General features: G+C 42.9%; 2 protein-coding genes across 2 annotated transcripts; both read left to right on the top strand.

The window, feature by feature from the left end:
- The first annotated feature begins 46,648 nt into the window (after positions 1–46,648).
- LOC311134763 (L-amino-acid oxidase-like) lies at positions 46,649–55,119 on the top strand. The gene is made up of 8 exons (XM_084168541.1): positions 46,649–46,682; positions 47,103–47,311; positions 47,444–47,556; positions 48,025–48,226; positions 52,545–52,613; positions 52,921–53,057; positions 53,418–53,715; positions 54,009–55,119. Exons 1-8 carry the CDS (start codon positions 46,652–46,654, stop codon positions 54,483–54,485), a joined length of 1,536 nt encoding a protein of 511 aa, XP_084024667.1. The 5' UTR covers positions 46,649–46,651; the 3' UTR covers positions 54,486–55,119.
- Positions 55,120–69,694: 14,575 nt separating this feature from the next.
- Positions 69,695–98,321, top strand: LOC311135375 (GRAM domain-containing protein 4-like; the record flags this gene model as incomplete). Its single annotated transcript, XM_084169314.1, has 16 exons — positions 69,695–69,713; positions 74,061–74,119; positions 80,557–80,675; positions 83,113–83,138; positions 83,340–83,431; positions 84,599–84,690; positions 84,799–84,847; positions 85,036–85,107; positions 85,252–85,295; positions 85,388–85,497; positions 85,738–85,751; positions 87,581–87,728; positions 87,971–88,064; positions 93,912–94,002; positions 94,546–94,614; positions 97,564–98,321. The coding sequence occupies 16 exons, from the start codon at positions 69,695–69,697 to the stop codon at positions 97,669–97,671; spliced, it is 1,206 nt and encodes a 401-aa protein (XP_084025440.1). The 3' UTR covers positions 97,672–98,321.
- Between the last annotated feature and the right edge of the window lie 45,858 nt (positions 98,322–144,179).

The following is a 144,179-nucleotide window of genomic DNA, read 5'->3' as shown; positions in this document are numbered from 1 at the left end:
TTATTATTTGTATAATAGGCCACACTAGTGGTGGTGGGTGCCTGTAGGTCTGGGGGCCTCCACCCCCTACCTAGGTGGCTATCTAATTTCCTATGTGAAGTGCATTCAGAAAGTTTTCAGACCCCTTGACTTTTTCCACATTTTGTTACGTTACAGCCTTATTCTAAAATTGATTTTTTTTTATCCCTCATCAATCTACACACAATATCCCATAATGACAAAGCAAGAACAGGTTTTTAGATATTTTTGCCAATGTATTAAAAATAAAAAACAGATTACATAAATATTTACATAAGTATTCAGACCCTTTGCTATGAGACTCAAAATTGAGCGTAGGTGTATCCTGTTTCCATTTATCATCCTTGACCTGTTTCTACAACTTGTTTGGAGTCCACTTCTGGTAAATTCAATTGATTGGACATGATTTGGAAAGGCACACACCTGTTTATATAAGATCTCACAGTTGACAATGCATGTCAGAGCTAGAACCAAGCCATGAGGTCAAGGAATTGTCCGTAGAGCTCCGAGACAGGATTGTGTCGAGGCACAGATCTGGAAAAGAATACCAAAACATTTCTGCAGCATTGAACGTCCCCAAGAACACAGTGGCCTCCATCATTCCTAAATGGAAGAAGTTTGGAACCACCAAGACTCTTACTAGAGCTGGCCGCCCGGCCAAACTGAGCAATCGGGGCAGAAGAGCCTTGGTCAGGGAGGTGACCAAGAACCCGATGGTCACTCTTACAGAGCTCCAGAGTTCCTCTGTGGAGATGGGAGAACCTTCCAGATAGACAACCATCTCTGCAGCACTCCACCAATCAAGCCTTTATAGTAGAGTGGCCAGACGGAAGCCACTCCTCAGTAAAAGGCACGACAGGCCACTTGGAGTTTGCCAAGAGCCACCTAAAGGACTCTGACCATAAGAAACAAGATTCTCTGTTCTGAAGTTAACAAGATTGAACTCAATGGCCTGAATGCCAAGCGTCACGTCTGGAGGAAACCTGGCACCATCCCTACGGTGAAGCATGGTGGTGGCAGCATCATGCTGTTGGAATGTTTTTCAGAGGCAGGGACTGGGAGACTAGTCAGGATCAAGGGAAAGATGAATGGAGCCAAGTACAGAGAGATCCTTGATGAAAACCTGCTCCAGAGCACTCAGGACCTCAGACTGGGGCAAAGGTTCACCTTCCAACAGGACAATGACCCTAAGCTCACTGGCAAGACAACGCAGGAGTGTCTTCGGGACAAGTCTCTGAATGTCCTTGAGTGGTCCAGCCAGAGCCCGGACTTGAACCCAATCGAACATCTCTGGAGAGACCTGAAAATAGCTTTGCAGCGACGCTCCCCATCCAACCTGACAGAGCTTGAGAGGATCTGCAAAGAATAATGGGAGAAACTCCCCAAATACAGGTGTGCCAAGCTTGTAGCGTCATACCCAAGAATTCTCAAGGCTGTAGTCGCTGCCAAAGATGCTTCAACAAAATATTGAGTAAAGGGTCTGAATACTTATGTAAATGTTATATTTCCATCTTTTTATTGCTAATTAATTCGCACAAATTTCTAAAAACCTGTTTTTGTTTTCTCCTTCTGGGATATTTAATCCATTGTAGGATAAGGCTGTAACGTAACAAAATGTGGAAAAAGTCAAGGGGATGCACTGTATGTGGTTCCACATGGTCCATCCACCCCCAAACCTGGGCCATATGCATTCATTCTAATTCTCTGTTGATAGTCACCTTGTGAGTAGGCCACTATCATTATGTGTCTCAAACCTGAGGGCTTTTACAGTACCTTTCCAAGTACCATTTCAGTCTCTCTATTGTGGCTTTTGCTGATTCTTCTATGGTGCCTCCGAATATCCCTGCAGAGATATAAGGTAGCGCTACCGAGGTTATGCCTGCCTTATGACAGGTTTCCAGGACCTGATGTGTATTTTTAATAGACTATTAGGTGAAACTGAGTTAATCATCAACATATAGTTAACATTCTTTGTGGCTAACTGAATTGGGTCATTTCAGTGTGTGTGTGGGTAAAAGAGGGAAGCTGACCCAGGGTCAAATTGCTTGCTCTTACTTAGATCCATGGTTGTCTTATCATATCAGAGACTGAAACAGGCTTGGGCCTTTTGTTTCTATCTTCAAACACAATGAAAAGAGACGGGGTTGAACAGAGTTTAAACTAAACATGAGTGTTTTTGCAAGATAAGGATTGATTGATTGTAGTACTCTGAACTTAATGAAAGTCGAATTTAGCCGCCCTCAGAGACAAAGGAAGTGGGCGGAGCAATAAAAGAGTGGGAAACTGAAGAGGGCACTATATAAGATGGCGGGAGAGAAGAATTGGGGGTTCCAATCTGCAGATTGACCTGGCTTTGTTGAATTAAAAATAAAGTCATTCTTGATGCAACAAAAACTCTGTAAGATCTTTGATTTGTAATAAAGTATAGTGGTTATTTTCCACAACTGACCCTTACCACTGTGTCCTGGATTTCTCGTAGGAAATCTTGTGATATTTTTTCTCTGGTCCCACTGCATATACCACATACAGTGTACTTCCTAACCTCTCCTGAGGGCGTGCTCTGGGTCAGATTATTTCCATTAATTATTACCATTTTTGAGGTGTTTGTTCTATATCTCTGGGCGGGTCCACCTTCTTCCCTTCCCTTTTCATTTAGGGTGGACGCCGAAGGGTGTCCATGAGACCCAGATTTTTGGTAATAAGGTGGTGGTAGAGGAGCCAACCCTGCTGGCCCTGAATCTATCCACCCAGGTTCCATCTGTTCCTCTCTATTCCATTTTTGCGGAGCTGTAACCAGCGTATGCGCCATTCTGGTTCCGAGGGCCCCATGGGGTCAACGTTGTAGGGGACACAGCAATACTGCTTTCCCCCTCCGTCGCTCCCCCAGTGCCTGTTATTCACCGTTCCTACACTGTATGACCTTCGTAAATTGCTATACCCACATAATGTACTAGGCACTCCCCTCTCATAGTGTAAGCTACATTTAGGGTCTGCTTGTGTCACGTCCATGACATCCTCTGGAACCACATAATCACACATCTGAACATTCAAGGTGGTGTCGTACTTACCAAGTGCCACCAACCATCTTTCCATTTTAGAGGAGTTACTAATGACTTTCCCTAAGTTTCCCTCACTTCACCTTATGTTTTTTAACCAGGCCAAACAAGCCACCCAGTTCTCCAATGTTGCTTCTGCCAATACACCGGAGGTAGGGGCTCTGGTCAGTGTCAGCCTATGATGCCATATAACCGGGTTCCAGTAGAACTACCCTCCTTTCAATTCTACCATCATGTTACAGGTTTTGGGTTTTCCATTTATGTTTTGAGGTTGGACTTTTAGCACATATAGCACGTTAGCATGGAGGGCGCACTCACCACGTTAGTCAGTAAGTGTTACACCTGTGCTGGCTTGTCAATCTCGTTAGTCGGAAGGTGTTTCACCTGATCTGGCCCAGGTGCTATTTAAGAGTGGCTGGCCCAGTGCTCCAGTTGTTTTGAGAGATGTGGAGGGTCAACACCTTTAGTTTTCTTTCCCTATTTGATTTCTAGAAAAACATTATTTTGTCTGATTTTCCCTGTTTTCGTTTTAATAATATATCATATGCCATTTAGAAGACGCTTTTATCCAAAGCGACTTACAGTCATGTGTGCATACATTTTTACGTATGGGTGGTCCCAGGGATCGAACCCACTACCCTGGCGTTACAAGCGCCATGCTCTACCAATTGAGCTACAGAGGACCAGAGTTTTGCTTCCTGTCTTTAAGTTTGTTGTGGGTTTTTCTTTTGTTTGCCTTTTCTTGGGCAAATTTAGTGGGCACTCGTGGTGGGTGTCTTTTCAGGTTCCAGTTGTTGTTGCTAGTCAACTTTCAGTGGACACCCCCATGAGTGTCCTTCTTTCAGAACCCCTCTTAAAACCACACCTGTTTTGTTTTGGTTGTTGTCATTGACTCTTTGTTATTTCCCCCTTCTGTTTGAGCGACATTATTTGGTTTTCTTGCTGAGGAACGTAACAATCAATTTAACAACTTTTATCACAGTTAATACCTTCATTCATTAACATCCTGGCATTATATCCCACACTTCTAGGATGGGTATTAGATCCTCTCTTGACCTCACAGCGTGGGTAGTCTTTGCCTGTAGATCCTCTCTTGACCTCACAGTGTGGGTAGTCTTTGCCTGTAGATCCTCTCTTGACCTCACAGTGTGGGTAGTCTTTGCCTGTAGATCCTCTCTTGACCTCACAGCGTGGGTAGTCTTTGCCTGTATATCCTCTCTTGACCTCCCAGCGTGGGTAGTCTTTGCCTGTAGATTCTCTCTTGACCTCACAGCGTGGGTAGTCTTTGCCTGTAGATCCTCTCTTGACCTCACAGCATGGGTAGTCTTTGCCTGTAGATCCTCTCTTGACCTCACAGTGTGGGTAGTCTTTGCCTGTAGATCCTCTCTTGACCTCACAGCGTGGGTAGTCTTTGCCTGTAGATCCTCTCTTGACCTCACAGCATGGGTAGTCTTTGCCTATAGATCCTCTCCTGACCTCACAGCATAGGTCAACACCAAGAACGAGTTGTGGGCCTGGCTTATGCCACGGTATGAGCCTCTGTCCCGGTGAGGCGCCTCCCTGTCTTCTTACCCTAAGTTGTTTTTAACAGTAGAGTACTGAGCTCCACTTTAACAACCGGGACACCCCTCTTGGTGAAACGCACAAGAGAAGAAGGCAATTTACAAGACGAACTATGTGCCTATGTGAGTAAACGCAGATAGCAACTTACTAGCTAATGTCGGAATCAGCTAGGTAACATCGTATATAACGGTACAATACCACAATGTCTAGTTTACGGAACTTTCCGATGTTTGATGTGCACACAGAACCCAGCTCAATCGGCTTGAGGTGGAAAAAATTGATCAACAGATTCAACAATTTTCTAGTGGCATTAGACATAGCGAAAAATACACAGAAAAGGGCATTACTGTTACACTATGCAGGGACGGATGTGTGCGATATATTTGACACACTGCAAGATACCGGAGCAGCTGATGACTATGATACAGCTGTAGCCAAGCTCAATGCATATTTCTGTCCAAAAGTCAACACAGAATATGAAACCTACGTTTTCAGACAAGCAAGACAAAATTAAAACGAAACCTTGGATGCTTACCACACAAGATTGAGGCAATTAGAATTCACATGCGAGTTTGCAAATGTTAATAAAGAAATCAAGTCACAGATAATACTAAGCTGCAGTACCGCATGCCTCCGCCTGATGGCACAAAAAGATGGTTCAATGGCACTCCATCAACTACTTGATACAGGCAGGGTACAAGATATGTCATATAAACAAGCTGTAGGCATGGAGAACGCTCAATCAAAACCACAAAAATAACTTTCAGTGTGCACTGTACAAAAGAAAAAATATAACAAAAGCCAGGGCTACAAAAATGAAAGTGACAAACGTTAAAACAGAACATGCAATAACTGTGGAGGAACATTCCCACCATATGGAGGACAAACAAAAAATGTAAAGGATGTGGAAAGTTGAATCACTTTCAAAAATGCTGTAGATCAAAAACCACCGAGCCCACTCCGCCAGTTGCCTGAAAAGCAAACCCAACAGCGTCCGAAACAAAAAGTGCAGTCACAAAATGACAAAAAGACACAAAAACAAGACACCTCACCAAGCGATGATGATGATGATGATGATGATGGTTATGATGTGTATGCTGTGTACACTACAGAAACCATCACAACCACACATCCAAGTTACCATTATGAACACAACTGTGGATGTTATTGTTGACAAGTTAAAGCCCAGCTGTGAATTAAAACAGGTTAAGGCAAACATCTTTGCTTATGGCTCATCCGAACCACTTCCACTGAGAGGAAAATTCACAGCACCAGTCCACACCAAGAATAAGACGGTGGATATCGCTTTCTATGTAATCAAAGGTGACTCTGGCTCATTACTTAGCTGTCAGACAGCAACAGACCTTGGACTTCTAAAAATATTAAACTCTCTGTCCACTCAAAGTGAAAAAGCTGATGGTTCATTCATAAGCCAGCTTACCAACGAATACCAGGACCTCTTCCAAGGCATAGGAAAACTCATAGACTTTCAAGTGAAGCTGCACATTGATGACACAGTGCAACCAGCAGTACAACCACACAGGAGGATTCCTTTTCACTTAAGAGAAAAGGTTAAACAGGAGCTTGACACACTACAAAGCCAAGACATCAAAATAATCAGCGGGCCAACGTCATGGGTATCCCCAATAGTGGTCACACCAAAACCCAAGACGCCTGATAAAGTTTGTCTGTGTCGACATGCACCTTCCGAACACAGCAATACAACGTGAACGACACATCACACCAACGGTTGACGACCTCATCCATGATCTGAATGGAGCAGTGGTGTTCTCCAAGCCAGATCTTAATGCTGGATACCACCAGCTTGAGTTACATCAAGACTCAAGGTATATCACAACCTTCACTACACATACTGGCCTCTGGAGATACACCAGACTGAACTTTGGCATAAATTCAGTTGCCGGGGTGTTTCAAAATGCAATACAGCAAGTGCTGCAACACAACGCAAGTCTCGAAACTGTTTCAGAGATTGAGAGCGAAAAACCTCACGCTGAACAAAAAAAAAAGTGACTACAGCAAAACAACACTTGAGTTTTACGGCTATGTTTTCTCAGAGAAAGGCATTTCGGTGGATCCAAAGAAAATCAAAGTCATACAGAATCTGCCAGCACCTCAAAATGTCTCGGACGTTAGCAGTCTACTGGGTATGATACAATACTGTTCACAGTTCATACCATACTTCGCAACAACCGCACAGCCTCTTCGTGAGCTCACAAGTAAAGATTACACCTGGTCATGGGGACCAAAGCACCAGTCTGCAATGAACAAATTAAGAACATGTTTGATGCAGCACATGACAACAGCCTACTTTGACCCAGCCAAGAGGTTGACACTGTTAGTTGACGCCAGCCCAGTTGGTTAAGGTGCCATACTGAGTCAGCACCACCCTACAAGTGACAAAGAGGCCCATATCATCACATATGCCAGCCGGGCGCTTTCAGAGGTTGAACAGCGCTACTCACCAACCGAGAGATAAGCTCTGGTGATCATTTGGGCATGTGAACACTTTCACTTGTATCTCTACAGAGCTCACATCACAGTCATCACAGACCATAAACCACTAGGGATTATCTTCAACAACCCAAAAGCCACACCCCCAGCACGAGTTGAGCGATGGAGACTGAGACTACAACCCTACAGCTACACTGTGAAGTATAAAGCCGGTAAAGACAACCCTGCCGACTACCCCATCGCAGGGGAAACACCACAAAGAACCTCTCGCATGAGAGAGGAATATGTGAACTTTATCATTGACAGCACAATTCCCAAAGCGATGACTTTAAAAGAGGTGCAAGAAGAAACAAAGAAAGACTCCGCTCTACTGTCACAAATACATTTACATTACATTTTAGTCATTTAGCAGACGCTCTTATCCAGAGCGACTTACAGGAGCAATCAGGGTTAAGTGCCTTGCTCAAGGGCACATTAACGTCATTTAGCAGACGCTCTTAGCCAGAGCGACTCACAAATTGGTGCGTTCACCCTATAGCCAGTGGGATAACCACTTTACAATTTTGGGGGGGGGGGGGGGTTAGAAGGATTACTTTATCCTATCCCAGGTATTCCTTAAAGAGGTGGGGTTTCAAATGTCTCCGGAAGGTGGTGAGTGACTCCGCTGTCCTGGCGTCGTGAGGGAGCTTGTTCCACCATTGGGGTGCCAGAGCAGCGAACAGTTTTGACTGGGCTGAGCGGGAGCTATGCTTCCGCAGAGGAAGGGGAGCCAGCAGGCCAGAGGTGGATGAACGCAATGCCCTCGTTTGGGTGTAGGGACTGATCAGAGCCTGAAGGTACAGAGGTGCCGTTCCCCTCACTGCTCCATAGGCAAGCACCATGGTCTTGTAGCGGATGCGAGCTTCAACTGGAAGCCAGTGGAGTGTGCGGAGGAGGGGGGTGACGTGAGAGAACTTGGGAAGGTTGAACACCAGACGGGCTGCGGCATTCTGGATGAGTTGTAGGGGTTTAATGGCACAGGCAGGGAGGCCAGCCAACAGCGAGTTGCAGTAGTCCAGACGGGAGATGACAAGTGCCTGGATTAGGACCTGTGCCGCTTCCTGTGTAAGGCAGGGTCGTACTCTCCGAATGTTGTAGAGCATGAACCTGCAGGAGCGGGTCACCGCCTTGATGTTGGCAGAGAACGACAGGGTGTTGTCCAGGGTCACGCCTAGGCTCTTCGCACCTTGGGAGGAGGACACAGCGGAGTTGTCAACCGTGATGGCGAGATCATGGAACGGGCAGTCCTTCCCCGGGAGGAAGAGCAGCTCCGTCTTGCCAGGGTTCAGCTTGAGGTGGTGATCCGTCATCCATACTGATATGTCTGCCAGACATGCAGAGATGCGATTCGCCACCTGGTTATCAGAAGGGGGAAAGGAGAAGATTAGTTGTGTATCGTCAGCGTAGCAATGATAGGAAAGGCCATGTGAGGATATGACAGAGCCAAGTGACTTGGTGTATAGCGAGAATAGGAGAGGGCCTAGAACTGAGCCCTGGGGGACACCAGTGGTGAGAGCACGTGGTGCGGAGACAGCTTTTCGCCACGCCACTTGGTAGGAGCGACCAGTCAGGTAGGACGCAATCCAGGAGTGAGCCGCGCCGGAGATGCCCAGCTCGGAGAGGGTGGAGAGGAGGATCTGATAGTTCACAGTATCAAAGGCAGCAGACAGGTCTAGAAGGACAAGAGCAGAGGAGAGAGAGTTAGCTTTAGCAGTGCGGAGAGTCTCCGTGACACAGAGAAGAGCAGTCTCAGTTGAATGACCAGTCCTGAAACCTGATTGGTTTGGATCAAGAAGGTCATTCTGAGAGAGATAGCAAGAGAGTTGGCTAAAGACGGCACGCTCAATAGTTTTGGAAAGAAAAGAAAGAAGGGATACTGGTCTGTAGTTGTTGACATCAGTGGGGTCGAGTGTTGGTTTTTTGAGAAGGGGAGCAACTCTCGCTCTCTTGAAGACGGAAGGGACATGGCCAGCGGTCAAGGATGAGTTGATCAGCGAGGTGAGGTAGGGGAGAAGGTCACCGGAGATGGTCTGGAGAAGGGAGGAGGGGATGGGGTCAAGCGGGCAGGTTGTTGGGCGGCCTGCAGTCACAAGTCGCAGGATTTTATCTGGAGAGAGAGGGGAGAAAGAAGTCAAAGCATAGGGTAGGGCAGTGTGAGCAGGACCAGCAGTGTCATTAGACTTAACAAACGAGGATCGGATGTCATCAACCTTCTTTTCAAAGTGGTTGACGAAGTCATCCACAGAGAGAGAGGAGGGGGGGGGGGGGGATTCAGGAGGGAGGAAAATGTGGCAAAGAGCTTCCTAGGGTTAGAGGCAGATGCTTGGAATTTAGAGTGGTAGAAGGTGGCCTTAGCAGCAGAAACAGATGAAGAAAATGTAGAGAGGAGGGAGTGAAAAGATGCCAGGTCGGCAGGGAGTTTAGTTTTCTTCCATTTCCGCTCCGCTGCCCGGAGCTCTGTTCTGTGAGCTCGCAATGAGTCATCAAGCCACGGAGCTGGAGGGGAGGACCGAGCCGGCCGGGAGGATAGGGGACACAGAGAGTCAAAGGATGCAGAAAGGGAGGAGAGGAGGGTTGAGGAGGCAGAATCAGGAGATTGGAGGGAGAAGGATTGAGCAGAGGGAAGAGATGATAGGATGGAAGAGGAGAGAGTAGTGGGAGAGAGAGAGCGAAGGTTGCGGCGGCGCATTACCATCTGTGTATGGGCAGAGTGAGTAGTGTGGGAGGAGAGCGAGAGAGAAAAGGAAACAAAGTAGTGGTCGGAGACATGGAGGGGAGTTGCAGTGAGATTAGTAGAGGAGCAGCATCTAGTGAAGATGAGGTCAAGCGTATTGCCTGCCTTGTGAGTAGGGGGGGACGGTGAGAGGGTGAGGTCAAAAGAGGAGAGGAGTGGAAAGAAGGAGGCAGAGAGAAATGAGTCAAATGTGGACATAGGGAGGTTGAAATCCCCCAAAACTGTGAGGGGTGAGCCATCCTCGTTACAGCCTTGTTAAGGGATTTCCATCGTCGTCATCCAACTCGCCCTGCTCCGCGTCCTCCTGGCCGTCCCCGAGGCCGGTGTCGACGCATAGCTGAAGCCGCGCGTCAGGTGGGGGGGGGGCGGGGGGGGGGGGGGGTGGGGTACTGTCACGAATACAGCCGAGGCTGCCCCTCCTCCTTGCTCGGGCAGGCTTCGGCGTTCGTCGTCACCTGAGTACTAGCTGCCACCGATCGATGTTTCTGTGTTACACTAGTCTTGTCTTTATTAATCACACCTGTTAGCCATTATGCTTATTTGTGTCCCTATAATTACCTCTGTTTTCCCTCCTGAGTTTGTGCGTGATTGTCCGTTGTTCTACGTCGTTTGGTGAGCTGTTGTTCTGCTCTTCCCTGCGTGGAGGGTTTGTTATGGTTTACTTTTGTTTTAGTAAATCCATTCATTTTCTCAGTTCTGTGTCCTGCGCCTGATTTCGTTTCACCACTTCACCCAGACGTTGACATCTACGGAAGTTGATGCGCCTATTGTCCTCAGGAACCTGGCAAGATTCACCACGTGATACACAAGATGCTGATTTCCAAACATTAAAATCACTCTTTTGCATGAGACATGAACTAACAATCAATGCACAAGCAAACGTCATTCTGAGAGGAACACGGCTCGTTCTTCCAGCCTCTCTCCATAAAAAAGCAATCAACCTAGCTCACACAGGACATCTAGGTATTGTGAAAACAAAACAGCTACTGAGAGAGAAGGTTTGGTTTCCAGGCATAGATGACATGGTGGAAAAAGCAATTCAGCACTGCATTTCATGTCAAGCAGCCACTGCAGAAAATCCTATGGAACCACTGTCTATGTCGAAACTACCCAAGGGTCCATGGCTAGAAGTATCAGTCGATTTCTGCGGTCCTTTCCCATCGGGTGATTACCTACTTGTAGTTGTCGACGAATACTCAAGGTATCCGGAAGTTGAAATCGTAAAGTCCACATCTGCCATTTCCAAGCTTGACAAAGTTTTCTCCTCCTTTGGAGTCTCTGAGATTGTAAAAACGGACAATGGACCACCCTTCAATGGACAGTCCTTCACAGATTTCAGCCACTACCTTGGATTTAAACATAGAAAAATAACACCTTACTGACCGAGAGCTAATGCCGAAGCAGAACGCTTCATGAGAACACTCAAGAAAACTGTCACAGCCACAAACTCTGAAGGAAAGACTTGGAAACAAAATCTCTAGTTTTCTGAGAAACTACCGCGCAACCCCTCCCGGAACTACTCAACAAACCCCAGCAGAGCTGATGTTTGGAAGAAAACTCTGCACTACACACTGCCATCATTAGGCTATCTAAAGTTTTGCCACCAGCTTCTCCTTGGTTGGTTTTCAACCGTTTTTCAACCGGGGAGATGTTGGGAGGTAGGTATGCACCCCTGTATACACTCCTGAGGTAGAGAATGGTGCTGTTCCAGATGGTCTACATAGCAGTCACACTGCATGCAGCCACCAATGATTGAATTACATGTTATTGATGGCGTTCCACAACATCATCTCTACCAAGATGGCGTAGTAGTGCAGTTGTGTTTTTATCGTCTGTCTGTAAATAGCCTGTAAATACCCTATTTTTTCGTACATATTTCCCTATCAGACTTTTCATCCTTCTACAAGATATACTTTCCTGCAACCCGCCTCACTCAATGTGGAACGGATTCTATTATTGACTTACCTTGATTTACCTTTATCTAGAATCTAGAATCTCCAGTTGAAACTAGCTAGCCAGCTAACTAGCTACTTGCTATTTGCTATTAGCCACAGCTAGCGGTGTTTCACCCAAAACATTGGATTTTTTCCTGCGGGATTAATTTTAATCACTGGACATTGATCACCGGATATTCGGCCCGACGAAATCGTCTGATGTGGTTACGACGTTAACCACGAATATTCCATCCATCTGATAGCTCTGGCCCACTAGCACACGCTAAACTGAACTAGCTACTGAACTAGCTACTTGCTATTAGCCACAGCTAGCGGTGTTTCACTCAGGACATTGGATATTTTCTGCGGGATTAATTTTAATCACTGGACATTGATAACCGGATATTCGGCCAGTCTGCACAGCGCGTTATCGACCCAGAACATATAAGTTTTTCCGCCGGAATCACTGAATCACTGGACCTTTAACTCCGGATTTCATCGCTACCACCAGCCAGCTACAACAAAACGGACGCTGTGGTCTGGCTAATCACCCTGAGCTAGGCCCATCGCCCATCTCCCGGCTATCTACTTCTCTGTCAACCGGACGGGACCACCTAGTGTTGACACGGAGCCCCGCCGATCCTACACGACTGGTCTGCCGACGAAATCGTCTGATGTGGTTACAACGTTAACCACGAAGATTCCATCCATCTGCTAGCCCTGGCCCGCTAGCACACGCTAGCCGTAGCCTCTTACTAGTGCTTCACCACCGGACCTTATGATAACTCAGCTATACAGCTGATATCTGCTGGACTGTTCCTTTTTACGGTACTACATCCTGTTTATGTTTAGCCTCAGCCCAAACATGGTTAGTTTATTGTTGTTTCGGTTATTTCTAATTGTACTATATCACTGCAGACCCCCCAGCCTAGCTAAACCTGCCTTAGTTAGCTCCTTCGCACCTCCCCCTATACACGCGGAGACCGACTCAATTGATGACTCTAGCGATGCTATCTCTTTCATTGTTACACAACGCTTAGGGTTACCTCCACTTTACTCATATCCTTCCATATCCTTGTCTGTACATAATGCCCTGAATCTTTTCTATAACACCCGGAAATCTGCCCCCTTTATTCTATGTACCCAATGCACTAGAAGACCAGTTCTTAAAGCCTTTAGCCGTATCCTTATTCTAGTCCTCCTCTGTTCCTCTGGTGATGTAGAGGCTAACCCAGGCCCTGCAGCCCTCAGTATCACTCCTACTCCCCAGGCGCTATCATTTGATGACTTCTGTAATCGCAAAAGTCTTGGTTTCTTGCACATAAATATCAGAAGTCTACTTCCTAAGTTTGAGTTATTCACTGCGTTAGCACACTCTGCCAACCCTGATGTTCTAGCAGTGTCTGAATCCTGGCTCAGGAAGGCCACCAAAAATTCTGACATTTCCATCCCCAACTATAACATTTTCCGTCTAGATAGAACTGCCAAAGGGGGTGGAGTTGCAATCTACTGTAGAGATAGCCTGCAGAGCTCTATCATACTATCCAGGTCTGTGCCCAAACAGTTTGAGCTTCTACTTCTAAAAATCCACCTTTCCAGAAATAAGTCTCTCACTGTTGCCGCTTGCTACAGACCCCCCTCAGCCCCCAGCTGTGCCCTGGACACCATATGTGAATTGATTGCCCCCCATTTATCCTCAGAGTTTGTACTGCTTGGTGATCTAAATTGGGATATGCTTAATACCCCAGCCATCCTACAATCCAAGCTAGATGCCCTCAACCTCACGCAAATTATCAACGAACCTACCAGGTACAACCCTAAATCCATAAACATGGGTACCCTCATTGATATCATCCTGACTAACATACCCTCTAAATATACCTCAGCTGTCTTCAACCAGGATCTCAGCGATCAATGCCTTATTGCCTGCGTCCGTAACGGGTCCGCGGTCAAACGACCACCCCTCATCACTGTCAAACGCTCCCTAAAACACTTTAGCGAGGAGGCCTTCCTAATTGACCTGGCCCAGGTATCCTGGATGGATATAGATCTCATTCCGTCAGTAGAGGATGCCTGGTTGTTCCTTAAAAGTAATTTCCTCTCAATCTTAAATAAACATGCCCCATTCAAAAAATACAGAACTAAGAACCGATATAGCCCCTGGTTCTCCTCAGACTTGACTGCCCTTGACCAGCACAAAAACATCCTGTGGCGTACAGCATTAGCATCAAATAGCCCCCGCGATATGCAACTTTTCAGGGAAGTTAGGAACCAATATACACAAGCAGTCAGGAAAGCAAAGGCTAACTTTTTCAAACAGAAATTTGCATCCTGTAGCACTAACTCCAAAAAGTTTTGGGACACTGTAAAGTCCATGGAGAATAAGAGCACTTCCTCCCAGCTGCCCACTGCACTGAGGCTAGGAAACACTATCAAAACCGATAAATCTAAATAATCGAGAATTTCAACAAGCATTTTGCTACAGCTGGCCATGCTTTCCATCTGGCTACCACTAACCCGGCCACCAACTCTGCACCCTCTGCTGCAACTTGCCCATGCCCCCCCCCCCCCGCTTCTCCTTCACAAATTCAGACAGCTGATGTTTTGAAAGCGCTGCAAAATCTGGACCCCTACAAATCAGCTGGGCTAGACAATCTGGACCCTTTCTTTCTAAAACTAGCCGCCGAAATTTTCGCTACCCCCATTACTAGTCTGTTCAACCTCTCTTTCATAACGTCTGAGATCCCCAGAGATTGGAAAGCTGCCGCGGTCATCCCCCTCTTCAAAGGGGGTGACACTCTAGATCCAAATTGCTACAGACCTATATCCATCCTGCCCTGCCTTTCGAAAGATCCACCTCTACGCAGACGACACCATTTTGTATACATCTGGCCCTTCATTGGACACTGTGTTAACAAACCTCCAAATGAGCTTCAATGCAATACAACAATCCTTCAGTAGCCTCCAACTGCTCTTAAACACTAGTAAAACTAAATGCATGCTTTTCAATCGAACGCTGCTGGCACCCGCCCACCCGACTAGAATCACCACTCTTGACGGGTCTGACCTAGAGTATGTGGACAACTACAAATACCTAGGTGTCTGGTTAGACTGTAAACTCAACTTCCAGACTCACATAAAGAATCTCCAATCCAAAGTTAAATCTAGAATCGGCTTCCTATTTCGCAACAAAGCCTCCTTCACTCATGCTGCCAAACATGCCCTCGTAAAACTGACTATCCTACCGATCCTTGACTTCGGCGATGTCATTTACAAAATAGCCTCCAACACTCTACTCAGCAAATTGGATGTAGTCTATCACAGTGCCATCCGTTTTGTCTCCAAAGCCCCATACACTACCCACCACTGTGACCTGTACGCTCTTGTTGGCTGGTCCTCACTACATGTTCGTCGTCAAACCCACTGGCTCCAGGCCATCTATAAATCACTACTAGGCAAATCCCCGCCTTATCTTAGCTCATTGGTCACCATAGCAGCACCCACCCGTAGTCTGCGCTCCAGCAGGTATATCTCACTGGTCATTCCCAAAGCCAACACCTCCTTTGGCCGCCATTCCTTCCAGTTCTCTGCTGCCAATGACTGGAACGAATTGCAAAAATCTCTGAAGCTGGAGACTCTTATCTCCCTCAATAACTTTAAGCATCAGTTGTCAGAGCACCTTACTGATCACGGCACCTGTACACAGCCCATCTGAAATTAGCCCACCCAACTACCTCATCCCTATATTGTTATTTATTTTGCTCTTTTGCACCCCAGTATCTCTATTTGCACATAATCTCTTGCACATATAGCATTCCAGTGTTAATACTATTGTAATTATTCTGCACTATAGCCTATTTACTGCCTTACCTCCATAACTTGCTACATTTGCACACACTGTATATATATTTTCTGTTGTATTTCTGACTTTGTTTTTACCCCATATGTAACTCTGTGTTGTTTTTTTATTGCACTACTATGCTTTATCTTGGCCAGGTCGCAGTTGTAAATGAGAACCTGTTCTCAACTGGCTTACCTGGTTAAATAAAGGTGAAAAAAAAAAAAAAAATATATATATGATCACACTACCATCATCAGGCTAGCTAAAGTTAGTTGCAAATGTAGGCCGAAGTTTTGCCACTAGCTCCTCCTTGGTTGGTTTTTCAACCTGGACAATGTTGGGAGGTAGGTCTGGTGTGTCATCTTTGAAGTCTTTGTATATGATCTGTTTATCTTCCCGCCACTTGACAGCCTGCTGGACCAATTGGGTTCTAAAGTTGAATGTCTTCTGTTCAAACACTCTTCTCTACCCAGTCCTTGGCCTGTTTGGAAAGACCACACGGCTTCTCGGATCTCCTGAAAGACGTGTAACAGAATAGCAAATTAGAAATTAGTCCTAATTAGTCTTTCATTGCATCCTCCTGAAAAATTATTGATGGAGGCATGAGTGGAGGAACATTGGGTCCCCTCTTTGAAAAGGCTGTGAAAAGGATACAAAGATGTGAGAAACTGAACAATGATGAAATCCGATACAGTATGGTTAATTGTCCTATCCTCATGTCTGTTCCACCACCCCTCTCCTTCTTCCATTCCCTCCCAGGCAGGTATAAACAGAAAGAGTGATTGGTGATGTTGGCTGGTATAAAACAGAGTCAGTCATTACTGATATTCTAAATGTGTTAATTTAAATAATGTAAAGGTTGGGCTAGTTTGTTGTCATTACAACTCATGCACCAGCTAGGGCCAGAGCCATATATTTATCTATATGGCTCTGGCTAGGTCTGTGTCCTACTCATGGACCTTAACTAGGGCAAGTACATTTATGCAATCATTACCACTACAGAAAACTGTGATGCCTAGTAGCGTAACGTTATAATGAAACAGGGAATTGCATCACAAAGCAAAATAAGCAAAACAGTCAGTAGGACGGGATAACGCTACCGGTACAGTAGTAGCTCAGCTAAAAACACCACAAACTAGTTCAAGGAATGGCAAACAAATAACGTAATACATTAAATTACCTTGTAGTGACTAGCTACAGGTGTTAGCAACTTAGCTAGCTAGAAACATTAATGGTTGGAGCTTTGTTGTCCATGGTGGAAAGACGGTGGGAACAGAACCCGGTTTCAACCTGTCCCCATTGTGTAGTCAATGGCCACAAATTGATCACTGGACATGGTCAACCGCAGCTGGTAAATGACTTCAGGCGTCGTATTAACGGCATAAGCAGAATGTCGAATGGCCTGCAGTCATGTTTGACACAAACCTCCATCGCGGTCAGGAAAAGCCATTTTGGCCAACGTCACTCGACTACTAACGTTATTCGCCTAGCGTTACTTTACTTCAGAAATTACTTACTACTAGCCTAGCTAGCTACCATCTCTTTGTTTACTTCCTTTCGTTCTGATTTCCTTTCTTGAAGACCAATAGTAAGACGCTCCTTTGTCCCGCCTCCTATAATTATCCATTGTAGAACCATGAAGAAGAGTATCCAAAGGATTACAGACTATATGGAAGTCCTGTGAGCTAGCACAAAGTAGGTATTTGTTTTTTATACGTTTTACATTAAACAAAACGTATTTGGCAATTCAATGCAGAGACACCAATCGTTGTTTATGTAAAAATGAATACAGTTAATGCATTTTAGGTAATTTCGGAAATTCTGCATTTTGATATAAAAATAGAGAAATCTACAGTGAGGGAAACAAGTATTTGATCCCCTGCTGATTTTGTACGTTTGCCCACTGACAAAGAAATGATCAGTCTATAATTGTAATGGTTGGTTTATTTGAACAGTGAGAGACAGAATAACAACAAAAAAATCCAGAAAAACACATGTCAAAAATGTTATAAATTGATTTGCATTTTAATGAGGGAAATAAGTATTTGACCCCTCTGCAAAACATGACTTAGTACTTGCATGGAGCCCCAGGCTGAGGGAGATTGACAGTTCTTTTGTGTTTCTTCCATTTGTGAATAATCACACCAACTGTTGTCACCTTCTCACCAAGCTGCTTGGCGATGGTCTTGTAGCCCATTCCAGCCTTGTGTAGGTCTACAATCTTGTCCCTGACATCCTTGGAGAGCTTTTTGGTCTTGGCCATGGTGGAGAGTTTGGAATCTGATTGATTGATTGCTTCTGTGGACAGGTGTCTTTTATACAGGTAACAAACTGAGATTAGGAGCACTCCCTTTAAGAGTGTGCTCCTAATCTCAGCTCGTTACCTGTATAAAAGACACCTGGGAGCCAGAAATCTTTCTGATTGAGAGGGGGTCAAATACTTATTTCCATCATTAAAATGCAAATACATTTATAACATTTTCGACATGCGTTCTTCTGGATTTTTTTGTTATTCTGTCTCTCACTGTTCAAATAAACCTACCATTAAAATTATAGATTGATCGTTTCTTTGTCAGTGGGAATATGTACAAAATCAGCAGGGGATCAAATACTTTTTTCCCTCACTGTATGATTAAGTAAGAGTATTTTGATGAAGATAGGAATGTGGTTTTAGTCTTCTAATGAGATAATAGTTTTTCATATAAACTATGCACAGTGACTAGCTACGCCCGAGTGACATCAGAGATTGTGTAAACATGATGGAACGCCCCTTTTACCCCGAGTGCATAAAAAGCCTTGATAAACAGTCCACTAGGGACCTGTTTTCAATGTATTACGTTAGTAATCAATAACATGTGTGTTTATATTGTGTTATTATTTAGTTAGTTAGTAAATAAAAAAATACGCCAATTTGTGTATTGCTGATTCATCAATAAGGTTAGGGTTCTTGCAGGTTCAAGGATTATGCGACGTTCAGAATGAGACTGATAAGAGGTAATTATTTGATAAGTGACTGTTATCGATACATAACATGAGGAAGGCCCTCAAAATTGTCAAAGACTCCAGCCACCCTAGTCATAGACTGTTCTCCCTGCTACCGCACGGCAAGCGGTACCGGAGTGCCAAGTCTAGGTCCAAAAGACTTCTCAACAGATTCTACCCCCAAGCCATAAGACTCCTGAACAGCTAATCATGGCTACCCGGACTATTTGCACTGCCCCCCCACCCCATCCTTTTTACGCTGCTGCTACTCTGTTAATTATTTATGCATAGTCACTTTAACTCTACCCACATGTACATATTATTTCAACTACCTCAACTAGCCGGTGCCCCCGCAGATTGACTCTGCACCGGTACCCCCCTGTATATATAGCCTCCCTACTGTTATTTTATTTTACTTCTGCTCTTTTTTTCTCAACACTTTTTTTGTTGTTGTTTTATTTTTACTTTTTTTGTAAAAAATAAATGCACTGTTGGTTAACGTCTGTAAGTAAGCATTTCACTGTAATGTCTGCACCTGTTGTATTCGGCGCATGTGACCAATAAAAATTGATTTGATTTGATTCTAAGAGTTTAATTCGGGAGATGGTAACTCGTTAAACAACTTCTTCCGTGGTGCCCCAAATTCCTAACGATTTAATTGTTACATGATTAATTTCATCGAGTGACAATTAAACATAGTTAGGTGATTTGGTAAATAACAGTCATACATTAAAGTAAGTCATGTCACGACACTACATTACCAAAAGTATATGGACACCTGTTCTATGTGGACACCTGTTTGTCGAACATCTCATTCCAAAATCATTGCCATTAATATGGAGTTGGCCCCCTCTTTCCTTCTATAATAGCCTCCACTCTTCTGGAAAGGCTTTCCACTCTATGTTGGAACATGAGATTGCTTCCATTCAGCCACAAATACATTAGTGAGGTCGGGCACTGATGTTGGGCGATTAGGCCTGGTTCGAGGTCGGCGTTCCAATTCATCCCAAAGGTGTTGGATAAGGTTGAGGTCAGGGCTCTGTGCAAGCCAGTCAAGTTTGTTTCCTAATTTAATTTGGAATCTTCCAGATCACTTTGTTAAGTCCAGTCACTCGTCATACCATGGTGCCGCTGCCGGTTTCGGGGGGATTTTGGCCAAAATGTCCCCCTTTGATTCATGGCGTTCATGTTTATTCAACCCCCTTCCTGTTAATGTAGTTCACTCAAGCGAGGGTGGTGAGAAAGACTTAACAACCGCTGTCTACATAACTGCAGGCAGAGCTTAGTCAGACTAGACATGTGCCAAGGCCAAAAGCCAACTCAACATCCCTGAGCACATTAGAAGAGCAACTATATTTTTCATCTTATTATTTCGTTTGTCTGCATATTCTGGTGTATTGATGTTCATATTTCTGTGGACAGATGTTGATAAAAGTGCTTGATGTTCTTTGAAGATGTCTGGAGGAAATATCTGAATGCATTTGTTTGATCAAATGTTTTCTTCATTTAACACAGATCAAAGTTATTATGTCATTTGATAACATCATCCCACACTGGGCCAAATTGATTGCATTCTTTATGAAGTGTCCAAAAAAGCTCAAAGTTGTTGACAGATACACAAAGACGTGCAAACTTGGCACTGGTGCAAATGCTCAGCTAGCCGATCTGGTTCCTAAAGTCAACACCCAAATTGCACATATCGAGTCTATTAGAAAAGACAGTTGGAGATGTTGGACCTTTTAGGATTTCTGTATCTCAAACAAACTTTGACACAGAAACCCTATGTGCAGTGGAATTAGGGCTTAAACACAGCCCCTGTAATGTCTAACCCCAAACATGTCTTGGTACTGGGAAACTGGGCTTCAGCCAGTTCAGTACTGTACAGTGACACATTTGTTTGCATCTTGGGCTTGTTCTCATGGAAACAGGAACAATGTGGTTCTTCTCACTCTGGTTATCTATCATAATCTTGACACCTCTGTCGTTATGTTGTTAACGATTGTCGTAGAAATATTTGACTAAAAATAGTCAACTCAAAAATATCTCTCAAGACACTGGAGCTTGTGAATCCAAGAATTAGACTTTATTGCATAACAAAGCCGAGCTTGCTCCATGGAACAACAACTGTCTCTCTTTGACTTAGAGCTCCCTTTTATACACACAAATGCATAATCATGTTACATAGCTTATACAATTACCCCCCTTAGGGCAACTGATTAACTTATTTTAGTACCACTCTACCTTAGCTTTCAACGTCCAGATGTCACCTGTAATTTACTACAAAAGGTCATGGGCGCTTTTCCATAGGAAGCCTCTTCCCTAATCTCATTATATTGGTAGCAGACCCTTTCCCTAATCTCATTATATGGTTGCAGACCCTTTCCCTAATCTCATTATATGGTTGCAGACCCTTTCTTTACAAAAAATACACGTACATACATTAAGGCATTTATCATTTACCATCCTCCCTGGCCCTTGAGATTATGTGCATGTGGCCATGTGTCAGGTCATAGGGTCATAAGCAAAACAAATGATAACACTAGGTCCATAGTTACTCCAATCTCCACACAGCCATCACATGTCACCGACATACCCAGACCAGCTGCAGGGAGTTTATGAAAAACACATAAATGTCTCTGCTCTGTTTTAACCCCTCAACTGGTTCTCAATCCATAAACATTTCAAGGCATATAGGTGTTTAATTCTAAAACATATGTACTTGAAAATCATCCATATATTTCCCCCCTCTGGGACTTTTAAGTCCCAACCAATAAAACAAAAGATAACATAAAATGAGTGTAAGCATGTGCATATACTTATTCTTAGCCTTATCATATGTGGTTACATTTTATAAGAATATATATTCAGACCAATGTATCTTCCTCATTGTCTGACTCATCCTGATGAGGACAAAGAGCCCAGTCAGGTATTGGTTACAAGTCTTGAAGGTATCCCTCTAAGCTAACCTCCAATTGTTGCTGTTGTGCTTTGTATCCCTTTTTGTTTTGTTGTATTTCCAATATGCGTGGTAGTATCCTAACACATCAAAATATATAAGAAATAAATGCAACTTTGTTTTAACCATAATATTTAGGACATGTTAAGAATAGTGTCAACATCTTTAGCTTACATAATCTTTTTTAACCCATATCATAATTATTGTAACAATCAAAAGAATCAATATCTAATCCATTCATTGCAATGTCAACATCATTAGTTATTAACATATTAATAACTTATTCAAATCAATCAGTCACCTTATAATTCATAGTCATTATCAGATTAATTACCCAAAACAAATTTAGAATGACAATTCTTAGTTATTCACTTTGGTTCCATCATTCAAAGTTAAATCTCACACCTTGGCACATATTGACACTGGCATAATGTATATTTATACTATCATAATTCTAGCATTAACTTCCTCATAACAAGAATTACAACAGATCATTATCTTAATACATTCCTAGTCTAAATTACTATAAATTTAGCAGTGTATAATACCTCCTTAATCAACATACTACCTTAACTAACACTCCCTTACTCTACCGGCACTCAATCTTCTGGCATCTTCATTATGTTCTTCAGATAGCTTCATAGTTCATCTTGGATTGCCCATGGCAATGTCCCAATTCCAATGTCACCCCTGAGCCGCCCCACCTCCACCATCATTCTGTTTTGTCAATTTGCAAACCAGTATACCCTATGAAGAACGTTGCATTTGCATAGACCTCTCACTTCCTGCTCATTCCACATGGACTCCTGTCACCTTCCTGAGAGAAAAGGCACAAAGAGAAGGCAATTGATTGCCTTGATTTGATGCTGGATTCAGGTCTCCTGGCAGAGGTGGTGTCGGACAGGAACGTCTTCAATGCCTTTGTTGTTCCTCTTCAGCCGGGTAGAGGGTTTTGGGTTTTTATTGAGGTTCACACCGCTCTGGATCGAATTATTTCTACTTTGCATTACAACACCATCTGTAATAACATCTTGAATGTCTGGAATCTCTCGGTGGTCTGGAAGGTCTTGGAAGTCTCTGTGGTCTCCTAGTCATCAGTTCCCTCACTCTGGTACAATGGTTTAGGTGACACCCGATCACGCTCCCCTCTATCCGTACCGCTGTTGGTGTAACCTGGATGATGATGTATGGACACCTTTCGCTGTTAACCTTCCCCATCACTACGGTCTCCGGATCAGCCAGAGTCCCTCTCAATCTATCGACATCGGTCTGCGATGAGTGTCCTTCTATCAGCCTACCCATAGGGAAGCTCGGAGTTACTGCTGCAAAGACACAAGCACAGACACACACAAAACACAACAAATCAAATCAAATTTTATTGGTCACATGCGCCGAATACAACAGGTGCAGACATTATTGTGAAATGCTTACTTACAGCCCTTAACCAACAGTGCATTTATTTTAAACAAAAAAAGTAAGAATAAAACAACAACAACAAAAAAGTCTTGAGAAAAAAATGCTACAATGCTACCCAATGGCTGAGGTTGGAACACTCCTATAGTGGGAAACATGGATCTAAGCATCTGTCTCCACCACTTTTACCATCATTAAGGTAGCCAACAACACCTGGTACAGGCCCCTCCACATAGGGTCTTTCTTCTGTAGTCTTTTGCCATCACATAGTCTCCAGGGCACAGAAAATACTCAGATTCTCCTACTCAGTTGGGCAGAGTTATCTTCACCCATGAAAAGACAATCTTAAGAACATTGTTAGGTTAGGTGAGACACAGTATGCTACTTATGTCCTCTCATCCGTCAAGAGAAGCCTTGAAATTATGAAGCACACCTGCTTCCAGCTTGTTGTAGTCCACTTATTTCATGCCTTCTATCACAAAAACAAAAAAGATTTAACCTAACCCATAACACATTATCACTACTGCTCATATCCTTAATACACCTTGCATATTTCCCCACAAAACCATAATAAAACATTAAAACCTCTGTAATCCCAACTTCCCCCCTTGGACACATGCATCACATCGTGATTCATGTGTACAAAAAACAAAACAACAACAATATTGCCTATCAAACCTAAAATAATAACTAACCTTAAAATGACAACCCTTGAGCATATCTTTACTTAACTATATCCCATAACCCTATTCAAGGAATACCTCTCCTTCAGGACTAACTCTCTCACTTCATCCTTGGCCTGTTTGGACTAATTTATATAAAGGATTTTGTCCAAATTATAAACTTCTTCACAATTATCCTTATTATTTCTAACCCCCTAATTCAGCATGCCTCTAGAATTCACACTATAAAGCCAGGACAGATTTCAGAGGTCATTGAAATCATTCAATGAATTGTTTCATCCAATAGTATACTACTCATTAATAACCATCAAAACATTTCATAAATGTTCTATCCCGAGTGTACAATACAGTAAGTCCTTAGTACAGCTCTTTTCAAAATAAATCACACATATTTACTTATCCCTCAGTAAATAAAACCCAAATTACATGCGTATGCCCCTTTAAGATATTTCACTTCCATCCTGTCAAAAAACCCAAAATAGAAATAAAAATCCTATACAACTAACATTTCATACTAAGTAGTTTGTTTGTGGTTATTCGAACACCATATAGTAAAACAAAAAACAAACAAAAATGGCCAGGCCTTATTTATTTTGGTAGCTCCCTATGACAACCTAAAAATAAAACTACTTAATTTTACTAACTAGTTTCACCCTAGCCTACAGACTTTTTTAATCTCCCAATAAAGAAATCCCCATGTTCCTGGAAGAGAAAGTATACATGTCGTTAACATATAATCAACAATCCAAAGATAGTAATTACACATAAAACATCATACATATATCCCCAGTCCTATATGATCAACAATCATTAACCCCAGCATCGATTAAAAATTGTTTGATACGTCGTGTCCAACTCTACTCCTAACATAATATTATAGGAGACTCCCATCAATCCTTAAAAGAAAATTCCCACTTAGAAGACACTAGATAATAACACGTTTTATTAAGTTAACTACACCTTCCACTATAAACCTATAACCCCATTTTAGTAATTTAAACGTCGCAAACTGTTGCATTGATGTTTTTTAAAAATATAAACTTATTTCATAATCCAAAACCCATAAAAAGATGTCTACTTAATCCATCAAGCCAACAGCAACAACTACCTCCCAAGGTTCAACGTACTATAAACAAATTATCGTTATCTGAAGTAATAAAACATCATCATAACTCACTGCTATTTAAACAAACTATATAATGTCATAATAAAATGATCAATTATCAAATATCGTTCCTTATTCAACTATTGAGACATGTTCTTCATTAGTAAATCGTCTCCACAAAGCAATACTATCTAATAACATATTCTCATTCTCCTAAATATAAATAATTACTTCTATTAAACAATCCCATTCAACATCAAGTCAACCTGTCTCATCACCCAATTAAATTATTTTTTAAACCCTCTACAATATCTATCATACTCTACCGCTAATTTCCCTCATAACGGTACCGCAACAGATGACAAATTATTTTATATTTATAGTAAAAACCAATAAAACGTCCAATTCATCAATATGCAATTTTAATTACTATGTTATCCTATCCAACATGGATTGGTAGGACAACATCTTTCCTATAATGTTATCAATGAAACCAGTCATTCACATCAATAACATCAATGTAAAAGATTTGCTTTCTGTCCCTTACTGCATTCGAACCAGGGACCCTCTGCACACATCGACAACATTCACCATCGAAGCACCGTTACCCGTCGCTCCACAAATGCCACACAAAGCATCTACTTCCAGTTCATAGAGCAAGTGACGTCACCCAACGAAAACCGCACTAGCTCTCACCGCTAACTAGCTAGCCAATTTTCCTGCCGATAATATTCAACCTTCTACGACTTCCTACAAAATACGCGATCCTTGTACACCTAACTTAAGCCATAATGTCCCTTTTAGCGCTCTCACGTTTCAGCAAGCCCCAATGGTTAACACCCGTAGACAAAATGGAAATTCTTCAATTTTTACTAGCAGACCTAATAAACCACTTTCAAACATCGTTCTGCATTTACCTCTATCATAGGGTTTAAAAACGAACTTAACAACATTAACCATCCTAAATTGCCGTAGTAACGTCATGTTTGGTTCAGTTGATCTATTACCATATAAGACATTCACTTCTCCATGCGTCGTAAACTATATCCTATTTCTCTTGTAATCAACTAAAATCATGTCACGCAATTAAACCATCACTCCGCCATTATCAGAATGAATGAGATCTATTAATCTATCCTTTCTAAGTAAGCTACAAGTAACACCAAACACTTGCTGTAGTTTACCATCATATATTGAAATCATCCATTTATCACAATCCAATTTATTTATAGACATATTCCACCATTGTCACTTGTTTAATCTAGCAACACCTTATTCAATGACTACCACGTACTCTCCTCTCCATACCCGTTAACATTTTAGCAGATGCGCTTATTCCAAACGACATTATTATACTTATACTATCCCCCCTTGGGAATCGAACACCCAACCCTGGCGTTGCAAGCACCGTGCTCTACCAACTGAGCTACAGAGGACCACAGATGAGCGTATAGTGCCTTTTTCTGATAATGTCATAATTGTAGCCTATTGCATTACTTTAGTATAAAATATACGTTTGTTTATTCAACAAATCTAGAACCCACTATAAATTGATGCTATTCCCTCAGCATAATAGCCAAAGCTCCTTGCATCACCTGGTTCACGTAACGAAAATACATTATCATTCTACAATTCACCAACTATTCGCATACATTACTGATGTCACGCAAACCATAGAATAAAGTAATAACAATTAGAATTTTGTCAAATAAATGTTTTCCATCCAACTATTCAAACTTGCTTCAAATATCTCTTTCAGCTCGATACAGTCAAGCAAGTACGACTCTCTTTTAACCGGAAACCAATTCATGGCATTAATAAAGTCTATTCACATCCCAACAATAACTAATAATATATTTATATTCATATTATTAAAAGACCTTACTTTCATTCCAGTCTACCTAAACAATTCAAATTATGGCCATAACTCTATCGCAATTGCCTGTACGCTATTCAGACTATAGTCACACCTCACTCTTTCCCGTTGAATAAGTGAGTCCTTCAGTCTGAAAAGACGCAGGCTGCTAAATCGTCCAGTCTTATCCTGAATGTTCCTTCAATCTAAACGACCCACAACTATAGCTAAACTATACTTAGAAAACCTAGACTCTGATCAATGATGCAGAATCTGTGCTTTATCGAAAAGACAAGTTAATCCTCCTTTATTTCAATGATAATGGTCAGTAGTTTTAGTATCTGGCACATACCACACTTTATCAGAAAATAGCTTTGAAGGACACAGATCTCACACGCTCAACGTATACAATTTAACAGTCAACGATTCAAACCCCACATTCATTGATTTGGCACCAGATCTAACGACCTAACCAAATGAATTATATTTTCCCCTAATATACTAAAATTACTTGACTATCTTACCTCTGCTTCTGAAATAATAGATAGTTTATTATAATGCTTAATTCTACCACATGTCCTAGGTACTCTCTCCCATTTCCACGTACGTCTACGTGTTTGGGCAAGTCAACACCTATAATTTTATCCAATCCCTCGTATTAAATCACACTCACATAAAATTCATTATATTCCAATATATTCATATCTACCAAACCATTCATGTTTCTAATTATTCTTTATTGCCACAAATCAGTTAATCACCATCTAGTCTCAGCGGAACAAACAACAAATTACCCAAATCCTTTCCCTCAGTCATAGAATCCTCCTAGAATCATATATGCTGGTCACTATTCCCTGATCTTACAAAATTCTATGACAGGCATTGTTGTACGAAACTCCAATATATATTTTACAAGAAAAGCTTATTATTCCAGCGTATATATAATTATCAAACACACCTCTATATCTCAACATTCAAACTTCAGAGTGCGACTAATTTACATCATTATACCACTCTTATTCCATATTTATACAATGTTGTTCTCAAACGCCCTTAATTACTATTTGTATAACCTACAGGAATATTTTATTATATCAAAGGGCCAAAATTTGGAATGTTAACCCTATCCTAGTTATTAGTTTACTGTAGTCAATTTATCATAATACTATTTATCACCTCTAAAGTTTCTAAATATAATGTCAGAAACATACCCTTAAAGATTTATCAAAATACAATGCATAGATGTCATATGACCACACCGGTACACGTGACCTGTTCCTCCAACAGGTTTTATTCTACCCCTCCTGGTTACGTGAATTTTCTACACTCAGTTGGTCAATGAATATCCACGCACCATTCACTCTTCCTCTCTTGGTGTGAGACCGGGTGCGTCCTTCCTACCAGGTTATACTCAAACAACGGTCCAGGAAAGGTGCGCCAACCTTTCTCCACCAAATACCGACACTTCAAACGACCTCAAACACAGCTTCTCTCCCCAACACAGAAAATAAGCTGTTATCTGCAGGATTTCTTATTATTCTCATTCATACAGATGAGCAGCCACTTGTGCCCAAATGAATCAGACAGTTGAATGACTCACAGCCGCCCAAGCAACCCATTCACTCATACGAGATGAGCAGACCTACTCTATTTAACACTTTATCAAAATTTTGAAGCCCTTGTAGCTATTTAACCGGTTCACCTACTCAGGATGACCGGTGTTACTCCAATTTATGGTGTCACCTACGCCGGATGACCTAACTTTTTTACCTGATCGACCCTACCTAATTTTGGCATCACCACAACACAGGATGATGCCCTACCTACCCGAGCAGACCTCTTAACAATGAATTCCTCATTAGAGTGGTAACCGTAGGTAGCCACCTGCCCGTTCAGACCTCTGGAGTGCTAATTTTAGCTCTCCAAAGCGGTATACACAGGATTTCTATTTATTTAGCCCCCTAGGTGTTACACTTCCTCAACACACCTGGACTTCTACTACGCTTTCCTAAGCGACCTGTAAGTTCTGCCCTATTTTTTCTGTTACACTTCCTCAACACAGAAAAAGGAGCGGTATTACACAGGATTTCTGCCTACCTAAGCAGCCTATAAACGATACACTTTCGCTACACGTTTATAGCGGTATTCGCAGGACTTAACATGTTATTGTCTGATCGCTCAACCATATGGACAACCACCCATGCCGAAATGATTCAGACAAAGCGATCAGCAGGATGAATCTAATGAATCAAATGAATCAAATGAATCAAATCAATTGAACAGACGGTTCAGACAAACAACAGCGATATGTATTCTTAAATTCAAAAGCCCATGGTCTCTAATTTTCTGGTTCTTAAATTTGGAGAGACCTACTTTGGTATTTCTGCTGCTGATACGTGCCCCGGATCGGACCACACAAACGTTTATACTATATAAGTAAGAACTTGGCTTACCTGTTAAAAGCGGCCGCTTTTGTTTGTATGGTCCGTCCAAGCCGTTTCACAACTGCATATGTACACCGTCTCTGGCCGCTATTGTCAACTCCTGGCAAAGCTCGCCAAATATGTCGTAGAAATATTTCACTAAAAATAGTCAACTAAAAAATATCTCTCAAGACACTGGAGCTTGTGAATCCAAGAATTAGACTTTATTGCATAACAAAGCCGAGCTTGCTCCATGGAACAACAACTGTCTCTCTTTGACTTAGAGCTCCCTTTTATACACACAAATGCATAATCATGTTACATAGCATATACAATTACCCCCCTTAGGGCAACTGATTAACTTATTTTAGTACCACTCTACCTTAGCTTTCAACGTCCAGATGTCACCTGTAATTTACTCCAAAAGGTCATGGGCGCTTTTCCATTGGAAGCCTCTTCCCTAATATAATTATATTGGTAGCAGACCCTTTCCCTAATCTCATTATATGTTTGCAGACCCTTTCCCTAATCTCATTATATGGTTGCAGACCCTTTCTTTACAAATAATACACGTACATACATTAAGGCATTTATCATTTACCATCCTCCCTGGCCCTTGAGATTATGTGCATGTGGCCATGTGTCAGGTCATAGGGTCATAAGCAAAACAAATGATAACACTAGGTCCATAGTTATTCCAATCTCCACACAGCCATCACATGTCACCGACATACCCAGACCAGCTGCAGGGAGTTTAAGAAAAACACATAAATGTCTCTGCTCTGTATTAACCCCTCAACTGGTTCTCAATCCATAAACATTTCAAGGCATATAGGTGTTTAATTCTAAAACATATGTACTTGAAAATCATCCATACTATTATGAACTAATGTCAAATAGCTGTTCCAGATGTATTTACACCCATAGCAGGCCTGGCTGTCACTTCTTAACACTTTTGATGCACTATAGATCTTTTATGGGGTACATCTAATTAACATTCAGGTCTAATTTACACGGATGGAATAAATTGATGTACATTACAGTTGTCAGCAAGTAGACCTGGTGAAATGTGTCACTGCTTCTCTGTGTAAATGGCACAAAGAGGGACAGTGTTAATGTACTTATATTATTCTCTTCATTTTACAGAGCATACAAGCAGTACTATTGCAATCTCAAAGTAGTCTGTCAACATTCTTATTGTTAGTCATTGTTGCTAAGTTGTTGTAGTATGCACTGATGCAAATGCTCAGCTAGCCGATCTGGTTCCTAAGTCAATAAGCAACTTGCACATATTGAGTCAATAAGAAAAGACAGTTGGAGATGTTGGACCTTTTAGGATCTCTGTATCTCAAACAAACTTTGACACAGAAACCCTATGTGCAGTGGAATTAGGGCTTAAACACAGCCCCTGTAATGTCTAACCACAAACATGTCTTGGTACTGGGAACTGGGCTTCAGCCATTTCAGTACTGTACAGTGACACATTTGTTTGCGTCTTGGGCTTGTTCTCATGGAAACAGGAACAATGTGGTTCTTCTCACTCTGGTTATCTATCATAATCTTGACACCTCTGTCGTTATGTTGTTAACGATTGTCGTAGAAATATTTGACTAAAAATAGTCAACTCAAAAATATCTCTCAAGACACTGGAGCTTGTGAATCCAAGAATTAGACTTTATTGCATAACAAAGCCGAGCTTGCTCCATGGAACAACAACTGTCTCTCTTTGACTTAGAGCTCCCTTTTATACACACAAATGCATAATCATGTTACATAGCATATACAATTACCCCCCTTAGGGCAACTGATTAACTTATTTTAGTACCACTCTACCTTAGCTTTCAACGTCCAGATGTCACCTGTAATTTACTCCAAAAGGTCATGGGCGCTTTTCCATTGGAAGCCTCTTCCCTAATATCATTATATTGGTAGCAGACCCTTTCCCTAATCTCATTATATGTTTGCAGACCCTTTCCCTAATCTCATTATATGGTTGCAGACCCTTTCTTTACAAATAATACACGTACATACATTAAGGCATTTATCATTTACCATCCTCCCTGGCCCTTGAGATTATGTGCATGTGGCCATGTGTCAGGTCATAGGGTCATAAGCAAAACAAATGATAACACTAGGTCCATAGTTACTCCAATCTCCACACAGCCATCACATGTCACCGACATACCCAGACCAGCTGCAGGGAGTTTAAGAAAAACACATAAATGTCTCTGCTCTGTATTAACCCCTCAACTGGTTCTCAATCCATAAACATTTCAAGGCATATAGGTGTTTAATTCTAAAACATATGTACTTGAAAATCATCCATACTATTATGAACTAATGTCAAATAGCTGTTCCAGATGTATTTACACCCATAGCAGGCCTGGCTGTCACTTCTTAACACTTTTGATGCACTATAGATCTTTTATGGGGTACATCTAATTAACATTCAGGTCTAATTTACACGGATGGAATAAATTGATGTACATTACAGTTGTCAGCAAGTAGACCTGGTGAAATGTGTCACTGCTTCTCTGTGTAAATGGCACAAAGAGGGACAGTGTTAATGTACTTATATTATTCTCTTCATTTTACAGAGCATACAAGCAGTACTATTGCAATCTCAAAGTAGTCTGTCAACATTCTTATTGTTAGTCATTGTTGCTAAGTTGTTGTAGTATGCACTGATGCAAATGCTCAGCTAGCCGATCTGGTTCCTAAGTCAATAAGCAACTTGCACATATTGAGTCAATAAGAAAAGACAGTTGGAGATGTTGGACCTTTTAGGATCTCTGTATCTCAAACAAACTTTGACACAGAAACCCTATGTGCAGTGGAATTAGGGCTTAAACACAGCCCCTGTAATGTCTAACCACAAACATGTCTTGGTACTGGGAACTGGGCTTCAGCCATTTCAGTACTGTACAGTGACACATTTGTTTGCGTCTTGGGCTTGTTCTCATGGAAACAGGAACAATGTGGTTCTTCTCACTCTGGTTATCTATCATAATCTTGACACCTCTGTCGTTATGTTGTTAAAGATTATGAACTAATGTCAAATAGCGGTTCCAGATGTATTTACACCCATAGAAGGCCTGGCTGTCACTTCTTAACACGTTTGATGCACTATAGATCTTTTATGGGGTACATCTAATTAACATGCAGGTCTAATTTACATTTACATTTACATTTACATTTTAGTCATTTAGCAGACGCTCTTAGCCAGAGCGACTCACAAATTGGTGCGTTCACCCTATAGCCAGTGGGATAACCACTTTACAATTTGGGGGGGGGGGGGGGTTAGAAGGAATACTTTATCCTATCCCAGGTATTCCTTAAAGAGGTGGGGTTTCAAATGTCTCCGGAAGGTGGTGAGTGACTCCGCTGTCCTGGCGTCGTGAGGGAGCTTGTTCCACCATTGGGGTGCCAGAGCAGCGAACAGTTTTGACTGTACATTACAGTTGTCAACAAGTAGACCTGGTCAACAAGTAGACCTGGTGAAATGTGTCACTGCTTCTCTGGGTAACTGGCGCAAAGAGGGACAGTGTTAATGTACTTCTATTATTCTCTTCATTTTACAGAGCTTACAAGCAGTACTATTGCAATCTCAAAGTAGTCTGTCAACATTCTTCTTGTTAGTCATTGTTGCTGAGTTGTTTTAGTATGCACTGATGCAAATGCTCAGCTAGCCGATCTGGTTCCTAAGTCAATAAGCAACTTGCACATATCGAGTCAATAAGAAAAGACAGTTGGAGATGTTGGACCTTTTAGGATCTCTGAATCTCAAACAAACTTTGACACAGAAACCCTATGTGCAGTGGAATTAGGGCTTAAACACAGCCCCTGTAATGTCTAACCACAAACATGTCTTGGTACTGGGAAACTGGGCTTCAGCCATTTCAGTACTGTACAGTGACACATTTGTTTGCGTCTTGGGCTTGTTCTCATGGAAACAGGAACAATGTGGTTCTTCTCACTCTGGTTATCTATCATAATCTTGACACCTCTGTCGTAATGTTGTTAACGAATATGAACTAATGTAAAATAGCTGTTCCAGATGTATTTACACCCATAGCAGGCCTGGCTGTCACTTCTTAACACTTTTGATGCACTATAGATCTTTTATGGGGTACATCTAATTAACATTCAGGTCTAATTTACACGGATGGAATAAATTGATGTATATTACAATTGTCAGCAAGTAGACCTGGTGAAATGTGTCACTGCTTCTCTGGGTAAATGGCGCAAAGAGGGACAGTGTTAATGTACTTATATTATTCTCTTCATTTTACAGAGCATACAAGCAGTACTATTGCGATCTCAAAGTAGTCTGTCAACATTCTTCTTGTCAGTCATTGTTGCTAAGTTTTTTGTAGTATGCACTGATGCAAATGCTCAGCTAGCCGATCTGGTTCCTAAGTCAATAAGCAACTTGCACATATCGAGTCAATAAGAAAAGACAGTTGGAGATGTTGGACCTTTTTGAATCTCAAACAAACCTTGACACAGAAACCCTATGTGCAGTGGAATTAGGGCTTAAACACAGCCCCTGTAATGTCTAACCACAAACATGTCTTGGTACTGGGAAACTGGGCTTCAGCCAGTTCAGTACTGTACAGTGACACATTTGTTTGCGTCTTGTGCTTGTTCTCATGGAAACAGGAACAATGTGGTTCTTCTCACTCTGGTTATCTATCATAATCTTGACACCTCTGTCGTTATGTTGTTAACGATTGTCGTAGAAATATTTGACTAAAAATAGTCAACTCAAAAATATCTCTCAAGACACTGGAGCTTGTGAATCCAAGAATTAGACTTTATTGCATAACAAAGCCGAGCTTGCTCCATGGAACAACAACTGTCTCTCTTTGACTTAGAGCTCCCTTTTATACACACAAATGCATAAAAATGTGACATAGTATATACAATTACCCCCCTTAGGGCAACTGATTAACTTATTTTAGTACCAATCTACCTTAGCTTTCAACGTCCAGATGTCACCTGTAATTTACTCCAAAAGGTCATGGGCGCTTTTCCATAGGAAGCCTCTTCCCTAATATCATTATATTGGTAGCATACCCTTTCCCTAATCTCATTATATGGTTGCAGACCCTTTCCCTAATCTCATTATATGGTTGCAGACCCTTTCTTTACAAATAATACACCTACATACATTAAGGCATTTATCATTTACCATCCTCTCTGGCCCTTGAGATTATGTGCATGTAGTCATGTGTCAGGTCATAGGGTCATAAGCAAAACAAATGATAACACTATGTCCATAGTTACTCCAATCTCCACACAGCCATCACATGTCACCGACATACCTAGACCAGCTGCAGGGAGTTTATGAAAAACACATAAATGTCTCTGCTCTGTATTAACCCCTCAACTGGTTCTCAATCCATAAACATTTCAAGGCATATAGATGTTTAATTCTACAACATATGTACTTGAAAATCATCCATACGATTATGAACTAATGTCAAATAGCTGTTCCAGATGTATTTACACACATAGCAGGCCTGGCTGTCACTTCTTAACACTTTTGATGCACTATAGATCTTTTATGGGGTACATCTAATTAACATTCAGGTCTAATTTACAAGGATGGAATAAATTGATGTACATTACAGTTGTCAACAAGTAGACCTGGTGAAATGTGTCACTGCTTCTCTGGGTAAATGGCGCAAAGAGGGACAGTGTTAATGTACTTCTATTATTCTCTTCATTTTACAGAGCTTACAAGCAGTACTATTGCAATCTCAAAGTAGTCTGTCAACATTCTTCTTGTTAGTCATTGTTGCTGAGTTGTTTTAGTATGCACTGATGCAAATGCTCAGCTAGCCGATCTGGTTCCTAAGTCAATAAGCAACTTGCACATATCGAGTCAATAAGAAAAGACAGTTGGAGATGTTGGACCTTTTAGGATCTCTGAATCTCAAACAAACTTTGACAAAGAAACCCTATGTGCAGTGGAATTAGGGCTTAAACACAGCCCCTGTAATGTCTAACCACAAACATGTCTTGGTACTGGGAAACTGGGCTTCAGCCAGTTCAGTACTGTACAGTGACACATTTGTTTGCGTCTTGGGCTTGTTCTCATGGAAACAGGAACAATGTGGTTCTTCTCAGTCTGGTTATCTATCATAATCTTGACACCTCTGTCGTTATGTTGTTAACGATTATGAACTAATGTCAAATAGCTGTTCCAGATGTATTTACACCCATAGCAGGCCTGGCTGTCACTTCTTAACACTTTTGATGCACTATAGATCTTTTATGGGGTACATCTAATTAACATTCAGGTCTAATTTACACGGATGGAATAAATTGATGTACATTACAATTGTCAGCAAGTAGAATTGGTGAAATGTGTCACTGCTTCTCTGGGTAAATGGCGCAAAGAGGGACAGTGTTAATGTACTTCTATTATTCTCTTCATTTTACAGAGCATACAAGCAGTACTATTGCAATCTCAAAGTAGTCTGTCAACATTCTTCTTGTCAGTCATTGTTGCTAAGTTGATGTAGTATGCACTGATGCAAATGCTCAGCTAGCCGATCTGGTTCCTAAGTCAATAAGCAACTTGCACATATCGAGTCAATAAGTAAAGACAGTTGGAGATGTTGGACCTTTTAGGATCTCTGAATCTCAAACAAACCTTGACACAGAAACCCTATGTGCAGTGGAATTAGGGCTTAAACACAGCCCCTGTAATGTCTAACCACAAACATGTCTTGGTACTGGGAAACTGGGCTTCAGCCAGTTCAGTACTGTACAGTGACACATTTGTTTGCGTCTTGGGCTTGTTCTCATGGAAACAGGAACAATGTGGTTCTTCTAACTCTGGTTATCTATCATAATCTTGACACCTCTGTCGTTATGTTGTTAACGATTGTCGTAGAAATATTTGACTAAAAATAGTCAACTCAAAAATATCTCTCAAGACACTGGAGCTTGTGTATCCAAGAATTAGACTTTATTGCATAACAAAGCCGAGCTTGCTCCATGGAACAACAACTCTCTCTCTTTGACTTAGAGCACCCTTTTATACACACACATGCATAAAAATGTGACATAGTATATACAATTACCCCCCTTAGGGCAACTGATTAACTTATTTTAGTACCAATCTACCTTAGCTTTCAACGTCCAGATGTCACCAGTAATTTACTCCAAAAGGTCATGGGCGCTTTTCCATAGGAAGCCTCTTCCCTAATATCATTATATTGGTAGCATACCCTTTCCCTATTCTCATTATATTGTTGCAGACCCTTTCCCTAATCTCATTATATGGTTGCAGACCCTTTCTTTACAAATAATACACGTACATACATTAAGGCATTTATCATTTACCATCCTCCCTGGCCCTTGAGATTATGTGTATGTGGCCATGTGTCAGGTCATAGGGTCATAAGCAAAACAAATGATAACACTAGGTCCATAGTTACTCCAATCTCCACACAGCCATCACATGTCACCGACATACCCAGACCAGCTGCAGGGAGTTTATGAAAAACACATAAATGTCTCTGCTCTGTATTAACCCCTCAACTGGTTCTCAAGCCATAAACATTTCAAGGCATATAGGTGTTTAATTCTACAACATATGTACTTGAAAATCATCCATACGATTATGAACTAATGTCAAATAGCTGTTCCAGATGTATTTACACACATAGCATGCCTGGCTGTCACTTCTTAACACTTTTGATGCACTATAGATCTTTTATGGGGTACATCTCATTAACATTCAGGTCTAATTTACACGGATGGAATAAATTGATGTACATTACAGTTGTCAACAAGTAGACCTGGTGAAATGTGTCACTGCTTTTCTGGGTAAATGGCACAAAGAGGGACAGTGTTAATGTACTTCTATTATTCTCTTCATTTTACAGAGCTTACAAGCAGTACTATTGCAATCTCAAAGTAGTCTGTCAACATTCTTCTTGTCAGTCATTGTTGCTAAGTTGTTGTAGTATGCACTGATGCAAATGCTCAGCTAGCCGATCTGGTTCCTAAGTCAATAAGCAACTTGCACATACCACTCTACCTTAGCTTTCAACGTCCAGATATCACCTGTAATTTACTCCAAAAGGTCATGGGCACTTTTCCATAGGAAGCCTCTTCCCTAATATCATTATATTGGTAGCATACCCTTTCCCTAATCTCATTATATGGTTGCAGACCCTTTCCCTAATCTCATTATATGGTTGCAGACCCTTTCTTTACAAATAATACACGTACATACATTAAGGCATTTATCATTTACCATCCTCCCTGGCCCTTGAGATTATGTGCATGTGGCCATGTGTCAGGTCATAGGGTCATAAGCAAAACAAATGATAACACTAGGTCCATAGTTACTCCAATCTCCACACAGCCATCACATGTCACCGACATACCCAGACCAGCTGCAGGGAGTTTATGAAAAACACATAAATGTCTCTGCTCTGTTTTAACCCCTCACTGGTTCTCAATCCATAAACATTTCAAGGCATATAGGTGTTTAATTCTACAACATATGTACTTGAAAATCATCCATATATTTCCCCCCTCTGGGACTTTTAAGTCCCAACCAATAAAACAAAAGATAACATAAAATGAGTGTAAGCATGTGCATATACTTATTCTTAGCCTTGCCATCTGTCGTTACATTTTATAAGAATATATATTCAGACCAATGTATCTTCCTCATTGTCTGACCCATCCTGATGAGGACAAGGAGCCCAGTCAGGTATTGGTTACAAGTCTTGAAGGTTTCCCTCTAAGCTAACCTCCAATTGTTGCTGTTGAGCTTTGTAACCATTGCTCCCCTTTTTGTTTTGTTGTATTTCCAATATGCGTGGTAGTATCCTAACACATCAAAATATATAAGAAATAAATGCAACTTTGTTTTAACCATAATATTAGGACATGTTAAGAATAGTGTCAACATCTTTAGCTTACATAATCTTTTTTAACCCATATCATAATTATTATAACAATCAAAAGAATCAATATCTAATCCATTCATTGCAATGTCAACATCATTAGTTATTAACATATTAATAACTTATTCAAATCAATCAGTCACCTTATAATTCATAGTCATTATCAGATTAATTACCCAAAACAAATTTAGAATGACAATTCTTAGTTATTCACTTTGGTTCCATCATTCAAAGTTAAATCTCTCACCTTGGCACATATTGACACTGGCAGAATGTATATTTATACTATCATAATTCTAGCATTAACTTCCTCATAACAAGAATTACAACAGATCATTATCTTAATACATTCCTAGTCTAAATTACTATAAATTTAGCAGTGTATAATACCTCCTTAATCAACATACTACCTTAACTAACACTCCCTTACTCTACCGGCACTCAATCTTCTGGCATCTTCATTATGTTCTTCAGATAGCTTCATAGTTCATCTTGGATTGCCCATGGCAATGTCCCAATTCCAATGTCACCCCTGAGCCGCCCCACCTCCACCATCATTCTGTTTTGTCAATTTGCAAACCAGTATACCCTATGAAGAACGTTGCATTTGCATAGACCTCTCACTTCCTGCTCATTCCACATGGACTCCTGTCACCTTCCTGAGAGAAAAGGCACAAAAGAGAAGGCAATTGATTGCTTGATTTGATGCTGGATTCAGGTCTCCTGGCAGAGGTGGTGTCGGACAGGAACGTCTTCAATGCCTTTGTTGTTCCTCTTCAGCCGGGTAGAGGGTTTTTGGTTTTTATTGAGGTTCACACCGCTCTGGACCTAATTATTTCTACTATGCATTACAACACCATCTGTAATAACATCTTGAATGTCTGGAATCTCTCGGTGGTCTGGAAGGTCTTGGAAGTCTCGGTGGTCTCCTAGTCATCAGTTCCCTCACTCTGGTACAATGGTTTAGGTGACACCCGATCACGCTCCCCTCTATCCGTACCGCTGTTGGTGTAACCTGGATGATGATGTATGGACACCTTTCGCTGTTAACCTTCCCCATCACTAGGGTCTCCGGATCAGCCAGAGTCCCTCTCAATCTATCGACATCGGTCTGCGATGAGTGTCCTTCTATCAGCCTACCCATAGGGAAGCTCGGAGTTACTGCTGCAAAGACACAAGCACAGACACACACAAAAGACAACAATGCTACCCAATGGCAGAGGTTGGAACACTCCTATAGTGGGAAACATGGATCTAAGCATCTGTCTCCACCACTTTTACCATCATTAAGGTAGCCAACAACACCTGGTACAGGCTCCTCCACATAGGGTCTTTCTTCTGTAGTCTTTTGCCATCACATAGTCTCCAGGGCACAGTAAATACTCAGATTCTCCTACTCAGTTGGGCAGAGTTATCTTCACCCATGAAAAGACAATCTTAAGAACATTGTTAGGTTAGGTGAGACACAGTATGCTACTTATGTCCTCTCATCCGTCAAGAGAAGCCTTGAAATTATGAAGCACACCTGCTTCCAGCTTGTTGTAGTCCACTTATTTCATGCCTCCTATCACAAAAACAAAAAAGATTTAACCTAACCCATAACACATTATTACTACTGCTCATATCCTTAATACACCTTGCATATTTCCCCACAAAACCATAATAAAACATTAAAACCTCTGTAATCCCAACTTCCCCCCTTGGACACATGCATCACATCGTGATTCATGTGTACAAAAAACAAAACAACAACAATATTGCCTATCAAACCTAAAATAATAACTAACCTTAAAATGACAACCCTTGAGCATATCTTTACTTAACTATATCCCATAACACTATTCAAGGAATACCTCTCCTTCAGGACTAACTCTCTCACTTCATCCTTGTCCTGTTTGGACTAATTTATATAAAGGATTTTGTCCAAATTATAAACTTCTTCACAATTATCCTTATTATTTCTAACCCCCTAATTCAGCATGCCTCTAGAATTCATAGTGCGGGTGATCAGGTCACACTATAAAGCCAGGACAGATTTCAGAGGTCATTGAAATCATTCAATGAATTGTTTCATCCAATAGTATACTACTCATTAATAACCATCAAAACATTTCATAAATGTTCTATCCCAAGTGTACAGTACAGTAAGTCCTTAGTACAGCTCTTTTCAAAATAAATCACACATATTTACTTATCCCTCAGTAAATAAAACCCAAATTACATGCGTATGCCCCTTTAAGATATTTCACTTCCATCCTGTCAAAAAACCCAAAATAGAAATAAAAATCCTATACAACTAACATTTCATACTAAGTAGTTTGTTTGTGGTTATTCGAACACCATATAGTAAAACAAAAAACAAACAAAAATGGCCAGGCCTTATTTATTTTGGTAGCTCCCTATGACAACCTAAAAATAAAACTACTTAATTTTACTAACTAGTTTCACCCTAGCCTACAGACTTTTTTAATCTCCCAATAAAGAAATCCCCATGTTCCTGGAAGAGAAAGTATACATGTCGTTAACATATAATCAACAATCCGAAGATAGTAATTACACACAAAACATCATACATATATCCCCAGTCCTATATGATCAACAATCATTAACCCCAGCATCGATTTAAAATTGTTTGATACGTCGTGTCCAACTTTACTCCTAACATAATATTATAGGAGACTCCCATCAATCCTTAAAAGAAAATTCCCACTTAGAAGACACTAGATAATAACACGTTTTATTTAGTTAACTACACCTTCCACTATAAACCTATAACCCCATTTTAGTAATTTAAACGTCGCAAACTGTTGCATTGATGTTTTTTTTAAATAAACTTATTTCATAATCCAAAACCCATAAAAAGATGTCTACTTAATCCATCAAGCCAACAGCAACAACTACCTCCCAAGGTTCAACGTACTGTAAACAAATTATCGTTATCTGAAGTAATAATACATCATCATAACTCACTTAGTTTAAACAAACTATATAATGTCATAATAAAATGATCAATTATCAAATATCGTTCCTTATTCAACTATTGAGACATGTTCTTCATTAGTAAATCGTCTCCACAAAACAATACTACCTAATAACATATTCTCATTCTCCTAAATATAAATAATTACTTATATTAAACAATCCCACTGAACATCAAGTCAACCTGTCTCATCACCCAATTAAATTATTTTTTAAACCCTCTACAATATCTATCATACTCTACCGCTAATTTCCCTCATAACGGTACCTCAACAGATGACAAATTATTTTATATTTATAGTAAAAACCAATAAAACATCAAATTCATCAATATGCAATTTTATTTACTATGTTATCCTCTCCAACATGGATTGGTAGGACAACATCTTTCCTATAATGTTATCAATGAAACCAGTAATTCACATCAATAACATCAATGTAAAATATTTGCTTTCTGTCCCTTACTGCATTCGAACCAGGGACCCTCTGCATACATCGACAACATTCACCATCGAAGCACCGTTACCCGTCGCTCCACAAATGCCACACAAAGCATCTACTTCCAGTTCATAGAGCAAGTGACGTCACCCAACGAAAACCGCACTAGCTCTCACCGCTAACTAGCTAGCCAATTTTCCTGCCGATAATATTCAACCTTCTACGACTTCCTACAAAATACGCGATCCTTGTACACCTAACTTAACCCATAATGTCCCTTTTAGCGCTCTCACGTTTCAGCAAGCCCCAATGGTTAACACCCGTAGACAAAATGGAAATTCTTCAATTTTTACTAGCAGACCTAATAAACCACTTTCAAACATCGTTCTGCATTTACCTCTATCATAGGGTTTAAAAACGAATTTAACAACATTAACCATCCTAAATTGCCGTAGTAACGTCATGTTTGGTTCAGTTGATCTATTACCATATAAGACATTCACTTCTCCATGCGTCGTAAACTATATCCTATTTCTCTTGTAATCAACTAAAATCATGTCACGCAATTAAACCATCACTCCGCCATTATCAGAATGAATAAGATCTATTAATCTATCCTTTCTAAGTAAGCTACAAGTAACACCAAACACTTGCTATAGTTTACCATCATATATTGAAATCATCCATTTATCACAATCCAATTTATTTATAGACATATTCCACCATTGTCACTCGTTTAATCTAGCAACACCTTATTCAATGACTACCACGTACTCTCCTCTCCATACCAGTTAACATTTTAGCAGATGCTCTTATTCCAAACGACATTATTATACCTATACTAGCCCCCCTTGGGAATCGAACACCCAACCCTGGCGTTGCAAGCACCATGCTCTACCAACTGAGCTACAGAGGACCACAGATGAGCGTATAGTGCCTTTTTCTGATAATGTCATAATTGTAGCCTATTGCATTACTTTAGTTTAAAATATACGTTTGTTTATTCAACAAATATAGAACCCACTATAAATTGATGCTATTCCCTCAGCATAATAGCCAAAGCTCCTTGCATCCCCTGGTTCACGTAACGAAAATACATTATCATTCTACAATTCACCAACTATTCGCATACATTACTGATGTCACGCAAACCATAGAAAAAAGTAATAACAATTAGAATTTTGTCAAATAAATGTTTTCCATCCAACTATTCAAACTTGCTTCAAATATCTCTTTCAGCTCAATACAGTCAAGCAAGTACGACTCTCTTTTAACCGGAAACCAATTCATGGCATTAGTAAAGTCTATTCACATCCCAACAATAACTAATAATATATTTATATTCATATTATTAAAAGACCATACTTTCATTCCAGTCTACCTAAACAATTCAAATTATGGCCATAACTCTATCGCAATTGCCAGTACGCTATTCAGACTATAGTCACTCCTCACTCCTTCCCGTTGAATAAGTGAGTCCTTCAGTCTGAAAAGACGCAGGCTGCAAAATCGTCCAGTCTTATCCTGAATGTTCCTTCAATCTAAACGACCCACAACTATAGCTAAACTATACTTAGAAAACCTAGACTCTGATCAATGATGCAGAATCTGTGCTTTATCGAAAAGACAAGTTAATCCTCCTTTATTTCAATGATAATGGCCAGTAGTTTTAGTATCTGGCACATACCACACTTTATCAGAAAATAGCTTTGAAGGACACAGATCTCACACGCTCAACGTATACAATTTAACAGTCAACGAGTCAAACCCCACATTCATTGATTTGGCACCAGATCTAACGACCTAACCAAATGAATTATATTTTCCCCTAATATACTAAAATTACTTGACTATCTTACCTCTGCTTCTGAAATAATAGATAGTTTATTATAATGCTTAATTCTACCACATGTCCTATGTACTCTCTCCCATTTCCACGTACGTCTACGTGTTTGGGCAAGTCAACACCTATAATTTTATCCAATCCCTCGTATTAAATCACACTCACATAAAATTCATTATATTCCAATATATTCATATCTACCAAACCATTCATGTTTCTAATTATTCTTTATTTGCCACAAATCATTTAATCACCATCTAGTCTCAGCGGAACAAACAACACATTTCCCAAATCCTTTCCCTCAGTCATAGAATACTCCTAGAATCATATATGCTGGTCACTATTCCCTGATCTTACAAAATTCTATGACAGGCATTGTTGTACGAAACTCCAAGATATAATTTACAAGAAAAGCTTATTATTCCAGCGTATATATAATTATCAAACACACCTCTATATCTCATCATTCAAACTTCAGAGTGCGACTAATTTACATCATTATACCACTCTTATTCCATATTTATATAATGTTGTTCTCAAACGCCCTTAATTACTATTTGTATAACCTACAGGAATATTTTATTCTATCAAAGGGCCCAAATTTGGAATGTTAACCCTATCCTAGTTATTATTTTACTGTAGTCAATTTACCATAATACTACATCACCTCTAAAGTTTCTAAATATAATGTCAGAAACATACCCTAAAAGATTTATCAAAATACAATGCATAGACGTCATATGACCACACCGGTACACGTGACCTGTTCCTCCAACAGGTTTTATTCTACCCCTCCTGGTTACGTGCATTTTCTACACTCAGTTTGTCAATGAATATCCACGCACCATTCACTCTTCCTCTCTTGGTGTGAGACCGGGTGCATCCTTCCTACCAGGTTATACTCAAACAACGGTCCAGGAAAGGTGCGCCAACCTTTCTCCACCAAACACCGACACTTCAAACGACCTCAAACACAGCTTCTCTCCCAACACAGAAAATAAGCTGTTATCTGCAGGATTTCTTATTATTCTCATTCATACAGATGAGCAGCAACTTGTGCCCAAATGAATCAGACAGTTGAATGACTCACAGCCGCCCAAGCAACCCATTCACTCATACGAGATGAGCAGACCTACTCTATTTAACACTTTATCAAAATTTTGAAGCACTTGTAGCTATTTAACCCGTTCACCTACTCAGGATGACCGGTGTTACTCCAATTTATGGTGTCACCTACGCCGGAGAACCTAACTTTTTTACCTGATCGACCCTACCTAATTTTGGCATCACCACAACACAGGATGATGCCCTACCTACCCGAGCAGACCCTAGGTGTTACACTTCCTCAACACACCTGGACTTCTACTACGCTTTCCTAAGTGACCTGTAAATTCTGCCCTATTTTTTCTGTTACACTTCCTCAACACAGAAAAAGGAGCGGTATTAGACAGGATTTCTGCCTACCTAAGCAGCCTATAAACGATACACTTTCGCTACACGTTTATAGCGGTATTCGCAGGACTTAACATGTTATTGTCTGATCGCTCAACCAGATGGACAACCACCCGTGCCGAAATGATTCAGACAAAGCGATCAGCAGGATGAATCTAATGAATCAAATGAATCAAATAAATCAAATCAATTGAACAGACGGTTCAGACAAACAACAGCGACATGTATTCTTAAATTCAAAAGCCCCTGGTCTCTAATTTTCTGGTTCTTAAATTTGGAGAGACCTACATTGGTATTTCTGCTGCTGATATCGTGCCCCGGATCGGACCACACAAACGTTTATACTATATAAGTAAGAACTTGGCATACCTGTTAAAAGCGGCCGCTTTTGTTTGTATGGTCCGTCCAAGCCGTTTCACAACTGCAGATGTACACCGTCTCTGGCCCCTATTGTCAACTCCTGGCAAAGCTCGCCAAATACATCGTAGAAATATTTGACTAAATATAGTAAACTCAAAAATCTCTCTCAAGACACTGGAGCTTGGAAATCCAAGAATTAGACTTTATTGCATAACAAAGCCGAGCTTGCTCCATGGAACAACAACTGTCTCTCTTTAACTTAGAGCTCCCTTTTATACACACAAATGCATAATCATGTTACATAGCATATACAATTACCCCCCTTAGGGCAACTGATTAACTTATTTTAGTACCACTCTACCTTAGCTTTCAACGTCCAGATGTCACCTGTAATTTACTCCAAAAGGTCATGGGCGCTTTTCCATAGGAAGCCTCTTCCCTAATCTCATTATATTGGTAGCAGACCCTTTCCCTAATATCATTATATGGTTGCAGACCCTTTCTTTACAAATAATACACGTACATACATTAAGGCATTTATCATTTACCATCCTCCCTGGCCCTTGAGATTATGTGCATGTGGCCATGTGTCAGGTCATAGGGTCATAAGCAAAACAAATGATAACACTAGGTCCATAGTTACTCCAATCTCCACACAGCAATCACATGTCACCGACATACCCAGACCAGCTGCAGGGTGTTTATGAAAAACACATAAATGTCTCTGCTCTGTATTAACCCCTCAACTGGTTCTCAATCCATAAACATTTCAAGGCATATAGGTGTTTAATTCTACAACATATGTACTTGAATATCATCCATACGATTATGAACTAATGTCAAATAGCTGTTCCAGATCTATTTACACCCATACCAGGCCTGGCTGTCACTTCTTAACACTTTTGATGCACTATAGATCTTTTATGGGGTACATCTAATTAACATTCAGGTCTAATTTACACGGATGGAATAAATTGATGTACATTACAGTTGTCAGCAAGTAGACCTGGTGAAATGTGTCACTGCTTCTCTGGATAAATGGCGCAAAGAGGGACAGTGTTAATGTACTTCTATTATTCTCTTCATTTTACAGAGCATACAAGCAGTACTATTGCAATCTCAAAGTAGTCCGTCAACATTCTTCTTGTCAGTCATTGTTGCTAAGTTGTTGTCGTATGCACTGATGCAAATGCTCAGCTAGCCGATCTGGTTCCTAAGTCAATAAGCAACTTGCACATATCGAGTCAATAAGAAAAGACAGGGCTTAAACACAGCCCCTGTGACTCTCGATTGCCTGATACATCCTTATAAAAGACAAGTCGGCAGCTTACTGCCATTTGACAGAAGAGCAGGGTGAGTACACATAATTCTGATAGAGCCTACACATGAACACAATGCAGTTCAATTTATTGATAAAACAAATGAAACAGAAAACAATTTTCTTTCTCAGGTTAGGTGAGCTTTTAGAGACTTTAAAGTAACACCAGCAAACAACTTTATCAGAAAACATATGCTTCGTTTTGCTATAATTTACCTTTGGAAGACGTAATGGGCTTTGGAGTGAGTATGAGCCCTTATTTGGCTCTGTGTAAATACTGTAAGTATTTGATTGATTATACCCTTTTTCTTCAAAACATCCAATACATTCTTATAGCCTATAATGACAGCTTGATTTGTAAATTAGTTAGAGTTTATTATGGTCTTCAATGTGCACTCAACTTAGCCTACACATTCAAATTAATGCAACAATGTAAATGTCAACCAGTAACTTGAGCATCTGCTCAACTTCTGCATTACATTTGAACCAGTAACTTTTGGGGTATTTCCAAATGTTGTTAAGAAATAAAGAAAGGGATGTTAGAACATTCTGTCAAAAGTACTAATATGAACAAATAATTTGGATTGATATTATTGGCTTTTCATTGTTGCCATTAAATGATCTTGCAATTACTGATAATTGATGTCTTATTTCTTATTCATTTGATTTCCATTCTCATCTATTTCTGGTCTTTCCTAGTCCCTCTGGCCATAGTTGTGGTCATAGTTTTCAGTGTGAATGGAAAGGACCCTCTATTTGATTGCCTACAAGACCCAGACTATAATGAGCTACTTATGATAGTGGACAAGGGTCTCCCCCAAACCAACACACCTCATCATATTGCAATCATCGGGGCTGGCATCTCTGGCCTGACGGCAGCAAAGTTTTTGGAGGAGGCAGGACACAAGGTAGTCACCCAGATTCACTGAACAGTCTCTAAACACAATGTAAATGTCTCATTTCTATGTCAGTATAACACCTATTACAAATAGTGCATGTGCAGTACATGATCACTTCACTGACTTTTATTGGACCTCCAGGTAACCATAATAGAGGCAAGTGATCGAATAGGAGGACGGGTGGAGACGTACAGACCTAAGGGAGAGCACTGGTACGCAGAGCTTGGTGCCATGAGGATCCCTAACTTCCATACGTGAGTAAGGCCTGTTAGCTCTGACTTACCATTGCAGGATTGGGGTCAGTTGAATTTGAATTCAATGATTTCATGAAGTGAATTGACATTGCATTGCTTTCCATGACGATTTTTCAGTTTCACATTTCTTGCATATGACCCTAACCCTGTATGATAGATATGAGTCAGAGTTTTGCAATGTTGGTCATGGGTAGTTCTAGCAGTGGACGCTTATGTAGACGTGAGAGATTCTGAGTTGTAAAAACAGGAAATTAAGCAGTTCAGAATGATCTTGAACGGAGTCAGTGTGCTTGACTCTCAGTCCTATACTCCACAATACAAAGCTATCACAATATATCTTATCTCCTAACGTTTATTTTTGAAAATAACTCAAGTATCTTATCTAAAATTATTTGCATGGGAATGACAGCATGTGCTTGCTTTTACATCAACATTTCAATGTTAACCATAAGATATCTCACTCCATAGAATTCTGTTGAAGATTGCAAACAATATGGGCCTTAGGCTAAACCCATTCATTGAGGATGACAAAAATACCTACTATCTGGTGAATGGATTGCTGCACAAAACCTATGAGGTGAAAGGGGACCCAGACGTCCTCAACTATACCTTGAATGAAGAGGAGAGAGGGAAGTCAGCTGATCAGCTCTTTGATTTGGCTCTGCAGAAGGTTGGTGCAGAAGCAGGGGAATCAAGTAGGGTTTTAGGGTACAATAGAATTAACTATTATCCTGATCAGTTACTGTGACATCTTATCACAAAATGTACATGACATATACAGTTGAAGTCAGAAGTTTACATACACTTAGGTTGGAGTCATTAAAACTTGTTTTTCAACCACTCCACAAATGTCTTGTTAACAAACTATAGTTTTGGCAAATCAGTTAGGACATCTACTTTGTGCATGACACAAGTATATTTTTCCAACAATTGTTTACAGACAGATTATTTCACTTATAATTCACTATATCACAATTCCAGTGGGTCAGGCGTTTACATACACTAAGTTGACGGTGCCTTTAAACAGCTTGGAAAATTCCAGAAAATTATGTCATGGCTTTAGAAGCTTCTAACAGGCTAATTGACATCATTTGAGTCAATTGGAGGTGTACCTGTGGATGTATTTCAAGGCCTACCTTCAAACTCAGTACCTCTTTGCTTGACATCATGGGAAAATCAAAAGAAATCAGCCAAGAAAAAAAATAATTGTAGACCTCCACAAGTCTGGTTCATCCTTGGGAGCAATTTCCAAACGCCTGAAGGTACCACGTTCATCTCTACAAACAATAGTACGCAAGTATAAACACCATGGGACCACGCAGCCGTCATACCGCTCAGGAAGGAGACGCGTTCTGTCTCCAAGAGATGAACGTACTTTTGTGCGAAAAGTGCAAATCAAAGGACCTTGTGAAGATGCTGGAGGAAACAGGTACAAAAGTATCTATATCCACAGTAAAATGAGTCCTATATCGACATAACCTGAAAGCCTGCTCAGCAAGGAAGAAGCCACTGCTCCAAAACCGCCATAAAAAAGCCAGACTACGGTTTGCAACTACACATGGGGACAAAGATCTTACTTTTTGGAGAAATGTCCTCTAGTCTAATGAAACAAAAATAGAACTGTTTGCCCATAATGACCATCGTTATGTTTGGAGGAAAAAGGGGGAACTTGCAAGCCGAAGAACAACATCCCAACCGTGAAGCACAGGGGTGGCAGCATCATGCTGTGGGGGTGCTTTGCTGCAGGAGGGACTGGTGCACTTCACAAAATAGATGGCATCATGAGGAAGGAAAATTATGTGGAAATATTGAAGCAACATCTCAAGACATCAGTCAGGAAGTTAAAGCTTGGCCGCAAATTGGTCTTCCAAATGGACAATGACCCCAAGCATACTTCCAAAGTTGTACCAAAATGGCTTAAGGACAACAAAATCAAGGTATTGGAGTGGCCATCACTGTGTGGGCAGAACTGAAAAAGCGTGTGCGATCAAGGAGGCCTACAAACCTGACTCAGTTACACCAGCTCTGTCACGAGGAAAGGGCCAAAATTCACCCAACTTATTGTGGGAAGCTTGTGGAAGGCTACCCGAAACGTTTGACCCAAGTTAAACAATTTAAAGGCAATGCTACCAAATACTAATTGAGTGTATGTCAACTTCTTACCCACTGGGAATGTGATGAAAGAAACAATAGCTCAGGGGTCCCCAAACTTTTTCCTGTGAGGGCCACATAACTTTTCCCTTCTCTGATGGGGGGCCGGTGTCAGTTTGTAACAGAAAAAGTGTGACGATCGTAGGGGAGCTTAAAAAATTTATTGTTTTCCAGAAAGCCACACATAACCAAATAACCCAACCAAATAACACTATTTATGAAATAAATAATAACTAAATAACTCTCTCTGGGTTCTTCATAGAAAAAAAAGCCATGGAACATTAACTTTCTGTTGTGCCATGCACAATCTTAACAGATAAAAGTTCAGCTCAGTTGTCAGAGCAGAATCTCTCTGACACATATGAGCAGTCTCTTAAAGTTCTTGTGTTCCTTCCTTATAATCCTTTTGTAGGTTCCAGCAGGCTTGTAGACACCGCTGTTTGCAGCTCTCTCTCATCAACTTCCCTGTGAAAACCACAAAGGAAGCAGGTTGAGAAACTGAACTAAGTGATACAGCACCTACACAGCACAATACATTTCACTACCAGTATGGTTGTAAAGATGGATTTTATCCCAGTAGATTTTATTATGATTATATTTGTTTATGCTCAGAATGACTCATTCAAGTCAGAAAAGTGAGCTTACCTATGTATGTTCATCAGTGTGAACTGTGGGCCTGCATCTGGCTGGTGAGAAGTTGAATATCAGGTTCCATTCTAGTTACAGCCAGTCTCAAGCACTGATGCAAATGTTCATCTGTCAATCTTGATCTCATCGGAGTTTTCAGCAGTTTCATGCGAGAAAAGGTTTTCTCGCAGATATACGTGCTGCCAAAAACTGTGGACATTTTCATTGCGTGTTTTTTGATGTTTGGATATGTGTCGTTTGGGAGGGCGGCATAGAAGTCAATGAGACTGTTGGGCTTGAATGCGTCTTTCAGAACATCACAGTTCTGTAACTCAGCCAACTCAAACTGATATGAAGGCTGGGCTTCATCAATGTCGGCAACAAAGGGGTTCTGAAAAAGACGGATTTCTTTTGCATGAACATGTAGTTCGCTGAATCGCACACCGAACTCCGCCTTCAGCATTTCCAGTGCTTCCACGCACTTTTCAGCTGGTAACGGGACCGCTGGGTTCTCTGTCGACAGGTTTTGGGTAGCAGGAAGATGGACGAAGTTGCGCTTTTTCACTTGTTCCAAAAGCAGCGCTAATTTCACCTCAAATGCTTTTATGTGTGAATACATGTCGCAAATGAGTTTCCCCTCGCCTTGTAGCTGCAAGTTAAGGCTGTTAAGTATTTCTGTCACGTCTGTTAAAAATGCGAGGTGCCATTTCCATTCTGGGTCGATCAGCTCTGGGACCGTTTTGTCTTTTAAATGAAGAAATGCGTTAATTTCGGGTAGCAGCTCGTAAAAACGCCTCAAAACTCTGCCCCGGCTCAGCCATCGGACCTCTGTGTAGTACAGCACATCTCCGTGCGTAGACTCCAGTTCAGACAGGAATTCTTGGAACTGCCTGTGTTTAAGTCCCTTTGCTCTGATGAAGTTTATGCACGACACCACAACCTTCATTACAGAATCCCACGTCAACACTTTGCAGCACAGTGCTTGCTGGTGAATTAGGCAGTGGACTCGTAGCGGGGCGGTGAGACCCCTTTTTTCCAACTCCCGGTTCATGCGTCCTATTAGACCGCGAGTTTCGCCCACCATGCTAGGAGCCCCGTCAGTCGTGATGCTAGCTAGCTTTGACCAGTCCAGGTCCAACTTCTCCATGGTTTGGCACACTTTGTCAAAAATATCCTCTCCCGTTGTAGTCCCTTTGAGACTTTGGAGGGCTGCCAGCTCCTCGCATATCTCAAAGTTTGCGCTAACTCCACGAATAAAAATGAGCAGTTGCGCTGTGTCTTGCACGTCCGTGCTCTCATCCAGTGCTAATGAAAAAAAGTCAAATTCTTTCGTCTTCTGCTGCAGCTGGGCATATACATTACTCCCGATTTCTTCAACGCGTCTGGTGATTGTACTCGCCGACAGACTTACGGCATTAAATGCATCTTTCTTCTCGGGACACACCTCCTCCGCGACAGCATCCATACATTTCTTAACAAACTCTCCGTCAGTGAAAGGCTTACCGCTGCTTGCTATCAGTTTAGCAACCCGAAAGCTGGCCCGAACGGATGCCTGGTTCAGCTGAGCTTGGCGTACAAATGTATTCTGCTGAGATAGTAGTCCACTTTTTAGCTTTGAGAGTTTGTCTGCTCGTATTTGGCCTTGCAAGCTATCGTACTTGTCTTTGTGACGGGATTCATAGTGTCGGCGAAGATTGTATTCTTTGAATACCGCCACCGTCTCTTGACAGATGAGACAAACAGCCTTTTCTTTGCATTGAACAAAAAAATAATCGTTTGTCCACTGCGGGTTAAATACCCTGCATTCTGAATCAATTTTTCTCTTACCTAACCTTTTCGCCATTATTCCGTTCTCTCTTTGACAGGGCCGGGCCTAGGATTTTTTTTCTGGAGGCCAAATAGGAAAAAAATCCGATAGCGTCTCTGGGATTGTTCAGAGGGCCGGGCCAAATGTGCTGACGGGCCGTATCCGGCCCGCGGGCCGTAGTTTGGTGACCACTGCAATAGCTGAACTAAAAAATTCTCTCTACTATTATTCTGACATTTCACATTGTTAAAATATAGTGATGATCCTAACTGACCTAAGACAGGGAATTTTTACTAGGAATAAATGTCAGGAATTGTGAAAAACTGATTTTCAATGTATTTGGCTAAGGTGTATGTAAACTTCCGACTTCAACTGTACCTGAGCCATACATGATTTGTTGCAGATAAGAGATTATGTGGAAAGCCATGACTGCCTTGCCATGCTGGACAACTATGACATGTACTCTGTAAAGGTAAAGAAAGAAAGCACTTCATAGCCCTCCTTGTAGGCCTACTGTATATGGTTGGCTTTTATGAGATAACCCATGTTGAGTGATGACACCAGACAAGATACAGCCGCTGCTTTGAGTAAAAACTGTCTTTCAGTTTTCTGACTTGGAAATGAGAATGTGATGGGTTGATATTGATTGTAACATTATTACAACATTATGTATACATTTAGCATATATTCCTTTGAACATAGCCACTTGCCCTTTTCATTCAGCCATTCTACATATACAGTACAGCTAATGTTAAGTGTAAATTGTTTGTTTCTGACAGGAGTATCTTGTGAACGAGGTGAATCTGAGTCGTGGTGCTTTGCGGATGATTGGGGATATTCTGAATGTGAACAGTTTATTCTACACTGCACTCACAGAGGCGCTGTATGATCAGTCTGATATCAATGATGAGACTACGTAAGAATGCCCCTTCTGTATATACACCACAATCAGCTGATTATAGAGAGCCCTACTTGGTGGAGTTCAATTACATCAGCAGAGGGTAGGGGTGGGTCTATGCTTTTGTTCCAACCACAGTAACAAACATGATGCAGCTCCAGCAATCAAAGCCTTGACTGAAGACTGTAAATAATTAAACACACCCGTATACAGGTGTGTTACTTTTCGGTTGGATCAAAAGCCTGGTCGCACAACGGCCCTCTCCAGATAAGACTAGGCACCACTGCCTCACTACTTTGGTTACAACACATTTACACGTGCTGTATAGCCTATGAATGCACAGACTTTACAGCAGTGTGATTATGTTTTTGTTTTCAGCTACTTTGAGGTCACAGGCGGGTTTGACAAACTACCCAATGCCATTTGCAAGGACTTGAAGGGCACCATCCACCTAAACTCCAAGGTGAAACGTATCAGTCAGACCAGCAATAAAGTGACCGTGTCCTACCAGGACCACCAACTCTGGCACAAACCATCCTCCCTCAGCCACTTGACAGTAGACTACGCCTTGGTGACAGCCACCGCCAAGGCTACACTCTTCATCGACTTCCAGCCCCCGCTCTCAGCATACAAGATGGAGGCGCTGCGGTCGCTGCACTATGATAGTGCCACCAAGGTAAGGGTTGCAGTGTAATATACAGTAGTTAAGGTTTTCTCAATTTTAGGTCTGGAGTGGGGCCTTGGTGATATTTTTTTTTTCTTTCCCAGCACTAACACCCCTGACGCATTTAATCAAACGCTCAGTGGTTAGTTGAACCAGGGGTTACTGAGCTAGCAATAACATTTGCAGTCCTGTGGGTCCCCACTGGTGTATTATATACTGTGCATTCTGATAGTTTGATCCTGTTATTTAAAACTGTTCTAATGAGAAGGGCTATTAATAAAGTTGATATCATTATCATTATGAAGGTGGTCCTGATATTCAGTGAGAGGTTCTGGGAGAAAGATGACATCAATGGAGGGAGGAGTATCACGGATCTGCCCTCTCGTTTCATCTACTACCCCAGCCACAAATTTCCTAACACGGACATTGGGGTCCTCTTGGCCTCTTATACCTTCTCGGATGACGCCACCCTCTTTCATGGAGTGGATGACAAGGAGCTGCAGGCTCTGGTGCTGGAGGATCTTGTCAAGATCCACGGGGAGGGCATACGGCCGCTATGCATCGGAGGATTGGTGAAGAAGTGGGCGCTGGATCCCTATAGTCTTGGGGCGTTTGCCCTCTTCACCCCGTATCAGCATATAGACTACGCCGCAGAGCTGTTCATGAACGACAAAAGGATCCACTTTGCTGGGGAGCACACAGCCCTGCCTCATGCCTGGATAGAGACGGCGATGAAGTCTGCTCTAAGGGCAGCCAGAAATATCAATAACCTCACAGAGTAGAGAACAGGTGCAGTACAGTATACTGTAATCCACTGGTGAAAGTGTTTTTGTCTACATATTTGTGTATGTGCACTACTGTCATGAATTGCCCTCATGGGTTGAGGATCAAACATTCCTGCTAGGCAGAGGTTTGAACACCCTCTTTCCTGGGGGCCAGTTTTATGACTTAACAGCTGGTCATAAATATATATATATATGATTAAGTAAGAGTATTTTGGTGAAGATAGGAATGTGATTTTAGTCTTCTAATGAGATAATAGTTTTTCATATAAACTATGCACAGTGACTAGCTACGCCCGAGTGACATCAGAGATTGTGTAAACATGATGGAACGCCCCTGTCACGCCCTGGCTCGGGGGACTCTCGTATGTTGAGCCAGGGTGTTAGTTTCTATGTTTTTGTTGTAGGTTGTGGGTCTAGTTTACTTATTTCTATGTTGGCCTGAGTGACTCCCAATCAGAGGCAACGAGTGTCAGCTGGTTGTTTCTGATTGGGAGCCATATTTAAACAGTCGGGTTTTCATTCGTGTTTGTGGGTTTTTGTTTATAGTCTGTTTATGGTAACCGTGAACTGGCATGTATCGTTCATTGTTTTGTTCGTGTTTCCTTCAGTGTGAATAAATATGTTTGCATTCAACGCTGCGCATTGGTCCTCTCTGTTAGACGATCGTGACAGCCCCTTTTACCCCGAGTGCATAAAAAGCCTTGAAAAACAGTCCACTAGGGACCTGTTTTCAATGTATTACGTTAGTAATCAATAACCTATGTGTGTTTATATTGTGTTATTATTTAGTTAGTTAGTAAATAAATAATTAAGCCAATTTGTGTATTGCTGATTCATCAATAAGTTTAGGGTTCTTGCAGGTTCGAGGATTATGCGACGTTCAGAATGAGACTGATAAGAGGTAATTATTTGATAAGTGACTATTATCGATATATAACATATCTTCTAAGAGTTTAATTCGGGAGATGGTAACTCGTTAAACAACTTCTTCCGTGGTGCCCCACATTCCTAACGATTTAATTGTTACATGATTAATTTAATCAAGTGACAATTAAACATAGTTAGGTGATTTGATAAATAACAGACATACATTAAAGTAAGTCATGTCACGACACTACATTACCAAAAGTATATGGACACCTGTTCTATGTGGACACCCGTTTGTCAAACATCTCATTCCAAAATCATTGGCATTAATATGGAGTTGGCCCCCCCTTTCCTTCTTTAATAGCCTCCACTCTTTTGGGAAGGCTTTCCACTCGATGTTGGAAGATGGGATTGCTTCCATTCACCCACAAAAACATTAGTGAGGTCGGGCACTGATGTTGGGCGATTAGGCCTGGTTCGAAGTCGGCGTTCCAATTCATCCCAAAGGTGTTCGATAGGGTTGAGGTCAGGGCTCTGTGCAAGCCAGTCAAGTTTGTTTCCTAATTTAGTTTGGACTCTTCCAGATAACTTTGTTATGTCCAGTCACTCGCCATGCCATGGTGCCGCTGCCGGTTTCGGGGGGATTTTGGCCAAAATGTCCCCCTTTGACACATGGCGTTCATGTTTATTCAACCCCCTTCCTGTTAATGTAGTTCACTCAAGCGAGGGTGGTGAGAAAAACTGCTGTCTACATCACTGCAGGCAGAGCTTAGTCAGACTAGACATGTGCCAAGGCCTATCGCCAAATCAACGTCCCTGACCACATTAGAAGAGCAACTATATTTTTCATCTTATTATTTCATTTGTCTGCATATTCTGGTGCATTGATGTTCATATTTCTGTGGAGAGAGGTTGATAAAACTGCTTGATGTTCTTTGAAGATATACTCAGAGGAAATATCTGAATGCATTTGTTTGATCTAATGTGTCACGATCGTCGGATACAGAGGACCAAGGCGCAGCGTGGAAAGTGAACATACTTATATTTATTATAGTAATCACACGAACAAAATAACAAATTGATACGTGCCGTCCTTAGTGCAAAACACAAACCTACACAGGAACAAGATCCCACAAACACTGTGGAAAAACAGACTGTTTAAATATGGTTCCCAATCAGAGACAACCAGCAACAGCTGACACTCGTTGCCTCTGATTGAGAACCACTCTGGCCAACATGGAAACACAATAACTAGAACTACACCCTAGAAACACAAAACTAGAACAACACAAAGAACACTCACACCCTGGATCAACATACAAGCGTCCCCAGAGCCAGGGCGTGACATAATGTTTTCTCCATTTCATCTCAAAGTAGTCTGTCAACATTCTTCTTGTCAGTCATTGTTGCTAAGTTGTTGTAGTATGCTAGGTAACTTCGGAAAGTATTCAGACCTCTTGACTCTTTCCACATTTTGTTAGCTTAAAGCCTTATTCTAAAATTGATTAAAATTGTTTTTTCCCCCTCAATCTACACACAATACCCTATAATGACAAAGCAAAAACTGTTTTTTTTTTAGAAATGTTTGCTAATAAAATAATAATGACATATGACATTTACATAAGTATTCAGACCCTTTACTCAGTACTTTGCTGAAGCACCTTTGGCAGCGATTAAGCCTCAAGTCTTCTTGGGTATGACGCATCAAGCTTGGCACACCTGTATTTGGGGAGTTTCTCCCATTCTTCTCTGCAGATCCTCTCAAGCTCTGTCAGGTTGGATGGGGAGCATTGCTGCACAGCTATTTTCAGGACTCTCCAGAGATGTTTGATTAGGTTCAAGTCTGGGCTCTCGCTGGGCCACTCAAGGACATTCAGAGACTTGTCTCAAAGTCACTCCTACGTTGTCTTGGCTGTGTGCTTAGGGTCGTTGTCCTGTTGGAAGGTGAACCTTCGCCCCAGTCTGAGGTCCTGAGCACTGTGGAGCAGGTTTTCATCAAGGATCTCTCTGTACTTTGCTCCATTCATCTTTGCCTCGATTCTGACTAGTCTCCCAGTCCCTGCCACTGAAAAACATCCCCTCAGCATGATGCTACCACCACCACCATGCTTCACTGTAGGGATGCTGCCAGGTTTCCTCCAGATGTGATGCTTGGCATTCAGGCGAAATAGTTCAATCTTGGTTTCATCAGACCAGAGAATCTTCTTTCTAATGGTCTGAGAGTCTTTAGGTGCCTTTTGGCAAACTCTAAGTGGGCTGTCATGTCGTTTTTTACTGAAGAGTGGCTTCCGTCTTTCCACTCTCCCATAAATGCCTAATTGGTGGAGTGCTGCAGAGATGGTTGGCCATTTGGAAGGTTCTCCTATCTCCACAGAGGAACTCTTGAGCTCTGTCAGTGTGACCATCGGGTTCTTGGTCACCACCCTGACCAAGGCCCTTCTCCCCCAATTGCAGTTCTCTTCCGAGCGCTGAAACCACTCATCCAACGCAGGAGCCTCAATCTGACTCTGATGCCAAGTTGCCAGGACCGGCTGATAACCTAACACACACTGAAAGGTAGAAATGTTAGTGGAAGAGTGGCAGAGTAAGTTTTTGGGCCATTTCTGCCCAGGGGATAAAACCCGACCACTCCCCCGGCCGGTCCTGGCAAAAGGACCGCAGAAACCTACCCACATCCTGGTTAACTCTCTCCACCTGCCCATTACTCTCGGGGTGAAAACATGTACATTTACATTACATTTTAGTCATTTAGCAGACGCTCTTATCCAGAGCGACTTACAGGAGCAATTAGGGTTAAGTGCCTTGCTCAAGGGCACATTTACGTCATTTAGCAGATGCTCTTATCCAGAGCGACTTACAAATTGGTGCATTCACCCTATAGCCAGTGGGAAATCAACTTTACACTTTTTTTTTTTTTGGGGGGGGTAGAAGGATTACTTTATCATATCCCAGGTATTCCTTAAAGAGGTGGGGTTTCAAATGTCTCCGGAAGGTGGTGAGTGACTCCGCTGTCCTGGCGTCGTGAGGGAGCTTGTTCCACCATTGGGGTGCCAGAGCAGCGAACAGTTTTGACTGGGCTGAGCGGGAACTATGCTTCCGCAGAGGAAGGGGAGCCAGCAGGCCAGAGGTGGATGAACGCAATGCCCTCGTTTGGGTGTAGGGACTGATCAGAGCCCGAAGGTACGGAGGTGCCGTTCCCCTCACTGCTCCATAGGCAAGCACCATGGTCTTGTAACGGATGCGAGCTTCAACTGGAAGCCAGTGGAGTGTGCGGAGGAGGGGGGTGACATGAGAGAACTTGGGAAGATTGAACACCAGACGGGCTGCGGCATTCTGGATGAGTTGTAGGGGATTAATGGCACAGTCAGGGAGGCCTGCCAACAGCGAGTTGCAGTAATCCAGACGGGAGATGACAAGTGCCTGGATTAGGACCTGTGCCGCTTCCTGTGTAAGGCAGGGTCGTACTCTCCGAATGTTGTAGAGCATGAACCTGCAGGATTGGTTCACCGCCTTGATGTTAGCGGAGAACGACAGGGTGTTGTCCAGGGTCACGCCAAGGCTCTTCGCACTCTGGGAGGAGGACACAACGGAGTTGTCAACCGTGATGGCGAGATCATGGAACGGGCAGTCCTTCCCCGGGAGGAAGAGCAGCTCCGTCTTGCCAGGGTTCAGCTTGAGGTGGTGATCCGTCATCCATACTGATATGTCTGCCAGACATGCAGAGATGTGATTCGCCACCTGGTTATCGGAAGTGGGAAAGGAGAAGATTAGTTGTGTATCGTCAGAGTAGCAATGATAGGAGACGCCATGTGAGGATATGACAGAGCCAAGTGACTTGGTGTATAGGGAGAATAGGAGAGGGCCTAGAACTGAGCCCTGGGGGACACCAGTGGTGAGAGCACGTGGTGCGGAGACAGCTTCTCGCAAAGCCACTTGGTAGGAGCGACCGGTCAGGTAGGACGCAATCCAGGAGTGAGCCGCGCCGGAGATGCCCAGCTCGGAGAGGGTGGAGAGGAGGATCTGATGGTTCACAGTATCAAAGGCAGCAGACAGGTCTAGAAGGACAAGAGCAGAGGAGAGAGAGTTAGCTTTAGCAGTGCGGAGAGCCTCCGTGACACAGAGAAGAGCAGTCTCAGTTGAATGACCAGTCCTGAAACCTGACAGGTTTGGATCAAGAAGGTCATTCTGAGAGAGATAGCAAGAGAGTTGGCTAAAGATGGCAAGCTCAATCGTTTTGGAAAGAAAATAAAGAAGGGATACTGGTCTGTAGTTGTTGACATCAGTGGGATCGAGTGTTGGTTTTTTGAGAAGGGGTGCAACTCTCGCTCTCTTGAAGACGGAAGGGACATGGCCAGCGGTCAAGGATGAGTTGATCAGCGAGGTGAGGTAGGGGAGAAGGTCACCGGAGATTGGCTGGAGAAGAGAGGAGGGGATGGGGTCAAGCGGGCAGGTTGTTGGGCGGCCTGCAGTCACAAGTCGCAGGATTTTATCTGGAGAGAGAGGGGAGAAAGAAGTCAAAGCATAGGGTAGGGCAGTGTGAGTAGGACCAGCAGTGTCATTAGACTTAACAAACGAGGATCGGATGTCGTCAACCTTCTTTTCAAAGTGGTTGACGAAGTCATCCACAGAGAGAGAGGAGGGGGGGGGAATTCAGCAGGGAGGAAAATGTGGCAAAGAGCATCCTAGGGGTAGAGGCAGATGCTTGGAATTTAGAGTGGTAGAAAGTGGCCTTAGCAGCAGAAACATATGAAGAAAATGTAGAGAGGAGGGATTGAAAAGATGCCAGGTCGGCAGGGAGTTTAGTTTTCTTCCATTTCCGCTCCGCTGCCCGGAGCTCTGTTCTGTGAGCTCGCAATGAGTCATCAAGCCATGGAGCTGGAGGGGAGGACCGAGCCGGCCGGGAGGATAGGGGACACAGAGAGTCAAAGGATGCAGAAAGGGAGCAGAGGAGGGTTGAGGAGGCAGAATCAGGAGATTGGAGGGAGAAGGATTGAGCAGAGGGAAGAGATGATAGGATGGAAGAGGAGAGAGTAGTGGGAGAGAGAGAGCGAAGGTTGCGGCGGCGCATTACCATCTGTGTAGGGGCAGAGTGAGTAGTGTTGGAGGAGAGCGAGAGAGAAAAGGAAACAAAGTAGTGGTCGGAGACATGGAGGGGAGTTGCAGTGAGATTAGTAGAAGAGCAGCATCTAGTAAAGATGAGGTCAAGCGTATTGCCTGCCTTGTGAGTAGGGGGGGACGGTGAGAGGGTGAGGTCAAAAGAGGAGAGGAGTGGAAAGAAGGAGGCAGAGAGAAATGAGTCAAATGTGGACGTAGGGAGGTTGAAATCCCCCAAAACTGTGAGGGGTGAGCCATCCTCAGGAAAGGAACGTATCAAGGCGTCAAGCTCATTGATGAACTCTCCAAAGGAACCTGGAGGGCGATAGATGACAAGGACATTAAGCTTCAATGGGCTAGTGACTGTGACAGAATGGAATTCAAATGAGGAGATAAACAGATGGGTTAGGGGAAGAATTGAGAATGTCCACTTGGGAGAGATGAGGATTCCTGTGCCACCACCCCTCTGACCAGATGCTCTCGGGGTATGCGAGAACACATGGTCAGACGAGGAGAGAGCAGTAGGAGTAGCAGTGTTTTCAGTGGTAATCCATGTTTCCGTCAGCGCCAGGAAGTCGAGGGACTGGAGGTTAGCATAGGCTGGGATGAAGTCATCTTTGTTGGCAGCAGAACGGCAGTTCCAGAGGCTGCCTGAGACCTGGAACTCCAGGTGTGGGGTGCGTGCAGGGACCACCAGGTTAGAGAGGCAGCAGCCACGCGGTGTGAGGCGTTTGTGTAGCCTGTGCAGAGAGGAGAGAACAGGGATAGGCAGAGGCATAGTTAACAGGCTGTAGCAAATGGCTACAATAATGCAGAGGAGATCGGAATGAAATGAACTAAACATCTGGGAGAGGAGAAAGCAGGGCCTCCCTCACCAAAACTTCCACCTCAGAAACTATAAATTGTTTCACTGAACCACCCGAACAAAAACTCTCCCAACTTCCACCTTTAGAAATCAGAATTGTTGTGAACCACAGCGGTTCAATGTTTCAAGGAATAGACTCAACCCACTTTATTCAGCTAGCTAACTATGACACCATAGCTAACTAGCATGCTAGCATCCAATAACACACAGTTTAGCACCAACACTTGGTCACAACAAACCACCAATAGTGTGTTAACACACTAAACAGATAATTCGTGTCCGTGTCTAGTTCCTTTCATAACGCAGCAATAATTAAACGTTGGCTAGCTAGCACAAATAAATTGTATTTAGCTGCCACAGTACAGCACACAATGGCTACTGTGTTGACTCTGTTCGAAAAACGGCTAGCTAGCTAGCTTCGTGCTACACCCGGCACCGCCGAAAACAATGCTAACCTACAATAACTACCCACAACAGCCCACGATGCCTAACTATGACACCATAGCTAACTAGCATGCTAGCATCCAATAACACACAGTTTAGCACCAATACTTGGTTACAACAAACTACCAATAGTGTGTTAACACACTAAATAGATAATTCGTGTCCGTGTCTAGTTCCTTTCATAACGCAGCAATAATTAAACGTTGGCTAGCTAACACAAGTATATTGTATTTAGCTACTACAGTACAGTTAGCTGGTCGTGTTGGCTAGCTAGCAATGGCTACTGTGTTGACTTTGTTTGAAAAACGGCTAGCTAGCTAGCTTCGTGCTACACCCGGCACCGCCGAAAACAATGCTAACCTACAATAACTACCCACAACAGCCCACGATACCTAACTATGACGCCATAGCTAACTAGCATGCTAGCATCCAATAACACACAGTTTAGCACCAATACTTGGTTACAACAAACTACCAATAGTGTGTTAACACACTAAACAGATAATTCGTGTCCGTGTCTAGTTCCTTTCATAACGCAGCAAAAATTAAACGTTGGCTAGCTAGCACAAATATATTGTATTTAGCTACTGCAGTACAGTTAGCTGGTCGTGTTGGCTAGCTAGCAATGGCTACTGTGTTGACTTTGTTTGAAAAAACGGCTAGCTAGCTAGCTTCGTGCTGCGGGCCTATCTACAATACCTAACTACAATCTAAATACATAATTAAGCCTTAATCGACAAAGCCCAAGCTATGTATAACGCCAAACTTACCCGACGCCAGCTAACATTTGTCTTCTGCAATCAGTAGGTGTAATTAAGTACAGTAGCTACTAACTACCTAACGTTGATGGCTCAGATAATGAGGTTAGAAAAACGGCTGAATGGTAGGTAGCTAGCTGGCTTAATTACAGGTACTCTTAAGCGTGAAATAACATTGGAAACAACTCTCCACCGTTGCTAAACGTTACCAGTAGCTACCCGCTAGCTAGCTAGCCTCGTGCTTCGCCGGGCTCCGCCGTAAACAATACTTACCTACAATAATTACCTACGGAAACCTACAATAACTACCTAAATAACTACCTAAATAAACTACCTACAATACCTAACTACAACTACCTACCTACGATCTAAATACATGGTTTAAGCTTTACTCAACACCATATAAGAAGCCAAGCTTACCTCCTGCTAGAGAAAACACAACCTCTCCCGACCACAGCCGTACCAACACAAAACCTGAGGTCAGGCTGATCGAGACCCCCAGACGTTCCATCAACGCCCTCCAGACCCTTGAGGTGAACTGGGGACCTCGATCCGATACAATATCCTCAGGCACCCCGTAGTGCCGGAAGACGTGTGTAAATAGGGCCTCAACAGTCTGTAGGGCCGTAGGGAGACCTGGCATAGGAATGAGACGGCAGGACTTAGAAAACCGATCCACAATGACCAGGATCGTGGTGTTCCCTTGTGAGGGAGAAGGTCCGTAACAAAATCCACCGAAAGATGGGACCACGGCCGTTGTGGAACAGGTAGGGGTTGTAATTTCCCTCTGGGCAGGTTTCTAGGTGCCTAACACTGGGCGCACACCGAGCAGGAGGAAACTTCCCACTAAGTGCCCTGTCCGACCGATAACCAGGATGTCCAGAGGAGGGTGACGTGTGAGCCCAATACATTAATCGATTGTGAACCTGAAGCGGCACGTACATACGACCCTCTGGACACTGGGGGGGAGTGGGCTCGGTACGTAATGCCCGCTCGATGTCCGCATCAACCTCCCACACCACCGGTGCCACCAGACACAACGCCGGAAGTATGGGAGTGGGCTAAATGGACCTCTCCTCAGTGTCATACAGTCGGGACAGGGCGTCTGCCTTAGCATTCTGGGAACCTGGTCTGTAAGTAAGCGTAAACACAAAACGAGTAAAAAACATGGCCCACCTTGCCTGGCGAGGGTTCAATCTCCTTGCCGCCTGGATATACTCCAGATTGTGATGGTCAGTCAAAATGAGAAAAGGGTGTTTAGTCCCCTCAAGCCAATGCCTCCAAACTTTCAGGGCCTTAACCACAGCTAACAGCTCCCGGTCCCCCACATCATGGTTGCGCTCCGCCGGACTGAGCTTCTTAGAAAATAAAGCATGGGGCGGAGCTTTGGTGGCGTACCCGAGCGCTGAGACAGTACAGCTCCTATCCCAGCCTCGGACGCGTCCACCTCAACCTGGAATGCTAAGGAGGGATCCGGATGAGCCAGCACTGGAGCCGAGGTAAACAGGTCCTTCAGATGACCAAAAGCCCTGTCCGCCTCAGCTGACCACTGCAGTCACACCGGTCCCCCCTTCAGCAAGGAGGTAATGGGAGCCGCTACCTGACCAAAGCCCCAGATAAATCTCCGGTAGTAGTTGGCAAAACCCAAAAATCGCTGCACCTCCTTCACCGTGGTTGGAGTCGGCCAATTATGCACGGCCGAAATGCGGTCAATCTCCATCTCCACCCCTGACGCGGACAGGCGGTGCCCTAGGAAGGAGATGGACTCTTGGAAGAACAGACATTTCTCTGCCTTTACATACAGGTCATGCTCCAACAGTCGACCAAGCACTTTACGCACCAGGGACACATGCTCGGCCCGTGTAGCGGAGTGTATGAGAATGTCATCAATATACACCACTACACCCTGTCTGTGCAGGTCCCTGAAAATCTCATCAACTAAGGATTGGAAGACTGATGGAGCATTCATCAACCCGTATGGCATGACGAGGTACTCATAATGCCTAGAGGTGGTAATGAATGCTGTCTTCCACTCATCTCCCTCCCGGATACGCACCAGGTTGTACGCGATCCTGTGATCCAATTTTGTGAAGAAGCGCGCCCCGTGCAATGACTCCGTCATACCAGCAATGAGCGGTAGTGGATAACTGTACTTGATAGTAATCTGATTGAGACCCTGGTAGTCAATGCACGGGCGTAAACCTCCATCCATCTTCTTCACAAAAAAAGAAACTCGAGGAGACAGTTGAAGTGGATGGCCGAATGTATCCCTGCCCCAGAGATTTGGAGACATATCTTTCCATAGCCGCCGTCTCTTCCTGTGACAGGGGCTATGTGACGTGATTCTTGGGAAGTGCAGCGCCTACCTGGAGATTTATCGCACAATCCCCCTGTCGATGGGGTGGTGATTGAGTCGCCTTCTTTTTACAGAAGGCGAGGGACAGATCGGCATATTCGGGGGGAATGTGCATGGTGGAGACCTGGTTTGGACTTTCCACCGTAGTTGTCCCTATGAAAACACCTACACACCTCCCCGAGCACTGACTTGACCATCCCTTGAGAGCCCTCTGTTGCCATGAAATAGTGGGGTCATGAGGTTAACCAGGGAAGCCCCAACACCACTGGGAAACGCAGGAGAATCAATCAGAGACTAATTTTCTCCTCGTGACCCCCCTGCGTTTTCATCCAGATTGGAGCTGTGACCTCCCTAATTTGGCCTGACCCTAAAGGGCGACTATCTAAGGCGTGTACAGGGAAGGGCACATCTACAGGAACAATAGGAATCCCTAAACTATGGGAAAACTGACGATCAATAAAGTTCCCAGCTGCACCTGAATCTACGAGCGCCTTATGCTGGGAATGAGGGGAAATCTCTGGAAAACAATATCTATACACATATGCGCAACAGGGAGCTCTGGGTGAGTCGGGTGCCCACTCACCTGAGATGGTCCACCAGTGCTCTGCCTACCGCCTCGACTCCTGAAGGACCCTCCCCAGCACCGACCAGCAGTGTGTCCTCTGCGGCCACAGTTGGTGCAGGAGATGGCTCTCCCCTCCGGTGGATGATCGAATACCGCCCGAAAGTGGCGGGGGAAATCCTCATAGCGTACTGACGCTGCGTCTATTCCACCCCACTCGGCGTTGGCCTACTTGAGCGCTCTTCCCGACAGACAGGAGATGAGGGCGCACACGCTCTCGTATCCCGAGGGAGCCGGGTGGATGGTAGCCAGGTAGAGCTCTACCTGGAGCAGAAAACCCTGGCACCCGGCAGCTGTACCATCGTACGCCCTCGGGAGCGAGAGCCAAATCCCACTGGACCCAGGTGACGAAGGGGTGGACAGCAGTGTGGGTGGTTGTGTAGTTGGAGGAGGTGTAGGACCACCACCTCTCTCCCATCGTTCCATAGTGTTCAACACGCGCTCCATTGCGGTACCGAGAGTCTGGATCATGGTCGCCTGCTGTTGGACACGTTCCTCCATTGATCCGGACGGAATTAATGTACCTGCTGACTCCATATTAAGGTACGTGTTTCTGTCAGGCTGTCAGTGTGATGTGGTAGGACGAAGTCAGGCGCAGGACACAGAGCTAATCGAAAACGTACTTTACTCGTAGGTAACGTCAAATAACAAAACCTCCACACAGGGAGGAAACAAACCTGCTCACCAGACGACAACCAAACATGAACAAACACGCACAACATACAGTGGGAGCCAGAGGGTTAAATAGGGCAGTGATCAATGATATTGGGAAACAGGTGTGAACAATCAAGACAAGACAAGTAGAACACAGAAACATAGATCAGTAGCAGCTAGTACTCTGGTGACGACGAACGCCGAAGCCTGCCCGAGCAAGGAGGAGGAACAGCCTCGGCTGAATCCGTGACAGGTGCGGTTTGCTGCAGGTGAGAACGCAATCCAGACCAAACACAGGAAAAGAACCAGAGGTGCACAGTATTATTGGTGGTTTGACTGCAACCATTTTATAAAATGCACGCATTATAATACTTGATATCTCTGAAACATTTTGTGAGTAGCAGCGCATTTATGAGTACATCCTATGCAGGTTAGGGGAGAACGGGCTATATAGAGGATATATTCACTGCACGTTGCAGTTAGACAGGCTATTGCGCTGTTTTCCTCCCGCATGTTGTTTGGAGAGAAAGCTAAAGTAATATGACGATTGGGACACAAAGTGATGCTCCATGATCTCATAGAGGGATTAAACATGAACAGTCTTGCCCAATTAACAAATGACTTGCGTGAAAACGTGGTTTCCATTAGGCATTTTAGTTCATTTGACATTTGGCAACGTGAAACCAACCTGACAAAATGAAAAAAATACAATGTAACAAATAATCGAACTGATTCGAACTATAGCTTAGAACTATGTGTGAAAATGCCCCAACAGACACCTGGACACCCACCTGTGTTCTGAATTCTGTCGCTGTACATTTCAAAAGTGCTGAACAAATAGTTATATTGATTACGTCCGTCCTAGCTCGCTCATTAATGTCTTATCGACATTACTGTCATGTTCGTTGTGTAAGATTGGACCAAGGTGCAGCGTGGTATGCGTACATAGTCGTTTATTATACACTGCTCAAAACAATAAAGGGAACACTTAAACAATACAATGTAACTACAAGTCAATCACACTTCTGTGAAATCAAACTGTCCACTTAGGAAGCAACAGTGATTGACAATACATTTCACATGCTGTTGTGCAAATGGAATAGACAACAGGTGGAAATTATAGGCAATTAGCAAGACACCCCCAATAAAGAAGTGGTTCTGCAGGTGGTGACCACTGACCACTTCTCAGTTCCTATGCTTCCTGGCTGATGTTTTGGTCACTTTTGAATGCTGGCGGTGCTTTCACTCAAGTGGTAGCATGAGACGGAATCCACAACCCACACAAGTGGCTCAGGTAGTGCAGCTCATCCAGGATGGCACATCAATGCGAGCTGTGGTAAGAAGGTTTGCTGTGTCTGTCAGCGTAGTGTCCAGAGCATGGAGGCGCTACCAGGAGACAGGCCAGTACATCAGGAGACGTGGAGGAGGCCGTAGGAGGGCAACAACCCAGCAGCAGGACCGCTACCTCCGCCTTTGTGGAAGGAGGAGCAGGAGGAGCACTGCCAGAGCCCTGCGAAATGACCTCCAGCAGGGCGCAAATGTGCATGTGTCTGCTAAAACAGTCAGAAACAGACTCCATGAGGGTGGTATGAGGGCCCGACGTCCACAGGTGGGGGTTGTGCTTACAGCCCAACACCGTGCGGGACGTTTGGCATTTGCCAGAGGACACCAAGATTGGCAAATTCGCCACTGGTGCCCTGTGCTCTTCACAGATGAAAGCAGGTTCACACTGAGCACATGTGACAGACGTGACAGAGTCTGGAGACGCCGTGGAGAACGTTCTGCTGCCTGCAACATCCTCCAGCATGACCGGTTTGGCGGTGGGTCAGTCATGGTGTGGGGTGGCATTTCTTTGGGGGGCCGCACAGCCCTCCATGTGCTCGCCAGAGGTAGCCTGACTGCCATTAGGTACCGAGATGAGATCCTCAGACCCCTTGTGAGACCATATGCTGGTGCGGTTGGCCCTGGGTTCCTCCTAATGCAAGACAATGCTAGACCTCATGTGGCTGGAGTGTGTCTGCAGTTCCTGCAAGAGGAAGGCATTGATGCTCTGGACTGGCCCGCCCGTTCCCCAGACCTGAATCCAATTGAGCACATCTGGGACATCATGTCTCGCTCCATCCACCATCGCCACGTTGCACCACAGACTGTCCAGGAGTTGGGGGATGCTTTAGTCCAGGTCTGGGAAGAGATCCCTCAGGAGACCATCCGCCACCTCATCAGGAGCATGCCCAGGCGTTATAGGGAGGTCATAGAGGCACGCGGAGGCCACACACACTACTGAGCCTCATTTTGACTTGTTTAAAGGTCATTACATCAAAGTTGGATCAGCCTGTAGTGTGGTTTTCCACTTTAATTTTCAGGGTGTCTCCAAATCCAGACCTCCATGGGTTGATAAATTGTATTTCCATTGATAATTCTTGTGTGATTTTTTTGTCAGCACATTCAACTATGTAAAGAAAAAAGTATTTAATAAGATGATTTCATTCATTCAGATCTAGGATATGTTGTTTGTGTTCCCTTAATTTTTTTGAGCAGTGTATAAACACCGACAAAATAACAAAATCTAACAGAATGTGAAGTTCAAGAGGCTACTCATACAACAAGCCAAACAGTAATAGAAACAAGATCCCACAACTAAGGTAGGCAACATGGCTGCCTAAGTACGATCCCCAATCAGAGACAACGATTGACATCTGCCTCTGATTGGGAACCACACCCGTCCAACCTAGAAATACACAATCTAGAATACATACATATATGTTCACACCCTGACCAAACCAACTAGAGATTTCTATGTCAGGGCGTGACAATTACAGATTGCCTCTTATCCGCTCGTCGTCCCCTTATGCCATAGTTTTTACATCTCAATTGTCAGTAGAAACCACATTTGTTTAAGCAAGTCAGCCATATCAGCTATGTTTTTTTTGAAAGCAGTGATTTTTTTTCTTCATTTAGTCATTTAGCAGACGCTCTTATCCAGAGCGACTTACAGTTAGTGCATACATTATTTTTCATACTGGCCCCCCGTGGGAATCAAAACCACAATCCTGGCGTTGCAAACGCCATGCTCTACCAACTGAGCTACATCCCTGCCGGCCATTCCCTCCTCTACCCTGGACGACGCTGAGCCAATTGTGCACCGCCCCATGGGTCTCCTGGTCGCGGCCGGCTACGACAGAGCCTGGATTCGAGCCAGGATCTCCAGTGGCACAGCTAGCACTGCGATGCAGTGCCTTAGACCACTGCGCCACTCGGGAGACTATATGAATATGGCTGAATGAACTGTTTCGCTGTCAGACAAGGCTCCGCTGATAGCCAGGTGTAGCAATGGTAAGGTGTTGGGACTGCTGTTGGGACTCTGCTGTTGGGACAGCTTTATGTAGGCCCTAACAGTTTGTGGGCACCACTTGTCACCGTTATAGTGCAATTAATGTATTGTTTAGTGTTGTGTAGGGTAGTGGCTTTGCTAGCAATGTTTATATATTTTTTGCCCCACCAATATTTACATGCTAAAATCGCCACTGGCCGGGAGAATGTTTTATCATGAGCCTTCAGGGAGCTGGTAAGTTATTGAGTAAATGATCAGCTTTGTCCTTTAATCCTGCTTTGATGAGTCAGTAAGACCTGCAGCTCAGAGACATGTTCAGGATTGGTGCTGTTGTTTTGCACTGTTTTGGCAAACCTTGCTTATTAAAGTGATCCAGACTTTAATTTCAATTAGTGTATTAGCAGGCGCAAGAGATTAGCCCTATGCTGATCAGAGAATGGTTGAACACACACACACACACACACACAAACACACACACACACACACTACAGTAAACGCAATTGCTACCAGGAATGACCAGTTACATTTACACACACGACTGCAGTCGTGTTTAACACACATGCACAGCACACACTGCATTGCTGATCAATTGAGGCCAATCTGCCCCGCGATCAATACATCTGTCTAACAGACAGTCCATGTTATGATATCATCAGCCTCTACAACTGCACAGACAAAGGCAATACCACCCCTTTGAGCTGAATACAATTGACAGATTTAATAGTGGTGTAAGGTTGACCATTTCTCCTAAATAGCTTGGATTTCACACTCGCAATCTATCATTTCACACAACCTGCAACAGGATGAGCCTCACAGAGGGCCAGGAATATGTATTTCTATCCCTCCTTGCTCTCTTGATGTGTAAATCCTAGAGGCATCCATTTTACCCCCTGACCACCTGCACTGACTCTTCTGCACCTCAGCACACAAACACACACACACACATCACAACTGCCGCTACCAGACTCTTATTTACTATTGCTAATAATACTAAATTTAAACACTTGACCCCAAATCCCCCCTTACCTGATACATGTGTATTGTACTATAAATTGTGCCTTCCTGTATTATACGTATGCTAAAATGTTTATTCTATTCTACTGAGCCATTTACTTTATGTTTGTATTCATATCTTTTATTATTTCTTACTGTTTTTGCGTTGTCGAGAAGGAACCTGCAAGTAAGCATTTTTTGGGATGCTGTATACATTTTACATTTTAGTCATTTAGCAGACACTCTTATCCAGAGCAACTTACAGTTAGTGAATACATTTTTTTTTTTATACTGGCCCCCCTTGGGAATCGAACCCACAACCCTGGCGTTGCAAACACCATGCTCTATCAACTGAGCTACATCCCTGCTGGCCATTCCCTCCCCTACCCTGGGCCAACTGTGCGCCACCCATGAGTCTCCCGGTCGCAGCCGGCGGCGACAGAGCCTGGATTCGAACCAGTGGCACAGTTAGCACTGCGATGCAGTGCCTTAGACCACTGCGCCACTCAGGAGTATACCATGTGTATCCTGTACATATGACTAATACAACTTGAAACACTTCACAAGATTCTAAATAATCTTTCGCTCTTCACAAGACTGTAATTAATCACGTGGCGAGGTGATCGTTTACTATGAGGCAGTTTCTGTCCTTTGTGCATGCGTGTTTGTCCAGAGGGCTCTGCAGTGCCCTCTGGACATAAAAGGTCAGACGAGGACCTTCTCACTGTGCCAGTAAATAAAATAAATGGTTATTAATAGTTGATGTTACAGAAGCCTCTCTCCACTCAGAAGAAAGGCAGGCATGTATTGAAGGACCATTGGGTATCTCTGGTCTGATTCACTGGTGCAGAGACTGAAGGATAAGAGGTCACACACAGTTAATTTCACAGTAGTACTTATTGGATCTTCAGAAACATTCAGTATGGCCTCTCCCTTGCTCTTGGCAACTATGAATCTATATTGGCTAGAAACCACAATGCATTTTTATATTCTCCAATTCCACTTTCAACGACAATGGTGGCGTAGAATGTTGTAGTTATGTTAGATGAGGTGGTAGTAGTATAATCAAATAAAATAAAATAAAATAAAATTGAATTGGTCACATGCGCCGAATACAACAGGTGCAGACATTACAGTGAAATGCTTACTTACAGCCCTTAACCAACAGTGCATTAATTTTTTTATTTTTTTAAATTAGGAAACAAACTTGACTGGCTTGCACAGAGCCCTGACCTCAACCTTATCCAACACCTTTGGGATGAATTGGAACGCCGACTTCGAACCAGGCCTAATCGCCCAACATCAGTGCCCGACCTCACTAATGTTCTTGTGGCTGAATGGAAGCAATCTCATGTTCCAACATCGAGTGGAAAGCCTTCCCAGAAGAGTGGAGGCTATTATAGAAGGAAAGAGGGGGCCAACTCCATATTAATGGCAATGATTTTGGAATGAGATGTTCGACAAACAGGTGTCCACATAGAACAGGTGTCCATATACTTTTGGTAATGTAGTGTCGTGACATGACTTACTTTAATGTATGACTGTTATTTACCAAATCACCTAACTATGTTTAATTGTCACTCGATTAAATTAATCATGTAACAATTAAATCGTTAGGAATTTGGGGCACCACGGAAAAAGTTGTTTAACGAGTTACCATCTCCCGAATTAAACTCTTAGAATCAAATCAAATCCATTTTTATTGGTCACATGCGCCGAATACAACAGGTGCAGACATTACAGTGAAATGCTTACTTACAGACGTTAACCAACAGTGCATTTATTTTTAACAAAAAAAGTAAAAATAAAACAACAACAAAAAAAGTGTTGAGAAAAAAAAGAGCAGAAGTAAAATAAAATAACAGTAGGGAGGCTATATATACAGGGGGGTACCGGTGCAGAGTCAATGTGCGGGGGCACCGGCTAGTTGAGGTAGTTGAGGTAATATGTACATGTGGGTAGAGTTAAAGTGACTATGCATAAATAATTAACAGAGTAGCAGCAGCGTAAAAAGGATGGGGTGGGGGGGCAGTGCAAATAGTCCGGGTAGCCATGATTAGCTGTTCAGGAGTCTTATGGCTTGTGGGTAGAAGCTGTTGAGAAGTATTTTGGACATAGAGAAGAATATGTATTTTAATAGGTGTTAGTTATGCATATGTTCTTGTAAACACTGTTAGTAAAGTAGTCCAGGTTCTGTTGCACTTTTTATGTAATAGCTTGCCCACAGAGATATGGGTATGTTTCTACGACAGCAAGTGTTTTCATTGTCCAATAGGGCCATATCTAAAATATATTTAACTTTCACTTGAGCTAAAGTTTGGTAGGTGCTAAAGAGGTTATACCTCCCAGGTTCCCTGTATTTGAGGGCCAGCTTCAATCTTTAGAGATATGGGGGGGTGGTGCCAAAATGAGGCAGAACCAGTTTAGGATTGTTTCCAGTTTACTCTGCTAGTCTCTGGCTCCAGGCCAAAACAAGGGCAAGTCACATGAGCCCACATCCTCCTGTTTGACATTGTGAAATGCCTGGGTGAGGTTGCATAGCGATACCTCAGGAATCTCCAGGACAGCCTGAAGATGTCATTCCACTCGCTGTTTCCTTCTTGTGAAACATGGCACAGGCCGCTTGGGTTTCTCAGAGAAAATATTAGTGTGAAGAGATGCTGCATGTCCTGGATGGCAGTAGTCCTGTTTTTATACCCACTGTTAGACACTGATTCTGGGACAGTTGGTCATGGTTATGTGACCCCCCCCCTCCTTCCCCATCTACCTAGAATGTGTGAGGATATAGCTAGCTTTGGGTATGAAGTGAACCTCACACAGAACACTATTGAAAGTTAAAGGAATTCAACCAATTAAGCATTACATCATGGAATTAGATATCTAACTCAAACGGCCTGTGTAATGGGAGTAGAATACCTCGGTTTACCCTGGCACTCCTTTCCCTAGCCTGGCAACATATCCATTACCTAAATGTTAGCACGTGATAAAGATACAGCACTTCCCTTACGACAGATGTCCAATGAGACTGACACTGAAATATTGACTTTAATATGATAAAAGACGAGAGCGACCTCAACAGTGTGTTGGAGACGCTAACATAAATTGTTGTCTTGTGTTGGCAGCTAGCCAAAACAAGGCACTGTGGGAAAGAAGAAGCCAGAAAGTCAGAGAGATAGAAGCTGGTCCTCAAATATGGGGAATCTGGAGGTACAACAGCTCTCTGTGACCGCCGATAACTTCAGAACAAAGTTGACTACAAATACAAAGTTACCAATGTCTTTGCAATTGATACAAACCAGCGACTGAGATGACTACATTAAAGTACAGTAGGCTTATTTCAATCATATTGAAATACATTTAATGTTCAATCGAGTTCTATTTTGCTACTTGTAGGCTACTGTCTGTAATTTGTCTCAATATATTTCATGATGTGTAATCTAACGTGCGCAATGATTTGCAAAATGTTTCCCCCCCATCATTTTACTTTCACTTGTCTGACAAAATTATGTCTCAACAAGTGAATGTGTTTTTCTGAAGCCATGACTAATGCTCTACCTACCACTAATGCTTTTTCTCTCCTGTTCCTAGACCAGAAGATACCCCACCACAGCTACCCAGAGAAACACCTCCACCTCCCACTGCCAACGGTACAGGAAAGCCAGAAACGGATATTCCAAAATAGATAGCTAAAGATACGCATCATGACAGACACACTACTTCCCACATTTTTGGTATATCTGTCATTGCAGACTTGACACTCCCCAGATTTCAGCTCCATAACGCGCAATCTCTCACACCATAAGTTTTCAGAATGGAAATTAGGCATTGGAGATGAGTTGAAAGAGTGACTCATCTCGTCTGCCTGTATTTTTGGCTCTTTGAATCTCAGGGCTCGGCATCTCTAACTCCCACACAGAGGCGAAGCTATGTGCTTTTCTAAGCCCCTCTGCTCTCTACCCATCAAAAACCAATCTCTCTTTTTCCCGTGTGTGTGTGTGTGCAAAGCCTAGTATAAGTAGCAGGAAGTGTGTGTAAGTGGGACCGCTCCAGTGAAGGCGTGGCGACAGGAGGAAGAGAGATGAATTTCATCCCTCTCCTTCTCTGTAGGGAATGTCACACATTCATAGGTGGATGAATGCAGCTGTGGAACATTGCCTCTTATGGTGGAACATTGCCTTTGTACTCCCCTGTGACCATGCGAAAATCTTGATTTGATCTCACACCAGGTTTCTTCATTTAATTCAGTCAGCCTTGTTTTCAGATAAGGGTTTATTTTTACTGCGAGTGGCTGCTTTAACCCCTCAAATAGATATTGTCCTTCCCCCATAAAAATCTGTAGTAACATGATTGGCGTTCCATTGTTTTAGTTTTAGAGTCCAGATATAGAATAAAAACTGTGAACTCCAAAAGTATTATGATAGTGACATTATTTATTTTTTGACTCTGTACTCCAGTACTTTGGATTTGAAATGATACAATCACTGTGAGTTTAAAGTGCAGACGGTTAGCTTGAGGATATTTTCATCTATATCGGTTGAACCGTTTAAAAATTACAGCACTTTGTGTACATAGTCCCACAATTTTAGGGGACCAAAAGTATTGGGACAAATGAATTTATATGTGTATTAAAGTATTAAAAAGTTAAGTATTTGGTCCCGTATTCATAGCACGCAATCACTACATCAAGCTTGTGACTCTACATATTTGTTGGACGCATTTGCTGTTTGTTTTGGTTGTGTTTCAGATGATTTTGTGACCAATAGAAATTAATGGTAAATTAATTGTATTTTATTGTAAATAAGAATTTAATAACTTTAGAGCTGTAACGATTTGACTCTTTAACTTTGGTTAACGGCAAGTACAAACGCATACTAGTAGGCTAGTAGTCCTCTGTAGCTCAATTGGTAGAGCATGGCGCTTGTAACGCCAGGGTAGTGGGTTCAATCCCCGGGACCACCCATATGTAAAAATTTATGCACACATGACTGTAAGTCGCTTTGGATAAAAGAGTCTGCTAAATGGCATATTATATTAAAGTAGTCATCGCTCCTGCTCGAGTCTACACATTCTGGGTGATGAAATACGTGCAACGTCATCTCACTGGCTTCGTCTCTGTGTCGAGCTCTCAATGGCTATTGCTGATCACCGTTCTCAAAAATTGTCATTACACATCTCACACTACAAGAGCATTGCAGATTTTGTGCCGATAAAATCAAACATGTTTGAAAATATCGGGACGGCTCAATGATGGGATCTGTAGCCCTCAGACTGCGTCTATGACTCACATTAAACAAGCGTCAGTGACGGCCGCACGCCCCGAGTAGGCAATGACAAGGGCTTCGTTTTCAAAAACTTGTCTGGGATAGCTAAATCGGGGCAAAAATCGTGTAGTGTACGGCTGGCTTTAGTCGTCACATCCCACAGTCTGTAGAATATGATATCGTCTTATGTTAAGTGTGTCTGTCCATGAGAGATTAGGTATTTGCAAATTTAAGAATTCAGTCTATGTGGCCTTATGCTTGACCCCAGACATAAACACCTTTAAAGCAGGGATCAGCAACTAGATTCAGCCGTGATTCGATTTTGTCTTGAGCTGATGGTCAGGTGGCCAGAAAATACTGTAATTACAAATAATTTGTAGACTGAAAATTGACCGCAAGAAGCCCAGACAGATACAATATGTGACCGACCGGCTCGATTCGGTCCTACGTAGCAACATTTGAAATTGTGTTTTTTACACTGGATAAAAGTAGAGACTCAGAGCTAGAAAATTATATATCATACACTGCAGTTCAGGAACAATGGAAAAGGAATTCTGCTTAGAAAGTTGATTAACTTGAATGCCCTTGAATGTTTTAGTACACCTACTGTAGAGCTCTTCTTTGTCTACACCCATTCAGCATTGTTCACACCCAGTGGCGGCTCCTGAAAAAATTCTCAGGAGTGGCAATTTTTCTGATGATTTAGGTGACCTACACACATTTAAAAAAAGATATGTCCAGCAACAACATGAAGACAGGGGCAGCATATAAGTCAATACCAGAAGCATTTATTGACTGATCTGGGGAGATGGATTCCAGTTTCTGTGACAGATTATAAATAATCTCTGATGCCTTTGTTATATTAGCTTTTGGTTGAATGTACTGTCGTAGTAAATATATAATGTTATAGCTTGGTCTGACTAAAATCTTGTGCATGACCCATTTTGTGTTGGGCGTTTGTTTTCAATCAATGCTGTTCCTATCCTATAACAATGGACAAAAGAGTCCTATCTTGTCAGCCTTGTCAGCAGGTGGCCAAGGACAACACCCACGCCATAGGTCTCTCAGTTCTTCCAACTCACGAGTTCTTGCTCTGAGGACACACACACACACACACACACACACACACACACACACACACACACACACACACATCATCACTGATAACACACACACAAACACACATCATCACTGTTAAACACACACACACACACACACACACACAAAAATCCCCTCTCTTTAGGCTGAACATTTGAAGACAGAGAACCCGACTCAGAGCCAATGCAACTTTGGAGGGGACCTCGCCCAACTCATCAGGACCAATCAGAAGATCAGAACTACTAGATTCAACCTACATCATTTATTGTATAAAATGTCTGCACACAATGTTTTCGGGGCTCTCTTCAGATAGCTCCCTAAGAGTTTGACGAACGAGTCCGTGCACGCGATTCCAGATATCTTTACCTCTGAATAAACTGCCTTTATTATACCATATCCACCCTGTCCAAAGTCTCTACTTGGTCTCAGTTCTCCAGTAAACTTGTGATTATCAACAGTACACAACGGTAACAAACAATTGGGGGAACTCACGGGGCAGATAGTAAGGTCGCAGTGACACAGAAAGCAGTTCAATGTCGGGGGTACAGAGTCGCTCTCTTACCAGGATCGCGGTCCGCTCTGACCAGGGTGAAGCCGGCCGGCTCCACTTCTCTGTCCGGGACTCTGTCATCCAGCCAAGTCTCCCAGCTGTATTGGATTCCGCTGCCAGCAGCGTTTTCATTATTTAGTCCGTTCGTAGCGGGTATGTACACGATCAACAAGATCAGTCCAAAACCCACCACTGGAAATCCATGGTTGGCAGAATGTTTGTAAACTAAGTCTACAAATTAAAAACATAAAATAACGCCACACTGCAGGTCGCAACAGAGACGCTGCTAGCGGCTATTTTCTTAGTTACGTTCATGGTTACGTCACGTATGACGAAAGCGCGTAAGTGCAAGCCCACAGACACCCATAGAGAATGTATTGAAAGCTTTGAAATTTGAAAAAAATAGATTTTACATGACAGGCTATGAGAGACTTCTGGGCGATTTTCAACCTGCCTGAAATCGCCCAAAAACGGGCGGGGCCATTTGAAGCACGACTTTAGCCTGATTTGACATTTAGTGGCAGTCAGATCAGATTAGAACACTGATAACTACTGTTGCCGTGATATAATTGATTAGAAAAAAAATCCCTTCCTTTTCCCGTTTGGCAGTGCGTCGCCCATATCGCCCTATTGAACAGGCCGTCCCTGTTCACACCCTCTTAAGCCTTAGCCCCACCCATCTCTTTAAGGATTCATATGTGAGGTCATGTGCTAAACAGAGTAAGATAGTGAAGTAAACAACCAAAGATTTCAAGACTAAAAGTAGTGATAGTAGTAGCAAAAATACACTTTATTTAGTCCAAAATATGACCGTAATAACCCCTGGCTAACTTGATATGTCATTTAATCATCTGGTGAAGTGGAGTCTTTTGTTTAGACATGTAGTTAGCTAGCTAGCTAACAATGAACATAATGGTGCTTTCAAGACAACTGGGAACTTGGAAAAAAACGAGGTCAAATCATGACATCAGTGATCTTCAGGTCGGAAAGTTGGGGCTCTAGAAAGAGTCCAGAGTTCCCGAGTTGGAAATATGAGTTGGATGACCATTCAAAAAGATTTTTCACAGACAGAGCTTGTTTTTTTCAGAGTTCTCAGTTGTCTTTAACACGCTGAAGTCGGAAGTCTGAGATTTCCGAGTTCCCAGTTCCGAGTTCCCAGTTGTTTTGAATGCGGCAATAATCCCAACCCATATACTACTAGCAATTCAAACTGATTGTCATAGCTAGCCACCATGCATGAATCTGCAGGTAGCTAAAACTAACCAACTAGGTTCAATGTTAGCTAGCTAGCTAACATTAGGCTATAACTAGCAATGCAAATGTCTATCTGAGATACACATAATACTAAGACAACACAGATCATACACGTAACATTAGCTAGCGAGCGAGCGAGCCTGATCACCGACGACAATGAGACAGTAACCTGGCAGTGTGGTGTCAGGACAACAACCTCAACGTCAGCAAGACAAAGGAGCTGATCGTGGACTACAGGAAACAGATGGCCGAGCACACCCCCATCCACATTGACAGGGCTGTAGCGGAGCGGGTCGAGAGCTTCAAGTTCCTCGGTGTCTACATCACTAACCAATTATCATGGTCCACACACACCAACACAGTCGTAAAGAAGGCATGACAATGCCTCTTCCTGTTCAGGAGACTGAAAATATTTGGCATTGGCCCTCAAAATGTTATACAGCTGCACCATTGAGAGCATCTTGACTGGCTGCATCACCGCTTGGTATGGCAACTGCTTGGCATCCGACCGCAAGGTGCTACAGAGGGAAGTGCGTATGGCCCAGTACATCACTGGGGCCAAGCTTCCTGCTATCCAGGACCTCTATACCAGGCAGTGTCAAAGGAAGGCCCTAAAAATTGTCAAAGTCTCCAGCCACCTGAGTCATGGACTGTTTTCTCTGCTACCACACAGCAAGCGGTACCAATGCACCAAGTCTGGAACCAACAGGACCCTGAACAGATTCTACCCCCAAGCCATAAGACTGCTAAATTGTTAGTCCGGGTAGCTATTGGTTAACTATTTAACTATCTGCATTAACCCTTTTTTTACTCATCACATACGCTGCTGCTACTGTTTTCTTATCTATCCTGTTTCCTAAACACTTTATCCCTACCTGTATTTACATATCTACCTCAATTACCTTGTACCCCTACACATCGACTTGGTACTGGTACCCCCTGTATCACAGGAGGTTGGTGGCACCTTAATTGGTGAGAACAGGCTCGTGGTAATGGCTGGAGCAGAATGGTATCAAATACATCAAACACATGGTTTCCAGGTGTTTGATGCCATTCCATTTGCTCCATTCTGGCCATTATTATGAGCTGTTCTCCCCTCAGCAGCCTCCTGTGCTGTTAACGTTACTCATTGTGTATTTATTCCTAGTGATATTTTTCAATTATTTCCCCATAAGTAAGCATTTCACTGTTAGTCTACACCTGTTGTTTACGAAGCATGTGACAAATACAATTAGATTTGAACCACCAACCACCATCATAGTCTCGGAACTCCCAGAATCTATGTTGGAACATTGTTAACATTGTGGGAGGCAACCCATCTGCCTTGGGAGACTAACCACCACATTACTCGTCCGCTCAGCCACATTCCATACTAAGTGAAGATGGGGTACAGATTTGAATGGTACTCGTGAGGTGTCTTTGTGAGGTGTCTTGGGGAATAAACAGAGTTGTCTATTTTAATTGGGTGTGATGTCAGGCTGCTATTATTTTTAGTGAGGTGTCTCGTAGAGAGCTGTTAGTCAATTTGTTCCAGAGACGTGCTGTAGTGACAATACAGTATGAGGGAAAGGGAGATTAGAGAAACTGCTTAATAAATACAAGGTGTTTGGATACACTGTAGTCCAGATGAAGAAATACAGGTGCTAACGTAGGCCTAACAAAAAGCATACATAGTGTTGTATTCACATAATTTCATACTGCTACAAGCATAAGTCGTGTAACATTGAGTTGAATACTGGTCAAATGTATTTCCATTTCATGCCAAACAACAGGGTTATTTCATACAGTATAAGCAGTGGTCACCAACACTAGTGCTGGAAAGCAACAAGGTGTGCAGGCTTTTGTTCCAAGCCAGATCTAACCGACCTGATTCAACAAAACAAGGTCTAAAAATATCCTATCTGTTCCTCTGCCCCTGCAGACAAGCAGAAGGAGACCATGTACTTGGCTGTACAACAGGCTTGGAGCGTACATCGGGGACTTCCGTTTCCAGCCGGAGGAGAACACAGTGGAGCCAGAGGAGCCGCTAAGCGCTAAGAGGTGAGAACTACCACAATTTCTTACCCATTGAGAACATTTGTAGGGATAGTTTTGTGGAATTACCCTTACCTTGAGTTCTACCTAAAGGCCCATAATGACGGAATCTACAATAATCCATTGTTTACTTCTGCCACAGCCAGGAGCTAGCATAATAGGTATCGTCCAAATTCATGAATGTAAACCAGTGGAGCGATGTTAGCAAAGCGTCACAATGGGCCTTTAGCTAGGGTTGCAAAGCTACCGGTAATTTACCAAAGTCTTTAGTTTTTTTGGTAATTAACAGAAAATGTATGGCAATCTATCGTAACTTTGGTAAGTTATACTTGAATAACTTTTTAAAAAATCTATTCATATAGTATTCATTGTCTTTGAGTTTCTAGCAGATAAACCACAGGAGTTTCTAATCAACAATGGCGTTATTTTCAATTAACTCTGCAACTCTTCCAACTATTGACTTTTCTTCACAACTGCCACCAGTTTGACACCAAAACATTGACAACAAAACATATTGACATAGTAAAATAAATTATGTGTGTAAAAAAATTATATAAGGGATATTTCATGCTGAAACCCTCATTTGATACACACACACACACACTACATGTTAATGTTTTTAAATGTATGTAAATTGTAAAGTATTTTGTCTGTAATGTCTTTTTTGTTATGTGTAGGACCCCAGTAAGACTAGCTGTCACAATTGGCGTCGGCTAATGGGGATCCTAATAAATCGAGTCAAATATTTAACACTAATGGTATTCAATAAGTTGATGGTTTATATTTAGGATAATGTTTTACAGCTTAGTCATTCAATTTTTATTTTTAAATCATCTTATTTAAATCTGCAATATATAACTTTTTGCGCGACCTGACCAAATTCACATAGAAATGTGAGTTATAAATCTTTCATTCTCATTGAAAGCAAATCTAAGAAGCGTTAGATATGTTCTATGTGGCTATTTCTATGCTTCCCATTCTTAAGTTTTGTTTTTGTGTCTTTTACTTTCAGTTTTGTACACCAGCTTCAAACAGCTGAAAATACAATATTTTTGGTTATTGAAAATATATTTTACAGTGGTTTAGATGGTACAATGATTCTCTACACTATGCATTGCTTGTTTTGTCACAAACTGAAATTAGGCGAACTTTTAGAATTTTAGGAAACAGGAAATGTCTAAGCGATTTCTGCATATTGCACCTTTAATTATTTAATATTTTAAATGTGATAAGGCCACACAGATGGCCAGAGATGATTAGACACCTGTGATAATCTGAAATACCCAAAAGGGCCCTAGATGTCTTGTGATAGATTACATAAAATCCTTGAAAGATTTTACATTTACATTTGAGTCATTTAGCAGACGCTCTTATCCAGAGCGAATTACAGTTAGTGAGTGCATACATTATTATTATATATATTTTTTCATACTGGCCAACTGAGCTACATCTCCCGGCCATTCCCTCCCCTACCCTTGACGACGCTGGGCCAATTGTGCGCCGCCCCATGGGTCTCCTGGTCGTGGCCGGCTACGACAGAGCCTGGATACGAAGCAGGATCTCTAGTGGCACAGCTAGCACTGTGATGCAGTGCCTTAGACCACTGCGCCACTCGGGAGACACAAGATACCAACATTCTGGTAGTGTAATGGTAAATGTTGGTAAGGGTAATTCCACCCAAATATGGATTTTGTGTGAATTATTACAGCCAATCCCAGGGCATTCAGCACAGTGGAGGTTGTTACCTTGTTATTGTGGAAGTGGGAGGATTGTCTGACCCCTGGTGGCAGGTTGAGTGCACTGCAGCAGGCTGTTGTCATTCTATGCTAGTTAAAACAGATTTAGGATCAGTTCTTCCAGCTCCAATCCAAACAGTGGCCTTTTATAGTTGCCCTGGATCAGTCCTCTCCTGAATAACACAGAGTGGAGTTATGGGTACTCTGACTCAAACTCTGTCATGAAACTCAATCCAAGTACAATAGACGGAGGGGGGAGAGAAAGAGGGGAGGAGAGGAAGAGAAGAAGAGAACGCTCAGTGTTAACAATGGCAGAATAGTCATGAGTAGTCTGACTCTTAACTGTGTCCTGTAACTTTATCCAAGTACATAAGAGGGTGGAGAGTGAGAGAGCAGAAGAGGGAGGGGAAGAGAAGGAAGGAGCATTCGCTGCACCCTGCTAGTTGAAATGACCTTGATGTTAGTTTTGGAGGCTGAAAGAGAAAGGGAAATGAGATGGGAGGCAGACAAAAAGGCTTTGGCAGTGATTCTTCCAGGCAACACATACTTTCTCATGAAGGATGGCTAAATGCAGTAAAATCATGTGACTCTCCCTCCACCAAAACCTACATAGCACTGTTTGTGCTTTTGCTTGTTCCTTACATAATTTGGTTTATGCTTTTGTCATGCTGAGTTCTAATTTAATAAAACTACCCTTCTCTTGACAGATTGACTGAAAACATGAGAAGACTCAGTAAGTGTTGTAAATGTATGGAACAAGATGTACCGATCACACTCAAAGTCAGCTGTATCTTGATGAATATCATGTTCTGAATCTATGAATATTCCAATGACAGATGTTTGTTATAGTAACTTATGTATACATGATTGATGCATCAGCATTTGTGTCTTGATAGTGCTTTTTTAATGTTTAATACTTTCTACTTGTCTGCAGAGCGAGGTGCCAAACCTGTCACAAACTTCAAGAGGAACCTTTTTGCCTTATCCAGCTGGCAATCAGTGTACACGTCAGCCTTCGCCTTCATTGTGAGTACACACACACACACATTTTACATTACATTTTAGTCATTTAGCAGACGCTCTTATCCAGAGCGACTTACAGGTAGTGAGTGCATACATTATTTTATTTTTTACTGGCCCCCCATGGGAATCGAACCCACAACCCTGTCGTTGCAAATACCATGCTCTACCAACTGAGCTACACACCCCACGAGGCAGTGAGGCCAGAGGTGTCCACCTCTCATGACTATATCATTTGGCCACATTGTGTTTGAGCCTACTCACGCGATGTGGCCTGCTTTGTGTGTCCTCATGAGTCCTCTGAAACAGAGTGACACACACACACACACCACAGTGTACAAAATATTAGGAACACCTTCCTAATATTCAGTTGCACCCCCATTTGCCCTCAGAATAGCCTCAATTCATCAGGGCATGGACTACAAGGTGTCGAAGCATTCCACAGGGATGCTGGCCAATGTTGACTAAAATGCATCCCAAAGTTGTGTCAAGTTGGCTGGATGTCCTTTGGGTGGTGGACCATTCTTGATACACACGGGAAACTGTTGAGTGTGAAAAACCCAGCAGCGTTGCAATTCATGACACAAACCGGTGCGCCTAGCGCCTACTACCATACCCCGTTCAAAGGCATTTAAATCTCTTGTCTTGCCCATTCACCCTCTGAATGGCACACATACACATTTCATTTCTAGATTGTCTCAAGGCTGAAAAATCCTTATTTTTCCTGTCTTCTCCCCTTCATCTACACTGATTTGAAGTGGATTTAACAAGTGACATCAATAAGGGATCATAGCGTTCACCTGGATTCACCTGGCCAGTCTATGTCATGGAAAGAGCAGATGTTCCTAATGTTTAGTACACTCAATGTACACACACACACACACACACACACACACACACACACACACACACACCATGTACTATCACAGTGTATCAAGATTCCTGCAATAAAGATCAATAGCTCTCTATCGCTCCACCTGTATAGCAACATGTATATATGTTTTTAAGATTTGCATGCAAATATCTCTCTATCTGCGTGAATACAGTATACAATATGTATTGCATGGTACCGAGATGTTCCATACTCAGTATGAGTATAGACTAGAGGTGGATAGATGGAAATAATAGATTGTGTATGACCTGTTCTCCCCTCCCCCTTTATATTTTACACAGATCTATATGCATGCAGCGTGGCATGGTTGGGCCATCCCCATGTTTATTTTCCTAGCCATTCTAAGGTTGTCTTTGAATTACCTCATTTCCAGGTAGCTAAGCTCATTACAAGGTGCATTGCCTGTTATAAGTTGTTCCATTTGAACATATACAATTTGCTTGTGAGTTGAGTCAAACTTCTCTCTCCACTTTATTCTCAGAGGTTGGAGGATCCAGTGGAGTATTGTGCCTGGGGTCTCTGAACCTGTGGTAAGACTTGAATGATGTCACCTCTTTTTGGATCTCCCTTTACCTAGGAAAGGTCAAAAAACAACCCCCTTCCACCTTCCACACGCCTCTACCCCTTCAGTGTTTGCAGATTTTAGGGCACTGAGCGTTACCATAATGCTTTTTGCTTTCGGGGGAATAGTTTGGATGTAGCTCTGTTCTTTTCCTAGGAACCACCAAAGGAGGATCTGACTGTTTCAGAGAAGTTCCAGTTAGTTCTTGATGTAGCTCAAAAAGCACAGGTGAGCTGTAACAATTGTTTCACCTTTGATTTAGAAATTGTTAGAGATGCTCGACGACATCTATTCATAGTTATGGAGCTGCGATGTGAGGTGTTTTAAGTTGATGTGCCATTTACACAACAAAAATGTGTGTGTTCTTAACATAATCTTTTTGGAAAGATGGCAGATGTCTTGGAGAAAATAAAGAAGTGAGTGTGTGTTTGTTACCAGCATATTTAAGGTTGTTAACCAACGTGTGTTTTACACTTTGTATATATATGTGTGCGCATATGTATTTCAGCCTGTTCATGTGGGTGCATCCTGAGATCACTCAGAAGCTTTACATTGGTCTATGGGTGGCCTTGATCTGCTCATGTCTCATCCCCTACAAACTCATGGGCTTTATGATTGGTAAGTTTAATATGTAAATTGTACCCTGGACTGATCTAAGATCAGCATAGGGGTCACTCCCTGCTACACCTACCCAGTGAGGGCCCCAAGCATTGAGATGAGAAAAAGACTGAGATATACCAGATGAAAAAGGGACATGGAGAGATCCTCTTGATCCATGGATGTATATCAGAAGACAAAAGAGACATGGAGAGATCCTCTTGAGCTCCTCTCATACCTTTCTGTATGTCTCCTCTTCAGGGCTGAGTGTAAAAGTATGTGCGTGTGTTTGTGTTGTGTCGGTGCGTGTATGTGTGAGGGTTTTGTGTGGGAGTGTCAATGTAGTGTGTGTGAATGAGTGTGTGCGCGTATATATCGTCTAGTGAGTGTGCGTAGGGTTAGTGCAAGATGGAGTCACTGCAGATAGGTTGGGTACCATTAATTGACTATTTAGCAGTGTTATGGCTTGGGGGCAGAAGCTGTCTCTGAGCCTGTTGGTCTGAGAGCCGATGCTCTGGTACCGTTTGCCGGGAAGTAGCAGAGTGAACAGTTTATGGCTTGGGTGGCTGGAGTCTTTGCCAATTTTTCGGGCCTTCCTCTGACACGGCTTGATACAGTATAGAGGTTCCGGATGGCAGGGAGCTTGGCCCCAGTGATGTACTGGGCTGTCCACACCACCCTCTGTAGCGCTTTGCGGTCAAGGGCGGTGAGTTTGCCATACCAAGCGGTGATGCAGCCAGCCAAGAGTCTCTCGATGGTGCCAAATCTTTTCAGCCTCCTGAGGGGGAAGAGGTGCTGCTGTGCACTCTTCACAACTGTGCGGGTGTGTGTCGACCATGTTAAATCCTTAGTGATGTGAACACCAAAGAATTTTAAGCTCTCGACCCGCTCCACAACAGCCCCGTCGATGTGGATGGGGGCGTGCTCTCCCCTCTTTCTCCTGTAGTCTATGATCAGCTCCTTGGTCTTACTGACGTTGAGGTTGTTGTCCTGGCACCACACTTTTAAGTCTCTGACCTCCTCCCTGTAGGCTGACTCATCGCCGTCGGTGATCAGGCCTACCACCATCGTGTCGTCAGCGAACTTGATGATGGTGTTGGAGTCGTCCGTGGACACGCAGTCATGGGTGAACAGGGAGTACAGGAGGGGACTAAGCACACACCCCTGAGGGGCCCCCGTGTTGAGGGTCAGTGTGGCGGAGGTGTTGTTCCCTACCCTCAACACCTGGGGCCAGTCCGTCATGATGTCCAGGATCCAGTTACAGAGGGAGGGGTTATGTAACAGGGTCCCTAGCTTGGTGAGGAGCTTGGAGGGTACTATGGTGTTGAACGCTGAGCTGTAGTCTATGAACAGCATTCTTGCATAGTTATTTCCCCTCTTGTCCAGATGGGAGAGGGCAGTGTGAAGTGCAATTGAGATTGCATCATCTGTGGATCTGTTTGGGAAGTAGATGAATTGGATTGGGTCTAGGTTGTCTGGGATGATGGTGTTGATGTGTGTCATCACCAGCCTTTCAAAGCACTTTATAATTACAGATGTGAGTGCTACAGGGCGATAGTCATTTAGGCAGGTTACCTTGGAGCTCTTGGGGACAGGGACAATGGTGGTCAGCTTGAAACATGTTGGGATTACAGACTGGGACAAGGAGAGATTGAAAATGTCTGTGAAGACACTTGCAAGCTAGTCTGCGCATGCGTTGAGAAAACTTGTCCAGTCTTTTTTTATGTTTCATTCTTTAGACTGAAAGATTGTTATATACAGGGCATGAGTCCATTGCTTCATGCTTTGCATGAGACACACCACAACCCTATCATTCACATCCCCATAAGCAATGTATCCAACGATCTCCACAAGTACCCCAGCCAATATTCACTGTTTACCAAACAACTGTTTACCTGAGTACGCTTTGAGAGTCACCTGCAGTGAAGTGCACTGAGTGATGGTGATGACCAAGTCAAGCCACTGGTTTGAGAGAGCCTGCTATAATACACATACGCTGCTTGGGTCTAGCCAATTCCCTTCCCACACTCTGTTCCTAGTCTAAAATGCTGACCTCTCTCCTCCATTCTTCCCTCTATCCTACCAATCTTTAGTTTCTCTTTAGATCCATCCGGCAGTAGCTTGTGGCAGTCTAGGAACAGCCTTACCATGTGATATCAGTCTAGAGGAACAGACTGGCAGGGCCTACAATACTAAGAAGAGGGTTTTCCACGAGGTCTTCAAACTGTCTGAGGATGAGCGCCCCCTAGCAGGCTGGTAGAGCACTGCATGATAATTCTCAGGAGCGATAGCTGACTATTTATGCCTGGTTCACCACCTCCCCCTATTCCATGTTGACCCTATTTACATAGTTGTTGTTGATTAACTTAGTGTTTATTGATTGTGTTATGTTGGTGCAGTGCAAGCAGTGAAACCATGACTATTGACTGTGTTTGTTGGCAGTGTGTCAGACCTGATGTGTGTGTGTGTGTGTGTCAACTGGTTTCATTGGCAGTGTGTGAGAATGGCTGGCGATGCTGCTTGATCAACAGGGACAGGAAGAGTCCCACTGACTACATCCGTAATGGTGTGCTCTTTGTCACTGAAAAGTAAGCCATATACTGCTAATACCTAGCTGTCACATGTAGATATGTACACTGAGTATACCAAACATTAGGAACACGATACCCTGTTCAAAGGCACTTTGTCTTGCCCATTCACCCTCTGAATAGCACACATACACAATCCATGTCTCAATTGTCTTAAGGCTTAAAAATACTTATTTAAAACCCCCTAGAGTCGATGTCCGAGCCCCGTGAAAATCGAATGATTTGAATGATGGTGCAAACGAAGATGGCGGCCTCTCGACTAGCTCTTAGGAAATTATGCAGTATTTTGTTTTTTTATGTATTATTAGCTCAGAAAGTGTTTGGCATCATTACATACAGCTGGGAAAGACTATTGGATATCAGAGCGGCGGTAACTCACCAGCAATATGACCAGGAATACGACTTTCCCGAAGCAGATGCTTTGTTTGCTCTCCCCAGGGCAACTGAACTGATTCCAGCGGCTGACCCAAAACATCGCCGGCGGAGGAAAGGCACTCGGAGCGGCCTGCTAGTTCGACTTAGGAGGCGCCCACACCACCCACCGCTTCCAAGTATACTACTTGCTAATGTTCAGTCTCTAGTTAACAAGCTTGACGAACTACGGGCAAGGATTTCTTTCCAGAGAGACATCAAGGCCTGTATAACATACTCTGTTTCACGGAAACATGGCTCTCTTGGGATATTCTGTCGGAATCGGTCCAGCCACATGGGTTCTCAGTTCATCGTACAGACAGGAATAAATATCTCTCCAGGAAGCAGAAGGGCGGAGGTGTGTGTTTCATGACTAATGACTCATGGTGTAATTGTAGTAACATAGAGATACTCAAGTCCTTCTATTCACCCGACCTAGAATATATCACAATCAAATGCCGACCTTATTATCTCCCAAGATAATTTTCTTCTGTTATAGTCACGGCCGTGTATATCCCCCCTCAAGCCGATACCACGATGGTCCTCAAAGAACTTCACTGGACCTTATGCAAAATGGAAACCACATATCCTGAGGCTGCATTTATTGTTGCCGGAGATTTTAACAAAGCAAATATGAGGACTAGGCTGCCAAAATTCTATCAACATATCGACTGTTGTACTCGCGCTGCCAAGACCCTCGACCATTGCTATTCGAACTTCCGGGATGGTTATAAGGCCCCTCCCCCGCCCTCCTTTTGGCAAAATCTGACCACGACTCCATTTTGCTTCTCCCTTCCTATAGGCAGAAACTCAAACAGGATGTACCCGTGCTAAGGACTATTAAACGCTGGTCTGACCAAACGGAATCCACGCTTCAAGATTGTTTTGATCACGCGGACTGGTATATGTTCCGGGTAGCTTCCGAAAATTATTTAGACATATACACTGAAACAGTTACTGGGTTTATCAAGAAGTGTATAGGTGATGTTGTGCCCACTGTGACTATCAAAACCTACCCTAACCAGAAACCGTGGATAGACGGCAGCATTCACGCAAATCTGAAAGCGCGAACCACCGCATTCAACCATGGCAAGGTGACTGGGAATATGGCAGAATACAAACAGTGTAGCTACTCACTCCGCAAGGCAATTAAACTGGCAAAACATCAGTATAGAGACAAAGTGGAGTTGCAATTCAACGGCTCAGACACAAGACATATGTGGCAGGGTCTACAGACAATCACGGACTACAAAAGGAAAACCAGCCACGTCGCCGACACCGACGTCTCGCTTCCAGACAAGCTAAACACCTTCTTCGCCCGCTTTGAGGATAACACAGTGCAACTGACGAGGCCCACTACCAACGACTTTGGCCTCTCCTTCTCCATGGCCGACGTGATTAAGACATTTAAGCATGTTAACCCCCGCAAGGCTGCCGGCCCAGACGGCATCCCTCGTCCTCAGAGCATGCGCAGACCAGCTGGCTGGTGTGTTTATGGACACATTCAATCTCTCCCTTTCCCAGTCTGCTGTTCCCACATGCTTCATGATGGCCACCACAGACGATGCAATCGCCATCACACTGCACACTGCACTATCCCATCTGGACAAGAGGAATACCTATGTAAGAATGCTGTTCATTGACTATAGTTCAGCGTTCAACACCATAGTACCCTCCAAACTCATCATTAAGCTTGAGGCCCTGGGTCCGCCCACAGGTGGTGAAGGTAGAAAACAACATCTCCACTTCGCTGATCCTCAACACTAGGGCCCCACAAGGGTGCGTGCTCAGCCCCCTCCTGTACTCCCTGTTCACCCATGACTGCGTGGCCAAGCACACCTCCAACTCAATCATCAAGTTTGCAGACGACTCAACAGTAGTAGGCTTGATTACCAACAATGACGAGACCACCTACAGGGAGGAGGTGAGGGCTCTGGGAGTGTGGTCCCAGGAAAATAACCTCTCACTCAACATCAACAAAACAAAGGAGATGATTATGGACTTCAGGAAACAACAAAGGGTGCACACCCCTATCCACATCGACGGGACCGCAGTGGAGTAGGTGAAAAGCTTCAAGTTCCTTGGCGTACACATCACCGACAAACTTAAATGGTCCACCCACACAGACAGTGTGGTGAAGAAGGCGCAACAGAGCCTCTTCAACCTCAGGAGGCTGAAGAAATTCGGCTTAGCACCTAAAACCCTCACAAACTTTTACATGCACAATTGAGAGCATCCTGTCGGGCTGTATCACCGCCTGGTATGGCAACTGCACCGGCCCACAACCGCAGGGCTCTCCAGAGGGTGGTGCGATCTGCCGAACGCATTACAGGGGGCAAACTACCCGCCCTCCAAGACACATACAGCACCCGATGTCACAGAAAGGCCAAAAAGATCATCAAGGACATCAACCATCCGAGCCACTGCCTATTCACCCCTCTATCATCCAGAAGGCTAGGTCAGTACAGGTGGATCAAAGCTGGGACCGAGAGAATGAAAAACAGCTTATTTCTTAAGGCCATCCGACTGTTAAATAGCCAGCACTAGCACATTAGTGGCTGCTGCTGCCTACTGAAATCACTGACCACTTTAAGAAATGGAACTCTAGTCACTTTAATAATGTTTACATATCTTGGACTACTCATCTCATATGCACAGTGGGGATAACAAGTATTTGATACACTGCCGATTTTGCAGGTTTTCCTACTTACAAAGCATGTAGAGGTCTGTAATTTTTATCATAGGTACACTTCAACTGTGAGAGACGTAATCTAAAACAAAATTCCAGAAAATCACATTGTATGATTTTTAAGTAATTAATTTGCATTTTATTGCATGACATAAGTATTTGATACATTAGAAAAGCAGAACTTAATATTTGGTACAGAAAGCTTTGTTTGCAATTACAGAGATCATACGTTTCCTGTAGGTCTTGACCAGGTTTGCACACACTGCAGCAGGGATTTTGGCCCACTCCTCCATACAGACCTTCTCCAGATCCTTCAGGTTTTGGGGCTGTCGCTAGGCAATACGGACTTTCAGCTCCCTCTAAAGATGTTCTATTGGGTTCAGGTCTGGAGACTGGCTAGGCCACTCCAGGACCTTGAGATGCTTCTTACAGAGCCACTATTTAGTTGCCCTGGCTGTGTGTTTCGGGTCATTGTCATGCTGGAAGACCCAGCCACGACCCATCTTCAATGCTCTTACTGAGGGAAGGAGGTTGTTGGCCTAGATCTCGCGATACATGGCCCCATCCATCCTCCCCTCAATACGGTGCAGTCGTCCTGTCCCCTTTGCAGAAAAGCATCCCCAAAGAATGATGTTCCCACCTCCATGCTTCACGGTTGGGATGGTGTTCTTGGGGTTGTACTCATCCTTCTTCTTCCTCCAAACACGGCGAGTGGAGTTTAGACCAAAAAGCTCTATTTTTGTCTCATCAGACCACATAACCTTCTCCCATTCCTCCTCTGGATCATCCAGATGGTCATTGGCAAACTTCAGACGGGCCTGAACATGAGCTGGCTTGAGCAGGGGGACCTTGCATGCACTGCAGGATTTAAACCATGACGGCATAGTGTGTTACTAATGGTTTTCTTTGAGACTGTGGTCCCAGCTCTCTTCAGGTCATTGACCAGGTCCTGCCGTGTAGTTCTGGGCTGATCCCTCACCTTCCTCATGATCATTGATGCCCCACAAGGTGAGATCTTGCATGGAGCCCCAGACCGAGGGTGATTGACCGTCATCTTGAACTTCTTCCATTTTCTAATAATTGCGCCAACAGTTGTTACCTTCTCACCAAGCTGTTTGCTTATTGTCCTGTAGCCCATCCCAGCCTTGTGCAGGTCTACAGTTTTATCCCTGATGTCCTTACACAGCCAGCTCTCTGGTCTTGGCCATTGTGGAGAGGTTGGAGTCTGTTTGATTGAGTGTGTGGACAGGTGTCTTTTATACAAGTAACGAGTTCAAACAGGTGCAGTTAATACAGGTAATGAGTGGAGAACAGGAGGGCTTCTTAAAGAAAACAGGTCTGTGAGAGCCGGAATTCTTACTGGTTGGTAGGTGATTAAATACTTATGTCATGCAATAAAATGCAAATTAATTATCGAAAAATCATACAATGTGATTTTCTGGATATTTGTTTTAGATTCCGTCTCTTACAGTTGAAGTGTACCTATGATAGAAATTACAGACCTCTACATTCTTTGTAAGTAGGAAAACCTGCAAAATCGGCAGTGTATCAAATACTTGTTCTCCCCACTGTATATACTGTATTCTATTCTATAATATTCTACTGTATCATAGTCCATTCCACTCTGTCATTGCTTGTCCATATATGTATATATTCTTTAATTCCATTCCTTACTAGTTTTGGGTATATGTTTTGAAATTGTTAGATATTACTGCACTGTCGGATCTAGAAGCACAAGCATTTCGCTACACCCGCTATAACATCTGCTAAACACGTGTATGTGACAAATACAATTTGATTTGATTTTATTAGCATCATAATAGAAATCCCTATAAAAATCCTTCAGTTTAAGCTAGAGACGTGTTTTTTTGCATTGGATGCATCTCAATCCACCGCATCCGCCGATGTCGCATGTCCGCATCTGCAGTGAAAGGTGACAGAGCTTAGAGTGGTTATTGTCAGACCATGAGACATCCTGAAAATCTGTCTTCTCACAAAATTGGCTGTAGCATCCGAACGGTTTGGCCTATAAAACTATTATGTTCTCCTTTTTGCTCTACGACCCCCACAAGCATCTTGGGACTTGTCTGAAGGGCTTAGACTGTTATGGGTTAGCCTGTCTCCTGCCTTTCATCTACAATGATTTGAAGTGGATTTAACAAGTGACATCAATAAGGGATCATAGCTTTCACCTGGATTCACCTGGTCAGTCTGTCATGGAAAGTGCAGGTATCCTTAATATTTTGTATACTCAGTGTATGTATGTGCTCTTGCAGCACCCTGTTGTGTGTTTTGTATTGGTTTGGGACCAAGAGGCTCCTTAACAGCGTCTACGCCCAAGCCATAAGACTGCTGAACAATTAATAAAATGGCCACCCGGACTATTTACATTGACCCCCCCCATTTGCTTTTACACTGCTGCTACTTGCTCTTTATTATCTATGCATAGTCACTTTACCCCTACCTACAGGTACAAATTACCTCGACTAACCTGTACCCCCGCACATTGACTCGGTACCGGTACCCCCTGTATATAGCCTCGGTATCGTTATTTTATTGTGTTACTTTTTTTTATTATTTTTTACCTTAGTTTATTTAGTAAAATTTTCTTAACTCTTTCTTGAACTGCATTGTTGGTTAAGGGCTTGTAAGTGCGCATGTGACAAATAATATTTGATTTGATTTTGATTTGTGTGTTCAGGTGTAATGTATCCTTCTCTGTGCTGACAACGTGTTTCCCTTCCCAGTTACATTTGCTTTGAAAGCTCAAGCTGCAGGTCAAATTCCTCTAAAAAGAATAAAGTCATCAAACTCATTGACATCACTGATATTCAGAAGTTGGGTTTCTCTATTTTCGCTTCACCTTCTGTCCAATGTCTAAATTAATTGGTTTAAAAAAAATTGGGTTGGGCAGTATCTAGATTTTCATACCATTTCTGTACCATACCAGGGTATATGGTAATACCAAATGTGCACACAATTACAATACTTCTTAGTATTGTGATTTCCAAATAAAAAAGAATGAAGTATTCATTTTTGGCAACAAGGATCTTGATCCAGGAGGGGATTGAATGTCTCTACTGTAACCAAGAACCTTGATCTTGACATCTAGCCAACCAGATGCATAGCTGGATCCCTGTGCTAGATATAATTTATTTGACACATCTTAGATTTCTTAAAGTTATACTAAACTTATAGTCATGAGCAGTCATAATATTATTTGTTACTTTTTTTACAGTATTGAAAATCATACCATCAGTATTTCAAAATATCCCGGTATGCGGTATAAACGGTGTATCGCCCAAGCCTACTAGAAATCGACTTCTGCAGTAGAATGTTAAGGTTGTCTTAGTTTAACTGGTGTTTTTTTTTGTCCCACAGTACAAAGTCTTGTCTGTATTAGCTGGGTCTGGAATGGGAATCTCCATTGCAACACCGTCCACCCAGAAGGTAGGAACACTTATGGACAGTCTATTTTAGACCATGTTTGTTTTCTCTCTATTTAGGTCTGAGTGTTTGTTAAATATGCTGTTAACAAGTTGAGAAGATTAATATTTTTGTATTAACTTTTATTTATTCAGGGGAGCCCAATTGAGCCCATGGTCTCCTTTTCAATGGTGCCCTGAGGGCAGAAAATAAAAGATACAACTACAAGATACAATAAAGAATAAGTGGAATACATTAGAACATCACAAATATCACATCCATCATAAACTACTGTATTTGTTAAAGTAAAACTATCTAAACAATTGCACACCTCTGTGAAGTCGTTTATCATCAGGGTTTTAAACTGCCCTAGTGGCACAAGGGAATCCAAATGAAATGAATTTTGTAAGTGATTGCAAAAATGTGTTAAAACTAAAAGCTGATTTACCTAGTCCAGTGGAGACCCGAGGAACCTCAAGCGTAAACGGGTTTGGTATCTCATGGTTGAATACTTTACTTTCTTTACATACAGTGGGGAAAAAATTTATTTAGTCAGCCACCAATTGTGCAAGTTCTCCCACTTAAAAAGATGAGAGAGGCCTGTAATTTTCATCATAGGTACACGTCAACTATGACAGACAAATTGAGGGAAAAAAATCCAGAAAATCACATTGTAGGATTTTTTATGAATTTATTTGCAAATTATTGTGGAAAATAAGTATTTGGTCACCTACAAACAAGCAAGATTTCTGGCTCTCACAGACCTGTAACTTCTTCTTTAAGAGGCTCCCCTGTCCTCCACTCGTTACCTGTATTAATGGCACCTGTTTGAACTTGTTATCAGTATAAAAGACACCTGTCCACAACCTCAAACAGTCACACTCCAAACTCCACTATGGCCAAGACCAAAGAGCTGTCAAAGGACACCAGAAACAAAATTGTAGACCTGCACCAGGCTGGGAAGACTGAATCTGCAATAGGTAAGCAGCTTGGTTTGAAGAAATCAACTGTGGGAGCAATTATTAGGAAATGGAAGACATACAAGACCACTGATAATCTCCCTCGATCTGGGGCTACACGCAAGATCTCACTCCGTGGGGTCAAAATGATCACAAGAACGGTGAGCAAAAATCCCAGAAACACACAGGGGGACCTAGTGAATGACCTGCAGAGAGCTGGGACCAAAGTAACAAAGCCTACCATCAGTAACACACTACGCCGCCAGGGACTCAAATCCTGCAGTGCCAGACGTGTCCCCCTGCTTAAGCCAGTACATGTCCAGGCCCATCTGAAGTTTGCTAGAGTGCATTTGGATGATCCAGAAGAGGATTGGGAGAATGTCATATGGTCAGATGAAACCAAAATAGAACTTTTTGGTAAAAACTCAACTCGTCGTGTTTGGAGGACAAAGAATGCTGAGTTGCATCCAAAGAACACCATACCTACTGTGAAGCATGAGGGTGGAAACATCATGCTTTGGGGCTGTTTTTCTGAAAAAGGGACCAGGACGACTGATCCGTGTAAAGGAAAGAATGAATGGGGCCATGTATCGTGAGATTTTGAGTGAAAACCTCCTTCCATCAGCAAGGGCATTGAAGATGAAACGTGGCTGGGTCTTTCAACATGACAATGATCCCAAACACACCGCCCGGGCAACGAAGGTCTCCCGAGTGGCGCAGTGGTCTAAGGCACTGCATCGCAGTGCTAGCTGTGCCACTAGAGATCCTGGTTCGAATCCAGGCTCTGTCGTAGCCGGCCGCGACCGGGAGACCCATGGGGCGGCGCGCACAATTGGCCCAGCGTCGTCCAGGGTAGGGGAGGGATTTGGCCGGCAGGGGATGTAGCTCAGTTGGTAGAGCATGGCGTTTGCAACGCCAGGGTTGTGGGTTCGATAAAATAATGTATGCACTAACTGTAAGTCGCTCTGATAAGAGCGTCTGCTAAATGACTAAAATGTAAATGTAAATGAAGGAGTGGCTTCGTAAGAAGCATTTCAAGGTCCTGGAGTGGCCTAGCCAGTCTCCAGATCTCAACCCCATAGAAAATCTTTGGAGGGAGTTGAAATTCCGTGTTGCCCAGCGACAGCCCCAAAACATCACTGCTCTAGAGGAGATCTGCATGGAGGAATGGGCCAAAATACCAGCAACAGTGTGTGAAAACCTTGTGAAGACTTACAGAAAACATTTGACCTGTGTCATTGCCAACAAAGGGTATATAACAAAGTATTGAGAAACTTTTATTATTGACCAAATACTTATTTTCCACGATAATTTGCAAATAAATTCATTAAAAATCCTACAATGTGATTTTCTGGAAAAAAAATTCTCATTTTGTCTGTCATAGTTGACGTGTACCTATGATGAAAATTACAGGCCTCTCTCATCTTTTTAAGTGGGAGAACTTGCACAATTGGTGGCTGACTAAATATTTTTTTCCCCCACTGTACTTTAACAACAAAGTGAGGTAAGTTGGAAGCTTGTATAGTAGAGCCTTGTAAAAAAAAAAGGCAGTAATTAAGTGATCTATGGGACTTTAATGAGGACCAGCCTACCTTTTGAGACAGGATGCAGTGGTGAGTGTTAAAACTGTCACCTGTGATCAAGTGAAAGGCGCTGTGGTAGACGGCATCCAAAGGTTTAAGGATAGTGACTGCTGCAATCTGGTAAATGGTATCACCATAGTCAAGAACTGGCAGGAAAGTTTACAGTACAATCTGCTTCCTGCTATTTTGAGGCAAGCTCTATAAAAAAAAAAGCTTTCAATCTTAGCTTTTTAACTAGCTCATCCGTATGGTTATTAAACATGAAATCTTTGTCAATTCCAAAATACCAGGTATTTATAGGCAGGAACCCAATCATTGAGCTCCATAACAGCTTTTTGACAGATTTATCAATATGCCTAAGATAGTTTTCCACACTCCTTCTATCCCCTCCTATTGTCACTCTCTTTATCTACCCTTTCTCTCTCTCTCAGCCGTTGGTGTTTGGTGCCATGATCCACAGGGACGAGGCCTTTGACGCCATCTTCAAACAGTACATGAAGAAAGTGACCATGACCACAGCCACCTACCCTGAGACCTAACACACCAAAATGGCTGCCTTCATCAGGGACAGCCTATACAGACACAGAGAACTTGCTATGTAGTACACAGAGAGCAACCACTGCTACTGGCCAATTTGTGTATATGCAAGTATGTTGAGCTAATGTCCATGCCAAGGTGGCGGATTCCTCCACCAAGCCAGGGACCCTTGGCACATACAGTGGGGAGAACAAGTATTTGATACACTGCCGATTTTGCAGGTTTTCCTACTTACAAAGCATGTAGAGGTCCGTAATTTTTATCATAGGTACACTTCAACTGTGAGAGACTAAATCTAAAACAAAAATCCAGAAAATCACATTGTATGATTTTTAAGTTATTAAGTTGCATTTTATTGCATGACATAAGTATTTGATCACCTACGAACCAGTAAGAATTCCGGCTCTCACAGACCTGTTAGTTTTTCTTTATGAAGCCCTCCTGTTCTCCACTCATTACCTGTGTTAACTGCACCTGTTTGAACTTGTTAACTGTATAAAAGACACCTGTCCACACACTCAATCAAACAGACTCCAACCTCTCCACAATGGCCAAGACCAGAGATCTGTGTAAGGACATCAGGGATAAAATTGTAGACCTGCACAAGGCTGGGATGGGCTACAGGACAATAGGCAAGCAGCTTGGTGAGAAGGCAACAACTGTTGGCGCAATTATTAGAAAATGGAAGAAGTTCAAGATGACGGTCAATCACCCTCGGTCTGGGGCTCCATGCAAGATCTCACCTTGTGGGGCATCAATTATCATGAAGAAGGTGAGGGATCAGCCCAGAACTACACGGCAGGACCTGTTCAATGACCTGAAGAGAGCTGGGACCACAGTCTCAAAGAAAACCATTAGTAACACACTACGCCGTCATGGATTAAAATCCTGCAGCGCACGAAAGGTCCCCCTGCTCAAGCCAGCGCATGTCCAGGCCCGTCTGAAGTTTGCCAATGACCATCTGGATGATCCAGAGGAGGAATGGGAGAAGGTTATGTGGTCTGATGAGACAAAAATAGAGCTTTTTGGTCTAAACTCTACTAGCCGTGTTTGGAGGAAGAAGGATGAGTACAACCCCAGGAACACCATCCCAACCGTGAAGCATGGAGGTGGAAACATCATTCTTTGGGGATGCTTTTCTGCAAAGGGGACAGGACGACTGCACCGTATTGAGGGGAGGATGGATGGGGCCATGTATCGCGAGATCTAGGCCAACAACCTCCTTCCCTCAGTAAGAGCATTGAAGATGGGTCGTGGCTGGGTCTTCCAGCATGACAACGACCCGAAACACACAGCCAGGGCAACTAAGGAGTGGCTCCGTAAGAAGCATCTCAAGGTCCTGGAGTGGCCTAGCCAGTCTCCAGACCTGAACCCAATAGAAAATCATTGGAGGGAGCTGAAAGTCCATATTGCCCAGCGACAGCCCCAAAAGCTGAAGGACCTGGAGAAGGTCTGTATGGAGGAGTGGGCCAAAATCCCTGCTGCAGTGTGTGCAAACCTGGTCAAGACCTACAGGAAACGTATGATCTCTGTAATTGCAAACAAAGCTTTCTGTACCAAATATAAAGTTCTGCTTTTCTGATGTATAAAATACTTATGTCATGCAATAAAATGCAAATTAATTACCTAAAAATCATACAATGTGATTTTCTGGATTTTTGTTTTAGATTCCGTCTCTCACAGTTGAAGTGTACCTATGGTAAAATTACAGACCTCTACATGCTTTGTAAGTAGGAAAACCTGCAAAATCGGCAGTGTATCAAATACTTGTTCTCCCCACTGTAGTTTAGTATGTGACAATGGTATCCACTTGATCTGAGGCCTGGTACATCACTATAGAGCCCAAGGTCTTTGTATCCTCTCGCTGATGACTCCAGCTCCTCATTAGGTCTAACTAAGGAACTACTGGACCCGCACACCATCGCTGCCTCATATTGGTTCGGTCGAGTCTATTGCATCCAGGGAAGTAGCCTATAGTGCCTAGAGAACACACTTGTCTTGTTTTGCTGTTGTTCTGTACTGGGGTAATAGGTTTTCAATTCACTCTTTTGATGTCAGTTTGTTTTTGCACGCGTGTGCATAGTATGCACATGCGCGAGAATGGGTGCTGCTAAAAAGCGTATGTGTGTGGTGGGGGGTGATAATTTTGTGGGCAACACTGTTGTGCTGTTTCAGAAGGAGGCTGGATCTCCTTGCCTATCTGACAGGACTGCCTGTCACTCCCATATTGTGTATCACACACATTGGTGCTCTTTGCTCCACTTAATGCTCTCCTTCAATGAAAACCTCAAGCCTTCATGTTCCCAGTTAATGAAAGTGCTTTAGTGCTTTAGATATGATTTCTGCAATAGCCTTTAGTTGTAACTGTTTTATTTAGCCTTTTTCTGAGAGTGGAGGGACAGAATCGGAATAATTTAATGATGGGCAGCCAAAAGTCAAAAGCCTGGAGTTATTGTAGTCAATAACTTTCTCACACACATTTGTGTCTTGGTAAAGAAAAGGTATTGATTAACATGTACATGTTAAGATGGAGTCATGATGCATTCATAAGCACCACATAAACATGACCTAATGTCAACATAGTCTTTCTGAAGCCTCAGAGGATATTTATTATGTAGAACAATATGTGATTTGTAATATGTGACATTCAACACATAACTAATTGGTTCAGTAAAACGATAACTGTTATGTAGGTTTTATGGAATGTTTATGAATGTATTGTAAGTACTTTATGGGACAGATTAAATGTAAAGCAATACCAAAAAAGCTATCTCCAAAAAAAGCAGGAGCTTTTTCTACGCTGCCTTGTTCAACCACTCTCAATGAAGCCTTATCTAATTCTCTCACAGATTTAGGCCAGGATTCAAACCAATGCAGCACTGCACTTTCTACTGATTCTGAGGTGTAACTTCAGGTAAATTGCTATTGGATCACGCATCACAAAACCACATTCTACAAGTCGAGTGCAGTGCAATGCCGGTTATTTGTGTTAGTTTGGGTTTTGACACCAAACGGGAATGGGCTTTAAATTAAAATGCTAGTGATCTTGTCAAGAGGTTTGGACCTCTTGGTGTAATTGTTAAGGTGTTGGCTTGAAGGTCGTTGGACCCGGCTTTGAGTCCCTTTCGGGGCTACTCCATGAATTTGCTACATTTGTGTCAGAAGTGGGATTGTGCCCGTGTGGCCATCGGAGAGGCGTGTACACCTGAGGGACTTGGTATAGAGAAAGCGTGGGGGCACACTCTCCCGAAGGAAGGGGGTAATGTAGCGTCCTTAACCCAACACCTAGCGATCTCGTCAAGATGTTCGGAGCTCTTGGCGTAATGGTTAAGTTGTTGGCTTGACAGTCGCTGGACCTGGGTTTGAGTCCCTGTCGGGGGCTACAACCCAAATTCGCTACAATATGTTCTAGTTGAACAAATACTAGGGAGGCTAACTGGACATTTGTTTGATGCCTTTTAGTCTACACCAAGTAACTTAGGTCTCTCACTCTCCAAGCACCTCAAAAAGTTAGATATACTTAAGAAGCAATGTACTGATTAATTTTTTCTGCCAACATTTTTACTTTATTTTACTGCTTGTCATTTAGTTATTTCACCCTATATCTGTCATGTTTAATTCCTTGTAAGACTATAAGGTCATGAAGACTGACCAGTATGTCTTGTGATGGAGAACTTCTGAATGCTGATAACCCTGAGTGGTCACATCTCTGACCCCACTACTTTTTGCGCAGATGAAGTTAACTCAAGGATTCTCTTTTTTTAATCTATCCTGTCACATCTGTCTTATGTTTTATGACTTCTAATTTCCTGTGATTTCATAGATGTGATGTTTTAATATTATTCAGTATTTCTCTTTGATTGGCAGCAACAAGCAGGTATTTACCATTTATGCTGATTCAGCCAATCAAAGACATACAGGCCTCGGTGTAACGCTCATTCCTTTGATGATAAACGCAAATCCGACCATCACCCCTGGTGAGACAAAACCGTGACTTGTCAGTGAAGAGCACTTTTTGCCAATCCTGTCTGGTCCAGTGACGGTGGGTTTGTGCCCATAGGCGACGACGTTGCCGTTGATGTCTGGTAAGGACCTGCCTTACAACAGGCCTACAAGATAATTGTATGTGTGGGATACAGAGATGAGGTAGTCATTCAAAAATCATGTTAATCATTATTATTGCACACAGAGTGAGTCCATGCAATTTATTATGTGACTTGTTAAGCACATTTTTACTCCTGAACTTATTTAGGCTTATTGACTCAAGACATTTCAGCTTTTAATTTTTAATTAATTTGTTACAAAAATTTTAAAAGAAAAACATCATTCCACTTTGACATTATGGGGTATTGTGTGTTGGCCAGTGACAACGAAATCTACATTTGATCAATTTTAAATTCAGTCTAGGGGTGTCAATACTTTCTGAAGGCACTGTATTTATTTTAACTGTAAGTACTTGTTTGCTAATTCATTTTTCATAATACTTCCCAATCAGTATGTAACTGTATAGGAATGATAACCAGTTAGGTGTGAATACTTCTTTGTAATCTGCGGTGTCCACTGACAAAAAAAAAAGAATGAACAAATGTTAAATCCCTGTAAAGTTTTTGAAGAAAATGGTTTATTTTAAAATGTTATGAATATTTATACTTAAGTAAACACATTTAATTAATGATTGTTGGCCATTTTCTTTCAAGCATCTCAGTAACTTAGTATCACTTATCAAAATCTTCTATGTTTTGCTTATTGTTTCTTATTGTGTTGTTTCTTTAGCCCAGTGATCTGGGATTATCCCTTGATGAAGGGGGGCATACACTGTAAAAGTTTGGGACGCACTGGGATAGAAGTCGATGGCAAATATGATTTTGTTTCTGGTGTGAATGGATCCTTTGATGGAGAGACATTGGCTTGAATGCTCAGAGTGCAAGAGCTTTGAACTAACTTGTGCTTGCTCAGTCTGTACACAAGCATGGTGTAGGGTGAAGTTGCCCCTAGATGCTGATCTTGGGTCAGTTTTGCATATCCCCCACTAATGGTTAAGGTTAGGATTGGGGAGGGGAAGCTGATGCCACAGTGGGTCCTCATTTAAAAGTTGCGTAATATGCTTGCGGAATGGTATGGCATGTTGGAGTACATGACGTCATATTATTTTACTGTTAGCCATTGTTGCCGTTAATGCTACATCGACCACCAGAGGGTGTCTGAGGGCGTCTTTATGAAGTTTCTTGGTGCTTGCTTACTTTTCCAAATAATCCTACCAAGGTCCATGTAGGGCAGACATTTTGATTGTTATACCCTATCCAAAAGAGCATATTCCAAGGTTTTTAATTAACCGAGTTTTGCCAAAAAACACAATGTTTTTACAGATGGTCTCTTTCAAAATACACTGCTAAAAAAAATAAAGGGAACACTAAAATAACACATCCTAGATCTGAATGAATGAAATAATCTCATTAAATACTTTTTTTCTTTACATAGTTGAATGTACTGACAACAAAATCACACAAAAATGATCAATGGAAATCAAATTTATCAACCCATGGAGGTCTGGATTTGGAGTCACCCTCAAAATTAAAGTGGAAAACCACACTACAGGCTGATCCAACTTTGATGTAATGTCCTTAAAACTAGTCAAAATGAGGCTCAGTAGTGTGTGTGGCCTCCACGTGCCTGTATGACCTCCCTACAACGCCTGGGCATGCTCCTGATGAGGTGGCGGATGGTCTCCTGAGGGATCTTCTCCCAGACCTGGACTAAAGCATCCGCCAACTCCTGGACAGTCTGTGGTGCAACGTGGCGTTGGTGGATGGAGCGAGACATGATGTCCCAGATGTGCTCAATTGGATTCAGGTCTGGGGAACGGGCGGGCCAGTCCATAGCATCAATGCCTTCCTCTTGCAGGAACTGCTGACACACTCCAGCCACATGAGGTCTAGCATTGTCTTGCATTAGGAGGAACTCAGGGCCAACCGCACCAGCACATGGTCTCACAAGGGGTCTGAGGATCTCATTACATTTACATTTTAGTCATTTAGCAGATGCTCTTATCCAGAGCGACTTACAGTTAGTGAATACATATATTTTTTTTATACTGGCCCCCCATGGGAAACGAACCCACAACCCTGGCGTTGCAAACGCCATGCTCTATCAACTGAGCTACATCCCTGCCGGCCATTCCCTCCCCTACCCTGGACCAATTGTGCGCCGCCCATGAGTCTCCCGGTCGCGGCCGGCTGCGACAGAGCCTGGATTCGAACCAGGATCTCTAGTGGCACAGTTAGCACTGCGATGCAGTGCCTTAGACCACTGCGCCACTCAGGAACACATCTCATCTCGGTACCTAATGGCAGTCAGGCTACCTCTGGCGAGCACATGGAGGGCAGTGCGGCCCCCCAAAGAAATGCCACCCCACACCATGACTGACCCACCGCCAAACCGGTCATGCTGGAGGATGTTGCAGGCAGCAGAATGTTCTCCACGGCGTCTCCACACTCTGTCACGTCTGTCACATGTGCTCAGTGTGAACCTGCTTTCATCTGTGAAGAGCACAGGGTGCCAGTGGCGAATTTGCCAAACTTGGTGTTCTCTGGCAAATGCCAAACGTCCTGCACGGTGTTGGGCTGTAAGCACAACCCCCACCTGTGGACGTCGGGCCCTCATACCACCCTCATGGAGTCTGTTTCTGACCGTTTGTGCAGACACATGCACATTAGTGGCCTGCTGGAGGTCATTTTGTAGGGCTCTGGCAGTGCTCCTCCAGCTCCTCCTTGCACAAAGGCGGAGGTAGCAGTCCTGCTGCTGGGTTGTTGCCCTCCTACGGCCTCCTCCACATCTCCTGATGTACTGGCCTGTCTCCTGGTAGCGCCTCCATGCTCTGGACACTACGCTGACAGACACAGCAAACCTTCTTGCCACAGCTCGCATTGATGTGCCATCCTGGATGAGCTGCACTACCTGAGCCACTTGTGTGGATTGTAGACTCCGTCTCATGCTACCACTAGAGTGAAAGCACCGCCAGCATTCAAAAGTGACCAAAACATCAGCCAGGAAGCATAGGAACTGAGAAGTGGTGTGTGGTCACCACCTGCAAAACCAGTCCTTTATTGGGGGTGTCTTGCTAATTGCCTATAATTTCCACCTGTTGTCTATTCCATTTGCACAACAGCATGTGAAATGTATTGTCAGTGTTGCTTCCTAAGTGGACAGTTTGATTTCACAGAAGTGTGATTGACTTGGAGTTACATTGTGTTGTTTAAGTGTTCCCTTAATTTTTTTGATCAGTGTATAACATTTTCCTAGAATAACTGCAGCTCTATGTCTACTGATGACAATCAGCAAATACCCATTTGGGGAAAATATTCCTTCTATTGTATTCTGTTATATTCCATAATATTCATATTGTAAAGGGCTGGGGAATATAAGCATGTGATGTCTGCTAAGTTAATTTCATTGACATGGCACAGCCATAGCCTCAGCTGCAATAGCACAGATAAATACATCTTAAAACATGCTATTCTGTTATTTTATTACCTCTCTAAACAAAATATTTATGGATTTATTTGTGATTTGTGTATATTAATTGTATGTATTAGACTGGCAGCTATTGGTAAGCTATTCATCGAGTCCCGGCTATTCAACTGTTAACATGCATATGGTGCAGCAGACCTTCATGGGCTTTGAGAATGAAATGCTCAGAAAGTTTGTCTTTTATGATATTTATCTCAATGTAGGCGTCCTGCTAGAGTATAACATACACATATTTAGGAAAAGTCAGGGACAGGTGGGTTCAAGGTTTTTTTTTTAAATGAGCTGTAGGCCTAAGAGTCCTGTTTACTGTAGCTGTCTTAACATAACTTACTTATTGGCATAAAGGCCTACTTCAATATACAGTATATCAATCATTCATTCATTTCTGCATGTCATCACACAGCATACAAGTCATCCATGTCTTTAAATACAATCAACCATTTTAGTTATAAAACAAAATAACAAAGGGAGCCTTGAATAATTAAACAATGAATAAACTGCAACCTATGTTGCTAAAGCAATTGAATTCACAAATGTATTTGACTGTTTCTTATATTGGCTGTACTAAAGACTTTAAAACCTTTTTTTGTTAGAACAGACTAGATGGGATTGATTATAATTTGTAAGATATTATTGTATTTGTTGTGCTGTTTATACTGTTAGAAAAATGCATTTTACAGTAGCCTATGGAGACACCTCAGGGTTTCCGTCAGGAAAATATGGCGCTGTACAATGTTGACCGGTTGGGAGTAGGCCTAGGATACTATGTGACTGCAAGTGAAAAGCAAAATAATCCTAATATTTCCACAACCTAATTGTAGGCTAACCAATAGCCAAATGGAGATTCAGTGAAAAGGAAAATCTGATTGATTTATCAAGACCAGTCCCCATGCTTGTCTTAAAGCAGCGCGAAACGGTGCTGAAATAGTTGACTAGTAGGCTATTGCTTCAAATCCTATTATAACAATTGGATGACTTTGGGAGTTTCAGTAAGCAACATTTTGTTGCCTTCAATTACATTAGCCTACTTTATTCCAATATTTCTGTCATTCAGTGATATTTGTTCCCATAGTAATTCGTTATGGATCCATCCAGATGTGGTTAGAAAACAGTGCATGTGTGACATGCCTTCGCAAACCTCCATTAATACATGTAAAGTCCCTAAACTCTGCAAGAGTCTATTGTCCTGCTGATAGCCCATCAAGGGTGGATGGCTTCTTTTGTATTCCAAATTATTAGAAAGGCTGCTAAACCATTTACATCTGGCCCACAGCGTTGTTGCATGCTTACAGTGCACTTCACTCCATTCTCCGCCTGACTCTCTACCAATGCCACCAGATGCTTCTTTCTATTCTTCTTATCTATTTGGTATAAATAAAACACAAATTAAATAGCTCAGGACTTGAAAATATGTGAAACCTATTTTTTATTTATTTATTTTTTATTTAACCTTTATTTAACCAGGTAAGCCAGTTGAGAACAAGTTCTCATTTACAACTGCGACCTGGCCAAGATAAAGCAAAGCAGTGTGATAAAAACAACAACACAGAGTTACATATGGGGTAAAACAAAACATAAAGTCGAAAATACAACAGAAAATATATATAGTGTGTGCAAATGTAGCAAGTTATGGAGGTAAGGCAATAAATAGGCTATAGTGCAAAAATAATTACAATTAGTATTAACACTGGAATGATAGATGTGCAGGAGATGATGTGCAAATAGAGATACTGGGGTGCAAATGAGCATAATAAATAACAATATGGGGATGAGGTAGTTGGGTGGGCTAATTTCAGATGGGCTGTGTACAGGTGCAGTGATCGGTAATGTGCTCTGACAACTGATGCTTAAAGTTAGTGAGGGAGATAAGAGTCTCCAGCTTCAGAGATTTTTGCAGTTCGTTCCAGTCATTGGCAGCAGAGAACTGGAAGGAATGGCGGCCAAAGGAGGTGTTGGCTTTGGGGATGACCAGTGAGATATACCTGCTGGAGTGCATACTACGGGTGGGTGTTGCTATGGTGACCAATGATCAAAGATAAGGCGGGGATTTGCCTAGCATTGATTTATAGATGGCCTGGAGCCAGTGGGTTTGGCGATGAATATGTAGTGAGGACCAGCCAACAAGAGCGTACAGGTCACAGTGGTGGGTAGTATATGGGGCTTTGGTGACAAAACAGATGGCACTGTGATAGACTACATCCAATTTGCTGAGTAGAGTGTTGGAGGCTATTTTGTAAATTAGGAGGCTTTGTTGCGAAATAGGAAGCCGATTCTAGATCTAACTTTGGATTGGAGATTCTTAATGTGAGTCTGGAAGGAGAGTTTACAGTCTAACCAGACACCTAGGTATTTGTAGTTGTCCACATACTTTAGGTCAGACCCGTCGAGAGTAGTGATTCTAGTCGGGTGGGCGGGTGCCAGCAGCGTTCGATTAAAGAGCATGCATTTAGTTTTACTAGTGTTTAAGAGCAGTTGGAGGCTACTGAAGGAGTGTTGTATGGCATTGAAGCTTGTTTGGAGGTTTGTTAGCACAGTGTCCAATGAAGGGCCAGATGTATACAAAATAGTGTCATCTGCGTAGAGGTGGATCTGAGAGTCACCAGCAGCAAGAGCGACATCATTGATATACACTGAGAAAAGAGTCGGCCCAAGAATTGAACCCTGTGGCACCCCCATAGAGACTGCCATAGGTCCAGACAACAGGCCCTCCAATTTATCTGTGCTTACTGGCCGAGGCTATATGGCTGCACCATCAGCTTGTTAATTTAGCAGACATCACTTGTGTATATTCAGTGAACACATATATTTTAAGAATATAATGGGATATAACAGAACATTTTAGTATCTCTTAGAATAAAAACCTTAGTGTAACAACAGTTTTAGTCAGTAATAGGCTACAGTCCAGTTACAGCTTCTGACAAAGTAGAAACAAAAAGTTTGTTTTGTGTGTGAGCGTGGGACAGAGGAAGAGCAATTCTTAAACTATTGTTCTAAATTCAATCACCCTCTTCTTCTTCATCATTCAGTTCATTCAAATTCAATTGTAATACATTTTGTCACTCCCGTTCAACAACTCCCAATCGCTATTGAATGCACTCCAAAGGGACAACTTGAAATAACATAATGTAGGTTAATTAAATAATCAAAAGGAAATATGTGATTATTTATTAGCCTAGTGGATATACAGTACCAGTCAAAAGTTTGGACACACCTACTCATTCAAGGGTTTTTCTTTATTTTTACTATTTTCTACATTGTAGAATAATGGTGAAGACATGAACACTATGAAATAACATATATGGAATCATGTAGTAACTAAAAAAGTGTTAAACAAATCAAGAAATATTTTTTGTAGTCACCCAATTCAGATGGTTTGGGATGAGTTGGACTGCAGAGTGAAGGAAACGCAGCCAACAAGTGCTCAGCATATGTGGGAACTCCTTCAAGACTGTTGGAAAAGCATTCCAGGTCAAGCTGGTTGAGAGAATGCCAAGAGTGTGCAAAGCTGTCATCAAGGCAAAGGGTGGCTACTATGAATAATATTTTTTGGTTACTACATGATTCCATATGTGTTATTTAATAGTTTTGATGTCTTCACTATTATTCTACAATGTAGAAAATAGTAAAAATAAAGAAAATCCCTTGAATGAGTAGGTGTGTCCAAACTTTTGACTGGTACTGTAAGTATTTTAGGCATATCATGTGAATTAGGCCTCATAAAGTCATTGTCAAATGCGCAATATATACTGTTGCATGACAAACAGGTGCTGTTACATTACTATATTATTTTCCTGCCCATTTGGAACAGTGTAAACAACACTAAATAAATTATAAATAATACCAGAGTCTCTTCTAATGATTTTATTTTATTAAAGCCTTTATTGCAGCATAGCAAAATTTAAAAAGACGTATTTGTGAAATTGCTTTATCTGACATTTTGAGGTTGCATGAGGCTTGGTAATCACAGAATCAGTAGGATATTAAACAAACACTCAAATAGGTAACAGAGGCAGGAACAGAAGCATAGGGCTGACTCACTCATTCCTGGCTTTCGTTCAAAATAAGTTCTATTATAATGCAGGGTTAAAGACACATTCTTTCTGATTGTCTTTAGCATATGCAGTCTCTCTCCTCTTGCTACAGCTAATTTCGTTTGAATTATTATGTGGATTATAATAAATTGACAAATGTATAGGGGTTGATGCATTTATTGTTAGGGCAAATCAGGTCTGTGTTATTGAGTTAGAAATGTAAAACTTTAGAGGACTTAAGCGTGGAATACATTGCAAGTTTGCCCTTTTTGGCCATTAGGCTACACTTTGCAATATGACTCAACTCTGACCACAGCATCTATCGGTAGTCTAAACTGTTGCACAAATTGGGGTATTTTTCACACCTAGCCGAGTCCTGCATCGGGCAAAAAAATCAGCTGGCGGGTGGTCCCGGAGTTGAGTGAGAACTTGGGTAAATACAATGCTGCAATCACACTTGACATGTGGACTGACTGTTTCCTAAAAATAGGATACTTGTGCCTTACCTCCCATTACATAAACGAAGAGTGGGTGTTATCCACCACGGAGTTGGACAGTGCAGCTCAATCCTAAGGCCAGGTATTGTGAAAGAATACCTGTGGATCTTGTTGATTTCCTCTATTGCTTCAAGAGGCCTGCTGTCCACCTGGTAATTGTGTGGTTCCAAAGGATAAAGCGTCACCTACAGATGGATTTGTGGTTTCAGAGAGAAGCCAGCTGCAAGCCTGCGACCAGGTACGGTGGATGACATCCTTTTGAAGAAAATCCAGTGATGAAAGGACTGTTTTTAAAGTTCTTGTTTTAGTATATTTATTTGTTGTCAATTTTAGAAGGCTCTTTAAAGCTATTGGAGTTGTCAATGTGCCGCATTGCATTGTGAAATTAAAAATATATTGTTCTTAATTCATGGCATGGTTTATTTTTAGCGAAATGTTGAATAGACCTGCAGACAAATGAATTAATGCAGGAAAAGAGGAATAATAGCCTGCTGTCTGTAGTCATAAAAACAATTAGGCTAATATAATTGATGTTATTTCGTTGGGTAACAGATCTGCTCTCAGAACTCATTAAGAGGCGGCTTCGATCTTCAATATAATCATTCATTCAGAACGTTAAACCCATAGGTTTTAGGCTTGCAGTAAATTAAATTAGATTACCAGGTTCATTTTTCATTAGCTTATAATAATGCATGCCTTCTGGGAATGTTATGAAGTTCAAAAGTTATGGACTACTTTATATGAAAAATTAAGTTTCGATCATATCCTTGGACTAAAATGATTGACACTCACGCGCAAGCCTGACATCATGTGCAAAGGGCCTTTGGGTAATGGAGCGCATATTCAATATCTATTTTTCTCACGTAGCCTGTTCATTTCTGATCTTTGATACTTTTTTGGGTTTATAAAATTATCATGGTATACTATGTTAACGCTATTTGTATGGGCCATTTTTTTAAAACTTGGTAGCTACTAGCAACAGACCCTGTGTTGTGTATCATTTACAACTGTTTTGGACTGTCCATACTGTAATATTAACGTTAGTCTCAGGCTTCACTAACTATGTTAGCGTTACTGTTTTAGGTGGAGCTATTCTTTGCTACTTTCAAATGAATACTATGTGATATTTCTCATTTGTTTGGTGTCGCATAGGTTAGACTGCTCCATTTAACGGATCAGTCGTCCACCAGGCTACACTCTACGATTAGGGAGAGGTGTGAGAGGAAGCGTTGGGTGTCTCGGTTAGGGAACCAAAGGAATGGGGTTCAGTGTTTTACTGTTAGGATAGATTTATGTCTGTTTGTTCCAACAGATCTTTACATATTTTCCTCACTACAAAATATTAATGCGGTCCTTGTGGTTACTAAACATATTTTAGATATGCCTTTATGATATAGCTTATTCCATGTTTACATCTTTGGTTAAATGACTTCAAATGTAAAACTGATATGTACTATCCAAGCTTAAACAGGTTATTACTAGTGTCACACCCTGATCTGTTTCACCTGTCTTTGTGATGGTCTCCACCCCCCTCCAGGTGTCGCCCATCTTCCCCATTATCCCATGCTGTTTAATCACCTTCCACACCTGTCAGGTGGATGGATTATCTTGGCAAATGAGAAATGCTCACTAACAGGGATGTAAACAAATTTGTGCACAACATTTGAGAGAAATATTGTGGAGGAAAAAAGTATTTAGTCACCTACAAACAAGCAAGATTTCTGGCTCTCACAGACCTGTAACTTCTTCTTTAAGAGGCTCCTCTGTCCTCCACTCGTTACCTGTATTAATGGCACCTGTTTGAACTTGTTATCAGTATAAAAGACACCTGTCCACGACCTCAAACAGTCACACTCCAAACTCCACTATGGCCAAGACCAAAGAGCTGTCAAAGGACACCAGAAACAAAATTGTAGACCTGCACCAGGCTGGGAAGACTGAATCTGCAATAGGTAAGCAGCTTGGTTTGAAGAAATAAACTGTGGGAGCAATTATTAGGAAATGGAAGACATACAAGACCACTGATAATCTCCCTCGATCTGGGGCTCCACGCAAGATCTCACCCCGTGGGGTCAAAATGATCACAAGAACGGTGAGCAAAAATCCCAGAACCACACGGGGGGACCTAGTGAATGACCTGCAGAGAGCTGGGACCAAAGAAACAAAGCCTACCATCAGTAACACACTACGCCGCCAGGGACTCAAATCCTGCAGTGCCAGACGTGTCCCCCTGCTTAAGCCAGTACATGTCCAGGCCCGTCTGAAGTTTGCTAGAGTGCATTTGGATGATCCAGAAGAGGATTGGGAGAATGTCATATGGTCAGATGAAACCAAAATAGAACTTTTTGGTAAAAACTCAACTCGTCGTGTTTGGAGGACAAAGAATGCTGAGTTGCATCCAAAGAACACCATACCTACTGTGAAGCATGGGGGTGGAAACATCATGCTTTGGGGCTGTTTTTCTGCAAAGGGACCAGGACGACTGATCCGTGTAAAGGAAAGAATGAATGGGGCCATGTATCGTGAGATTTTGAGTGAAAACCTCCTTCCATCAGCAAGGGCATTGAAGATGAAACGTGGCTGGGTCTTTCAGCATGACAATGATCCCAAACACACCGCCCGGGCAACGAAGGAGTGGCTTCGTAAGAAGCATTTCAAGGTCCTGGAGTGGCCTAGCCAGTCTCCAGATCTCAACCCCATAGAAAATCTTTGGAGGGAGTTGAAAGTCCGTGTTGCTCAGCGACAGCCCCAAAACATCACTGCTCTAGAGGATATCTGCATGGAGGAATGGGCCAAAATACCAGCAACAGTGTGTGAAAACCTTGTGAAGACTTACAGAAAACGTTTGACCTGTGTCATTGCCAACAAAGGGTATATAACAAAGTATTGAGAAACTTTTGTTATTGACCAAATACTTATTTTCCACCATAATTTGCAAATAAATTCATTAAAAATCCTACAATGTGATTTTCTGGATTATTTTTTCTCAGTTTGTCTGTCATAGTTGACGTATACCTATGATGAAAATTACAGGCCTCTCTCATCTTTTTAAGTGGGAGAACTTGCACAATTGGTGGCTGACTAAATACATGTTTTCCCCACTGTAAGCTTCTTGTGCATATGGAAGATTCTGGGATTCTTTTGTTTCAGCTCATGAAACATGGGACCAACACTTTACATGTTGCGTTTATATTTTTGTTCAGTATAATACTTTGATTTATTCGTTTACATGTTTTGCAAGAAGAACAATTTCCCTAATAATCTTGTTTATGTGACATCTGAAATCAGGCAACCTGATGGGATTTTAATATATGCACAAAATCGCCAATCAAAATAAACGTTCCACCACAGCAAGCATGTTATTTTGGGAAAGCCTATTTTATGCTGAGTTCGGACATATAATGTTTGTATGTGAAAACTATTTATAAGATGCATACAGATTTCTTAATTTGATACAGTTTGCTACAGCAGGAAAATAATCCTGCAGCAACAGGAAGTGGATGGTGACAAACTTTTTACTTTTAAACTCTAACAAAAGAGATGCTAGTTCTAGGTCCCAAGAATCAAAGAGATCTGCTGTTAATCTTGATGGTTGTATAGTCGTCTCAAATAAAACTGTGAAGGACCTAGGCGTTACTCTGGACCCTGATCTCTCTTTTGATGAACATATCAACAATATTTCAAGGGCAGCTTTTTTCCATCTGCGTAACGTTGCAAAAAATCTGAAACGTTTTGTCCAAAAATTATGCATAAAAGCTCATCCATCCTTTGGTCACTACTAAATTAGACTACTGCAATTCTCTACTCTCCGGCTACCCGGATAAAGCACTAAATAAACTTCAGTTATTACTAAATGCAGCTACTAGAATCTTGACTAGAACCCCCCAAAAATATCATATTACTCCAGTGCTAGCCTCTCTGGCTTCCTGTTAAGGCTAGGACTGATTTCAAGGTTTTACTGCTAACCGACAAAGCATTACATGGACTTGCTCCCTATCTCTCAGATTTGGTCCTGCCGTATATACCTATACGTACGCTACGGTCACAAGACGCAGGCCTCCTTATTGTCCCTAGATTTTCTAAGAAAACAGCTGGAGGCAAGGCTTTCTCCTATAGAGCTACATTTTTATGGAATGGTCTGCATATCCATGTGAGAGACGCAGACTCGGTCTCGACCTTTAAGTCTTTACTGAAGACTCATCTCTTCAGTAGGTCCTATGATTGAGTGTAGTCTGGCCCAGGGGTGTGAAGGTGAACGGCAAGGCACTGGAAAGACAACCCACCCTTGCTGTCTCTGCCTGTCCATCTCACCTCTCTCCACTGGGATTCTCTGCCTCTGACCCTATTACGAGGGATGAGTCACTGGCTTACTAGTGCTCTTCCATGTCGTCCCTAGGAGGTGAAGTCACGTCGTGCTAGGCTTATTTCGCTATACTCGACTTGAGTGGGTTGAGTCACTGATGTGATCTTCCTGTCCGGTTTTGCGCCCCCTTGGGCTCGTGCGGTGGAGAAGATCTTCATGGGCTATACTCAACATTGTCCCAGGGTAGCAAGTTGGTGGTCTGTTGATATCCCTCTAGTTGTGTGGGGGCTGTGCTTTGGCAAAGCGGGTGGAGTTATATCCTGCCTGGTTGGCCCTGTCCGGGGGTATTGCCGGACGGGGCCACAGTGTCCCCCAACCCCCCCTGTCTCGACCTCCAGTATCTGTGCTGCAATAGTCTATGTGCCGGGAGGCTAGTGTCAGTCTGTCCTGTCTTATCTGGTGTACTGTGTGAACTAACTCTCTCTCTCTCTCTCTCTCTCCTGAGGTGCTGACCTGTTGCACTCTCTACAACCACTGTGATTATTATTTGACCTTGCTGGTCATCTATGAACGTTTGAACATCTTGAAGAACGATCTGGCCTTAATGGCCATGTACAGCCAAAAGAGAACTGGCCACCCCTCAGAGCCTGGTTCTTCTCTAGGTTTGTTCCTAGGTTTCTGCCTTTCTAGGGAGTTTTTCCTAGCCACCGTGTTTCTACATTGCTTGCTGTTTAGGGTTTTAGGTTTCTGTATAAACACTATGTGACCTCTGCTGATGTAAAAAGGGCTTTATAGATACATTTGATTTGATTATTTGAAATGTGAATTATTATGTGAATTATAATGAATGGACATTTTTTGTAGGGGTTGGTACATTTTTCTTTACGGCAAATCAAGTCTGACATTATAAGGTGCAGGAAAATTCTCATCAACAAAAGTGGTCAAATTAAGATCTTAAATCTGTACTTTCAGTTTTTCCAAACTCACCTATAAAAAATTTATAAAAAAACATTATTTCATATTGCCCCCCCATATAAAAGAGGCAACTTTGTCGTAGATTTTTTGTTACACAGAGATAACAAAACATTCCGAAAAGCTGCTGTGTTGTTAAATGTACATGTAGCCAGGTCAAAAATCCCGACCTACGTGTCACAATATTTCCACATAGGGAAACAGAGTCTGCGAGAAGAGCCCTGTGGCTTCAGGCTATTCGGTGTGGGAGAGTGGGAAATGTGGGTACATGGTGTCCAAGTAGGCTATACGTAGCTATGTGTGTGGAAGTAAGACATTTAATTTGTTTAGTACAGTCCATTTGTATAGTCATGAAAAGGGGCATGAGGGAAGCCCTACAATATTATGTTTTTTAGTAGTGAGAACGATAGGGAGGAGGCAATGTTGAAAAGTAGGCTTTAGACATGTACTTTTCTTAAACATAGTTTTGTAATTGACTAAAACAAGCAGACAACAAGAAAATTGCATTGGAAAAAGGTCACATTTTTGCTGTGAGCAAATGGGGTAACCTAGGTAACCACAGGTTGTTTTCCCCACAGGCGGGCAGGGTCACGGCGTTCTATCTAATACCCACAGTGACCGTACGTACATACCCCAACAAGGAGCCATGGATTACAGGCAACATCCGCAATGAGCTAAAGGGTAGAGCTGCCGCTTTCAAGGAGCGGGACTCTAACCCGGACGCTTATAAGAAATCCCGCTATGCCCTCCGACGAACCATCAAACAGGCAAAGCGTCAATACAGGACTAAGATTGAATCCTACTACACCGGCTCCGACGCTCGTCGGATGTGGCAGGGCTTGCCAACTATTACGGACTACAAAGGGAAGCCCCGCCACGAGCTGCCCAGTGTCACAAGCCTACCAGACGAGCTAAAAGACTTCTATGCACGCTTCGAGGCAAGCAACACTGAAGCATGCATGAGAGCACCAGCTGTTCCAGATGACTGTGTGATCACGCTCTCCGTAGCTGATGTGAGTAAAACCTTTAAACAGGTCAACATTCACAAGGCCACGGGGCCAGACGGATTACCAGGTTGTGTACTCAGAGCATGCGCTGACCAACTGGCAAGTGTCTTCACTGACATTTTCAACTTGTCCCTGACCAAGTCTGTAATACCTACATGTTTCAAGCAGACCACCATAGTCCCTGTGCCAAGAATACCAAAGTAACCTGCCATAATGACTACCGACCCGTAGCACTCACGTCTGTAGCCATGAAGTGCTTTGAAAGGCTGGTCATTGCTCACATCAACAGCATCATCCGAGAAACCCTAGACCCACTCCAATTCAAATACCGCCCCAACAGATCCACAGGTGATACAATCTCTACTGCACTCCACACTGCCCTTTCCCATCTGGACGAAAGGAACACCTACGTGAGAATGATGTTAATTGACTACAGCTCAGCGTTCAACACCATAGTGCCATCAAAGGACATCACTAAGCTAATGACCTTGGGACTAAACACCTCGCTCTGCAACTGGATCCTGGACTTCCTGACGGGCCGCCCCCAGGTGGTAAGTGTAGGCAACAACAAATCTGCCACGCTGATCCTCAACACAGGGCCCCTCAGGGGCACATGCTTAGTCCCCTCCTGTACTCCCTGTTCAGCCATGACTGCATGGCCAAGCACGACTACAACACCATTATTAAGTTTGCCAACGACACAACAGTGGTAGGCCTGATCACCGACAACGATGAGACAGCCTATAGGGAGGAGGTCAGAGACCTGTCAGTGTGGTGCCAGGACAAAAAAACTCTCCCTCAGCGTGATCAAGACAAAGGATATGATTGTGGACTACAGGAAAAGCAGGGCCGAGCACGCCCCCATTCTCATCAACGGGGCTGTAGTGGAGCAGGTTGAGAGCTTCAAGTTCCTTGGTGTCCACATCACCAACAAACGATCATGGTCCAAACACACCAAGACAGTCGTGAAGAGGGCATGACAATGCCTATTCCCCCTCAGGAGACTGAAAAGATTTGGCATGGGTCCTCAGATCCTCAAAAAAATTATACAGCTGCACCATCGAGAGCATCTTGACTGGTTGCAACTGTTCGGCCTTCGACCGCAAGGCGCTACAGAGGGTAGTGCGTATGGCCCAGTACATCACTGGGGCCAATCTTCCTGCCATCCAGGACCTCTATTCCAGGCGGACAGAGGAAGGCCCTAACAATTGCAAAAAACTCCAGCCACACTAGTCATAGACTGTTCTCTCTGCTACCACACGGCAAGTGGTACCGGAGTGCCAAGTCTAGGTCCAAAAGGCTTCTTAACAGCTTCTACCCCCAAGCCATAAGATTGCTGAACAGCTAATCAATACTTTACTGAGTTACAGTTCATATAAGGAAATCAGTCAATTGAAATAAATGAGTTAGGCCCTAATCTATGGATTTCATATGACTGGGAATACAATATATTTATCTGTTGGTCACAGATACCTTAAAAAAAAAGAAAAGGTAAGGGTATGGATCAGAAAACCAGTCAGTATCTGGTGTGACCACCATTTGCCTCATGCAGCGCGACATATCTCCTTCGCAAAGAGTTGATCAGGCTGTTGATTGTGGAATGTTGTCCCACTCCTCTTCAATGGCTGTGTGAAGTTGCTGGATATTGGTGGGAAAAGGATCACACTGTCGTACACGTAGATCCAAAGCATCCGAAACATGCTCAATGGGTGACGTGTCTGGTGAGTATGCAAGCCATGGAAGAACTAGGACATTTTCAGCTTCCTATATATATACTAGGAACCTATATATATATACTGCTCAAAAAAATAAAGGGAACACTTAAACAACACATCCTAGATCTGAATGAATGAAATTATCTTATTAAATACTTTTTTCTTTACATAGTTGAATGTGCTGACAACAAAATCACACAAAAATTATCAATGGAAATCAAATGTATCAACCCATGGAGGTCTGGATTTGGAGTCACCCTCAAAATTAAAGTGGAAACCACACTACAGGCTGATCCAACTTTGTTGTAATGTCCTTAAAACAAGTCAAAATGAGGCTCAGTAGTGTGTGTGGCCTCCACGTGCCTGTATGACCTCCCTACAACGCCTGGGCATGCTCCTGATGAGGTGGCGATGGTCTCCTGAGGGATCTCCTCCCAGACCTGGACTAAAGCATCCGCCAACTCCTGGACAGTCTGTGGTGCAACGTGGCGTTGGTGGATGGAGCGAGACATGATGTCCCAGATGTGCTCAATTGGATTCAGGTCTGGGGAATGGGCGGGCCAGTCCATAGCATCAATGCCTTCCTCTTGCAGGAACTGCTGACACACTCCAGCCACATGAGGTCTAGCATTGTCTTGCATTAGGAGGAACCCAGGGCCAACCGCACCAGCACATGGTCTCACAAGGGGTCTGAGGATCTCATCTCGGTACCTAATGGCAGTCAGGCTACCTCTGGCGAGCACATGGAGGGCTGTGCGGCCCCCCAAAGAAATGCCACCCCACACCATGACTGACCCACCGCCAAACCGGTCATGCTGGAGGATGTTGCAGGCAGCAGAACGTTCTCCACGGCGTCTCCAGACTCTGTCACGTCTGTCACATGTGCTCAGTGTGAACCTGCTTTCATCTGTGAAGAGCACAGGGCGCCAGTGGCGAATTTGCCAATCTTGGTGTTCTCTGGCAAATGCCAAACGTCCTGCACGGTGTTGGGCTGTAAGCACAACCCCCACCTGTGGACGTCGGGCCCTCATACCACCCTCATGGAGTCTGTTTCTGACCGTTTGAGCAGACACATGCACATTTGTGGCATGCTGGAGGTCATTTTGCAGGGCTCTGGCAGTGCTCCTCCTGCTCCTCCTTGCACAAAGGCAGAGGTAGCGGTCCTGCTGCTGGGTTGTTGCCCTCCTACGGCCTCCTCCACGTCTCCTGATATACTGGCCTGTCTCCTGGTAGCGCCTCCATGCTCTGGACACTACGCTGACAGACACAGCAAACCTTCTTGCCACAGCTCGCGTTGATGTGCCATCCTGGGTGAGCTGCACTACCTGAGCCACTTGTGTGGGTTGTAGACTCCGTCTCATGCTACCACTAGAGTGAAAGCACCGCCAGCATTCAAAAGTGACCAAAACATCAGCCAGGAAGCATAGGAACTGAGAAGTGGTCTGTGGTCACCACCTGCAGAACCACTTCTTTATTTGGGGTGTCTTGCTAATTGCCTATAATTTCCACCTGTTGTCTATTCCATTTGCACAACAGCATGTGAAATGTATTGTCAATCAGTGTTGCTTCCTAAGTGGACAGTTTGATTTCACAGAAGTGTGATTGACTTGGAGTTACATTGTGTTGTTTAAGTGTTCCCTTAATTTTTTTGAGCAGTGTATATACATATATATTGTCTCCCGAGTGGCGCAGTGGTCTAAGGCACTGCATCGCCATGCTTGCTGTGCCACTAGAGATCCTGGTTCGAATCCAGGCTCTGTCGTAGTCGGCCGCAACCGGGAGACCCATGGGGCCAATAGCTCAGTTGGCCCACGGGGGGCCAGTTTAAAAAAGTAATAATCTATGCACTCACTAACTGCAAGTCGCTCTGGATAAGAGTGTCTGCTAAATGACGTAAATGTAAATACACTAGGGAAGTGATTTTGTCACTCAGGGTGTTGAATCTTATTTTGGTTTTGCTGTGTCCTTGGTGTAGACCACAGGAGGCTGCTGAGGGGAAAACGGCTCATAATAATAGCCGGAACGGAGCATATGGAATGGGTTCAAACACCTGGAAACCATGTGTTTGATGTATTTGATACCACTCCACTGATTCCGCTCCAGTCATTACCACGAGCCTGTTCTCCCTAATTAAGTTGCCACCAACCTCCTGTGGTGTAGACAAATGGCGCTCTCTCTTTACCAAGTAGCTAACCCTTGTAGCCTAGGCTAGAAATCAGGGTAGGTTCAGGAATCAATTGTAAATCGTGTGAAATCAGTGGATGAGGCAAGGAACAGGTTTCAAAACATTGTTTTTCAATATATCGCTGCTTGTCATGACCAATTATATTCTTGTAAGATGCACTTCACATGTTGAGTAAATCTGGAGGCAGCTAGGTGGCACAAGATAGCCAATGGAATGTGCTAGCCGGATGTGGGGAGGGGCTTCACTTCATAAACTGCTTTGTTATAATAGAGTTAGATAGAGGACTTTAGATGGATAAAACCCATTTTGGCATGGACATTGCCATTGAGGGCTTCCGCCATTTTAAAGTAGTCAACTGGGTGGGACTTCCTATGGGTTAAGGAAGGATCAAATGATTCCATCCAGGTCATCAGGAGGGATCAGCCAATGAGTTATACTCCTGAGCAAACACTAGGTGGCAATATGTTTGCCAACTCATAGAAGTAGTAGTAGAAGAAAATGTACAACTTCAAAATGGAGATTGCCTCAATGGCGCTGCTAGTGCGCTCACAGACACTATAATGGGACATACTGTATATAAAGATGATATCTATATCTATCTCTGTGTTTTTTATAGAGCTCGCCAGCTTGTAGTCCTAAAAAACGGAAATGAGTTACCTCTGGTTCGTTCAGCCACTGGGGAAAGAACGGAGTTTTGGGATAAACACTGAAAATAAGGTCTGAGGTTAAACAACCCTACAGTTGATTGACGCACCTGTGTGTCACATGGTGACTTAATTTTGAATATTGAATAACTCCCCATATGTTTATGCTAGATATAAAGTTTGTTCATATTCAATAACATGGGGCTTGTGAAAGCAGCCTTTTTCTACACATGAGAGGATCCGGACAAGAAAATAATCTGTAAAACCCGAACATTAAGTCACCACCATCGAAAGATAAGACTCTCACGAACACGACAACATCCCCAAGCTTTACGGCAGTCATCTGAACTCCCTGTCGCAGACGTCCTCATTTCAAAGAGGTCTTCTCACAAAACCGAAATGTGACCCACCACCTGGATTCGGTCCAATGTATCAAAATTTGAAATTGTGTTTTTTACATTGGATAAAAGTAGACTCTGAGCTATAAAATGGCATATCATACACTGCCGTTGAGGAACAATGGGAAAGTAATTATGCTTTGAAAGTTGATAAACTTGTAACCCCACTTTTGAGAAAATGGTCCTTGAATGTTTTGGTACAGCTACTGGAGAACTCTTCTTTGTCTACACCCATTCAGCATCGTTCACACCCTCTTAAGCCTTAGCCCCGCCCATCTCTTTAAGGATTCACATGTGAGGCCATGTGGTAAACACACACTATATCAAATAAAATCTAAGTTTTTTGTCACATGCACAGGATACAGAAGGTGCAAACGGTACAGTGAAATGGTTACTTACTTGCATAGTAGCAATATCAGCAACAGAAAGTGCCCAGATAAAAGTATTTTATAAATATTTTATAATTAGTAGATGATGCTTACCAAGACACACTTGTCTAAATTGATGGGTCATGTGAACGAAACCACCCCACAGTCACATCTAGCTAAATGGAAGGGTCACTATTGACTAGACATGTACACATGTTCATGAAATACAATAGATTGGCGTAATCACCCCTAGACACACCTGGCTTACTTGATGGGTCATGTAATCATCTGGCTAAGTGGAGTCTTTTGTTTAGACATGTAGCTAGCTAGCTAAACAATGAACCGGCATAATCCCAACTCATACTTCTACCAATACAAACTGATTGTCATAGCTGCAGTATGAATCTGCAGGCAGCTGAAGCTAACCAACTAGGTTCAATGTTAGCTAACATTAGGCTATAACTTAGGCTTAACCTCGACTAACCTGTACCTTGACTTGGTACTGGTACCCCCTGTATATAGCCTCATTATTTTAATTGTATTGTTATTTTATAATTATTATATTAATTTTTTTACTTTACTTTATTTAGTCAATATTTTCTTAACTGCATTGTTGGTTAAGGGCTTGTAAGTAAACGTTTCACGGTAAGGTCTAAACCTGTTGTATTCGGCGCATGTGACAAATACAATTAGATTTTGATTTGATAACTAGCAATGCGAATGAATTTCTGATTCGAATAATATTACTACACAGATCATACATGTAACGTTAGCTAGCAAGCCAGCAAGCTAACGTTCACTAGCGAGCGAACAATATGCTTTAACTTGCAATGAAAATGACTTTCTGACTACATTAGAAACTTATAACATCTGAAAATGTAGCTAGACTTACCCGTATACATGGATGAATGCTTCATGGCAGACTGGAACCATTTAACTCCATTTTGTTTGTAGCTACATCTTGTTTGGCCAGCGTTGTGTCAAGTCACTCCAGTTCACACTGATCGTGGCGTGTACAGAAAGTAGCCCATCACAACTTTTTCCAACTTATCTGTCGATAGCACCTGCTAAATTCAGGGCATCAATGTTGTTGAGAAAAGTAGCAATACTTTTGTAGTTCTTGATGGCTAACGTTATATCTTTCAAAAAAGCCGTGATAGAAAGGATTGTCAATAAATACTGAGCAAATCACATTATAGACAGAAGCATGCTAAATGGCAGACCAATCCATCTCCTGGTATGTCCAGCCCATCCATTATCTCAGCCAATCATGGCTAGCGGGAAGGTTCCTGTCTTTTTCCATGGCTAAACCAACTAGGTTCATAATTTAACCCTTTTATCCATATTTAGAGATGGAATACAAGTTTGTTATTAAGGCACATGAAAGTTCACATGTTCCAGAAGGCATTTCTGCCAAAAAGCGCATTTTGATCAAAATAAAAAAAGACATTCAAATGCCTCTCCTGTGAAGTAGTGACGTGCAACATACGCCTAGCTTCCTGAAACGGGTCACATATGTCACCAATTTCGAAGGGGGAGACTCTCACAAACACAAAGGTGTCGGTTCGTCAGCTCTACACAAGCGTAAGGGGAGTCATCTGAAGGTAACCGAGTACTGGCTTAAAAAGTTGCAAAAAGTGCATAGGGGTAAAATGTGCCACGAATACTGTAACCAAACATGGGTTGATTTTTTTTTACTGCTGTTTTTTTTATTTTTCTTATATCTCTCAGATATACAGTGAGGGAAAAAAGTATTTGATTCCCTGCTGATTTTGTACGTTTGCCCACTGACAAAGAAATGATCAGTCTATAATTTTAATGGTAGGATTATTTGACATGTTTACATGACAAAAATGTTATAAATTGATTTGCATTTTAATGAGGGAAATAAGTATTTGACCCCCTCTCAATCAGAAAGATTTCTGGCTCCCAGGTGTCTTTTATACAGGTAACGAGCTGAGATTAGGAGCACACTCTTAAAGGGAGTGCTCCTAATCTCAGTTTGTTACCTGTATAAAAGACACCTGTCCACAGAAGCAATCAATCAATCAGATTCCAAACTCTCCACCATGGCCAAGACCAAAGAGCTCTCCAAGGATGTCAGGGACAAGATTGTAGACCTACACAAGGCTGGAATGGGCTACAAGACCATCGACAAGCAGCTTGGTGAGAAGGTGACAACAGTTGGTGCGATTATTCGCAAATGGAAGAAACACAAAATAACTGTCAATCTCCCTCGGCCTGGGGCTCCATGCAAGATCTTCGTCAGGAGAGGTTGTGTTTTTCTCTAGCAGGAGGTAAGCTTGGCTTCTCATATGGTGTTGAGTAAAGCTTAAACCATGTATTTAGATCGTAGGTAGGTAGTTTATTTAGGTAGTTATTGTAGGTTTCCGTAGGCAATTATTGTAGGTAGTATTGTTTACGTATTGTTTAAGTATTGTTACGGCGGAGCCCGGCGAAGCACGAGGCTAGCTAGCTAGCGGGTAGCTACTGGTAACGTTTATTGGTTATTATCTGTTTAGTGCAATGGTGGAGAGTGGTTTCCAATGTTAATGTGCTAGCTAATGTGCTAGCTAGCTAGCCAACGTTTAATTTTTTTGCTGCGTTACGAAAGAAACTAGACACGGACATGAATTATCTGTTTAGTGTGTTAACACACTCTTGGTGGTTTGTTGTAACCAAGTATTGGTGCTAAACTGTGTGTTATTGGATGCTAGCATGCTAGTTAGCTATGGCGTCATAGCTAGGCATCGTGGGCTGTTGTGGTTAGTTACTGTGGGTTGGCATTGTTGTTCGGCGGTGCCGGGGGTAGCACGAAGCTAGCTAGCTAGCTAGCTAGCCGTTCTTCAAACAAGGTCAACACAGTGGCCATTGCTAGCTAGCCAACAGACACGGACACGAATTATCTGCTTAGTGTGTTAACACACTATTGGTGGTTTGTTGTGACCAAGTGTTGGCGCTAAACTGTGTGTTTTTGGATGCAAGTGTTGGTGCTAAACTGTGTGTTTTTGGATGCTAGCATGCTAGTTAGCTATGGTGTCATAGTTAGCTAGCTGAATAAAGTGGGTTGAGTCTATTCCTTTAAACATTGAACCGCTGTGGTTCACAACAATTCTGATTTCTAAAGGTGGAAGTTGGTAGAGTTTTTGTTCGGGTGGTTCAGTGAAACAATTATAGTTGTTAGAAGTAGAAGTTTTTGGTGAGGGAGGCCCTGCTCTCTACTGTCCCAGATGTTTAGTTCATTTCATTCCGATCTCCTCTGCATTATTGTAGCCATTTGCTACAGCCTGTCAACTATGCCTCTGCCTATCCCTGTTCTCTCCTCTCTGCACAGGCTACACAAACGCCCCACACCGCGTGGCTGCTGCCTCTCTAACCTGGTGGTCCCTGCACGCACCCCACACCTGGAGTTCCAGGTCTCAGGCAGCCTCTGGAACTGCCGTTCTGCTGCCAACAAAGCTGACTTCATCCCAGCCTATGCTAATCTCCAGTCCCTCGACTTCCTGGCGCTGACGGAAACATGGATTACCACTGAAAACACTGCTACTCCTACTGCTCTCTCCTCGTCTGACCATGTGTTCTCGCATACCCCGAGAGCATCTGGTCAGAGGGGTGGTGGCACAGGAATCCTCATCTCTCCCAAGTGGACATTCTCAATTTTTCCCCTAACCCATCTGTCTATCTCCTCATTTGAATTCCATGCTGTCACAGTCACTAGCCCATTTAAGCTTAATATCCTTGTCATCTATCGCCCTCCAGGTTCCCTTGGAGAGTTCATCAATGAGCTTGACGCCTTGATAAGTTCCTTTCCTGAGGATGGCTCACCCCTCACAGTTTTGGGGGATTTCAACCTCCCTATGTCCACATTTCACTCATTTCTCTCTGCCTCCTTCTTTCCACTTCTCTCCTCTTTTGACCTCAACCTCTCACCGTCCCCCCCTACTCACAAGGCAGGCAATACGCTTGACCTCATCTTTACTAGATGCTGCTCTTCTACTAATCTCACTGCAACTCCCCTCCATGTCTCCGACCACTACTTTGTTTCCTTTTCTCTCTCGCTCTCCTCCCACACTACTCACTCTGCCCCTACACAGATGGTAATGCGCCGCCGCAACCTTCGCTCTCTCTCTCCCACTACTCTCTCCTCTTCCATCCTATCATCTCTTCCCTCTGCTCAATCCTTCTCCCTCCAATCTCCTGATTCTGCCTCCTCAACCCTCCTCTCCTCCCTTTCTGCATCCTTTGACTCTCTGTGTCCCCTATCCTCCCGGCCGGCTCGGTCCTCCCCTCCAGCTCCGTGGCTTGATGACTCATTGCGAGCTCACAGAACAGAGCTCCGGGCAGCGGAGCGGAAATGGAAGAAAACTAAACTCCCTGCCGACCTGGCATCTTTTCACTCCCTCCTCTCTACATTTTCTTCATCTGTTTCTGCTGCTAAGGCCACTTTCTACCACTCTAAATTCCAAGCATCTGCCTCTAACCCTAGGAAGCGCTTTGCCACATTTTCCTCCCTCCTGAATCCTCCCCCCCCCCCCCGCCCCCCCCCTCCTCTCTCTCTGTGGATGACTTCGTCAACCACTTTGAAAAGAAGGTTGACGACATTCGATCCTCGTTTGTTAAGTCTAATGACACTGCTGGTCCTACTCACACTGCCCTACCCTATGCTTTGACTTCTTTCTCCCCTCTCTCTCCAGATAAAATCCTGCGACTTGTGACTGCAGGCCGCCCAACAACCTGCCCGCTTGACCCCATCCCCTCCTCTCTTCTCCAGACCATCTCCGGTGACCTTCTCCCCTACCTCACCTCGCTGATCAACTCATCCTTGACCGCTGGCCATGTCCCTTCCGTCTTCAAGAGAGCGAGAGTTGCTCCCCTTCTCAAGAAACCAACACTCGGTCCCACTGATGTCAACAACTACAGACCAGTATCCCTTCTTTCTTTTCTTTCCAAAACTATTGAGCGTGCCGTCTTTAGCCAACTCTCTTGCTATCTCTCTCAGAATGACCTTCTTGATCCAAACCAGTCAGGTTTCAGGACTGGTCATTCAACTGAGACTGCTCTTCTCTGTGTCACGGAGGCTCTCCGCACTGCTAAAGCTAACTCTCTCTCCTCTGCTCTTGTCCTTCTAGACCTGTCTGCTGCCTTTGATACTGTGAACCATCAGATCCTCCTCTCCACCCTCTCCGAGCTGGGCATCTCCGGCGCGGCTCACTCCTGGATTGCGTCCTACCTGACCGGTCGCTCCTACCAAGTGGCGTGGCGAGAAGCTGTCTCCGCACCACGTGCTCTCACCACTGGTGTCCCCCAGGGCTCAGTTCTAGGCCCTCTCCTTTTCTCCCTATACACCAAGTCACTTGGCTCTGTCATATCCTCACATGGCCTCTCCTATCATTGCTACGCTGACGATACACAACTAATCTTCTCCTTTCCCCCTTCTGATAACCAGGTGGCGAATCGCATCTCTGCATGTCTGGCAGACATATCAGTATGGATGACGGATCACCACCTCAAGCTGAACCCTGGCAAGACGGAGCTGCTCTTCCTCCCGGGGAAGGACTGCCCGTTCCATGATCTCGCCATCACGGTTGACAACTCCGCTGTGTCCTCCTCCCAGAGTGCGAAGAGCCTAGGCGTGACCCTGGACAACACCCTGTCGTTCTCCGCCAACATCAAGGCGGTGACCCGCTCCTGCAGGTTCATGCTCTACAACATTCGGAGAGTACGACCCTGCCTTACACAGGAAGCGGCACAGGTCCTAATCCAGGCACTTGTCATCTCCCGTCTGGACTACTGCAACTCGCTGTTGGCTGGCCTCCCTGCCTGTGCCATTAAACCCCTACAACTCATCCAGAATGCCGCAGCCCGTCTGGTGTTCAACCTTCCCAAGTTCTCTCACGTCACCCCCCTCCTCCGCACACTCCACTGGCTTCCAGTTGAAGCTCGCATCCGCTACAAGACCATGGTGCTTGCCTATGGAGCAGTGAGGGGAACGGCACCTCTGTACCTTCGGGCTCTGATCAGTCCCTACACCCAAACGAGGGCATTGCGTTCATCCACCTCTGGCCTGCTGGCTCCCCTTCCTCTGCGGAAGCATAGTTCCCGCTCAGCCCAGTCAAAACTGTTCGCTGCTCTGGCACCCCAATGGTGGAACAAGCTCCCTCACGACGCCAGGACAGCAGAGTCACTCACCACCTTCCGGAGACATTTGAAACCCCACCTCTTTAAGGAATACCTGGGATAGGATAAAGTAATCCTTCAACCCCCCCCCCCCCCCCCCAAAAAAAAAAAATTGTAAAGTGGTTATCCCACTGGCTATAGGGTGAACGCACCAATTGGTGAGTCGCTCTGGATAAGAGCGTCTGCTAAATGACGTAAATGTGCCCTTGAGCAAGGCACTTAACCCTAATTGCTCCTGTAAGTCGCTCTGGATAAGAGCGTCTGCTAAATGACTAAAATGTAATGTAAATGTAAAATCATGAGAACGGTGAGGAATCAGCCCAGAACTACACAGGAGGAGCTTGTCAATGATCTCAAGGCAGCTGGGACCATAGTCACCAAGAAAACAATTGGTAACACACTACACCGTGAAGGACTGAAATCCTGCAGCGCCCGCAAGGTCCCCCTGCTCAAGAAAGCACATATACGGGCCCATCTGAAGTTTGCCAATGAACATCTGAATGATTCAGAGGAGAACTGGGTGAAAGTGTTTAGGTCAGATGAGACCAAAATCGAGCTCTTTGGCATCAACTCAACTCACCGTGTTTGGAGGAGGAGGAATGCTGCCTATGACCCCAAGAACACCATCCCCAACATCAAACATGGAGGTGGAAACATTATGCTTTGGGGGTGTTTTTCTGCTAAGGGGACAGGACAACTTCACCGCATCAAAGGGACGATGGACGGGGCCATGTACCGTCAAATCTTGGGTGAGAACCTCCTTCCCTCAGCCAGGGCATTGAAAATGGGTCGTGGATGGGTATTCCAGCATGACAATGACCCAAAACACACGGCCAAGGCAACAAAGGAGTGTCTCAAGAAGAAGCACATTAAGGTCCTGGAGTGGCCTAGCCAGTCTCCAGACCTTAATCCCATAGAAAAATCTGTGGAGGAAGCTGAAGGTTCGAGTTGCCAAACGTCAGCCTCGAAACCTTAATGACTTGGAGAAGATCTGCAAAGAGGAGTGGGACAAAATCCCTCCTGAGATGTGTGCAAACCTGGTGGCCAACTACAAGAAACGTCTGACCTCTGTGATTGCCAACAAGGGTTTTGCCGCCAAGTACTAAGTCATGTTTTGCAGAGGGGTCAAATACTTTTTTCCCTCACTGTAGGACAGTCACTTCAAAACCTTGTTCCTTATGATTTTTTTTTCTGCTGTTTTGCCATTTACAAATGTGTCATTCAATGCGTTTCTATGGGCTATAGCAGTAAAGGCCAAATTCAATGTTTCATCAAATCATTTTTTTATATATATTTTTTATATCTAAAAGGGTCCTAAAATTCTAAATCAAATGGCTAAATTATACATGTTATGCACAGGGGTTAACACAGGCATAGGAGATCTTATATGTTTTGTTCTATGAGATAATATTAGTCAATTAACATGACCTTTATGAGTTATGAAGCCTTTATGTGCTTGTTTTGATTACATAAATTATTCAAAATGCACCAAAGAAATCACAAAAAGTGACAGTGTTTACCACAGACCTTATTTTCGGTGTTTAGTAGATACAATTATTCTCCTACAGGGGGCGTGGCTTTCAGATAGTTATTTTTGGCCACCCGTTAGAGAAATGTAATTCCTGTTCATGTTAAGTTTATACACTGCAAATGTCTATTTTCCTTGAATATTTTTGCAAATTGACATATTTTTATATAAATGTAATACCCTTGTAATTTAAATATTATAACAAAATGGTAACTATCCTAACATTGGGATATGCATAGGCACTTGATTAACTCTTATGTAATCCTCATTAAAGCTACATAATGGTCAGTGCTACACCTTAACATGGGATAATAATACAACAGAAGAGATGAACCGGAATGAAATGTACCCGCACGGGTGTCCAAAAAATCGATCTCAACCCCATTCCCGTACTAAGCCATGCCTACAGAGAACCCAACTAAATGACCCAACTGGTTGGGTCAAAATAACCCAAACCGTGTTCTGTCCACTATTTACTCAGCGCTGGGTTGTTTTTAAAACCTTTTACTGCAGGGGGCTAAATTAGGGTCACACAGATTGTTTCTTGGTAGTCTTGAACAAATCTAATTTGAAGACACCTGTACCATGTCAGATATAGAGGTTAAATGTATTACATTTTGAGTTTGCATTCCAATATTACACTTTATATACTTCACAGAAGACTGACATTTAACAAAACCGTTTGTCATAGAAACACTGGATTTTCTGCTGTAAAATAAAATAAAAAGTGTATTCATTATAATATTAATGACATTCCACCCATTAGGCCACTAGAGGGAAATTTGGTCATTTGACTGCAGGAAAGATCTACCCCATAATTTTTTGGACTGTACTCCTGCTCTGACTGTAGGAAGTTCTTCACAAGATCTGATCTTTTAACAGTTTATTACATTTACATTTTACATTTTAGTCATTTAGCAGACACTCTTATCCAGAGCGACTTACAGTTAGCGAGTGCATACATTATTTTTATTTATTTTTTCATACTGGCCCTTCGTGGGAATCGAACCACAACCCTGGCGTTGCAAACGCCATGCTCTACAACTGAGCTACATCCCTGCCGGCCATTCCCTCCCCTACCCCATGGGTCTCCCGGTCGCGGCCGGCTACGACAGAGCTTATAACTTAAGAAATCACAGGCGAGTACACACTGGAAATAAATCGTATTACTGTTCTGACTGAGGGAAGTGCTTCACAACATCAGGTGATCTAACAGTTTATCTGAGAGTGCACACAGGATAGAAATCTTACTCCTGTTCTGACTGTGGGGAGTGCTTCACAAGATCTGATATTCTAACAGTTCATCAGAGTGCACACAACTGGGTAACTTAAAACTTCACCAGATAATACACACTGGAGAGGAACCACATCAGTGCTCTTCTCTCAGACCTCCAAAGATTGAAATCACACTATCACTCAATTCTCACCTCATAAAATAAATTGTTAGAGTGAATTGGATTAAATGAAGAGTTGCACACTACTGTAATCTCATTGTTTCTTACAGGGGGGGAACTGCAAAGAATGGGAAACTAGCCTACTCCTAGTGGGCAAAACTGGTTGCAATGACGTTAGGCTAATGTCCTATTTAGTCAGGTTGTATACTAATTGTAAAAGGTTTTTGGCCTCTTTAGTGACCAACAAAATCTTTATTTATTTATCTGACATAGATTCAATCAGATATGTCATGTTGAAAACCCAAAACAATTAAGACGTGAGTTCACCTCGAATGTATTACATTATTGATCTTATTAAATCAAATTTAAAACAAATGTTATTGGTCACGTACACATGTTTTGCAGATTTGTCACAGGTGCAGCGAAATGCTTATGTTTCTAGCTCCAAAAATGCAGTAATAAATAACAATTCAAAACAATACACACAAGTCACAAAACATTTAAATAAAGACATTAAGAAATATCAGAACAAGCAATGTCAGAGTCCGGAATATAAATATATATTTAGGTGTGCCATAACAAAGGGGTTGAATTCTTATTGACTCAAGACATTTCAGCTTTTCATTTTAAATTAATTTGTAAAAATCGCTAAAAAAATCATTCCACTTTGACATTATGATGTATTATGTATGGGAGTGACACAAAATCTCAATTTAATCCATTTGAAATTCAGGCTGTAACACAACAAAATGTAGAAAAAGTCAAGGGGTGTGAATACTTTCTGAAGGCACTGTACATCCCTGGCTGCTCGAAAGCCTTGCTGGTCATTACATTTTACATTTACATTTTAGTCATTTAGCAGACGCTCTTATCCAGAGCGACTTACAGTTAGTGAATACATATTTTTTTATACTGGTCCCCCGTGGGAATCGAACCCACAACCCTGGCGTTGCAAACGCCATGCTCTATCAACTGAGCTACATCCCTGGTCATCACCAGGAACACATGCAGATTATAACACGGTCTGCTGACTTGCCAAAGGCATCTGTTTTCTGTCTTCTGACCTCCCTCCAGGCCATTTAGAGTCGTAAAAAAAGAAAGGGAGAGCTATTTTTTTTTGTCTTGACCTCCCCCCTTTCATTCCATTAATGCGGTCACAGGGAATGTCTGTTTTCCAATACCCCCAACTGAGGGTGCATGACTTCACCTGTGGGCTCTCGTTAAAACAACATGTTTTTATTTATTTCAAGTTTCTCTGTAACTTGGTATCACTGCTCAAAGTTAGCAAAGTTTGGGACTTACTATATTGCTCACTCATTTCATTTGTACATTTCCTACCGAAGCCACTTGGTGTCACTAGATCATTAGATTCAGAGCTATGCTCATGGATGGTCTCCAGTCACATGTAGTCTACAGACTACTATGTTTCCAATTTGCCCTAATTCCGATAACCGTTTTGTGAAAGGCTTATAAATAACAGTTTAATAATTAATATTTTCACCCATACAAGTGATTGTGTATAGAGTAAACAATTAAAAAACGTTTTTAAGGCATTATGCTGCTGTCCCTGCAGCTGTTTGTAAACTGTTGTGATGGGCTTTGTATGTTGAAATATCAGGCTTATTCCCCAGGCTGATCCTCTTGTTTAGAAGCCATAGGGAAGCTATGCAAATGTTTCTCTGTATGAATAAACCATCTGGCTCCCTCCGGTACTGAGCAGCGTAATCACTTACAGCTTTCTGGAAGCACTGGGCTGTTTCCTATACCTGTCAAATTGGCAGTAAATTGTCAGGTTGCTCCTTGTAAGAGCCATGTGTAGGTATGGTTGCATACTCAGTGGAAGGGCATGCTTGACAGAGAAAAGGGCAACTGGATCAAAGTCTACAGTCGTGGTCAAAAGTTTTGAGAATGACACATGTATTGGTCTTCACAAAGTTTGCTGCTTCAGTGTTATGAGATATTTTTGTCAGATGTTATTGTAACCTCTCTCCTTGAAGTTCTTGATGATCCGATAAATGGTTGATTTAGGTGCAATCTTACTAGCAGCAATATCCTTGCCTGTGAAGCCCTTTTTGTGCAAAGCAATGATGACGGCACGTGTTTCCTTGCAGGTAACCATGGTTAAGAGGAAGAACAATGATTTCAAGCACCACCCTCCTTTTAAAGCTTCCAGTCTGTTATTCTAACTCAATCAGCATGACAGAGTGATCTCCAGCCTTGTCCTCGTCAACACTCTCACCTGTGTTAACGAGAGAATCACTGACATGATGGCAGTTGGTCCTTTTGTGGCAGGGCTGAAATGCAGTGGAAATGTTTTTTGGGGATTAAGTTCATTTTCATGGCAAAGAGGGACTTTGCAATTCATCTGATTACTCTTCATGACATTCTGGAGTATATGCAAATTGCCATAATCAAAACTGAGGCAGCAGACTTTGTGAAAATTAGTATTTGTGTCATTCTCAAAACTTTTGAGCACGACTGTACATCTCAGTGGGTTTATGTAATATGACTGTAATATGATTTGTGAAGCAGTTATGTAGTGCTTATGAAGCCTTTATACATTATGGGTATTATATAGAGGGGCCCACATTGATAAGGAAAGTGGCTAATCTTGCCACTATGCTTCTCCTCCCTCACAGCATGGCCGCAGTTCAACATATGGAGACACAACAGACAATTATTACTACAGGTTTTCACATTGACTTCACCTACTGACAACCCTTATCTCACAATCTCTAATTTGCTCCATGTCAACTTATTTTGCTCCTGTTTGAATTTGCCATGTGAGGCGAATATTAATGTCACTTATGTAATGCAGTGGGCCAGGCCGTTCTCTGTGCAATGTAGCTGCAGCAGTCAGCCAGCGTGGTTTAAGGGAAGTCCCAGGGGTGGTAAATGTTGACATTTCAGAGCATATTATTCCTGGAATCATCTTCTGGTTACCCAGCTGTTCCTGCTAAATGCAGTGTAATATATTCCTAAAGTTCAGGTCAGTCGGACAAACACTCGCTGGTAAAGAGGATACAGGAGCATTAATACCAAGGTTTGGCTCACTTGTTATATGATAATTGGGGTTAAAGGTCCTGTCCAGTAAACATAATGTTTTCTGTTGAATTCTGTTGTATTTAGCCAGATTAACTTAGCGTCATCAAAGTTGAAAAATGTGTTTCATTGCTTATGTATGTCGCTAACGTTCTATGTGAAAAGGTCTGAATCACACGGTTCGAAGACCACTAAGCCAACTTATCTTGTTTTCACTGGTTGCGTCTACAGCTGCACCTGGACCAAGACTATACAGTAGATAACGGGGAAGCAGCCTGCCATCGTTGTGCAATCGAATCTGTTCAATAATATTTACCCTTTGCCATCCCTAGGGTATATGTGTAAAATAAAGAGACTGGGTGGCAAAGACATTTTTTGGTATCTGTATTCCATTTTCACTGGTAAATTCCCATTGGTGAGTCTCTATGCATTGCACCAAGGGAACAAATCTTGGAACATTTCCATTTGGCCCAAAGGCCTTCACTGCCACCACCTCTCCCTGGACACCAAGTAAACACATCTCCTGTCTTAGAGGTGTGATTGTTTTCATGGTGGCTCTTGGGATACTTTCCTCAGTAATGGGCTCCTATTCTGTCTGGGGGACGAATTTGAATATGGGCCGCCCTTCATCCATCAGTTTTTTGTGTCATCACGGCCCTTTTCCATTTGAACATTTCCCTTTTGGGTTCTATGCTGCATCATGCCGCATAATGATATCTGCTCTCTGTCACTTCCCAGAGGTGAAATCCGTCAGCAGATGCTGGATTTAATCATAGCCAGGGATGGCACCCTGTTTGCAGCAAGCACCAGTATTTTCATTTGCCGTGACTCTTCACCATTATTTGTCATCTGCATGCCCTCACTGGGGTAGCGACAGCACCTTTAATCCTTGTGGGCCCCTGCCTCATACTGAACATTATTTTTTTGGGTGGTTTGCTCGCAATTCTGCTCCTACTTGCAAACAGAGATAACTCTGGACATATTTGGGTTTGAAACCATTTTTGTGCAGGTAATGTTATGTCACTATCTGTTGAACCTAAATGGGGAACCTTCTCAGGAATGTTCCTGTTTCCCTCTGAGAGGGAGCCTGCACCTCCTAATGTATATCATTAGTGCCCTCTGCTAAGCTGCTCAACTGTGAATGAGAGAGTCTGAGGACAGTACAGTCGTTGCTTTGTTTGGTTCAATGCTTGTCACCAAAGTGTTTTCAAAGGGTACCAAATTGCCATTTTGTATCTATGTTGTATCTATGTTGATTCCATGTTGTATCTATGTATTTTTAATGGTGAGATGAGAAGAAGAGAATAGATGAGGAATCCACTTTTTCTGGTGGGAAAGATAAGGTATTCATGGGTTTCTGGAATCTCATTTTCATTTGCCAAGAACTCTATTCCCATTTCTCAATAAATTAATACAATCGAAAGCTTACCTTAACTTGGAAAAGTTGCAGTATTGGATAGCCTTAGCCAGCTAGCTAGCATAAATAGCATTCCTCTCTGTTTGAGTCAGGTTGTTGAGATTTTGTTAATGATGTCGAGGTTAAACATATGTTGAAATTAAGGAGACAATGTTCCAGATGATCCATCTATATGGAGATACATTTCTCTCTTGCCCTCTGTCTATAAATTGTTCATGAAATGCTTGATCGCTTGCATACTAAGATGGCTTGTAGATACAGGCATTCTCTCTCCCAAACCAAAGGCATTTATACACTGTAGACAGACAGGGCAGGAATGAACATGTGTTCTGCCTAAAAACTGGAATTGCTGACTTTAATTGCTGACATGAATCCACAAAGTTTTAAACTGTGTTTATGGACTTTAGAGATGCCTTTGGTACTTTATCAAGGTATAATGATCAATGCCCTTGAAGAAATATAACTGCCTCAGCCTTATGTGGACATTATATAAAGGCTATTTTTTCCAAGTTATTTGTAGGAAGCAGCTGACTGAACCAATTCCACTCAGGGTTGGCATAAAAACAGGCTGCTGTTAACTTCATCCTAGCCATCAACCAGTGGCTGAAATGGCTATGCCAGTGTGCCTCAGCCCATTTGCGGTCACCGAACCCAGTACAATGGTATGCTGATGATGTTCCGATCTCCTCCAGAGAGGAGCATGTTATCAAAGACATGCTCTCTCGCAGAGATTACTTTTTGTTGCGCGTTACCGGTGGGGGCCCCCCCGACCGGTAACTTGACCAAGATGACTAAATTTAGATAGCTGGCCACTAGACTAATTTACCAATCTAAGAAATGTTAGCTGAGATGGGCTAATTGAGTGACAATCAGTGACTGACAAAAAAGAAAAACTGCTGATGCACAACCAAATGTAGTATGTATTCTAACTCGAAACAGTAAATTGAGACTCTGACTGAATCCCCCCCCCCCCCCAAAAAAAAAATACATTGAGTGTACAAAACATTAAGAATACCTTCCTAATATTTACTTCTACTGAGCTACAGTGGCTTGTGGAAGTATTCACCCCCCCTTGGCATTTTTCCTATTTTTTGCCTTACAACCTGGAATTAAAATGGATTTTATGGGGGTTTGTATCATTTGATATACACAACATGCCTACCACTTTTAAGATGCAAAATATTTTTTCTTGTGAAACAAAAAAGAAATAAGACAAAAAAACGGAAAACCTGAGGGTGCATAACTATTCATCCCCCAAAAGTCAGTACTTTGTAGAGCCACCTTTTGCAGCAATTACAGCTGCAAGTCTCTCTATAAGCTTGGCACATCTAGCCACTGGGATTTTTGCCCATTCTTCAAGGGAAAACTGCTCCAGCTCCTTCAAGTAAGATGGGTTCCGCTGGTGTACAGCAATCTTTAAGTCATACCACAGATTCTCAATTGGATTGAGGTCTGGGCTTTGACTAGGCCATTCCAAGACATTTAAATGTTTCCCCTTAAACCACTCGAGTGTTGCTTTAGAAGTATGCTTAGGGTCATTGTCCTGCTGGAAGGTGAACCTCCGTCCCAGTCTCAAATCTCTGGAAGACTGAAACAGGTTTCCCTCAAGAATTTCCCTGTATTTAGCGCCATCCATCATTCCTTCAATTCTGACCTGTTTCCCAGTGCCGCCCACTCGCTGCTCTGGACTGTGCTGACCATTCTGTCTCCCACTCCATGTATCAGAATGCTGCTATTGGCGAAGACATTCTCACTTTTACTGTTAAGGCAAGATTGCAGGTCCTACCAACAAAATACAACCCAGTACCCTGCAAATTTGTATCCATTTTGTATCTCACATAAGTCAAATGTAATGGAGTCTGTTGCACATATTGTTAATGGTTGCCGCTCATACAAAGACATGTACATAGCTAGACACCGCCTTGTCGACCTGATAGCTACTGAGGTGAGACAAGTAGTCTCATCAATAGCACACATTCACAAACTCTCTCAGGCTGGTTTAAATGTTGATGATGATATGTTTTCTTGTATGCCAAATATGCCAGATGTTGTTGTGGGGGAGGCCAAAGGGAGGTGCTCATTTTGGAAGTGGGTTGCTCTTTTGACTCTTACATGGAGACCATGTATTGCTTTAACAGCCTTGGTTATCAGTGCAAACTTGTGGTGCTGATATTTGGGAGTCTAGGCCATGTACATAGACTGACAGTATGTGGCCTTCAGATTGCAGGCCTGCATAAGAAAAAGGCAAAGCAACTAGCGAGGAACTGCTCTGTGTTAGTGGTCATGGGCAGCTATGCTGTGTGGAGAAGAAGGTGCTATCTGTATCCATAAGTGTCCAGATATCCGTGTCCTTTGAAATGTATGAATTCATCTCAACTGTAATGTGATTTTTGGATTCAAATAAAGTATTTAAAATATGTGTGTGTGTGCATGAGTGCCTGCAGTCTGGCATATGAAGAACCCACTTACTATAGCCTTCCACGCTACATGTATTCAAACAAGATGAGTGAAGCTTCTAAGCACATTATCTTCAAAAAAGTAATTAACATCAAGATGATGTTATTTGTTTACTAGTCAAAGAGAAATGATCACAATTTAAGATAGAATATTCCCTCTTTCAAAATGTGATGCCTTGTATTTTCTTATTATGGGCATTTTAGAAAATAGCGATGTTAGGGTGACGGTGTGCGTACAATGGGCCTTTCAGATTTATCTCCTTGACGTGGAATAAGTATTTTCTTTTCAGTTGAAGCCGGGGGGTTATCCGTTGAAAGACACAATCTGTTTTCGTAGACATCTAGAAATTGGCGTGTCATCTTTCTATCTGACTTCATGAAATTCGTAAATCAATCATCAGAAAGGACTGGTTGGTGAGTGAACAGTGAGTCAGTGAACCTTGGGGTCACTTAGTTGAAGCTTGACATTTCAAGCGATATTGTTTGAAACTCTCAAGGTTGTCTGATGAAAACAGACATTGTGTCACCTCATGTTATAACCTTGTCCTGTTCATAGACACAATAAAGAGAGAAAAGACTCAGACGAGTGAATGGCAGTGACATTGGTGCTGCTGTCGAATTGGCTCCATTGGATGAACAGATGTGAGGGTAAGGTGTGCTGATACTCCATTATTTTCCACTTCTTTAAGAGTAAGTGGAACTGGGGAGAGTGTTTATGGGAGAGTGAAATGGGGGTGAAAGTGTGTGGAAAACTCAATAAAATGCTTTTGTGGCTTCAGCGAATTCAACAATAGATCTGTACCGACATTATGTGAATGTTTGTGCGACCGTTTCTGTCAGTGTTTGCGTTTTTTCCAGAGTGGGCATGAGGTGGGCGGCGTGGCATTAGTTGTCATGGAGCGAGTTTCTGTCTCCGCCGGAGATGCTTGTTGGCCATCTGGAGGGAAGCACATTGCCCATTAATCACCTCCCTCGGGACGGACTTCATTAAACATTCTGCTAAGGTTCGCTTTACTAATTCACAGCATTTTCTTTCTAACAGGAACTGTATTCAATTGCTGGAGGTGGAAAGGGAATCTAATTAATTTATTGTACTGTACAGGGATTCAAAAGGTAAAGCTGAAAACATATCAGGCAGTACGCTGTAATGCTTCCAATCACCACAAAGTGGCAGTGTGTCTACGTGAATGAGAGCCACGGGGCATTAAGGAAACCACGGTTGCTGGCTGTTAAGGATGGTGCACAGTAAATTACTGGACTTTTTCTGTTATGGAGTTTCTATCTGTTATTTTAAATTTGTATGGTGTGTATATACAGTACCAGTCAAACGTTTGGACAAACCTACTCTTTCAAGGATTTTTCTTTATTTTTACTATTTTCTACATTGTAGAATAATAGTGAAGACATCAAAACTATGAAATAACGCATATATATTTATAATATAATATGCCATTTAACAGACGCTTTTATCCAAAGCGACTTACAGTCAAGTGTGCATACATGTTGTTTTTTTTGTGTATGAAGGAATCATGTAGTAACCAAAAAAGTGTTTAAACGAATCAAAATATATTTTATATTTGAGATTCTTCAAATAGCCACCCTTTGCCTTGATGACAGCTTTGCACACTCTTGGCATTCTCTCAACCAGCTTCACCTGGAATGCTTTTCCAACAGTCTTGAAGGAGTTCCCACATATGCTGAGCACTTGTTGGCTGCTTTTCCTGCACTCTGCTGTCCGACTCATCCCAAACCATCTCCATTGGGTTGAGGTCGGGGGATTGTAGAGGCCAGGTCATCTGATGCAGCATTCCTTCACTCTCCTTCTTGGTAAAATAGCCCTTACAAAGCCTGGAGGTGTGTTGGGTCATTGTCCTGTTGAAAATCAAATGATAGTCCCACTAAGCCCAAACTGGATGGGACGGCGTATCGCTGCATAATGCTGTGGTAGCCATGCTCGTTAAGTGTGCCTTGAATTCTAAATAAATCACAGACAGTGTCACCAGCAAAGCACCCCCACCCCATAACACCTCCTCCTCCATGCTTTACGGTGGGAAAAACACATGCGGAGATCATCCGTTCACCCACACCGCGTCTCACAAAGACACAGAGGTTGGAACCAAAAATCTCACATTTCCACCGGTCTAATGTCCATTGATCATGTTTCTTGGCCCAAGCAAGTCTCTTCTTCTTATTTGTGTCCTTAGTAGTGTTTTTTTTTGCAGCAATTCGACCAAGAAGGCCTGATTCACACAGTCCCCTCTGAACAGTTGATGTTGAGATGTGTCTGTGACTTGAATTCTGTGATGCATTCATTTGGGCTGCAATTTCTGAGGCTGGTAACTCTAATGAACTTATCCTCTGCAGCAGAGGTAACTCTGGGTCTTCCATTCCTGTGGCGGTCCTCATGAGAGCCTGTTTCATCATAGTGCTTGATGGTTTTTGAGACTGCACATGAAGAAACTTTCAAAGTTCTTGAAATGTTCCATATTGACTCACCTTCATGTCTTAAAGTAATGATGGACTGTTGTTTCTCTTTGCTTATTTGAGCTGTTCTTGCCATAATATGGACTTGGTCTTTTACCATATAGGGCTATTCTGTATACCCCCCCCCCCCCCCCCCCCACACACACACACACACACACACACACCACACACCTTGTCACAACACAACTGATTGGCTGAAATGCATTAAGAAGGAAAGAAATTCCACAAATTAACTTTTAAGAAGGCACACCTGTTAATTGAAATGCATTCCAGGTGACTACCTCATGTAGCTGCTTGAGAGAATGCAAAGCTGTCATCAAGGCAAAGGGTGTCTATTTGAAGAATCTCAAATATAAAATATTTGTTTAACACTTTTTTGGTTACTACATGATTCCATGTGTTAGTTCATAGTTTTGATGTCTTCAGTATTATTCTACAATGTAAAAAATTGTTTAAAAAAATTAAGAAAAACCCTTGAATTAGTAGGTGTCCAAACTTTTGACTGGTAGTGTACATACACACACACACACACACACACACATGCACACACTAACACACACACACATACACACACACACACACACACACACATGCACACACTAACACACACACACACACACACACACACACACACACACACACACACACACACACACACACACACACACACACACACACTCATTGCTCCTTGGAGGAGGAAGGTAGCTTAGAGCTCTTACCAAGACCTCTCTTATATATGGGCTTCCACAAAAGACAGATGAATCCCTTTGGATATTAGAGTATTGGATGAAGGCTCCTTCAGTAATCACACACACACACACACACTTTATCTTCCCCCTCAGGCCTCTGCTGTGCTCTTCTCAAGTGCCGGACAGGGGAGAGCAGTTAGAGGCCTGGAGAAAGTAAACACTGTATATCATTTAGGATGAATGCACTGTATTATCCCTCGCTTCTCTCCTCCGCTCACGCAGTTGACCACAGGTGGGAGTTACAGTAGCTGGCCCCGCTGCTTATTGCAGTCCAGATGCCTGGCTGGGGTGTTTAATGTGAGAACGGGACTGGCTGTGTTCAGAGCCATCCACTGTTTCAGAGGACATGAGGACTCACAAGGCAGGCCACATCGCGTGTGTCGGCTCAAACCGAAGGCAGCCAAATGATATAGTCATGAGAGTTGGACACATCTGGCTCACTGCCTCATGGGGTATGTTTGTTTGTATACAGTGCTTTGCAAAAGTATTCATCCCCCTTGGCATTTTTCCTATTTTATTGCATTACAACCTGTAATTTAAATGGATTTTTATTTGGATTTCATGTAATGGACATACACAAAATAGTCCAAATTGGTGAAGTGAAATTTAAAAAATAACTTGTTTCAAAAAATGGTAAAAATAAATAACGGAAAAGTTATCCCCCTTTGCCATGCCATGAATCAATAGTTATGCACGCTCAACTTTTGTCACACCCTGGCTCGGGGACTCATTATGTTGAGCCAGGGTGTGTTCATTCTATGTTTTCTGTTTCTTTGGTGGGTGTTCTAGGTTGTCTATTTTCTATGTTTGCCGGTGTGACTCCCAATCAGAGGCAACGAGTGTCAGCTGTCGGCTGGTTGTCTCTGATTGGGAGCCATATTTAATCTGTCTGTTTTTCTTTCGGGTTGTGGGATTTTGTTCGTGTGTGTTCGTGTTGTACCATAGACGTCACGCATTCGTTGTTTATTGTTTTGTTCGTGTGAGCATTTAATAAATAGAATATGTTCACTCGCAACGCTGCGCCTTGGTCTCCTTCATTAGACGATCGTGACAGAAAATCCCACCAGTACCAGACCAAGCAGCGTGAGGAGGAGAGAGGAAGGACCTGGGATCAGTGGAGTAGGGGTTTCGGCTGGGCCCCGCTAAGTGAAGAGAAGAGAGGCTGGTCTATGGAGCAATGGATCAAGAGCTTCGACTGGGTCAAGCCCATTGAGGAGCTGAGTGACGAGGGTTGGAGACAGAGGAGCGAGAGGTGGGCGAGAACGATGGAGGCCTGGCCCACGGGGAGGAGAGACCCCCAGAAATTTTTTAGGGGGGGGCTCACGACGTGGACGACGGGGCAGCAGGAGGCCGCGAGGGAGCGGTCCAGCGGGTGTGAAGAGGAGGCCGCCAGGTTAAGGGGGCCACTGGTCACAGAGGAGAGGGAAAGTGTGGAGGCACGGCGAGAGGTACTGGGGTGTGTTACCAGTCCGGTCCGGCCCGTTCCTGATCCCTGCGTAGGGCCAGTGGTGTGTGTCCCCAGTACGGTCCGGCCTGTTCCTGTTCCTCGCATCGAGCCTGTGGTGCGTGTCGTCAGCCCGGCCAGGCCTGTTCCTGCTTCCCGCACCGAGCCTATGGTGCGCGTCGCCAGCCCGGCCCGGCCTGTTCCTGCTCCCCGCACCAAACCTGTGGTGCGCGTCGCCAGCCCGGTCCGGCCCGTTCCTGCTCTCCGCACCAAGTCTGTGGTGCGCGTCGCCAGCCCGGCCCGGCCTGTTCCTGCTCCCCGCACCAAACCTGTGGTGCGCGTCGCCAGCCCGGCCCGGCCTGTTCCTGCTCCCCGCACCAAGTCTGTGGTGCGTTTCGTCAGCCCTGTCCGGCTCGTTCCTGCTCTCCGCACCAAGTCTGTGGTGCGCGTCGCCAGCCCATTCCGGTCCATTCCTGCTCCACGCACCAAGCCAGGGGTGTGTATCGTCAGCCCGGTCCGGTCCGTTCCTGTTCCACGCACCAAGCCAGGGGCGCGTGTCGTCAGTCCGGCTCCGGCCAGCGGGGCTAGACAGGACCAGGGGTACTTTGGGGGGTTGGAGAGGAAGTGGGGATCAAGCCCGGAGCCGGAGCCGCCGCCGAGGAGGAATGCCCACCCAGCCCTCCCCTGTTTTTGCTCGTATTTAGGCGCGGTCGCAGTCCGCGCCTTTAGGGGGGGGTACTGTCACACCCTGGCTCGGGGACTCATTATGTTGAGCCAGGGTGTGTTCATTCTATGTTTTCTGTTTCTTTGGTGGGTGTTCTAGGTTGTCTATTTTCTATGTTTGCCGGTGTGACTCCCAATCAGAGGCAACGAGTGTCAGCTGTCGGCTGGTTGTCTCTGATTGGGAGCCATATTTAATCTGTCTGTTTTTCTTTCGGGTTGTGGGATTTTGTTCGTGTGTGTTCGTGTTGTACCATAGACGTCACGCATTCGTTGTTTATTGTTTTGTTCGTGTGAGCATTTAATAAATAGAATATGTTCACTCGCAACGCTGCGCCTTGGTCTCCCTCATTAGACGATCGTGACAACTTTTCTGTTATTTTTTTCTTATTTCTTGTTTGTTTCACAATAAAAAATATTTTGCATCTTCAAAGTGGTAGGCATGTTGTGTAAATCAAATCATACAAACTCCCCAAAAATCAATTTTAATTCCAGGTTGTAAGGCAACAAAATAGGAAAAATGCCATGGGGGGTGAATACTTTCACAAGGCACTGTATGTGACCAACCGGCTTGATTCGTTCTTATATAGCACAATTTTAAATTTTGTTTTTTACATTGGATAAAAGTAGAGACTCAGAGCTAGAAAATTGTATTACATACACTACAGTTGAGGAACAATTGAAAAGTAATACTGCTTTGAAAATTGATAAACTTGTAACCGCACTTTTGAGAAAATGGCCTTTGAATGTTTTGGTACACCCACTGGAGAGTTCTTCTTTGTCTACACCCATTGAGCATCATTCACACCCTATTAAACTATAGCCCGCCCGTAAACTCAGAGTTTTGTCAGATTGTCAGTTCAAAATTCAGAGCGTTTCGCTCTCAGAGCGCACGCTGGACGCTCTGGCCAAGGAGTAGGGTTGATCCGAGCGTTCTGTCCTGACAACAGCAGTCAAGCACCCAAGCTAACTGGCTAACAGTGGCTAGCTACTTCCAGACACAAATGAGAGAACAGCTCACTGACCATTTTACTCACCCTAGCAGAGCTCTTTAGGCTGTTTTTATGTTATCCAGAGCGTGTGTGACTCCAACTGTGCTGCTGGCAACAATTGAATTACGCTTTTTTTGCCAACGTTTACTGACACCGGCTATATTCAACGGGTGTTGAGCGTTCATAAATTTGTCAGTTATTCGGAGCTCTGGCACACTCAGACGAGAGTGCTCTGAAATCGGAGTAGATAGCCAGAGCGAATTTACCAGCTATGTCTATCAACAGTTGTCGCATTGACATCATGAACATTCTATTGAAATGGTTACTTGCATAGTGGAGTCTTTTGTTAAGACATGTAGCTAGCTAGCTAAACAATGAACCATAATCCCAACTCATGACGTTACTACCCTGCATGAATCTGCAGGTAGTTAACCAACAAGGTTCAAAGTTAGCTAGCTAA

This window comes from Coregonus lavaretus (genome assembly GCF_964263955.1).
Source record: "Coregonus lavaretus genome assembly, chromosome: 9".
In the NCBI taxonomy this organism is placed as follows: domain Eukaryota; kingdom Metazoa; phylum Chordata; class Actinopteri; order Salmoniformes; family Salmonidae; genus Coregonus; species Coregonus lavaretus.
The sequence above is the reverse complement of the archived record's forward strand: the minus strand, read 5'-3'. Positions and strand labels throughout refer to the sequence as shown.

Bases quoted from the DNA above. Each gene is read 5' to 3' on its own strand.
- LOC311134763 (XM_084168541.1), top strand. From the start codon at position 46,652: ATGAGCCCTTATTTGGCTCTGTGTAAATACT. The intron at 46,683-47,102 runs GTAAGTATTTGA...GGTCTTTCCTAG, and splicing joins TTTGGCTCTGTGTAAATACT to TCCCTCTGGCCATAGTTGTG. The intron at 53,716-54,008 runs GTAAGGGTTGCA...ATCATTATGAAG, and splicing joins ACTATGATAGTGCCACCAAG to GTGGTCCTGATATTCAGTGA.